This window comes from Aythya marila (assembly GCF_965140915.1).
Source record: "Aythya marila genome assembly, chromosome: 10".
NCBI lineage: Eukaryota > Metazoa > Chordata > Aves > Anseriformes > Anatidae > Aythya > Aythya marila.
The window spans coordinates 12,644,585-12,762,378 of NC_139051.1; the positions used below are offsets into that span (position 1 = coordinate 12,644,585).

General features: G+C 51.5%; 6 protein-coding genes across 13 annotated transcripts; 3 read left to right on the forward strand and 3 right to left on the reverse strand.

Moving 5' to 3' along the window:
- Positions 1-406: 406 nt before the first annotated feature.
- Positions 407-7,481, forward strand: ALAS1 (5'-aminolevulinate synthase 1). Its single transcript, XM_082768206.1, has 10 exons — positions 407-676; positions 1,275-1,481; positions 2,419-2,574; positions 2,655-2,877; positions 3,340-3,524; positions 4,124-4,303; positions 4,479-4,643; positions 5,734-6,002; positions 6,480-6,642; positions 7,194-7,481. Exons 1-10 carry the CDS (start codon positions 478-480, stop codon positions 7,352-7,354), a joined length of 1,908 nt encoding a protein of 635 aa, XP_082624332.1. The 5' UTR covers positions 407-477; the 3' UTR covers positions 7,355-7,481.
- A 5,285-nt stretch (positions 7,482-12,766) lies between these two features.
- On the reverse strand, positions 12,767-39,938 carry TWF2 (twinfilin actin binding protein 2). The gene is made up of 9 exons (XM_082767861.1): positions 39,814-39,938; positions 29,667-29,744; positions 24,976-25,154; positions 23,008-23,103; positions 22,026-22,130; positions 16,121-16,246; positions 15,886-16,036; positions 15,631-15,752; positions 12,767-14,930 (listed from the first exon to the last, which is right to left on the reverse strand). Exons 1-9 carry the CDS (start codon positions 39,836-39,838, stop codon positions 14,763-14,765), a joined length of 1,050 nt encoding a protein of 349 aa, XP_082623987.1. The 5' UTR covers positions 39,839-39,938; the 3' UTR covers positions 12,767-14,762.
- A 2,251-nt stretch (positions 39,939-42,189) lies between these two features.
- PPM1M (protein phosphatase, Mg2+/Mn2+ dependent 1M) lies at positions 42,190-51,018 on the forward strand. The gene is made up of 10 exons (XM_082768303.1): positions 42,190-42,477; positions 43,686-43,809; positions 44,796-45,050; positions 45,414-45,526; positions 46,122-46,206; positions 46,541-46,659; positions 47,119-47,182; positions 48,074-48,181; positions 48,709-48,857; positions 49,119-51,018. The coding sequence occupies exons 1-10, from the start codon at positions 42,233-42,235 to the stop codon at positions 49,264-49,266; spliced, it is 1,410 nt and encodes a 469-aa protein (XP_082624429.1). The 5' UTR covers positions 42,190-42,232; the 3' UTR covers positions 49,267-51,018.
- A 124-nt stretch (positions 51,019-51,142) lies between these two features.
- Positions 51,143-68,899, reverse strand: WDR82 (WD repeat domain 82). The gene is made up of 9 exons (XM_082768304.1): positions 68,490-68,899; positions 62,862-62,959; positions 59,824-59,890; positions 59,522-59,621; positions 57,325-57,441; positions 56,815-56,970; positions 56,323-56,392; positions 55,159-55,301; positions 51,143-54,688 (listed from the first exon to the last, which is right to left on the reverse strand). The coding sequence occupies exons 1-9, from the start codon at positions 68,648-68,650 to the stop codon at positions 54,659-54,661; spliced, it is 942 nt and encodes a 313-aa protein (XP_082624430.1). The 5' UTR covers positions 68,651-68,899; the 3' UTR covers positions 51,143-54,658.
- Positions 68,900-69,048: 149 nt separating this feature from the next.
- GLYCTK (glycerate kinase) lies at positions 69,049-81,935 on the forward strand. 8 transcript variants are annotated; one of them, XM_082768488.1, is made up of 11 exons: positions 69,049-69,100; positions 69,399-69,473; positions 69,843-69,895; positions 70,044-70,220; positions 72,416-72,463; positions 74,108-74,348; positions 75,390-75,495; positions 77,443-77,805; positions 78,158-78,309; positions 79,515-79,690; positions 80,283-81,935. In XM_082768488.1, the coding sequence occupies exons 8-11, from the start codon at positions 77,519-77,521 to the stop codon at positions 81,186-81,188; spliced, it is 1,521 nt and encodes a 506-aa protein (XP_082624614.1). In that variant the 5' UTR covers positions 69,049-69,100; positions 69,399-69,473; positions 69,843-69,895; positions 70,044-70,220; positions 72,416-72,463; positions 74,108-74,348; positions 75,390-75,495; positions 77,443-77,518; the 3' UTR covers positions 81,189-81,935. The 8 variants fall into 8 exon arrangements, with proteins under 8 accessions (XP_082624614.1, XP_082624613.1, XP_082624618.1 ...); XM_082768490.1 differs by having other exon boundaries at positions 69,084-69,100; positions 69,365-69,473; XM_082768487.1 differs by lacking the exon at positions 69,843-69,895.
- Positions 81,936-82,271: 336 nt separating this feature from the next.
- Positions 82,272-83,186, reverse strand: LOC309881943 (mediator of RNA polymerase II transcription subunit 27-like; the record flags this gene model as incomplete). Its single annotated transcript, XM_082768505.1, is given in 6 exon segments — positions 82,272-82,528; positions 82,531-82,639; positions 82,641-82,789; positions 82,792-82,851; positions 82,854-82,949; positions 82,952-83,186. Coding segments are annotated over 6 exon segments (906 nt in total).
- Between the last annotated feature and the right edge of the window lie 34,608 nt (positions 83,187-117,794).

A 117,794-nucleotide genomic window follows, 5' to 3' on the forward strand; every position in this document is an offset into this window, starting at 1 on the left:
TGGGATTTTGTGGTTCTGTGATTCTGGGATTCTGCGATTCTGTGGTTCTGTGATTTTGGGGTTCTATGGTTCTGTGATTCTGGGATTTTGGGGTTCTGTGATTTTGTGATTCTGTGATTCTGTGATTCTGGGATTTTGGGGTTCTGTGATTTTGGGATTCTGGGATTCTGTGGTTCTGTGATTCTGGGATTTTGGGATTCTGTGGTTCTGTGAAGCGAAGGCGCTTCCCCCTCACGGCCCCCTCACAGCTCCCCCAGGCCCCGCCCCCACCCCCTCAGGACGCCCCGCCCCACGCGTTCCCGCGCTTGCGCTCTGAGGGCGCAGGCAGCGGGTTGGCCGCAGCGCGCCTGCGCGGCGCCGGGCGGGGCTATATAAGGGACAGCGGCGGGGCCGCCGACCGGGCGTTGTGCCGGGCGGGCGGCTGCGTCACTTCCGGGCTGCCAGCTGAGGCGACGGGGAGAAGCTGAGGCGACGAGGATGGAGGCGGTGGTGCGGCGCTGCCCGTTCCTGGCCCGCGTCTCGCAGGCCTTCCTGCAGAAGGCCGGGCCCTCGCTGCTGCTCTACGCCCAGCACTGCCCCAAGATGATGGAGGCGGCGCCCCCGGCCGCCGCCCGAGGCCTAGCGTGCTCCGCCGCCCGCGGGCAGCAGGCGGGGGAGACCCCCGCGGCCCAGCCGGGTGAGTAGCGGCCTGCGCCCGGGGCAGGCGGAGCCTCTTAGGGCCGAGATCTGGGCCCTGTGGGCGCGGAGAGGCCGAGCTGCCCTTGAACGGCAGCGGGAGAAGCTTCTGGAAGGGGCAGCTTTCTCGATAAGGGTTGCTTAATGCCCGCGGTGATTAAACGAGGCTGCTGTGGGCTTGTCTGCGAGATCAGGGATGGGCAAGCTCCGGCGTGGTGACGGCGAGGCCATGGGCCTTGCTCACGCTCGAGCGGCTTTTCGTTGGACTTGGTACCGTGCCTCGGGGCACTCTGTCCCTGGCACTAAGGACAAAGAGCTAAGGCAGCAAAGGGGTGGCAGGAAACAAGCCTTCAAAATCAAAATCTGCCCTTTTGAGATGAAGGAGAAATTTTTATCCTGAGAAGGGTGCATTGCTGCATGAGGGATCTTAAATCAGGTGCCCATTGAGTGTTCATTCTTGTATAAATAAGATGTGAACACTTGGCTAAATAATTCTTAGTGGCTTGTGCTAAATGATTTGCTGGAATAGTGGTTAGGAAAGCTCAAGTCGCTATTAAAAAATTGAAACTGAAGTGCTTCCCTTTCTGTGCCTTCCTCAGAGGGTAAAAATGCCAAAGATGCGGCCCAACAGAATACAGATGGATCCCAGCCACCTGCTGGCCACCCGCCTGCTGCTGCTGGCCATACCTCTGCTATGAAATGCCCATTCCTGGCAGCTCAGATGAGCCACAAGAACAGCAATGTCTTCTGCAAAGCCAGCATTGAACTTCAAGAGGATGTGAAGGAAATGCAGGCGGACAGAAAAGGTATGTGTTGTGTGTGCCAAAGTGCTCGTTCCTTCCTCGAACCTTTGGTGCTTGACTTTCCTCTGTTGCGTGCCAAGTCTGACAGTCGCTGCTTACCCTATGTGGGTAGGGTTACGATAAATTGCAGTAAAAACTTGGTGAGGAATGCATGTGTTAATGGCGTACCTGCAGTGTTGTGCAGTGATTGCCCTCAGTAATCTTGAGGCAAGAATTCTTTAGACCGTATTTTGATGCCCTGTTTCTAAATGTGTGAATCAAGCTATTTGTGCTCCCAAAGCAGGGGCTTGGGATTGAAGAGAGCCTTACTAGGGTGCTGGTGTAAATGAGGGTGGTATATCCAGAGACAGAAGAAACACTGTCAGGGTGTTGCACAAATAGCAGAACGAATCCAAGCTGGAAAGCAAGCAAGCAACTAACTGGCTTTTGGTTTATGGAACTACAGAGTGTTACAGGCTGGCTTGCAATCTGATGTAAAAGGGCTGTCCTTCAAATGAAGGAACTTTTCACCTGTATTTGTAAATCCTTGCTGTCTGTCTCAGAAAGGAAGCCTGTTTTCTTTTTTGATTTTTTAGCAGAACAAAGTACTAGAATGGAAAGGAAGCTGCCAACCTTAATTCTGCCTTCAGTTACCTATCTACTGACTTTCAGATGAGTGCTGTAGCTCTATAGGGTGGGTTTCTGAGTCATGATGAATCAATTGTGTTATAAGATAATTACATTGAATGTTGTCATTGATTAGAAAGATTTTCCTTTTGTCTCGTACAATGCAAAGTTAGAAGCAGATGCTGTAGCTGATCCCAGCAGGAGCCTTTAGATTCAGGTATGTGCTTTCTAAAGAATGAAGAGTTAAGCTACTTAAAATGCTGCAGTGCTGAACTCAACTGAAAAACCTCTATTTTAAACCGATTAGCTCACCATAATTCATTGATGTCTGTAGGTAAAGAATTTGCCAATGTAACAACTACTTCCCCAGCGAGGAACACTGAGAAAGAGGGAGAAGAGCAGAATGGATTGCTCAAGAGGTTTAAGGATATTATGCTGAAGCAAAGACCTGAGAGCGTGTCTCATCTGCTTCAGGATAACTTGCCAAAATGTAAGATAACACAGCAAAACCCTCACAGACCTGATCCCTTGTGACTTTTTTCCTGTGTGCTGAAGTCTGTCTCATTTCAGCTGTATCAACCTTCCAGTATGATCAGTTCTTTGAGAGAAAGATAGATGAAAAGAAGAAAGATCATACCTATCGAGTGTTCAAAACAGTGAACCGAAAGGCACAGATCTTTCCCATGGCAGATGACTACTCGGATTCTCTGATCACCAAGAAGGAGGTGTCCGTCTGGTGCAGCAATGACTACCTGGGCATGAGTCGTCATCCTCGTGTGTGTGGAGCAGTGATGTGAGTAGTGCCATATTAAGGGTCATTTACAAGCCTAGGGTGCTCTGCAGAAGCTTTTGTAGGAAGATATCTGAAGAACTGACCTCTGCACTAAGCTACATAACCTGCTTCTAGTGTTGTTCTTGTTATAATCAAGCTCCTCTTGAGCTAGAGTAGATAAATTACTGCTGCTGTAGAACAAAATGCTATTTACTTGCTATTCTGTGACCTCACTTGATTTTTTTCCTCAAACGTCTGAATACTACTGTATAAACTGGATGGTATATTGTAGCTGTACTGTTTCCTTAGCTTATTGAACCCCTGAGTTGTGCTGGTTGCTTAAGACCTTAAAACTAACAGCAGCTTTTGACAGCCAGTTCCATTCTAAGACAATACTAATTAGGTACTAGACTGTCTTGAGCTATGATCCTGCTATCCATCTGTGGTGTTCAGTAACACTGTCTTTATTTGGGCCCTTTGTAGGGATACACTGAAACAACATGGTGCTGGAGCAGGAGGCACAAGAAATATTTCGGGAACAAGCAAATTTCATGTTGATTTGGAGAAAGAACTGGCTGATCTTCATGGAAAAGATGCAGCACTGTTGTTCTCCTCCTGTTTTGTAGCCAATGATTCCACCCTCTTCACTCTAGCTAAAATGCTGCCAGGTGAGATCTCAGAGTGCATCTTGTATTTACAACGAAAACCCACACTGAGCAATTGGGAGTACATTTTGCAAATGGCCACCCAAAGTGTGTGTGTGGGGTGATTCATCCTACTCAACCAGAAGAGTCTATTTTGTTTAAATGCTATAAATTCTGTGCAGCTATTGCAAGTCATAGCTGTAGCCTACTGAGGCTGAATAGGTTGCTGTGAACTGCAAAGGGAATAGAGCAAAAAACACTGGGTCTTCTACTTTCACTTGAATTCTACCTGAAAATGAGGCAGCAGGGATGTAGTATCCTTACCTGAGGGTGTGAATTTCTCTCCCTCTGATGTAGTTCAGGGCAGGTTTGCTTTAACTTCAGAAGTTGTTACATAAAGTGTTAAGGACTTGGAAGAACCCTCTGCATTTCTTTAGGCTCAAGTTTCTATTGGTTTAGACACAAAACAAGCCTTAAATAATATTTTTGCCTTACGATTTTTAAATTTTTCCTCTGGTCAAGAGAACTTTCTTGTGCTGCTTGAGCACTTACTGTATGTGAAATGATGCTGGGAATTAGCTGGTGCTTTCTGTACTTGACTTGTAACTGGATTGTTCCCTCAGGCTGTGAGATCTACTCTGATTCTGGAAACCATGCCTCCATGATCCAGGGGATTCGAAACAGCAGGGTACCGAAGCACATATTTCGCCATAATGATGTCAGCCATCTTCGAGAGCTATTGAAGAAGTCTGATCCATCTACCCCTAAAATTGTTGCATTTGAAACTGTGCACTCAATGGATGGTAAGGTGGCATAGACTCCTCTCTCCTTCCAGTGCAGTCAGTACTCAAATCATCTGTGTTTTGGGTCTAAAAGTGTTTCTTTTAGTTAAACCCTTACAGCATTTTAGCCCAATGTTTATCCAAGGAATGTTTATACAGGGAATCCTAAACTGCCTGTTGGTGCTTTTGTCTGTAGGTGCTGTCTGCCCCCTGGAAGAGCTGTGTGATGTGGCCCACGAACATGGAGCAATCACTTTTGTGGACGAAGTGCATGCTGTGGGGCTGTATGGAGCTCGAGGTGGTGGTATCGGAGACCGGGATGGAATCATGCACAAGATGGACATCATCTCTGGAACGCTTGGTATGCATGGCCTGGTGGTTTCACAGCAGCTTATGTGTTCTAAGGCAGTAAAGCTTCTGAGCAGCTGAATTAAGTGGGTTAACTCAAAATCAGTCTATTGAAATGAACTTGCTAAGGATTTATGGGGGGGGGTAGTGTTTTTCAGAAAGCCCAAAGGATTTAAGTATGTCCTGCATTTTGGAAAGTATTTAAGCTACTTACCTTGCCTTACTAATCAGCAAAGGCAGCATTTTTACTTTAACAAGCTAGCAAAAAAAATCCTTTTGTAGCATATTGGACAAGTCCTGAGAAAATTCAGGTGAGAAAGATAGTAAGGTAGTACTCTATACTTAGTAGTACTTGGTTCTTTTATATGAAATGGAGTGCTCCTAATCCAGAAACCTGAGATGGGGAGTTACATAAAAAGACTTGGCAAGAACTGAAGCAACTGCTATTATCAAAGTAGAATGCAGGCTTGGGTGTAAGTTTACTGCTGCAAATTAGAAAGGTTTTTCTAAATAGCTTCCTGAACATATAACTTACCAGGAAAGCTAATGTCTTACACTCTTACTGACTTGTTACAGCCTAATAAAAAAATTCCTCACCAGACACCATGTTTTCATTTGTTGCTTGGTTCTGGTACCTGAGCATTCCCCCCTTATCTGGAAAAGGGGGACCTGTATTCACCACAGTAACAACATGTGCTCCTTAGGAGTGTAGGCTATTTCTAGCCTCTCTGGAACAGATTACTTTAAATCTGCTGAGAGACTTAGTGTTGATCTTCTAGGGTCACCACAGAAGTCTGTGCTTGATGATTGTACTTAAGTTCTTCCTCAAGATCAGAATTTGAATGTTTGAGATGATCTTGAGCTGTGCTTGCTATGTAATAACTAGCCCAATTGTTACTGGGATTGGTTTTAAAAACAAAGCTGCAACATGTGCTGAGTAAATACAAGACTGGGGGGGGCTGGAACTGTTGCCTGCTGTGTACTTAATATTGTCAAAATAACTCATAAGTGAAAATGAAGTAAGGCTGTAATACTTCGAGTTGTTCTAATGGGTGGAAGGAATAAGTTGGGATGATTTACTTTATTTTATTTTTTTTTTTTAGGCAAAGCATTTGGTTGTGTAGGAGGATACATCTCCAGTACAAGCTCCCTGATAGACACTGTTCGTTCATATGCTGCTGGCTTTATCTTCACAACATCCCTGCCGCCCATGCTCTTAGCTGGTGCCCTTGAATCTGTCCGAACTCTGAAAAGTGCAGAGGGGCAAGTGCTGAGGCGCCAGCACCAGCGCAATGTGAAGCTTATGAGGCAAATGCTGATGGATGCAGGGCTTCCTGTGGTGCACTGCCCAAGTCACATCATTCCAGTAAGGGTGAGTACTAGGATATCTCTGACACAAGACCATGGTGCCTGTTTTCATGGCTATGATCACATTGTTTCCAGGTGTTAATAAACATTCAGACAGTTCAAACCTGCCATAGTGTTCCGCAGTGATGTGCTAGGAGTCTGGCTTACCTTCCTTGTCTGAATAAGGCTGGGATTAAGTGGACTTGTGCCTGATAAAAATGCTGTAAAGCACAATGGTAGTGTACAAAACCCACAATCTAACAGTGTAGAGAAGTCAAAGATACTGGTAATAAGCCAGTAAAAAGAAGAGTTCAGGTATTAAGTTACCTGCTTAGGCCTGGAGGACACTAGAATAAAAGCTTTTAGTCTTCGATACATGTTCTGTTTAGTGGGCACAAGGAAGCCTATTTGTGCTTGACTCATGTGGCTGGTAAAGTTGGACTGACAACTCTGCTACCTTACATGTTTTCATTAATCTTAATTTCTTGATTTTGAATTTCAGGTTGCAGATGCTGCTAAAAATACAGAGATCTGTGACAGGCTAATGAGCCAACACAGCATCTATGTCCAAGCAATCAACTACCCCACAGTCCCCCGTGGAGAAGAGCTGCTACGTATTGCCCCTACACCTCACCATACCCCTCAGATGATGAGTTATTTTCTTGGTGAGTGGTGCAGTGGAAACTCTGGGCTGTCTATGCACTCTCAATCCTAAAGACTAGGAAATAGTTCAAATTTAAATTGTATCAGCTGGATGATGTCTTTCCACTGCTGCAGCATACATAGCACACTTTTGTCCTTAACTGGCTTTGAGGATGACCTGTGAAAGCCAGCATGCTGTGACCTAGAACAGTGCAGTCCTTCATACAGCTGGTTCTATCCCAGCCATTTCTGGGGATCTGGTTGCATTGTCCAAACTGATCTTTACTTGTTAGGAGGGGGAGGGGTGTCCAGTGAAATCTGCTGTGCTCAGCTGAGCTTTTAACCTGTTTTAAACACTGATCTTTATGGGGAAGCAGTTACTACCTCTTCTGACAAGATACAAGAGTATGAGCATAGGTTTTTAAGGTTAAGACTTTACTGCGGTCCGGTCACATTGTGTCAGACAATTCCTGCAGTTTTCTTTGCTAGGAGAATAGGTATGCTGACACTTCTGTTGTGCTGCTTCTCTGAAGTGCTTTGATGTTATATGACTTGACTTTTCTGTTTATAACAGAAAAACTGCTGGCTACATGGAAGGATGTTGGTCTGGAGCTGAAACCACACTCATCAGCTGAATGTAACTTCTGTAGAAGACCTCTGCATTTTGAAGTGATGAGTGAACGGGAAAGATCTTACTTCAGTGGAATGAGCAAACTAGTATCTGTCAGTGCATGAAAATAATGGTGTTAATCTTACTCTCATCTAGTTCTAGTACCCAGTCGGTAGCATTTTTAAATTGCTTATAAGCATTTTAATCATAGTTAAAGCACTAAGCTCTGAAAATAAATTTCTAGAGCCACTGTTTGGTTGTATTTTTATTTTTCATATTCAGCTTCCGTAAGATAAGTTGTCATTGGTTAGAAGGGCATCCCCTGGAATAAAAAGTGATCTACACTGACCTTCATCTGAAGTACTGCCTTCTCAATGAGTACAAACCAAACCTTTCAGTAGCATTTCCTTGTGTAGTGTGAGGGATGAGTTCTTCTATTAAAGGAAGGTTTATAGGTACTTAAAACTCCTCAGGAACTTCCACCTTAAATTTGTTAAGCCTATGTCTAAGCTCCCCTCTGTTTCTCCATTCTTTCCCATGGGTTTTGTGGGCATCCAGCCCTGTGGTACACTCCAAGTACATCCTAATTCTATCTGGGAGTGGTGTAAAGCACTATGCCTTATCCCTGGGCTGTTGTTTTAGTCAGTCCCAGGGCATCTTACATGTTGGGAGGTGTTTAACCTGTATCAGTACAAACAAGGGTCACATAGTGCTACACTGAAACTGAGACAGGATGTTCTTAACCACTCCTATGAGCTATAGAAGGGTGCAACACTCACAACAGTTTTGGCACCACATGGGTGCTACGGGCCTTGCCTCCCCAGGGGCCAGAGGGAGCAGAACCACCTGTGCAAGGTGGGTGGGGAAGCAGGTCTAGTGTTCGCCAAGGCAGCTACAGGCAGCAAGCAGAAATCAGCTGTCAAGAGCCCAAGAATTAATACATCTTAGGTTTTAGGTGCTTAGGTTTTGTGGTCAGCCAAGCCTCTAGAGGTTGCCCCAGAGCTCTAGACAGAATTTTAAAGCTAACAGAGGCGTTGATGCAGTATTATGCATGTATCTAACTTAGTATGTTCTCACTGAAGATACACTGCAGTATGAGCAGGAGAGCATTTAGAAGGGGCTGTGCTAGCTGCTGTCTCCCTCTGCTGCTTTACTCTTGGTTGGCTGTGTGTGTGGTAGTCTCACACAGGTGCTCCTACTTGAGTGCTCAGCAGGGTGCTTTTTTGTACCTGAGGAGCATTCTGTTGTTTCAAGAGGAAAATTGTCAGTGGGATTTAATAAGTGGTGTTTTATGACTGCTTGACACTGCTGTTTTTTTCCTGTTTAAAAAAAAAAAAAAAAAAAAAAAGACTGTAATATCCTTGGAAGGGAGGACCTGTATACCATAGTATGGCTGGGAGGTGCAAGGTTGTTTGTGGTTGCCCAAGTTCACTCCAGCTGCATGTTCTACTTTCATATGTGCCCCAAGATAACCTTCACTGGAAAAGCTGCTTATCAGCAAACAATTCCTAATAATTCAGGTCTTTGAGAGAAGCAGCTTGTAATAGAATATCAATGCAGCTTTTGCAACCTCTGACAATTTGCACGTCAATTAGGTAACAGGCCTATGTAATGCTTTCATGAATAGCAAGTGCATACTTCAATCAGGGAGTAGTTCCAGGTATGTAGGTAGCAGTATGGGTGAATGCACGTATTGAGAGGACACTGCTGTCATGAAGTCTACAGCAGAGCACAGCACTACTTTCTTCATGCAGTGGTATGTCCTTTAACTGCTAGAGGCAAGTTTTCTCAAGTTACTGCACAACTCTTGCTTTTCAGGAGGTAACAAGCCCCCGGCACTGGCTATTGCTGTTATTATTGCTGTTAACATTGCAGCAATATTACTGTAATATTACAAAGCCACTTTTGGGAGTTAGACTCTAGTCAATCTGAAGAGATCACCTCCACCCATTGGCAATCACCACTACTTTAAGTATATACTGAAGGACACTGCATTTCCTGAAAGAATTCCTTTCAAAAGACTTAGATTCCTAAGTCAATGGGGTCCATTTAAAAAGTCATTTACAAGCCAGGCAAGTGCCTACTGCCTCTGCCTGGTGCAGTGTCCTGCGGAAGGGCAGGAACTACCTGACCTCAGGCACTAGGATTAATATGGCAAGTTAGGTCTACTGCTAAACAAGGCAGTTGATAAAGTAGCTTGCTAAAGCCCACCCCCGATTATGGTGTACGCAAGCAGTTTCTTTGCTGCTGTGAAGGGATTAGCTTTCACTTGCTGTGACATTAACCTGATCTTACTGAGGCATGCTGCAGAGCTACTTGAAGGAAAATGTAGTGCCCCACCCTGGTTTCCTTGCATTGCAACAAGCAGCTTTCGGCTAAGACTTCATGAATGTGCAGCTCCATTGCACATCTCCTCTCATTAGATACTAAGTTGTATTAGTAACTTGAGACATAGCTATAGAGCTGCAGGTCCTTCAAGATCCTTTATCATCCTTTCCTCGATGAGTGTCCTAATGTCATAATGCACCTTTGGTGTTTGGAGCTGGTAGTGTAAGCAATGGGGATGGGGAGGTGTTGACTAATCTATAGCCACAAGCCAAAAGTAAAAGGTTACTTGCATTTCTAGTTTCTTCACTGATAGCATTCAAACTTGGACCAACAGATTTTGTATACCAGCTAATAGAGCTGATTTTTTCCTTCTAGTTCTCATAGCAGGTTCTCCACACTCCTTCATGGTGCAGGGGAGAAGAAATAAGACAGAGAGGGCTCCAGCTATCAGAAATCTCAAACACAATTCCAAATTAGTTGCAGCTGGGAATGGAATCCCAAGGTTCAGAACTAGCATTGGTTGCAGTGGCAGGAGCACAATGAGCATCAGCACATGGTAGTCAGTCCCTCTGTACCCATTCACATCCCATGTGGTAACATCTTCTAGTGCTGCTAAGCAAGGGTGTGAAGGTAGAAGCGGAGTGCAGTAAGAGCCTGGCAGAGATGGTCATCACAACTGCAAAGAGTGACAGAGCCAACGGCACACAGGACATATTTTCTCCATTGAAAAGGACAAAGAATGAATAAACAAACACATATTGTTTCCCAGCAAACAAAGCTTGAATGGTGGGTTGCATAACTAGTGATGGTTACGTAAGCACTGGTTTGGCTTCTGGAAAATAACTGGTCAAAGATGTTCATAAAGTTGGAGACAAATAGTCCATAGCCCTGACAGAGTAAGCAAGGAAGAACGCAGCTGTAAAGACTGTTCAGATTTGTCTGGGGACCCACAGGGGCAAATAATTCATCCAGTTGTGTGTTGCACAGCCTTAATCTCATATCCTTTATTTCTCAACCTATTTACATAACAGAGAAACTCCAGGCAGTGTAATGCAGTAAAATATCCTGAATGCAAACAAAAGCACCCATCACTGAGGCAGTGGTCGGGCCAGCAGGCCCTGACATCCTCGGCCACCTCCACCAGGGCTGCTGCACAGTCCCAGTGCTCCCACCAACCCCCCAGCCCCTGCTGTGCCATGCTCTGGCTGGCCCCAAAGCCCCTCGCTGAGCATGCAGCACGGAGCTCTGGTTGCTCATAAAGCTCTGGGGGCCTTGGCTGCCTGCCCAGCCTCCAGCTGCGTGCTGTGGGCGACGATAACCAGCAGGTTCAGCGCTGAAGGAGGGAACCAGCCTCACCAACGTCACGCCTTCAGGGAACTGGGCTAAAACCAGCCCCTTGAATCCCACGTGATGAAAACCCAACGCATTTTCTAGGCCTGGAGGTAATCCCTCTGGTGGGGAGGAGATGCTCGGTGCAGCCCTAATGCTGCAGCCCCCTCCAAGGCAAGCCACCAGCAGGTGCCTGCCTGGCCAGCACAGCTAGTCCTGAGCTGCTGTTACGAGGCACAAGCACCACAGGGCAGAGTCCCCACAGGGCTTTCCAGCCATGCCATTGTCCTTGTGTCACTGCTGGTGGTCATTTGTGCTGCTGGATGCTGTTTGGGCCACCTGAGCAGGAGCAGCCCTTGCCTGGGCATTGAGGCAGGAATAATAATAGTAATGATAGCATTATTAATGCCGCCAGATCCACACCTCTCTCATATCCCTGCTGCCCTGCAGACATGTATTTTGGGGCATGTCTTTTGCTGTGGTGAACAAGGTGATGAAGAAGGCTTTTCTCCCAGCACAGACAGGCCCACAAAGATCTGAGTGGGTGCTCCTGAGGGCCTGACCTGCCCACTTCTGTATTCACAGGGGCAGCTCTCAGCTACACATCAGTAGGGGGTTGTTGCTGTTCAATATCTTTACTATCTGTGTCACAAGGAGCAGCCAGCAGGGGAGGGAGGTGATTGTCCCCCTCTGCTCTGCCCTCCTGAGGCCCCACCTGCAGCGCTGCGTCCAGGCCTGGGGCCCCCAGCACGAGAAGGATGTGGGGCTGTTAGAGTGGGTCCAGAGGAGGGCCACAAAGCTGATCAGAGGCTGGATCAGCTCTCCTGTGAAGAAAGGCTGAGAGAGCCAGGGATGTTCAGTCTGGAGAAGAAGAGCCTCTGGGGTGACCTCAGTGTAGCTTTCAAATAATTCAAGGGAGCTTCTTATAAAAGAGATGGAGTGCGACTTTTTGCTTCCTCAGATAATGACAGGGGAGTTGGAGGAAATTCTTCCCTCAGAGGGTGGTGAGGCACTGGCCCAGGCTGCCAGAGGAGTTCTGGCTGCCCCAGAAGCTGTAATTGCCCCATCCCTGGAGGTGTTCAAGGCCAGGTTGGATGGGGCTTTGGGCAACCTGATCTAGTGGGTGGTGTCCCTGCCCGTGGCAAGGTGGTTGGAACTGGGTGATCTTTAAGGTCTATTCCAACCTGAGCCATTCTGTGTTCCTGTAAGAGCTGGGGTGGGGTGAGGCCAGCCCTCCTCCCCACCATACACCAGCAGCTGATCAACACAGGGTGGCAAACCTGCTCTGGGTGCAGGGTTCATGACCAGGGCACAGCATGCAGCAAGCACCCAGAGCAGAGCCAACTGACTGGAGACACACCATCATTATTTGAATGACCCAAAAATGCACAGGGGAGTCAAGAGGACAGCTTACTACTTCTGGAAATAAGAACTGGAGACTATGAAAAGGAAAAAGTGCACAGCTCTGACCGGGGCTGGGGTGGAGGACCTGTCATGCAGGAGGTCCTGGATGCAGGCAGACAGTCTTCCCAACTGATCTCAGCTCAGCATCCCCTGGCCTGATCCAGCATTACAATGTTGTTGAGTACAAAAGGACTGCCCCAGCCCCAGCTTACAGCACAAAAGCTGCTTGGGATGGGTGCACCTATGAAACAGGGCAAGGGAAAGCAGGGCTGAGCACCACAGGAGGCTGCAGGGGGTGACGGCTGCTCGCTCAGGGCTGGCAGCACCTGAGCAATTCCCTCTCCAGAGGGACAGGGGAGGACCAAGGGGACAAGACGGCTGAGCTGGAGCCATCAGAGAAGCTTCACTTCCTGATACAAGGGCAAATGTGGGGACTCCAGCAGCCCCCAAAGAGTGGCAGGGCAGCAGGCTGTTTTAAAAATACTTTATTCTTTAGAAAATACAGCGTTCAGTACAGTATGCTCTGCTCCCCCCAGGCTTCACACCCCACCTTGCCAGGGCACCACGGCTCCTGCAGCCAGCACCCCAACGTGGTCAAGGCAACGTCGGCACATTCACCGGCGAGCAGGGAAGGGCAGGGGGCACAGCCCCGGTGTTTCCAGCGCCTGGAGAGCGCAGGGGGGAAGGCAGGCAGCTCTTGAGACCTCACTAGTACCCAGCAGCAAGGCACGCTCCCCCCGCAAAATCCCCTCACGAAGCCAAAGCTGCGGCACTGACCTCAGCCCTTGGTGGCCAGGGATGTGCAGCGTGCCCTAACCCAGCAAGGAACGGGAGAGGGGACAGCCCCCGGGCTGGGCAGAGCTGCTGAGGGACGTGCCAGGGCTGCCAGCCTTCCCCCCGCCAGGATTTGGGGTAGCCCACAGAATTTTGAAGATAGGCTCAGGGCTTTATCCCACCTTCCCCCCTGTTTCCTTGCAGTTGTCCGTCCATCCCCTCCATCCCACAGGTGCCAGGACCAGAAGTTTCTCCCAGGAATGACAAAACTGAGGATCAGGGCAGAGTCAGGCCAGCCCCAGCCCCTGCTGCTGGCTCGCAATCACACCACAAACACCAAGACCACCCCCCCATGCCAGTAAAACACAGGGAGGTGGATGAAACAAATGGGGGAGGCTGAAGAACAAGGAGATGGTGCAGGCAGCAGGGATGCCATGGAATCAGAGCCGGCCCCCACCCTTAACCCAGCCTGGGCAGTAGGGTCAGGGCTGAGGCCAGGCTGTAACAGCTCCCTCCAAGGGAAAAGAATTGATCTGGGTTGGGTCATAAAGGGATCCAAACACTTCCAAAAGGCAGAGTAACCCTGCTCCAGGGTCAAGTTGACCTAAAACTCATGGAAGGCCTTCCACCTTATCCTTTTCCACCTAAAGAGAATGATCAGAAGGGGAAGCAGAGCCAGGTGCTGCCCTTCCTCCTCCCCTGCCCACCATCTGCATGCATGGCTGTGAAAAACAGGCTTAAAATCTGCCCCTCTCTGTCCTGCCAGCACCGAGGACCAAGCTCAGACCTGAGGGGCTTCACAGCCACCCCGGCATGGGAGGCACTGGGGAGCTGGAGCAGGGCTGAAGAGCAGCACAGGGTGGCTGGGGGGGGCACCTTCCTCTGGGGGAGCCACCAAGGCAGCCACAAGCAGCATCGAGAGCGGGGCAGCTGGAAAACAAAAGCTGGTGCTTGGTTTCCAGTGCTCTGGCCACAAGGGCTGCTCCGTATGACATGGGGGAAGGAGAGGGGAAAGGAAGAGACATCTGCACTGCCTGAAATTCAAATTCTGATACAACACAGGCTGGCTCTGGTAAGAGACAAACTCTCCTGCCAGACGCTGAGGCCACAGCAGCAAAGCCCACCCTGGAGGCACGGGGGCTTGGCTGCAGCCTGGCAGGGCCTGGATGACCACAGGACTTGCATAGCAGGACTGCACACACAGCCGTGGTGAGCAAAGTCTGTAGGAAGGGGGAGCAGGGAAAGAAGCATTTCACGTTTTCAGCTACCAAGTCAATGCCAGATGTCACCTCCTTCCTTTGCATAGAGCAGCTCGCAGGTGAGTCCTTCACTTGGTGCAGGTAAACCAGGGGGAAAGCAAGGGCAGCAGCTGTGATCCCAGGTGGGACCAGAGCAGGCTGGGGACATGGGCCCTGCTGCTCCTATCCTCCTCCAGCTGCCCCAGGGCTTGCACAAGGACAGGGGGAAAGCAACACAAACACCTAGAACCTGCCCCCTCCCCACTGCTCTACCCTCGAGTGAAACAGCCCGTCCTGATGCTCAAAAAGGAATGAGAAAGGAAAAAGGGGGCGAGGGGGAAGGCTGAGATGGGGGGAAAGATCCCCAGGTCAGCAGAAAGGCCTGGAAGCGGAGAGGTGGAAGCCGGGAAATGCCATAGGGATGCTGTCCGTTCACTGCCCGGTCCTGCCCCGTCCACATCTAACTGTCTTCGCCGTTCTCTCCCGGGCCTTTGATCAGCCGCTTCTGTCCCCGTTTCCCCACGGGCCCCTTGGGCTTGGCGAAGGCCTGCTTGAAGGCGTGCTGCTTGGGGTGCACCTCGTCATAGAGGAACTCGGCCGTCAGCTCAGCTCCGTCATCGATCTCAATCTGCACACAGCAACACAGCGTTAGTGGCCCCCAAGCCCGCCCCACCGTCTCGGTTACCTAGGCTGGAGGAGGCCTTGAAGGTCACCAAGTCCAGCCACTGGCTGACCTACAAAGTCCCTTAAAGTCCCTTCGTGCCATGCCCATGTGTCTCCTGAATATCTCCTGGGATGGGGACTCCACCTCCACCCTGGGCAGCCCCTTCCAGTGCTCCATCACCTTCTCCTCCCCTCCCCTGCCTTGAGGGCACCAAAAGGCTGCTCCCCTCAGGGCCACGCAAAATCCTCTCTGAGTTAATTGATGGTCTGGGCACAAAAGGCAGAAGTGAAGGGGGCCTCCCTCTGCACTGAGAAGTGCCACGGCCCTGCGAGAGAAAGGGTTTGGGTCATCTCACTCTCCCAAACCTCTTGGGCCAGGGAAAGCCATCCTCTCCCGCTGGGTAAGGGCCTCACACCACAGACACTGGGACACCTATCAGGCCTGGGTTGCACAGCTCAGCACAAGACTGTTCCTCTTTTTCTCCAGCCCTTTGTCCAGGCCACTTTGAAACAACTCTAGTGACACTCGAGGCTTCTCAGACTTCTCAGAAAGAGGCCCCAGTCAAAGCCACGGGTAATGCTGCCACCTGGACACGCCTTTGATTTGGCCGCAGCACGTTCCCCTGCACAGGTTCCTCAGCCACCTCCAGGTGGCTCGGACTTACCTTCTTTGCTATCTCCAGACAAAAATCTTGCTCCACAGTGTCAAGCAACCGGCTCTTGCAGCTGGAGTAGAGCATGCGCTCCTTGATGCTGCACTTGTACCCAGGCATGGAGTAGATAAACACTGAAAGAGAGAGGAGGGGGGCTCACAGCACTGCCCAGGCTCACAGCCAAGGAGCAGCCAGATCCCCGTTAGAGATGCAGGCAGGGCAGGGACCAGTGCAGCCTGAAGGAGGAGCAGGGGACCAGTGACTCACCAACAGACTCCAGGTAGTCTCCCTCATGCGAGTGCTTGTAGAGGAAGAAATGGTAGCGAGCTGAGTCCTGGGGGATCCTCTTGGGCAGGTCAGCTATCTCTGTGGGGCTTGTGTGCACCAGGTCAATGGTCTCCCGCTCCAGATCCAGCTTCTGGTTGATAAAAGGGGATGGGGAGCAAGACGCTGCGGCAAGGAGCGCTCAGAGTGGGTAGGAAGAGAGGCAGCAGGGACTTACCAGCTGGATGTAGTTGATTTTCTTCTGCTTTAGTGCCTGGACAGCCTGCTGCGCATCCGGCTGCAAGGGGAAGGCCAGGCCCTGCAGGGTCTGGTGCTTGCTCTCCACGCTGATCTCTGTCTTCACCTGGGGACAGAAACAACCCCGCGTGTCAGGGCAGGGATGGGCAGGGTGGCACAGGCCACTGGTGCGTGCCGGGTGAGCCCAGACACCTGCACCTGCCCCACGGTGCAGCAGCGGCCCTGTGCTTGCCTCTGCTGGGGCCACGGAGGTGGAGGCACAGAGTACAACAAAAACCTGCCCGCGCTGGGGCTGGGAGCATCCCTACCCTCCCACGGAAGGGATCCTGGGGGCAGGACCGCCCTGCCAACCTGTGGTGCCTGACCCAGAGCTGCCTGCAAATACACAGGCTTGGCTGGGAGCAGATGAGATGAGCAAAGCTCCCAAGCAGAGGTGATACTTGGGAATGCAGCACTAAGATTTAGGAGGTTGGGCAGCCTCAGGGCTGCGGTGCTTCTCAGAGTGTGGAAATCACCTGGAGCCTGTCCCCAGGCACTCCGGAGCCCCCCAGCTCTGCCCTCTCTCTCCCCCTGAACAATTACTCCTAGCACAGAGCACCTCGACCAGCCCCTAGCATCACCAGGGCTTCCCAGCACCAGGCTGTGTGCAGTGAATTCCCAGCAGGGGACGGGGAGGGGTGCTGTAACCAACCCCACCGCATGTTCCTCTCATCCTTTCCAGCTGCAATGTGTGCGCCAGGAGGGCAGGGAGCCCTGAAATCACAGCGTTCGGCTTTGTGCGTCCTGAGCTACCCGCAGCTCAGACAGGTCCCCTTTTTCACGCCAAACCCTGGCAAGCAGAGGCTGCAGCCCTGCTTTGCAGACCCCCTTTCCAGAAAACCGAACCCTCCGCAGAGAGGAAGAGACCCGGAGCGGCTGCATCACCCCAGGCACCTCCACCCTGAGCAGGGCTGCCACGGCCGGGCGATGCGAGGGAGCGGGGAGCAAGACGCAGCAGGCACGGCGTACCTCCTCGGGGCCGGGGTACTCTACCAGCGATGGGCAGCAGCAACAGCCCCCTACCATCTGCCACAGAATACAGGGAGACGGAGTCACACCGAGGGCAGGGGAGCTCTTCCCACCCAGCCCCAGGCAAGCAATTTGCCCCAGGGGCAAGCGGCCGGGCAAGCGCTGACCTGGAGGCTCGGCGGTGAGTGGGGGTTGGTTTCATTTTGGGAGCAGTTCAGGGGATTTTGTGCAAAGATGGAAAAAGGCTTTGGTTTTTTTTTTTTTTTTGATGGAGATAAGGAAGAAAAAAAATATCAAAACATGCCAAGACAAATTCAGAAGACAGCAAGAGTCTCAAATACAGCTCGGAGACAGCCAGGGAAGTTTGGCACGTGAGCAGCTCATGCCTGAGGTCTGGCTAGCACCAGATGGTGCTCGGGGCACGTGCAAGAGCTGCAATTGTTGGTGCAGAGCTCCCCACGCTGGCTCCTTCCCCCAGTGTTGCAGGGTTGCTGCTCACCACACTGTCACAGCAGCCCCGGCAGGACCAGAGCTCTGGGAAGGTGGTGCCGGGTGCCTGGGTGCATGCTGAGCCCACCCGACCCAGGTGGGCACCCATCACCGTCTTGAAGTATCAAAAAAAAACCACAAGAGGGATATGATTCCCGCTTCTATCCCCGGCTTTTATCTCAGTTCAACACAGACCTTTGTCACCAGGTCCCTTGGGAGTGGTTTTGGGAGCCTGGTGGCAATCCCGGGGGAGCGAGCGAGGGGCTCGGCTCACCGGGACGGAGGGAGGAGAGGGTAAGGGGAGCGGGGCATGCAGGAGAACAGAGCAGCGAGCAGGCAGAGCAGCCTACCACCTCCGTGCTCGAGTCCTGGGAGCAGGAGCCCTGCGAGCGTGGGGAGAGGAGACACCGTCAACAGCACCCCAGGCGGGGACAGGCCGGGGGAGCTCGTTCGAAACGAGGAGGGGGAAAGGAACATGCTGGGAGGGTGGAGGCCTACCATGTCTCTGCTGGCAGCCAGGGAAGGCAGGTCCTGGGTGCAGGCGTGAAGAGCGACAAAAATGACACAGCAGACGTCAGCAGCGGGGAGGGATGGAAGGGAGAATCCCCTAGCGTGGTGTCCCCAGCCCTCCCTGCTAGGCCCACTCGTAGCCAGCACCTGCAGGGACATCTCCACCCCTGCCCTACCTCCTGAGCAGCCAGGGTGGCCCCAGGTGGTCCCAGCTCAGGACGTGGAGATGAAGGAGTTGCAGGAACAGGGCTGGGGCTGTCCCCCTCCACACAGCGTGCTGGGTGAGAGTGAACAGGAGAACACCAAAGGTCTGGGAGAACAAAATGCCCAAGCTCCTTTCCAAGCTAAGCGCCTCGGAGGATAAGCAGGGAGGTAGCTGGGTGTAAGCACACAGCTCTCGGGGGATAATTACTCAAGGGTTGAGCGGTGAGGGCAAGCAGGAGGTCTGGTTGGCCCCCGAGCTCTGCTTTCTCCAGCCCTGAGGACACCACGGGCATCAACAAGGGACCAAAAGCAGGGCAAGCGAACAGGCTCACCTTGTCCTACCCTGCAGAATGTGTGGCACCTGGGATTTACCACTGCCAACACCCCCAGACCTTCCTGCTTCTCCCTGATAAACACCTTGGAAGTTAAACGAGGCTGGGAGGACGAGCAGGACTGAAGGGTGAACGCTTCAACACTAAGCACGCTCAAGTCAGAAAACCCCAAGGGGCTGAGGGTTGTCCTAGAAACGTTAACTCTGCCACACGCCTTCGCCACAGCATTCTCTGCTCCTGCCCCTTTTTAAAGCCACAAGCATCAGGGCCAGGCTCACCTAAACCCTCCTCACTGCCACAGCCCAGGGTGTGCGCAGGGATGGCCGAGGGCACGCTGCACCCGCAGTCCCAGCTCCAGCCCGGCCATCAGTGGCACCCTCAGGCTGTGGGGTTGGCTGGGGGTCATTTCACCTCCTTTTCTGAAGTTTTTTTTCTCCTCCCACCCCCCCTCCTTTTGTTTCTTTTTTTCTTTCTTGATCTCCTTCCAACAAGGGCCGCTGTCTGCGTGCTCATCAGCACTCGATAAACCTGGCTCCTGGAAGCCTCCGAGTACCTCTAGAAAAATACTTCTACCTGTAGGTATTAAGATTTCTCAACCTCAATTCAAAAGCCACAGGCTGCTGACAGCTTCCAGCTCAGGAATGATGCATTTTGTGACTGTTTAAAAATAAATAAACAAACCCAAAGCAAACGGCACACTCCTGAGACCCCCCCACCATCCTTCACCCAGTGACCGAGGAGGAGGAGAGCTTCACAACAGCACCTCTTTCTCTGCAGTTTTCAAACCACAGGAGCAGCCCGCATCACAGGTGAAAGCTCACAGGGCATCTTGCTTTACAGCAGGCTGTGCAGCTTCCTGCGAGGGCCAAACTCTGCTTGCAGAGGTGCACTGCAGTTTGATTCCTTCCTCTCTCGGTGTACAAGGCTGCTGAGCTGGCACTGAAGCCGCTGTCATGCAGCCGCCACCTCCACCCTCCTGCTTTGCTGCTGCCTTTTGCCTCCCACTGCTGTTTGTGGGATCCCAGAGAGCTGCAGTGAGCCAGAAATACGGGCGCCTTTGGGGTGAAAACTGCAAAAGTGGCCGGCACCTCGGGCAGGCGCGCGTCAGGAGGGTTAGAGACCAGTGATGAAAAATGCACCGACAGCAGGACTCCAGGCAAGGAGGGACGACATGCACAGCAAAGCACTTGCAAGCAGGTGGCTTTTAAAGAAACAGTGTCCCTTGTGTCACCGCCAAAATCCTGATTGATTGATTGATTTGTCAGACTCAGGGGTACGTGCAGGGTGTGGGGTTCAGCAAGGGAAGGGAGGAAAGCGGGTTCCCGAGCGCTGCTGTGCTGCAGAGTCAATGCAAACCAGCAGCACGGCACTTGAGCTGCACATGTGGTCACTGCAGCCCCTATCCAGGGGCCCTCGTGTAGCAGCAGGATTGGGGTTTTGCACCGGGACAGCCTGCTGACACCCTGCTTCGGGAGCACCGCACACGTCCACGCAAGGCACCACGGAACGGGATGCTGCAGGCTGCAAGCTGCTGACATAGCCCCTCCTCTGCATCGCCCTGCTCCAGAAACTGGCTGTAAATTGAAATTATTGCGGAGTCAGGAGTTCTCTGCCACCCTGGGGAAGCGAGCATGGCACTGGGCCACGGAGCAGTAGCTCCCAGGAACTCCTGCTAGGGGCGAAGGGACAAGCAGGGGCAGCACCAACACACAGACTTCAGCAACCTGAGCATCCAGGTGCTTTGCACCCTTAAATTCACAGGCAAAATATTGATTTTCCCTCTCTTTCTAGACGCAGATGCCCGCTCCCTGCGGTGCAGGCTTACACAGGGGACAGCGTACCTTTAAAATGAAACCCAACCAACCAAAACTTCAGCAGCTCATTCACGCAGGAGCCACTTCTTGCAATCATGAGGGTGGGAAGCAGAGCAGAGCAGATCAAGCACCAAAAAAAAAAAAAAAATGCACCATGAGCAACACTTACCTGGGCCACTTTACCCTGCAAGACACAGCCAAGAAAAAGCGCTTAATCCTACAATATTGGCAAGCTGAGAAGCTGGCACAAGTGAGACTGTAGAAGCCCAAAGGAGACACAAAACAAATGATAGAGTCCACAGCTGCTATCTCAAGGCACTGGCACCTCTCTTTCCTTCAAACATGGGAAGCACCTTGGATTCTCCAGCACAAATCCTGCCCATCCCCTGCAGGATGGGAGCTGGGACAACTCCACCAACCCATAGCTGGTGGGGTCTCCCAAAAACCACTCATCTCGTCTGCCACAGCACCACACCAGCAGCTGTGGCTGTCACGCCACAGGACAACAAACCCCACTGTTCTCCAGGCTCACGGGGAAAGGAGGTTTTAGACATCATACAAGAAAAAAGGATGCAGTTCTTACCCTTTTGTGCAAAAAGAGGGCCAGAACCTGGTTAGACCCTTCCCAGTTTGTAAGGGAAAGCATGAGTGGGGAGGGGAGGACCAACAACAGCACTGAACTGGGGGAGGCACTGGCCACAGGTGGTTCTCCCACCTTGTCCTTGCCACCCCCATCAGACTGCTGGGCTCCGTGTCTCCCAGGCTTGTCCCGATCCCCCTGCAAGCTCCAAAGACCCAGCACAGGAGGAAGAGAGGCATGCTCTTTCCATGACACCCCAATGAAATTCTGCTCCCCCAAAACACAGCTTCTAGGTGGCCTTCCCACCCCACGAACAGTCCCAGCGCTTCCACGGCACCACGAAGAGGTTGGCACGGGTGCCCCACGGCGCTGGCTGGGAAACCAACATGGTGTTACAGGTGTGCCTGGCACCCATCCTGCCCTGTGCCGCTTCCAAACCTCCTTCCAGCACCAAAAACACACAAAAATGTAGGTTAAGACCTCTGCCCTTTGGGCTGCATCCCTCATATTTGTAGCCCCAGAGGAAGAATATGGGCACATACACCTCTGCAGCCAAAAGATGAGCCAGAATTCTTCCTGATTTCCCCCCAGATTCACATTCAACTCCAGGTTTTGCCCCAATACCTAAAGACTAGATAACACTGCCTGCTTTCAGCCTTCAAACCGTCTTCTAATTGCCAACTGCAGCAAGCAAAGCAGATATCTGAGCTTGTGTCCTAGTGAGGAAAAAGTCTGGAAATTCCTCTTTACACCATCAAATTGAGCACGAGACCACACAGACACTTGAGGGTCCACTTCGGCAAGTTCAGGAACAGACTAAAGAGCACGGGTGTGAGAAAGCTTTGTAAGAACGAGCCACTTCCGTAGCCCCAAGCTCAGTCCAGACACGCTCACCCCTGGGCCCCCGGGAAGCCCAACACCGCGGAGCAGGGCCGGGAGGACGCGCACCTCGTTGATGCGGATCTGCTGGAGCTCCTGTTCGGCTGCAGTCAGCGGGGCGGGCGCGGAGCAGGAGGAGACGTGCTTCTGGTAGCCGCTCAGGGACACGTCCTCCTGCAGGAAGACAGGAAGGGAAGGATCAGGGGTGGTCACTGCCACGCAGCGGGCAGGGCAGGGCTGGATGTGACCCCAGCCCCGATGGCGTGTCGGAGCTCCTGAGCCTGTCTCTGGCATTGTAAGGTTGGTCCGAGTTATGCTCGCAGACACCTCCCTGCAAATCCCACGTTTGATTTAAGCTCTGCCTGTTCAGGCCACCCCACCCCACTCTGGATGCCTGCAGCACACCTGTAACCTCGGCTACAGCAGCGTGGCCTCTCTGGACGATGAGCAAAGCTCATCAGCACAAAAGCAAGAAGGGAAGACAGAGATCACAGCCTGAGTGCAGAGCGGGGCAGGGGAGCAGGGTGGCAGCAGCTGGAGATGCTCAGTGGCTCCCATCAGTACCAGTGCAGGTACCCTAAGACCTAGAAAAGGTCTGACATCTCAGAAGCCCTTAAAATGTAGTTCCTTCTGCACAAAGCCTATGAAAATGGGAGGGGAACCTCCCACCAACTGCTGCCAGACAGAGAAGTGCAGTCACAGCCTTCTGCTGGAGTGACGCTGCTGCTGCGTGGCACTTCTTTTCTCTTTAAATATAAAGGTCTGGACCTCTCTAGAGCCTTCCTCCCACTTCTTTCACAATCACGGCCAACCTTGCCACCTCTGCAGCCTCTCCATGCCTGAACAGGCAACCCCTTGTCACACAAAGTGGCAGCAAACTTCCAGGAGACCAAAGCAGCAGGGGCAAAACCTCAGCGCTGCCCTCCCCAAATGCCAGCACCCCATGCCCCAGCTGACTTCAGCACTGAGTCTTGGGTAGGCTCCTGAAGCTCAGTTTTTACCCCAACAGGCTTGAGAGAGGAGTGTGACTTTGCAAGAACCATGTCTGTACCTTAACTGTTCCAAACATCTCGTCCTTTATGTGCCCCCCTCCAAATTCCTTCTTCACCGTTGCTCTGGTGGCGGCATACAGCATCTTCAGCCTGACCTGTGGAACGAGGGAGAGAGCAAACACAGTCAGAGGGAGGTGGTGGGACTGGAGAGCATCACCTTCGTCCAAGATGCACCCGATGTGCTCAGCCTCCCCCCTGCCCAGCGATGGCTGCAGCACTGCCTTCCCAAAGTTTAGCCTGCCTGGTTACAATCTCAGCTCCAGGAACTCTGTGGCACAAGGCACAACCTTACCTCCATGCTTGTTGTTTCACGTTCGTTAACTGTGGGCTGTTCTGGTTACACACACACCCACACACAAAACCAGAACCGATGCAGAGAATCCAGGTTCTCCCTTGGAGCAGAAACCTCTCAGTAGCTACCTGCACCACAGAAAACTGTACTACAAAACCACCTGGAAACAACCCCTGACTTCTACCTAAGCCTCATTTCTAACTGCAGCATCTCCAGCTCCAGGGCTTGCTCTAAGTACAGAGTGGGCACAGGGCCACCAGGAAAACTATCAGCTCTGTTTCTGCGACTGCGCAGGTATGCACACACATGCCACAGCCCTGATAAGCTCTGGCCTCAATCCAAAGCCCGCTGGTTTATTCTGTACTTCACTTTCTTATCACAGAGCTCTGGAACATCAGTCACAACGTTCTTCGTGGCACCTGAGTGAGAGAAGGTGCAAATAGTGCTGGAGGCCCTTAAAAGCAGACAGACACCCTGTCGAAAGGTGTCGTGTGGTTCAGCCAGTGCTTCTATGAGGAACAAAGCTCCTGAGGATACATTGGACACGTTGTCCCTGGAACACAGCTGGAAAATCCTACCTGTGAACCAACAACCAGTGATGAACGTACAGAGAATGGTACTGAGGGGTTTGGTTTTGTTGTTGTTGGGTTGATGTAAGGGAACACATTTCAAATGAAAACTTCCTGCTGATAAAGCAAAACGCTGATTCCATCCACCAGCACTTCTCCTGCAAAACCCTGCTCAGGGAAGAACATTTGCAAGCACTCCCCAGTTCCTCTGCAATGAGCCCCTCCACATTTTGTCAAATACCCACCCAATGACCGTGGCTGTCAATGCAGCAGGGCAATTTTGTGCTTGCTGGAAGCCCATCGGGGAGATACACTCAGCAAAACAGCGCTTTCCAAACCATAAACCATGCTTCTGAAGTGCCCTATGCTAGCATCCAATGCAACTCTGTCCTTTTGTACCATCTCTCTGTGGCTGCCTTAAGGTGTCACCTTCCTGACAAGGGCAAACAAGCAAACTCTCTCTCAAGTCTTCCAGACTGTGAGAGGCCCTAGGGACACCGCCACCACGCTGCAGGAACACCACCAACAGCCCAAGAGCCAGCAGGTGTCGTTGCTGCCCTGCAGTTATGCACCTCGAAGGGAAGCGGCCACTCACGGCCTGTTTAAGGGTGGTTTTGGGGACAGCCCAGTTCCAAGGCACAGCCAAGAGCTTGGGCTGGGGAGGCGAGGGCCTGGAGGTGGGCCATGAGCTCCAGCACATCAGGTCTCGTGTTGAGGACTTGGTACCAGAGCCTGCCCCACGAGCCAACCCTTCCTAGTGGTGTTTTGGGCCAGGGCAGAGGTGTCCCCTTCCCAGCAGGGCACCTACAACCCCCCGGGCCCAGCTGCATCATCACACAGCACCACAAGGACAAGGAGGCGATCTTGCACATGTTGCTGTCTTAAGAAACGCTCCCGTCCCCAAATTGCGTGGTCTCTGCTTCTCTTCAGCTGAGGTGCAGCGATGGAGGGCGCGAATGTTCCTCCTCAGGCTCAGCGCAAAGGCGGCTGCCTTGGCTCACACCTCCTCCACTCCTCACCTCCAGCCGTGTCTTCGCTGCCCTCTGCTCCCAGAGGAGTAAGAGCCACAAATCCTCGTGCACAGGTGAGCAGAGAACGAAGCTTACCGGGGAGTTGTCAGGGGACCAGGAGATGAAGAGCCACTCGTAGCCCTGGGCGTTCTGGCTGTCCAGGCGATACAGCACATAGCATGGCTGCTGCTCATCCAGCAAGGGCAGCACGAAGGCATCGTAGTCCATGTCCCAGCGCCGGGACAGCTCTTTGTGCGCTCCCAGAACGAGCTGCTCTGGAAGGAGAAGGAAGAAAAGACAGCGTTATGCAAAGGCCAGGCTTAGCTCACCTCCAGGGCTGCTGAACAGCTCGGCCAGGGCTGGCTGCGACTCCAGCGCTGAGAACAACCCTGTTCTGCGGAGAACCAGATGAAGGTGTTGAAGCACGCACATTCCTCCTCTGTCTTCAGCTGGGCTTGGTGAGGACCTCACAAGGAACCACGTCAGGGGGGATTCTGAGTGCTGAGAAAAATAAAAATGCCCATAGCAAAAGCCAAGCAAGCTGGGAAGATGAGCCAAAGCTGAGCCAAAGTTGCTCTTACCAGATGCCCTGTAACCTAAGATATGTCAAAACCCCTGCTCTGGGGGGAAAAGGAGCTTGGGGTCCCCACTGTGCCCCCCTGCAGCAGGTTGTGCTGCCAGGAGAGCCCAAGTCTCTGGAAGTGACCTACATATTTCACGCACATGGTAGCATCTCAAGTGTCCGGAAAGTATTTTTTCCCTGCTACGCAAGCATCGATGGGGCTGGAAGCAGCAAACAAGAGGACAGCAAGCTGGACAGTGCGGTGCTGGAGCATCACAGAAACAAACAAACAACAACAACAAAAAAAAACATCAGAGAGGATCAAATCAGAGAATAAAGAAAGGGTTTGCCACTCCAGGCCTGGGGTAACTTACTCCCACCCTGCAGCACTATCAGCCAGGGGTGTTTCCCTCCAGACAGCAGTTTCCCCCCTTCCCTCCAAAACACCGCCCTGTACGGCTGTGATGATTTGTGCAGGAGAGCCAGGTGCTACTGGCAAGGGCCCTCATGGGTATAATGACAGGAACAACAACAACAAGTGCAACTCAAAACACTCGCAGCAGATGTGGCCCCACCACCTCGGAGCCAACTCCTCCACCGAGACTGCTTTCCCTGCAGGCAGCTAGCTTCTGTCTGCTCTCTCCAAAGCCTACTCACAAGAGCTCCTATAAGGCAGGAACAGCAAGTTTCTGCGTGTCTGAAGTGCAGCAGTGAGGTTTTGCACTCATTGGGGGTCTGCTCCTAGGTTGCAGGGCACCCTAAAGCCAAGAGCTGTTTTTAGCAAGTGTTCCCCCACCCGATTTGCAGGAAAGAAAAGAGGCCTCAAGCTACAAGACAGTTAGCAGCTCTGCCAGCCTGCACTTTTCAGCACAGAAAAGGGTATTGAAAATACATTACCTTCAACAAAACCACCTGTTTGGAAAAAGCAAGGACAAAAAAACATAGCAACCTCAATGTACCCTTCAAAACCACAAAGCAGACATGCAAAAGGATGAGGCTTTTTGCAAAGCCCCAAGACGTAGGTGCCCAGAGGCCACAATAAACTTCACCTGGCCAAACCTACTGGCAGCTCCTAACTATTCCCATCTGCTAGGTGTCCCAGTATCCTATGCACAAGGCAATCAGGCCCAATAAATTCACTACAAGTGAACTGGGCTGTGTTTGAGCCAGATCCAGCAGGGTCCTCAAGAGCCAGCAGCATCCAGGTGTTCCCCAGGCAGAAAATGCCAAAAATGCCATAGCAGTGCCAGCAGCAGCACCCACATCCAGTCCTGCAAACTGGAGCTGGATACCTGGAAAGACTGTCTTAGCTGGCAGAATCTGGGAAACACGGAACTTATTTAGAAAATAAAAGAAAAAAAAAAAAAAAAAGAGAAGTGTGTTTGCACTTCTGACTTCTCTCTGCAGAGCCCACAGGACTTCCTGAATTGCATCACCTCTCCTCAAAGCCGGTGCGGGCAGGAGCTCTGAGCAGCCACGAGCAGCGAGTGATGGAGAGCAGAGAGCACCTCTGCTACTGCTGAAGAAGGGGAGAGTTGTGGATCAAATCCCAAGTGCCCACCATCCCCAGGTAGCACCCTCCACAGGGCCATCCGCAGCATCTCCCTTTTCAGCCTCCTTCATTTGCTCTGTGCCTTATTCTGCTTCCTCCCACTGAGGCTCTGCAGCTCAGCTTGATCCCTTCAGGGCAAATTTCCCTCCCTAGCCCCTGCAGCAAAGGCAATCGCTGCAGCAGCCTCCCACGGCTGGCATTCCCATTAGCTTGGGAAGCGTCAGAAAAGGGAAATTAAAAGCTGCAGCGATTCACCAAACCAGCACTGGCAGTGATGGAGACTGTTGCCACCTCTTTCTGCAGCATCCCGGGAGCATTGCTGACCTTCAAGAGGTGCCCAGCACTCAGCTGTACGCAGGCAGCTTTGCTCTGAAATGTCTGTGCAAAGTATTGGTCCCCACGGGGACATCACAGGAGACAGGAGTCTGCAAGACTACTGCACAGCGCCACTTTTGTGCCAAGAACCAGAAACCTGCTGGGGCAGGACTCAGCAAAGCATGTCACGAAACCCACGGACACCCTGGAGCAACTAGAGCAGACTTCCCCCACCATTTAAGGATGTTTTGGACCACAAGTCACTCTCGGGCCAGGAAAACATTGCTGAGCCTCGGCAAGGAGCTGAGCTCACAGCGACAGCCCGAGATGATGCTAAGGAAGTGTCACTGCTCTGTGGGTGTTTGGCACGTCCAGCTTGCATGGCCTTCAGGTCCTCACTCAGGTCTCTCCGCACCCACTCCTGATGCACCAAAGCACCCCAAATCCCCCACAGCCCTGCCCTGCAGGGCAGAGGCTCCTCTGCGCCCATGAGCAGAGCAAGAGGCTCCTCTTGCACCGACATCACGCAGCAGAGCGGTGGCACGGAGGGGCTAAGTGACTTGTCCCCAGGTTCCCCAAACCAGGCTGGTGGGACCACCGCTGACCTGCCCCCAGCAGACGGAGCCCCTCGGGCACAGAGGTACTCGCAGCTCTCCTGCTCACCGCCAGGCAAGGCTGGCGTACGAGGCAGCTGCTGACAATGACACATCACACGGATAAATATAGCCCATTCAGCCAGAGCAGGGCTGGTGGGACGTGGTTTCCATTGATGGTAAAAAGTCTTCCTCGCTGCTGTCGTCAGCCACAACCCAAAGCCAACAGCACGAGGCCTCGCGCTCTAACTGCAGGCTGGGCTTCTGTCATTTATCTTAACAGAACCCTGGTTGATGTTTTTTAAAAGCAAATGGTGGCAAGAGAGCAAAATTGTTGAAGATGCTCCTGGCTCCCACCAGTGAAGCAGATGTAGCATCCCAGCACACAGGGAAGGAGTGGTCTTGCTGAGGATGAAGCCAACACCGGTGAACTCTGTGGTGGCACTGCTGCCGTGTCCCCCGTGCTCCAAGCCCGGGCCACATCGCTCTTCCAGGAGGGGCTCTGCACCTCCCAGCCCCTCGGAGGGCTGCTCAGGCTCCTCACAACTGCCACCCCAAGTACCATCCAGCTCCAGGCTGAAGCACAGATCGCACGCCTGCAGTTTGGGGGGTATTGCTTGTTTTACTCCAGCTCCTACCATTCAGCCAAACACAAAGAGCTGGACACAGGGGTGGGACACCCCCAAGCGCGGTGCTGAGGCACCAGAAGGAGGCAGGGTGTAGACGTGAAGTCGGCTGCTGAACTCCAGACTGGCTGATGCCACCTTGGTCCCGATGGCCCAGCCGTAACCAGTGACAGCAGCTCACTAACCTCGGTGGGTTCCCTGCCAAACAAGTCATTCATATGTAATTGCACCAGGCGGAGGCTACAGAAAACCTACACCACCGAGGTTCCCTTCTGGGATGCTAAATCAGTGCATCATTCCACTTGCTTATTTTGATCAATATTGAGGCCAAAGTTACCTTTTGACGGGCCACGGGCAAGCAGGCTGGTGGCAGCCTACAGCCTGCGAACTGGGCTACAGGCAGCACAGTGGCAGCAGAACAGAGCAGATGCTGGAACTGGGGGCACTGAAGAGCCCCCGCAGCTGTTCTAAAGAGCTGCAGGGAGCCTGCGAACAGGGCCGAGCACAGCCTCCTGCCCCCTTCTGCTTGCACCTGGGGCAAGGCATCTGCCTGCCTGGTTTGGGATGCCACATCCAAGTAGGACGGGACAGCCGTGGGACTGGCTGCGCATTGCTCCTGAACGTCCTTGGACCCTCTCCCTCACTGCAAGGGGCATGGGCTGCTCCACTGGGAGGCTGCCACCCCCTTCTCCTGTGTTTGTGCCAGCACAGCAGCCTCTCGCTGGGCTCCCCAAAACCACACGCTTCAGTAAAAGCTGCCCAGCACCCAGCAGCGACTCCCTTTAGCAAGAGAAGGCACCAGCATTGAGAAGAGCTGGTCCAAAGTCAGCGGAAAGCAAAGTCACTGTTTTTCCCAAGCTTCAGTAGCACAGCAAAGCCGCTCTGGCACAGGCTCTAAGGCTGTCGCTGCCAAGAGCTCGCTCACCAGCTCACATGGATTTTATGCTTGTATTTCACCCCAACCCCACAGCGGGCTGCTGTGTGCCAGGAAGCCCCGGCAGGATTTTGTACGGTGTTTCCAGAAATGCAAGCTCTTCTTTGGCACGTTTGACCACGGTGACAAAGAGGAAAGAAAGGAGGAGAGGCGAATTACAGAGCTGGTACGGTGTGAATCAAAACACTTAAAAAATGTGGCTTACCGTCCTCAATGACGACCTTGATGAGCCGAACTGAACCATTTCGGGCTCTGGCAAAAAAGTCCCTTAACTCCGTGGTGGCTGAAAGAACCAGAAACATTGTGGTCAGATTTAACAGACAAAGCAGGCGCTGCTCGTTGATGGGCTGTGGGGACAGGCAACTTGGCAGGAGAGAAACTGAAAATAATAAAAAAATTAAAAAAAAAATCACTGGTGCCAAGAGAGTTTTAATAAAAGTAATACAACAAAATCCAAACAGCTGGCCTCATCAGTGGAAGTAAAGTGCTGCGTCGCCCAGAGGCTTCGGAGTTAAATAGCAGCTGGGAGCACATGTGATCCAGATAACTTGATACTTGGCCTGGGTGAACATAATCACCCAAATTTAGATGATGGCTTGGCTGGTGCAGGCGGGCAGAGCTCAAGTGACAAGTTTATTAACTTTACAGAGCTGCAAGGTTTGCATACAGGGTGGCTGGAAGATGTCACAACAGGCGGAGCTCTGATGGCCAGGGCTCACGATGCACAGTGGGGATGCTGCTGAGGCCCGATGCCGTGCACCAGGATGGGTCCAAACCAGAGACACCAGTTTGAAATCCTCCAGCAGGTAAGGAACCTCAGGGCGCTCCCCGCTTGCAAACCTGCAGCGGCAGACGATGGCACCCTGCAAATTTTGCCCCAGAGCCTGCAGGGCTTTGGTTACGAGGATGCTGGAAAACTCGGTGTGGAGCCACATTCCTCCTTATCTCCCTTGACTGCTGGGAACAGACAGCTTTGTTGTCCCATCAGAAGGGACCATCAGGCTCTGGCAGCAGACAGATATCTAGGTGGCAGCCCGCAGGTGTCATTACTCAACCTGGAAGCACCATGGGTTCACATCTCCCCACCCCACCAGGGATATTCTACCTGCAGGCCCTCGGGCAAAGGCAGCGCCAAAGAGATGCAGCTCAGAGAGCAGAGCCCCAGGGAACAGAGCACCTCCCAGCCCCAGAGAGTGGGAGGTCTGCAGGGATCCTGCCTGGAGAGCTGGGACTGACAGGGTTTGAACCTCACCTGGAAGCCAGGCTAAGGCAGTCAGGGGCTGCCTGTCACGCGGAGGGGCACCAGGAGGCTCACAAGGGCAGCATGTGGAAGTGCAAACAGTCCTGAGGACCCCTGGAGCCACTCACTCATTTCAGCCCCCATCAGGCACCCCTGTGTAACCCAGACTCTGCATTTCTCTCCAGCCAGGTCCCTGCTCGCTCCTCCCACCCACACACCCCATATACCAGACCCTTTCACGCTGGGGCACATCTTTTTCCCCAGCCTTGCTCTCTGTGCACCCATTTTAAAGAAACAGGAACCCGCTCGGGGTGTTGATTCCAGGGCAACCTGGTTGGAAGATCCCATCCTGGGACTTGAAAGCTGCAGAGAGCTCCAGCACTTACTAGAAATACTGCAGAAAACAGCAATGCAAAGGTACGAGATGCTTCTCCCCAGGCAGACACCCCACTTAGGGGCACCAGGACCCATGCTTGGACCCAGCAGCAGCACCGAAAGGGGATATCTCACAGAGCCCCGCAGCTTGTGTGGGCCAACAGCAGTGTGGCTGGTGCAGACTGGTTTCCCCCCTTTCTGTGTGACAAATCTGAGCTGCATCTGCTTCACCAGCTCAAGAACCGTCCTGATCAGAGATCTTGAGGTTTTCCCTTCCCTTCTTCTGCACAGAGAAAAAGGCACGAATGGAACCAGCTCCCAGAATGGTGTTCTGCAAACAGCAGAGGTCACATAGAAACCCAGAGATTACATCTGAGCAGGACCATTTTAGAAAAACCACCCTTTCTTTCCCCCTCTATCAGCATCAAGGGAAGCAGCTCCCCTGGTTTGCAGCACGCCTGCTCAGCCCTTTCTCTTCTCCCAGCAGCAGCTCGCTGCTCAGCCCGCTCCCACCAGTACCACCCAAGGCAGCTCGGTTATTTTTAGCCCTTTCCCTGATGAGACAGGCTGTTTCCTTCCGGCAGCATCTGTGGTTGTTGCAAATACAAGAGGTTTCTCCCAGGGCGGAAGAGGAGGAGAAAGAGGTTTATACACCCAGGAAGCCTAGCACAAGAGCCCAAAGGTCCTAATAAGCATTAAGCTTCACTTCTGGCACTGCCAAAAGAGGAGAAAGGGAATAACAACGTTGGCCTTTGATATTCCTACAGCATCAGCTGCTGAGAAGAGAGACAAAAGCCCTGCGGTGCTAACAGGCTTGCAAATCCCTGCAGAGAGACCCACCCTTTCTAGAGGCCAGGGGCGTGCAGGGCTCAGGAAAGCCAGGAGACAGGGAAGTATACCCCTCCTGCACCTGGAAATGGTGGGACTGGCCAAAACCATTGGACTGACAGGCCAGGCACTGGCACTTTCTGCACAGACAGGAGGATTTAAGCAGGTACAGGAAACGCACGCATGCTTCCAGAGGACCCTACGGCCCAACGGGAAGCACCGCAAGGTCTGCCAAGAGGAGGAGCACTTCCCAGAGAAGACAGCATCAGAACCTTCAAAAAAAAAAAAAAAAAAAAAAAAAAAAAAAAAAGATTTCTGTTCTTTAATTCTGCTGAAAAGTAATTTTCATTAAATAAAAACAATCACTGGGGTGCCTTTGACATTCCCTTCTGTCTCTTGCAACACAGAGCAAAACCCAGGGAAGAGGGAGAGGAACAAGCTAGCTGTGAAGGCTTTCAGCATGAATTCGGCCACTGTTTCATTACAGCATGATTATGACTTAATTGGCATAGCAGACTTGATGAGACAGCTTGCGTGCCCGAAATATGAATATGAAAGTCCACATCCTGCTTTGGAAGAACAGCAGGGTGAACAGAAGAGGCCTTACCCTGGAGATGGTGGTGAGCAGCACCTTTGCCCCAAGGTGTGGGGTGACACAGACAGCAGGTGAGTCTCTAGGATGCAATTCAAGGGCTGAAAACCCTGCATGTAATCAAACAAGAGCATCTGCAAGGCATCTGGAGCCACAGGAGGTCAGAGGGGCAGGAGGTGGGTGAGTATGGAGGCAAGCCGAGAAAAGATCCTTACTGTGGGCAGTTCCTCAGAGAAATCACAGTTTGTGCTCACACCTCTACACCTTCCCCATTCGGGATGGGAAGAGGCCAGGCAGGGTAAATCACAAGAATTGGCTTTACTCCTGAGGCTTCCCTACTGGCATTTGACAACGAGACAAGGTGGGAGAGGAGGAGAGGAAGGAGAAGCTGGGCACACACCAGCACACCCAACATCAGCCAGGATCTGCACCAATCCCCGCAGTGACGAGGCTGCTGGGGCGAGCCTGGCAGCTAGCCTGGCTGATACCCACGGCAAAGAGGGCACGGCCATGGGGAACGGTGGTTTAGAGAGCGCTCAGGTGAGGCAGGTGCTTTCCAGCTGGCTGGAGCTTGCGAGCTGCACAGATTGCAGAGCTGCACCTCAGGGAAGGGAGAAGCAATGGAGCTGAGATGGGGACAGGCTGCACACACCTCCTGCCTTAGAAAGGGAGGGAGGGGAAGGGGCAAGCAAACTCACCCGCTTAGCAGGGGTTCCTGGAAAACCCCGGAACAACTCATCAGTCCCGAAACAAACAACACGCTGGGCTGCAGCCAGCAGGGATCCCTTGAGGACAACTTGCATCACAGCAACCTAACTTCTTCCAGCAGAGCCACCAGCCTGCAGGCCAGGCAAAAGCAGGGGGCGAGGATCACAGCTTGCTACGTGTCTTGAAGTTTCAAAAGCTGTGGTGTTGGTGAACCCTTAGAGCACCAGCACAAAACTGTGCCAATAACTCACTCTGAAAGTTACTAGAGGCTGGATCAAGCAAGAACTCCTGGGGATCTGCTGTGGGTCCGGTTACAGTCCACACTTCCATGATCAGCTCTGGCAACTGTAATAGCGTTTTCAGCAGATGAAAGTTGGGAAGCTAGAGGAGGTGCAAGTGTGCACTGGAAGACAAGGAGAACTCCCCGTACTCGCAGTAGATTGGAGAAACAGGCTGGAAAAAAAGAAATAGGATGAAACTCAATAGGAAGCAAAATACCACAGTAGGAGAGCAGCCTGCATGGACGGAGGGTCCAGCCACTCCAGAGAAGAGAGGGTTACGCTGGGTTGCAAGCCAGATGCAGGTTAATTGCTTCATGTCACTGCAGGCAAAGTCATTCGCCAAGGCACAGACAAGAGCGTGGCTCTCAAGCACAGCCGTGTTAGTTGGTGCTGACGAGGCTTCGGGCTCAGCAGGAACAACGCATCCAGGCTCGGCATCGTGCAAGGAGGAAGGCGCAGGCACACCGTGAGCACCCAACAGATGGCAGCTGTGGGAGCGCGGAGCGCAGGGCAAGCCTGAAGGAACCATGGTCAGTCAGCTCAGAGAGAAGAAAAATAGTGAGAAGCAAACTGTACCAGGTTTTCAACCCAAACAGCCACATGATCTGAGGTCCCACCTCAGCACTTGGGAAGTCTCATAACAAAGATGACCAAGCCATGATGCCTCCATCCCTGCCCAGCCTGAAACACCTCCAGAAACTGGCCGGGGATGCTGCTGCTTTGAGGCAGGGCAGGCTCAATGGCATCTGAAGAAACCTTCTGGTGTTTCTCCAACAAAGCCCTGCCATGGACGCTCCTCACAGAGAGCCCACTTTGACCAGGAGCCTCACAGAAGGCTAAGCATGGTGCGAGTGCCCGTGCCTCCCCCTGCACCTCGTGTTTTGGTGAGCCCAGAAACTGCCTCTGGCCAGCCCAAGCAATGCAACACCTCCCCTCATCCATCTGTCTGCAGACGAGCTGCCCACATTGCATTCACGATGTGCTGAGACATTCAGCTGTCAGCACAACACGCTGGACGTGCACGGCGGCCCCGCTGTTGGGCCTGCTCGGTGAACGCGCCTCCCGCAGCCTGACGGGGCTGCTCGTCTCTGGTACGGGGCTGTCCCGCAGAGGTTTTAGTGCTGGGCCTGACGTCTTTCATCAGCTGAAAATGCTGAGAGGCTGGGCAACACCCCAAAGTCGATCCTTTCCGACGTTTGCAGTCCCAAATAGTGTGTCTGAGAAGAGCTGGGCTGTAACAAAGCCCAAGGCATGACGCCATAGCTCTGCTCCCTCTCCTTGGGATCACCAGCAGCCCGAACCATGAGGGACAGGCACTGCTGTGTGATGCCAGCCGGTCTCCCCCTGTTGATGTGATGGTGTTAGAAGAGCTGCTGCCTGCACAGCACCCAGGGGAGCCCTGGGGGACCTGACCCACTGGGGATGGAGGTGACAGAGCTCCGTGCTCACCCCAAAGCTCTGCGTGCTTCAGCCCTCCCGCTCGCCCCCCGTCTACACGATGGCTCAGTGCTCCCAGATCAATAATACATGCTCCCTGAAACAGATGCCTCTCTGAATATGCTGAGTCCCCTTCGTCCTCCTGACAGGAAACCCGAGCCTCCGGCCATCAATCTTTCATCCTCCAGACATAATCCTCAAGTTGAAGCAACTCCAAGCGGCCGCTTCCCTTTCAGCGCCGCAGCCCCTCTGGCCAGGGGCACAGCACCCGTGGTTCCCCATGTGGCGTGGAGGCCAACCCCATGGAAGTGCACAACTGCCACAGGCACAGGATCGCTGCTGCTGCTACAAGGGCTCCTGTTCAGTTCATTCCAGCCTAACTCCATCGTGCACCACCTGCTTGCTCAACCTGCTTGTTACTGAGCGCTTTCACAGTGATAGGCTTGGCTGGCTGGCTGAAGCACTAAGAGGATTTTATTTCTCGCCATAAATATATATATATATCCTTGCATGTACTCTTTTATCTGGGAAAAGAAAAAGCTACAGACATCAGAAGAAAATAGAATGAAAGGGCAAGCCATTCTGAGCAAGAGAGGACACAACGAAAGCTTGTTCCAATTTTCCGTGATGCTGGGCTCTGCTCCACAGAAGGATTTTGTGCGGATGAGTCCTGGCCATATTGCAAATCCTGTCTGGGGACTTCCTCCAGCCACTTGCTCGGTCCTGTGAAGCCTCTCAGCACCTAATTTTCCATGCGTGTCCCTGGGAAGCCATCTTCTCTCCACTCCAGCATCTCCCAGTTTCTGATCAGAGCCAGGCCTCCCCCTTCCCACCCTGGGGTCAGCAATACCCATTTGGCAGTCACCCACCAGCCAGCGATGCAGCTGCTGAGAGCAAAGCACGCTGCTGCCTCACCCACGGAATCACCTTGCTGGTCCCTGCTCCTCTTCTCTCCCCCTCTCCCAAGAGCAAAGTCACAACTGGGAGCACTGGAGCAGGTATCAGGAGCCTGGTAGTGATCTCATTGCATTTAGAGTCTCCTTACACACACTTTCCAAGGGACTTCCTCTTCTCCACAGCTTTCAGGGGCTTTAATTATTTACACATCCTCAAAATTACAGCTTGGATGGAACGTTTGCAGGGGTGAGAGCTTCCCTCTGTGCTTTCTGAGCCATGGGGGCATTTGCTCCACGTTTAGCATATGCCTAGGGCATTTGTCTGGCCTTTGCTGCAAAGCACAGCAAGGCCAGGAGCTGGGGCATTGCTGATTGTCACCTGCCTCGCGTGCCACCTGCCGTCACCCCAAGCAATGGGGCAGCCTTCAGGTCCCTCCAGGGCCGCGTGGCCAGGCAGAGGGACCTGCTGGGGATCGGCAGGGGACAGCCCAAAAGCCACGCCATCGCCATCCCCTGCCAGGTGTGGTGTTGCAGGGTCTGCTCACAGCTTCAGGCAGGCCGGGAGGGGACACAGCCAAGGAAGGTCCAGCTCTCTGAGCTCAGCGTATTGAGGAAGCAAAGCAGGACAGGAGATACGCCTATGCTCCTCATTTGCTCTCCAGTTTCACAATTACCCCCCCAAACACACACACACAAGCAGGTGGTGGACACCACATGTAGGCATGGGCAGGTCATCCCCATGCTCCTACAGCCCCACATCTTGTCCCTCCCCAAGAAGAGCAGGACGCAAACTTTATGTTTTTTGCTTGACAGAACACACGCATTTGCAGTCTCGCACAGAAACTACAAAACTGATTTCTTCTCTTTTCAAATGAAAAAAAAAAAAATCACCCCAAAGTAACTTTTTCTCTCTGGATGGAGGTTAAGAAAGAGCACCCAGAGGCAACCAAAAACTAGTGGGTAACTTCCTACCCATGCCAAAGCCTTGGTTCAGCACCTCTTTACTACAGCACAACGGCCAGTCCTGCCAGGACAGGGAGTGCTGTCCCCATCTATCACAACTCTGGGCAGAAGAGACAGCAAAACTACTCAGTAAATCCTCATAGTAGCTAAAAAGCGGGTTTCCAGCCACAAGAAACCCACAGCAACCCTTGCCAGCTTCCTAATACCCTCAATTATATGCTTTAACTTTTGGTTAGCCCTGAAGCGGTCAGGCAGTCGGAGGGGATAATCTCCGAAGGTCCCTGCCAACTGAGATGCTCTGTTCTATGGCATCTCCCCAGCCAGGCAGTCTCCATGGCAGCCCAGTTTTCTCACCAGCACCTTTGAGAGAGGTGCCACAGATACCTCAAAACTTAGCCTTTAACGCAGAGGCAAGAGGCTGAGCCCTGGCGAGCCCCCCAAACCTGCAGCTCTTTGCCCTTGTGTGCCAGCAATCCCAGCAAGTGCCACTATCGCCTCCCTCTCCCCAGGACCAAATATTTTTTCCCAAAAAATCAGCACACGCAAAGCAGTGATGCTCCTCCTGCCCCACGTCCCGTGGTGTGCCTGCTTCTTGCTGCCAGCTGTGCAGAGAAAAGGAGGTCACTCGAGTTTCTGAGGCATTCAGACCCAGCCCTCCCCTGTGCCACTTACACCAAATTCTTGCTTTTGAGCTGCCACTGAAAGCTGGGCTCACAGATGGAGCTGGGTAGATTATCCACAACGTCTTCCTCAGGTGCCCGCTGGATGCTCTGATGCTGGAGGCACCCAGAATGCAGCAAACAAAGCTTTTATTCCTACAGAGCAAGAGCAACTGGAGGCAGACTGGTGGCACCGACGTCAGCCACAAGCTGAGGACAGAAGGAGACCTAACACCCACCTCTGCCTGTTGCTGGGGGTGCCCCACAGCTCCACCTGCCCCCCAAGCTGGCTGGGGTGTGCCACCCTAGTTCCCCTTGGTGGCAGATGCCTTCCTGTAAATGGGAGAGGAAAAGAAAACAAAAAACAGCGATGCATACCCCAAAAAATTCACAACGAGGCCTGTGAAACTGGGAAGAGCCGAAAAATCCCTCCTCCTTGGCAAACAGCAGAGCTCAGACGCTCAGCAGAGGAGAAGAAAGCAGCAGTGGGATTGCTAGTTCTCATCTGAGAGCGAGTCAGCTTGCTGCCAAGGGAAGGAGTTAATTCGACCGCTGTGCCAGGGCAGGGAAGACCAAAAGACACCCAGACCATTTGTGGGGTTCCCCGATGTGCCAACTGCCTCTGACCCAGCTCTGCGTCGCAGGTGCTCGCCCGGCAGCTTCAGGCAGAGAGGAAACTGCTTTGCCTGGAGGACAGGGCGCACAGCACAGGCAGCGAGCGGCTTCGGATAGCCATCGGCCCTTTTGTCCAAGGCAAAGAAAAGGGACAAAGAGGCAGAACGAAGAGGAACGCCGCAGAAAGCGCTGGACGGCCGCCTGCCTCACCGCTGCTTGTTTCTGCTGATGTTGATCCCAGAGCAGCACGCCGGTTCGGTTATCAGGGATGAGCAAAATTGCCTCAGAGACCTGCACATCCAGGAAGACATCAAAGATGCTGTGGGAGTGAGACCACCCAATGCAAGCTGCCCTCTCCAAAACCCCGAACGAGCAGGGAAGTTTTAAGTCCATCCATTTCCTCCCCAAGGAGGGAACACGGTACAGGGGGCATCCACCTGCTCCCGCTAGGGAGCACGAGTCCCTTTCCCTTTCCACCAGAAAGCTGCTGACAGTGCACCTTACGCACTACAAGCATCAGTGACCCAAAGAGATAATCCTGGCAGGGTTTTCCAAGCACCGTGCTGCAGGAATGGGATGCGGCCACCTTGCCTCCCCCCTGCCAGCTCTCCCTGCGATGGGCAGGCCTTAAACTAGAGGCAACGAGTCCGAACCCAAACGTTGTCAGCTACCAGCACTCCCAGGCAAAGCAGGAGGAACACCTCAGCACCATCCCGAGCTCCTCAGCGGCTGCTCCAAGAGCATCTCAAGGGGAAGGATGCTCCCGACTGTCCTCAGGCAAAGGGAACGTGCACAAGGAGAGACAGAGGTGGTGCTGCGAAGGGACAGCAGCCGTAAATTCACCACGCTTGCAGACAGACGTTTGCCACGAGGAAGGGCACCGCGATGCCCACGCACACCTCCGCCCGTCCTCCTGCCGGGAGCAGCGGTGCTAAGTTCACACCCGACCTGGCACAGCTCGGGCCGGCATCTCTCCCATCTCTGCTGGCATATTGATCCGCTCCCATCAATTATGCAGCACCTCTGGTCCTGATTAATGCTGCCAAGCGAGCCAGCGGGCGGAGAGCAGGGGGGAAACGCCACCAAGACGTGCACCATCACATCCAGAGCCAAGGACCATCAGTGCTGCCTCTTGGAGCCCCCTCCCCAGTTTTTATTTTTTATTTTTTTTCCCAGAAATCGCCCCTTCTCCATCCGATGTCAAAGTTTTGGAGACACCCCTTTGCCCTGCTTTCCTTCCCTTTGTTCGAACCCGCTCCTCCCGCGCTGGGGTGGGAGGACGGGGGTGCTGGTGGGCACAGCGGGGAGGTGGGATGCTGTCCCCCTGTGCCACCACCCTTCCCTGCACCGGCTGCTTTTGGCTGTCCCATCCCAGTCCCCCCCCCCCAACCACGGGCAGCACCTTTTGGGGTCACAGCTTTGCAGGGAAGCCAACCCGCCCTGCCCACGGCGTCGCCCCAGCGGGAAGGCGGCTTCGTGCCCGAGCCCTGCTGCGTTGCAGCCCCTTCCCCAAGCGGCAGCCAGACAAAAGATGCTCGAAGATGCACCGGCATCCCGCGGGGAGCAGAGCCTCGGCCACCGGCACCCAAACGGCTCCGCGATGCTCTGGGGCGCGGTCCCCGCGGGTGCGATGCGATGCGGCGCGGCCCCGGGGGATGGGGTCGAGGGGTCTGGGGGGGTCGGAGGGGGTCGGGGGCTCGCAGAGGGCTCCGCCGGGGAAGCGGCGACCGATCCCCGGGAGCCGTCGGCCCCTCTTACCGTGGATGCCGGTCTGGTGAGCCATGGCTCCGAGCCGCCCCGCTCCGCTCCGCCGCGTCCCGGGCAGGAAACGGCTCCGGCGGCGGCGCCTCCCGCTTCCGGAGCCGGAGCCGGAGCCGGAGCCGGGCGGGGCCGCTGCCTGCACCGCCCCCATCGCAACGGGAGGGGACGGACCCGGGCGGTGCCCCCGCGAGGGGTTGGGGGCGGCAGGGGGGTCGGTGTGGGAAGAGAGAGCCTCCCAACCCAGCAGGTTCCTCCGCAAAACCAGCAGCTGCTCCCCAAAACCAGCAGCCCCCCCCAAACCCAGCAGCTCCCACCCAAAACCAGCAGCCCCCCCAAAAGAGCATCTCGCCCCCCCAAATCAGCAGCTCCCCTCCAAAACAGCAGCTCTCTTCCAAATCAGCAGCTCCCCTCCAAACCCAGCAGCTCCCTCCCCAAGCCAGCAGCTCCCCCCCAAACCCAATAGTCCCTCCCAAACCAGCCGCTCACCCCCCCAAAAACCAACGGCTCCCCCCCTCAAACCAGCAGCTTCCTCCCCAAACCAGCATCTCCCCCCAAAATCAGCAGCTCTCCTCCAAAACCAGCAGCCCCCCCCAGTCCCAGTAGCTCCCCCCAACCAGCAGCTCCCCTCCAAAACCAGCAGCTCCACCCCAAACCCATCAGCTACCCCCCAAACCCAGCAGCTCCCTCCCCAAGCCAGCAGCTCCCCCCAAAACCAGTAGCCCCCCCAAACCAGCAGCTCCCCTCCAAAACCACCAGCTCTCCCCAAACCCAGCAGCTCTCTCCCCATGCCAGCAGCTACCCCCCAAAAACAGTAGCCCCCCCCAAACCCAGCAGCCCCCCTGCTGAGCCCCAGCTCAGTACACGCCAGCATGCCCAGCGTCTGAAATGCAGCACACAGGTGCGGAGCTCAGTGACATGGTTTAATGGTGGGCTCGGCAGCGCTAAGCGAAATGTTGGACCAGATGATCTTAAGAGGCCTTTCCAACCGAAATGATTCTGTGAAATGCCAACTGAAGTGATTCTGCGATTCTGTGAAATGCCACAGCCTCCCTCGGCAGGAGCCCCGAGCCGGCGGTGGCAGAACCTGCAAAGCCATCCCCATTGCTGCTCATGTGCCACGCCGCGCAGGTGGTGTTTGCCACCACGGGTCCTGTAGCGAGGCCAGAAATAGAAACGGGGTTTGCCCACGGTGGCTTCTTGATGTGCTTGCAGGCACCAACTCCTCCCTGCCCGCAGAGCACGCAGGATCGGCTGCTTGTGTTGTGCTCGCCGAGAGCTGCCCAGGGAGCACGCAGCCGGGCTGCGTGGGTTTCACCAACAGCACTGACTCAGCTGCAGCTTCCAGCAGCTTCCTTCTCCTACACGTGCCTGTGACATCCGTGATCGAAGCGCTGCTGCCACAGCTTGGCAAGCTCATGCTGGTGACTGTATTTGCCAGAGCAACCCCCAGGCGTGGGCCAGGCTGCGCTTCCCTCGAGCTCACTCCGGAGAGGAGAGGGGCTTTGAGGCAGAGCCACCAGCCTGTGTTGGGGCTGCTCATGGCCCCACGGGACCCGAGGACATCGGCACACGGTGGTATGAAAAACAAAGGGTAAAGGGGCGCTGCCACTTCCCCAGCTTTCATTTGGGCCTGTACACAGAACCTCGGCGCAGAGGGAAAGTTACCAGCAAGTGCCCAGCGCCACCCACCTGGGAGAGGTCTGACTCAAACACAGATTGCTTTTTTTTTTTTCTTTTTTTTGCTGGTGACTCAGTTTGGACCCTGCAGACAGCTTCTGGGTTTGCCAGCAGAGGCTTTCACTTCCTGCAGCAGCACAGGGCTGGAGAAGGAAGAGACCAGGGATGGGTTTTCGGGCCAAACAGGAACAAGACTGCTCTCTAGGCCACTTTTGCCGTTCCCTCTCTGGCCTTACCCACCCTGGACTATGTTTTAGGAGGGCTCTGGGGCTGCTTGTTCACACCTCCAGTGCCTTTGTGTGTCCTTTCTAGTAACCTTTAACATGTCTGTGGGCTTTCAGTTCTGTTTCGGTTGTTTTTTGGTCAGCTCTACAGAACCCATGGGGGCTCTGTGACTGTGCTGCGTGGCCCCAGCCCGCTTTCAGACACTATTCTGACAGCCTCTCTGATCGGTTGCGGTGCTGAAACTGGACCTGGGGAGCAAGTAGCATGAGCCCGGGGGGCCGTGTAAGCGATCCAGCACGGCGGAGCTGGGAACCTGAGCCCCGCTCAGCCCTGAGATGTGCAGTGGGACACCGAGCACAGGCAGCAGGGCGGCTGCTGGGGCTGCCTCTCCCTCGCCTTTCTTTGCTCGCCTCAGCGTGAGGCCGGGCTATGGGGGCGGGCATTGGGGCGGGCCGGGAACAAGCAGGGAGGCGCTGCTGAAGCCGGGCCAGGCCTCGGCGGGCCGGGGGCCCCCATGTCGGCCGAATGGCTGCGGTGGGTGAGGCGGGGCGGCCCCGGGGAGCGGCCGGGGGGCAGCCAGGAGCCGGGGCCGCGCTCCCTGTCCCCGTCCCCGTCCCCGTCCCCGTCCCCCGCTCCGTGCTACCGCCGGCCCAAATTCCTGCGTGGCGGAGGCGGAGGCGAGGAGAGCCCGCGGGGCCGGCGGGCCGTGAGGGGCACCGGGCCCGAGCGACCCCTGCTCTGGGGCTCGGGCTACGCTGAGTGAGTGCGGCTGCTGACGGGGAATGGGGTCCCGGGAGGGGTTTTGGGGGGATTTTAGGGGTTTCCAGGGGGCTCCCGGGTGTGCGGGGGGCCCCGCGGGGCTCTGCGGGATGTGGGGTCGTGGGGGGGCTGTGGGGTCGTGGGGGGGCTGTGGGGGCAGCCTGGGCGCTGCCAGGAGCCCCCCGGTCGTGCTGCGGTGAGGGGAAGCCTCGGACTGGGCGGCCCCAAAAGGTTTTGGGGATCCGAAAGCAGGATCGAGGCAGCTGCTGCCTCAGGAAGGAGAGGGGCAGAGGTCAGGGCGGGTTGGTCCCGGTGTGTGTGCACCCACACCCAGCCCATTGTCTGGGCGCAGAGGGATGCAGGCAGTGCCTTGGCCCTGCTCCTTGTACTCGTCTGTGGCTGGACACCCGCCACAGTGCTCGTACCTGGCACTCAGTGGCTGGGGCAGCAGAAGATCAGCTCGGGCAGCTTGTCACCTAACCCAGCCCTGTGATTTTCCTGCTGGGACGCTGCCTCTCTGCTGTTCTGCGCCCCTGGAGCCGCAGGGCTGCTGTGTTGGGCAGAAAAAAAACCCTCCCTCGTAAGGGGAAGGGATTTCTAAGCATCGAGTATGAGTCACTGCAGTGTGCCTGAGAGCCAGGCTGCTGGCACTGCCTGGAGCAGGTGGCAGGGTGCAGCTTCCTGGGACAAGCAGCACCCAAGAGCTGCCCCCTGGCTCCTCGCACAGTGCCATAAAAGCAAAGGGAAAAGCAGAATATCAGAAATCTCTTGTTTTTGTCTCATTTATGGGCAGGGAAACACGTTGTGGTAGGCCCACGGTATGACGTGGTGGCACGACGTGCTGAGCGATGAGCTGTGCGAGGAGACAAGATGTTCACCATTACCCACATTAGCAAGGCTGGGACACTGCCAGCAGGCGTGCAGCTCTGTGTCACCAGCACAGCCCAGCTGCCTTGGCTGCCAACAAGGGCTGAGAGAGGCAGGAGTGCTTCCAAACCACTTCTGCCCCACTTCATAGTGTCCCTGGCGAGGGTTTTCTCACCATTGTAAAGGATGTGATGTTTATGTTGTTACCAGCAAAGAGATCCTTGAGTTTGAAAAGGGAGCAGCGAGCTTGGAGCTGGAAGGAAGGAGCAGGGGATCATTCCCACGTGCACCTGTTGGACGTGCAGTGCTTCCTGCCTAATCTGGAGTGTTTGAACCTACAGGGTTATCAATGCTGAGAAGTCGGAGTTCAATGAGGACCAGGCGACATGCTGCCAGATCTCCATCCGCAGGAGGGAGCTGGGCCTGGAAGAGGACAAGGAGTGGCTGATCCTGTGCTCCACACAGGTACGGCCCATGGTCAGGCTGTGCTGACCCTGCTGCCAGCCCTGCTTTGAATCCAGAGGCCCAGGTATAGAAAATACAGAATGGTAGAATGGTTTGGGTTGGAACAGACCTTTAAGGATCAGCCAAATCCAACGCCCTGCCACAGGCACAACACCTCGCACCAGCCCAGGCTGCCCAAGGCCCCATCCAGCCTAGCCTTGAGAGCTTCCAGGGATGGGGCATCCACAGCTTCTCCGGGCAGCCTGTGCCAGTGCCTCACCACCCTCATGGGAAAGAATTTCTTCTTGGTGTCTAATCTAAACCTACCCTCTTGTAGCTGAAAGATGTTACTCCGTGTCCTCTCACTATATTTCCTGATAAAGAGCCCCTTCCCAGCTTTCCCGTAGGCCCCCTTTAGGTACTGGAAGGACAGTGGAGTTGCCCCATCAGTCCTGCACACCCTCAGGCTGAAACCCGTTCTTGGATGTGTTTAGGGGAGCTGTGACTGGCTAGCAAAGGCACAACTCTGCCCATGTATACCATTTCTATTTCCTTGACCTGTCTTGCAGTGTTTGTGGTTGTCCTAGCTCTTTACTATATTCCCTAAGCTTTCCTTTACTTGTACTTGCTCTGCTTCCAAAGGCTGCATGTTAGTCATCATCACTTGGGCACAACAGATGCTCTCACCTTATAAAGACTGGGAACAGTGCTGCCTTTTCTCCTGTAAATAGAAATTCTCCAAATGCGAAGGAGGAATAGCATGTGAGGGTGTGCAGCGATGCCACTGGAAGCTCAGAGCTGAGCTGGCAGGTCTGACGGAGCAGCACGTCCGTCAGCGTGGTCACTGTATGAGTTTGAGCCATGCAGGGGATTCACCAGTAGTAGGGAAGGGTGGTTGGGATGGAAGAGCCAGGCAGAACACATTCAGCACATCCTGACTGCGCGCCCACTGTCCATATGGCCTCTTTCCATCTCTCTTCCCCCCATCTTCACTCTTTTCGTTGCAGTTTTTGACTGGTTACTACTGGGCACTCTTCGATGGCCATGGTGGCCCATCAGCTGCCGTCATCGCCTCCAACTATTTGCATTACTGCATCAAGCAGAAGCTGGAGGAGGTTGCGGGGGCCATCACCGAGGCCCGTCCCCCCATGCACGTGAGCGGCCGCTGTGTTTGCGACAGTGACCCCCAGTTCGTGGAGGAGAAGCACATTCGCGTGGAAGACATGGTGGTGGGAGCCTTGGAGAACGCCTTCCAGGAATGTGTGAGTTCTCCCTTCCTGCTGACAAAGGTAGACAAGTCTGTCCCTCCTCCCTGCCCCCTGTGGCTCCCTCGTTCTCAGCTCTCTCCTTAGGAAGTGCCCAGGCACTGGTCACCCGGGTGCTTTAGCTTGCCACGTGGACAAGGCTTGGCTGAGGGTGCCCAAATCAGTTCTGCAGCCTGTTCTTAGCATCTAGTCCAGCAGCGACAGCTTGGCTGCACTGAAGCAATGCTGTCTTTGGCCTTGCTGATTTTCTGCTGACCATTTTCCATCAGTTTTTGCTCTAGATTTCTGCTAGGAGGCACAAGGCAGCTGCAGAAAACAATACCCCGGTTCACGTCCTTCTGAACTTGTTTAAATCAACAGGATGAAGTCATTGGCCAAGAGATGGAAGCCACTGGCCAGGCAGGAGGCTGCACTGCTCTGGCTGCTCTTTATTTCCAGGGAAAACTGTATGTGGCTAACGCTGGGGACAGCAGGTGAGCAACAAGAAAAGGGAAAAGTTGCTTGGGACCAAGAGCTGGGAGATGAGCAGGGTTTCCAGCACCTTACATAATCCTACAAAAGGTGAACGTGCAGCCCCTCTGTGCTGCAGCATGGCTGCCTGCCTGCCACAGGAGCTGTTGGGTAGATGGACAGATGGATGCTCTCATTCTAGATGGGCTTTCAGATTTCAAAGGAGTGATGCTGCCTGGCCATGGGGCAGTGCTGAGGCCTTAGTGCAGCAGTAAGCTCATCCAGGCAGGAGTTCAGAAGTGGGAGATGATTTCAAAGCGTCTTAATGAGCTTCCTCATCTGTCTTTGGCTACCATTCCTCCAAGGTGTGCCATTGTTGAACCAGGCAGTCTCAATTCTCTGCTGTGACAGAAGAGTTGCAATTGAGTCACTTAAAATACACCAGCGTTTTTAAATATTCCTGGGTGCGTAGCTGTTCTCTGGGATTGCTCTGCTGTGAGTTGTGCTGCTCCCACAGCTGGCTGACACTGGTGCTAGTCTCAGTAAGGGGAGGTCAACAGAGATGGGGCTGCAGCGATGACAGGGGAGATACCAGCTCTTCGCCTCTTCCTCTTGTAGGGCCATTCTTGTTCTGAAGGACACCATCGTGCCCATGAGCTGCGAGTTCACACCCGAGACAGAGAGGCAGCGACTCCAGCACTTGGTGAGTGACTCCTTTCACACATCAGACAACCAGGTTTGGTCCAGGAGAGCTTGTGATGAGAGCATCACTTGCTTCCTTAAGGACTGTAAGCACTGTGGGGCCAGAATGTCATTTGACACCTGCCATGGAGGGCTGTGAACAAGATTCAACTAACAGCATTTAGTATTGGGAAGGCTTACATCTAGCTTGTCCCTTTGTTTTCCTGGTTTTGTTCCCATTCTGCAGCCAGGAGTGCCAGTTCCAAGCCAGGAGCAGAGCACGGGCTTGGTGCTCATCTCTGCTGCTCTGCTGCAGCAAAGCCCGCCTATCCTCGTGCCTTTCTTCCCTCCTCCAGGCTTTTCTCTTCCCCAAACTCCTGGACGGAGAGTTCACGCGCTTTGAGTTTCCACGGAGGCTGAAGGGAGATGACGTGGGTCAGAAAGTCCTGTACCGGGACTACTTCATGGAGGGCTGGTGAGTCCTTTCTGTGTGGGGACAGGGCAGCTTTACCTGCTAGCAGCAACGGGAAGGTGAAGAGGAAAGGGACTGTCCGAATGCAGCAGCAGGGAACGTGAGAGCAATGGGTGTAAAACTATGTGCAGCCTCCCAGCAGCAGCTCTGCCCTGCCTGAAAGACTCTGACCAGTGGAGGGAGGTTAAGGAACTTCTGTGAGCTCCTGGGCTCTTACAGCCTCAGGCAATGAGCCCCACCTTGGTGCAGGTACAAGGAAAGGAAGGGGAGAGGGAGAAACAGTTGGGCATTCAGCAAAGGGTCATTCTTTACTGCACCTGCTTCAAGAAGTCACCTTATCCCTTCTTCAGGCAGCTCCCTGTGCAGGGGGACACCCCAAGGGTTGAACCACAGTTGTAATGCTCAGACTGAGTTGTACCGTCAAATGGACAAATTAAATCAACACTGAATCCTCTGTTCTAGGGGATACAAGCTGGTGGAGAAAGCTGACCTCAAGTATCCTCTTGTCCATGGTCATGGGAAGCAGGTAGTTCAATGCTTTACATGCTGGGAGGGCAGAGACGAGTCTGCTGGGTGTTCCCAGAGCATCCCAATCACTCACACTCATGCTCTGAGGCTCCCCAGCATGGCACAGACACAGCTCTGCACAGTGCTGACACAGCAGCTTCCATTGCAACAAACTGCCTGTGAGCAAGTGCAGAGCAGGAGGAGGCGTATAGCAGATCCTCCAGAGCCAAGAGGTTTCATCCTCCTCCAAAACACCTTCTAGTGGAGCGGATGGCAGCCCTGATCTGGCGTGGCCTTTCCTCCTCTCCATTTGCACACAAGAAACCATTCCAGCTGTAATTTCCTGTTGCAGTCAAAAGATCCCAAGTCAGATGTCAGCCTCCAGCCGTAACCAGTGCCTTTCCCAGCGGAGCAGCTGAGGAAAGGAGGCTGGAGAGGGAAGGAGGCTGGGAGAAGCAGTGACTGCACACATCCAGTGCTCACCCTGCCATCACCAGTGGTGCAACCCACATGCTGGCCCTTTGCAGAGATTCAGTGCAGAACCTCCTTTGCAAAAAAAAGGACCATTTATTTCAAGCCAGCCTAATGCTCTTCCTTGCCATCTCAAATCAAAAACGGATACCACCATGGGCTTCCCGAGGCCTGTAGTACACACTACTGACTCCGGAGCACACCATGTGCCATCACCATGAGCTACAACCACGTGTGGCCATCCATGAGCTCGCTGTCTATCTCCATGCTCACATTAGGCCATCACTTCCAATCATTTCTCCATCTCTGAGGATTCCTGGGGCAGCTCTGGGTGATATTTGGGTAAAGGTTTTAAAGGCAATGCATAAATCATTCAGGACAAGCCGTGCATCTGCCTTTAAAGGTGCCATGTTCTTACATTTGTTTTCTTTGGGGTCAGGCTCGCTTGCTGGGGACCCTGGCTGTCTCTCGAGGTTTAGGGGATCATCAACTCAAAGTCATCGACACCAATATTGAAGTGAAACCTTTTCTCTCCTGCATTCCTAAGGTTAGTTACGGCACGTGGGAGTTGCAGGATGGTGGTGGAATTATGCTGCTCCTCTCTAGCACCCACATTTTGGAGACCGTGCAGGTCTCAGCCACGTCCTTTTTCCATCTTCCTTCTCTCTGCACACTGCCCAGAGAATCCCCAAGGCAGAATAATCTAGAATCACAGCAGCAAAGGGGACATAAAACATTGGAAGCACCCTGATCCCACTGTAAGTCCTCTCTCAGGGGAAGTCATCTGCCTTACCCCTCCTGTACGTTGCAGCAAATGAAGTTACTGTCAGCATCCTGACCAGAATGGAATACACTCACCTGCTAGAGGAGGTTTTAGAGCAGGTACACACTCACCTACTTGGAGAAGTTTTGCAGCCTGTGATTACCCTCACACAGGGAAGCCAAAGAATCACTGAGCTGTTTGATGCTTCCCAAAGCCAGGTGCAATACGGGAAACATGACAACCCTTGGTAAATACGTGGAGTTTTTACACTCCAGATGTAAAGCCCTCTGATTTACTCCTGTGCTTTCCAGGTGAACATATTTGACTTTGGTCTGCATGACATTAAGGAAAACGACGTCCTCATCATGGCAACTGATGGCCTTTGGGACATTTTGTGCAACAAAGAGGTGGCCCACATGGCCAGGAGCTTCCTTGCAGAAAACAGGACAGATCCCCACAGGTAACAACAGTCTTGCCATCGTTTCCCTTTCCAAAGAACCTGTCTGGAGCAGCAGGCTGAGATCACTTGGCTTCTAGGTCAGCTCCAGCAGGACCAAGCACTCCTTTCTGTGATTCTGGAAGGACTGGACACCGGTCTTTCCCCATCCTAAAGAAGCAGCCGGTGTCTTATGAAATCTAGCAACACAAAGCCCCATCTCAATGTTGTTCTTGACAGGTAGTGTTGTGTTAGACCAGAACTCACTTCTCTTTCTACACGCAGATTTTCAGAACTGGCCAAGCGCTTGGTACGCAGGGCAAGAGGAAAGAAGATAGGCCACCAGTGGATGCTGGATGATAGCCATGAGGCATCCTACGATGACATCTCTGTATTTGTTGTCCCACTACACAACAGGGATGAGGACTGCTAGCACGATGTGCAGCATCTTGGTGCCCCCCTGCTGCAGCACTTGCAGCATCAGTGCAAGACTGAGGGATTGCTGCTGTGTGTGCACTCTTCCAGTAAAACCACCTGACACAGAACCTGAAAATGCACAGCCAGCCTTTGCGCAGAGGATCAACAAGAACATGAACTTCTTATAAACATGCACAAGAACAGCTGGCAACAAGTCATTCCTCGTACTCTTTTTTTGTTGTTGTTGTGCCAATGACAGATTGCCAAAGTGGCCACACAAGCCAAAGAGCAATATTTAAGGTCTTTGCAGGACAATGAGCCTCAAATCCACATTTCTAGTGGTTCTAGAGGCCTATCCTCCTCCTTAATATTAAAGAATGAGGATCAAGTAAGATCCAACCAGTCTTGAGTGCTGGATTTTAGTCAGACTTGAACTGAGTTTTGTAAAACTGGATGTATAAGCTACAAGTGTCCTTCATGTCCATTTGCTGCAACACAAGATCAACTAAAAAAAAAAAAAACAACCAGAAGCTGTTGCTAGGACAGCATTACATACAGCAGCAGCCCAGACCTCTACCAGTTGAGAACGTTCCCATTTATAGGCAGTTTCACCTCGAAATAGAAAATGTTACCTGATGGATCTACGCATCAGTGCACAGGAGCTTCCCCTGCAAGGGTAGATGCCTTACTTAAGAGCTTTTGTGCAATGTGCTATGTACCCAGTGTACAGATCTTTAAGAACTGTTAGTCCAGAACACTCACTAACACTTTAGAGGTCATTTCTGCCACTGACAGTGAGGCTGGTTTCGTACCAGTAGCGCTGATGAGAACTGTTTAAATACAGCAGTTGATTCTTTAGAAGAGCTCCAAGCAAGATAGAACTGGTCAAATTTGTCTGGAGTGCTGAACCACAAGTGCTATGGTCATCACAACAGAAGACAAGCCCAAATGAGGTGTGCCTTAAACTTTTATGATCTGCTCTTAACCTGTTCAGTAGCCAGGTGAATTCAGGTCTAGACAAGCTTCCCATCTCCCCAGGTCCTCACTGTGTTTTCATTATTCCTTGCACAAGTTGCAGTGCTCACCAGTGAAGTGGACAAACTCACACCTTTGTTAACTGCTTGAGTTCCATAAGGATGAAAGACCTAATAAAAGACCTAAAATAAAATTTTCCTATCTTCTTTTAGCTTTGTTCCTGTTCAATTTTACACCGACCTGACATGAAAGAAAAATGGCCTTAGAAAACCACAGAGGAGCTTTTGCTTCAGAGTTGTCTTTTGCCCCTAACCTATTTGTTGCTAGAAGTATTCCCCAAGCAGTACCACCCCAAAAGGCTTGGTGTCACCTTACTTCTTGCAGTACAAGGCCTGGACTCAGGAAGGATGCAGCCTTCTAAGGTATCTGCTCATGGTTTAAGCAAGCAGAATTAAAAAAAAAACAACAAAACAAACAAACAAAAAAAAAACAACTCTCCAGCTTCACTTTCTCCCATCCTCTTGAGTTTAACCTGAAAATAACACATGGGATTTTACTTATGTAATGCTGCCATCCCCTGTATGATCCAAGTCTCCTGTTACAGCAACTCGGAAAGCTATTTCCCCACCTTCCTACTGAGAAAGGGCCCTGCTCATATTCAGATCAGTCTCCTGTGAACACTCCTCTACCTAGAGCATTACCTCAACAAGACCACTTCCCTATCCCAATACATTTCTCAGCAAGAAAATCCTCTTAAGGTTATATAGGAATAGCTTTAGAGCCTCAGCTTGCACTGCACAACTTCTGACTTTCCAAACTAAATGAGACTTTTAAAATAGATTTCTCCCACTCCCCTCTATGAAACCAGCAAGTCATACCACACCAGACAAAGGCAGAATTTACAGCACTCAGCAATCTGTCTACAAAATATTTATTGGTAACAGCCACAATATTGAATTTTCCACATATGTAATATTTTGTGACAAAGAATAATTTGACTTCATGTATTTACACTCATCTGCAGATACCACCTAGCAGTAAAATTTACAATACCAGCTCGTAACCAAAGAGACCAGCTTCTTCTCAACAGGAGACTCTTAAAGTGCAAATATAGTCAGAAGCAGCACTGGGAAAGACACACTGCTGCTTCCAAATTTGTTCACTCAAGTGCTTCCATGTCCTCCAGAGCAGTAGCTGGGACATTAACCAAGGATGTGGGAGCCTCAAGAAGTCAGAAAGACCAACAGTCTCCTACAGCCCACGCAGATGAGCTCAGCCAACATCACTCGTTCAGGGGTGGGCTGTTGAGTCTCGCTTCCCCCTCATTTTTATTACATCCCCAAAAACAGAGGGTTCCTCTTAAAGATCTCCAATTTGGGTGGTGGGGCACAGAATGCTGTTTCCTGCTTGGTTTTACAGAAGTGTGGACACCGCTGCATTCAGGAGTGCTGTTGTTAATGAGGTATGTTTCTCATTAGCTGGGTGCCAGGAAGAGCACGGGAAGCACAGTCCTGATACTTTTAGAGAAGCATGTAGAAGCTGGAAGCCAAAACCTTTATTCACCTAGTCTAGGAATGCTCAATACTGAAGTTTCTTGACACTCCTTGGCACATTTCCCTCTTTTAAAGGCAAATGGAAAACACTCACTGCTGTATTGACTAATAAAGATGTCTTTACCTCTGTGTGGGTGGCAGCAGGCCTCAGGAAAGCATTCAGTTTTAACTTTGAACTGAGCATTATAGTATGGTGTTGTGCATAAACCCGTGAATTTATCATCACTCCAGAATACTACTGATATTCTTAATCTGTATGTCCTTCTAGATTGGTCCTTTGGTCCTCTTTTTAAAAGATTTCATGCCGCAATGCACACAAAGTTTACAACACTGCAAGCAGAAGAGAACTGAACGTTTCTTAGACAAGCATTCAAACCACATCAGCAAAGAACATTTTTAGAGTAACAGATTTCCAAATGCTTTCCTGTTAAAAATAACAGGAAAAAAACATCTGGGGGGAGTATCCATTCACTTCTTCAGGCATCAGACTTTAAAACCCTGAAAGACCATTTGCTACTGAAAGTCAAACTGTTAAAATGCACTACAAACCCCAAAGAGCAGTATGTTACAAACCACTGCAAAACACGGCTGCTTACAGAACACTGACAATGGTAAAATAGCACCAAGCAGCCTGAAGTGCAACAACACTGAGCTTAAGAGGTGGCTGTGGAAACCTTGTCAGCCGTGAGGACTGAGATACCCATCTCCCTTCGCCCTGGGCATTTATAAGTGCTGGTGGGACAGTACACGCTGGGAAGAGGGATGCTGGTGTGGCAGCATGAATCTCTCTCATCTGCAACTCTAACAGCCGAATAGCTTGGTGAGATCACAAGCACTGTTCCATTGCTCCCTTCAGTCCTCCACTCCAGGGGAAGGACACTCACATCACAGGTGATGCCATTAGAAATGGCTCTAAATATGTGCAAGAGCATTAGGGTAGGCAAGCCACAGAGCCTTAGCAGAAACCAACCACAGCATCGATTCAAACATCAAGTTTATCAGGCTGCCTCGTGCACAGCAGTCTTTCTGACAACTGTCCCAGGCAGACACTGCAGCTCGGTGTATACTGCTGCTTTAAAGGAACTGGCAGTGGAGAACACTTGTTCCAAATCCCCAGCTCTTAGCACAGCACATTTCCACTTGACAAGGGCTGAAAAACAAAAAAAAAAAAACAAAAAAAAAAAAAGGAAAGAGGGCAAGGAAAAGCAAAACAGAAGCTGTTCTATAAGCCAATTTACTTGCGGAGAGAGATGTTGTGAATTATATACAGGGCCTCACAGCTGAGATGAACATTGGTGTAATACGGAAGACACAGACAGCTGAACTAAGGCAAAATGCTCGAGCACTGTTTTCCTGTACGGACTGAAGCTTGAGAGCACGGAGAACGTGCCCATTACTGTCTGCCACCTTGCCAGCATTTTGCATTTGGGAGCGGGCACGTACGTGTGACAGCGAGGGAAAGAATGGACTTCCCAAGCTGTGACCCAGGATATAAAACCAAGCATGCTGAGAAAGGTAAGAATACAATGAATAATGAATGCCACATTGCTGAGCCTCTCGTGGCCTACCGCTGGATGCATCTAATCAGCAGTATTTGAGGAGAAAGAACCTGGAACCAGGCCTGAAGACTGGCTTGCCAACATTTCTGTACCACTTGCCACTGAGCCCCTCTGGAGCAGGAGAGCACGTCCCTCCCATCTCCCTTGGCGCAGGGCCACAGCAGAGAGAAGCCACCACGACTGTGTTAGATTTCTTTTAAAAGCAACCCCATCTAACAAAGGAGGCAATGCTCTTTTGGGGCTGAAAACCTGCAAACCCTGTTAACAAAATGCATAATGAACTAACTGCATGCTGTTGGCATCAAAGGGATACAGGTCTAAGCCCAGAGTCAGGGCTTAATTTAACGGAGCTTATTTACAAACCAGGAGGGGAAAATTGCATTGGTAGGTAGGTAAGGTAAACAGCCTAGACACCCCACAATACTGGCCCACATCAAGTTCTTTAATATCTAAAAGTAAAAAAATATGGCCCATTCCCACTGCCCTCCCCCCACATTATTTACAAGATCAGCCAAGATGATACATAAGGAAGATACACAGGCAGACTGTGCTTTCAGTCTCAGTTTGGTTTCTCCATCTTCCTGCTGACAGACTCCTTTATTGCTTGGGACACTGACCAGACCTCATCAGTACTGTGTGCGCCCTTCGGGATGCTGGCACAGCAAACAGCAGGGAGGCTTCTTCAAGCTCCGGCAGTGGAAAAAAAACTGCATGGTTTGTTGCACGCTAAATCGCCAAAAAAGGATGATAGGATGTATGATGTAAATTTAGTCACCCACTCTCAGCATGTGTTCAACTGCAAGAGGCTTCAGCATCTGCTATTTGAGTTGAAAATCGTCAGTGTTCACATTTGGCACAGAAGTAACTTTCCATCTGTGGGCTGCAGTGAAACAGAGATCCCAGATGTAAAAAACGTGCACTTAGGGGAAGTAACTGCACAATCCACCTCGGAACATCAATTGCCTTGTGCACTTACAGAAGAACGAACAATTACAGCTTAAAAACTGCCACAAGCATTTTGTAAATACAGTAGTCTCCACTGCTCTCAAAAATAATACTGTGCCAGTTCCAACTTCAGCTGAAGCCTGCTGGGCATGGACTGGAAGGTAAGAAAGCATTGCGTGGTACTTCCGAGCACACTAGGAGGTCAAGTGGAGGAGTCCTTGGAAAGGAATGCAGCCAATAATGTAAGACATACGGAAACATACATAGGAATAGGAGCACAGTCTAGGAGATGTAGGCAATTCCAATACTATCCTTGCAAGAATATGCTGCTGTTAGCAGTATGGAAAGTCATCTGACAGTAGCCGCAGTGTAGGAATTAGTCATCAATGGTTGGCAACCAAAAGGCCTGTAAAAGAGGAAAGAAAGAACATCTTTTACGGAGCATAATACAAATCTCTTACAGAACAAGTCAGGAAATGCTTGTTGCTCCCTTCCATAACTGCTCAGGCAGAAACTAGTGGAGATGCAGTAACACCCTCCCAGGGCTTTAAATCCTTTCTTAGACTGGTTTGGTTTGCCTTGCACATTTTCCAGAGCAAGCCAGTCTTCTACAGGATGAAAATATCAGTGATGTCCAGCAACCTAACACTTATGCTTCTGCTGGCACATTCATTCACTGCCCCATCTTCATGCCCCTGTTTTCTTGCCAGTATCTGGTGTTCTGCCCCATGTACCTACCCACCAGGTAAGGTGCAGCCAAGGCATGACAGAGGCCTGGCTGTCACCAAAAGCCCAAGGTAATGCCCACCGGTGGCACAGAACTTTGAGATTCCTTTCCAAAAGGGTCAGCACATCGTCAAACTAGGAGGAACTTACCATATTTGAACATGCACTAGCAAAAGTCATGAATTTGGGGTTGAACTGCAGACAGGTTATAGGACCTGTGTGTTTCCCATCCAGCACAGCCACTTTCATCCCACTTTCCCCGTTCCATACGTGGATCTTCCCATCCTCTGACCCTACAGACAGGAGTGGAAAAACAAGATGCACAAGATATATTGGAGAGGCCAGCACACATCTGTATTTAAACATAAGGTTTGTATCTTTGCACCATGGAGACCCAACGCAGCGCAAAACTATTCTGGCAAAGACATTAACAGCCACAGTCACTCATTTGAAAACCAGAGCTGACACCAACCACGTAAGGAGGAAAGACCCTTGTCAACTTGCACTGACATAGGAGAGGACAAAATCTGTGTGTAAGAATCACTGTTCATACAAGTTCTCAGTTCAGGCACAGAACTAGGTAAGTGTTTCATTAGGTAGGCACAGAATCAAATCAAAGGCTTTCCATTGAAGCTTTCAGTGCACTATGCCAAATACCAGAAGTTCAATGGAGATGTGGACTCCCAAAATTACAACAATAAGGTAGGTTTTCTCACTTCAAAATGTCGTTTTACAAACACTACTATTTTCAGGATGAATTCTGAAGCTGGGTGCTTAACATTTTTGCAGTTTAGCTTCGTTTCACTCATTTCAAATCATATTCCCAATAAAACGCATGGAATTTTCGTAAGCTTCTCTATTTACACACGTGGCCTTTCAGGTTTGAAAAATTAAGGAGTGCAAGTTACAACTTAACCGTATTTAAAACTTGAACAGAAAAGAATTTTGGAACTTTTTCCACAAAAATTTTCATTTGGAAGGCCACAGTATGAAGGTAAATTTATGCAATAATGTGCCCTCCAGAGACAGACTAAACATCAGGTTGAAGAAGGTAGGAACAATCTCTTCTTCTCCACAGTGAGGAAGTTCTCAGCTAGAACAAAATAAAGTTTTGCCAAGACATATACAGGCTCATGTAAATTTCATTCTCAGAGTAAATGACTAGTGAAACAGAATATTCCTGCCAACCTAAAGGGGGCTTACAGCTACATTGTATTATTTAAATACCTTCTGTTTCCCAACAAAGACAATTGGAGGCCTGAAAAAAAACAGACAATTTAAGAGCACTTACATTTCTTCAAAGAAGTGTCTTACCTATCATGATGAACTGAGAGTCTGGTGTGAATGACGCCTCCAGCGTGACAGCCTTACTATTGTTGTATCCCTGTGGCACAAAACGGGAGAATATATGGTAGAGTGTTCAGTAAGCTCACAACCAAAAGGGCAAACCCCCCTCTATGATACTGCAGAGCTCCACATGCAGGTGGGCTGGAAGGCTGCTGCTTTTTGTCATAACATGCCTAAATTTATTTGCCCTCACTGATGAGAAAGCAGAAACCTGCACAAAGAAGAGGTACAGCAATAGCCTTCAATGGGGAAATAAAGCTTCAAAGAATGACTAACAACCAAAATAAATTAGAAGACCAGCCAGGTGGCAAACAACTGCCTTTTGTACCTGTACAGGAGACTGAGACACAGCCCAGAAGATCTCAAAAAAATCCTACTTATTTATCACTTGTGTTCATCTCATCCCAGACCAGCACCTAATGCCAAATTCCAAGTAGGTAACACATGCAACGTGCTCACCCCAAATGTGTGCAGGACAGCTCCTTTAAAGGCATCAATCAGTCGAATGAAGCCTCCATTAGTTGATATAAGGATGAGTTTGCCATCGTTACTGAACTTCAGGCCTGTCCACTCACACGTTCGGTCGTACTGCATCTTAAACGTAGCAAACGGCCCCTTCAAAGAAAAAAAGGAGGAATATGATGCATTAGTGGAACATTAATCCACTTTTAACCTTAGCTCAGAAAGAAACGATATGAAATGAAAAAAGAAAAGAACAATGACAAAGCCTGAACCCTGTTGGAACAGGTTGGAGTTAGTGGATATGAACTTTAACATTGGGTTCAAAAGTAGATTTCAGGAACTGGTGACGTCTCTGTCTATTAGACATGCACCAACCAAAAACTCTCTAGGTGCCAAGTAGGGACACCGCAGATAGCAAGTTGGAACAAACAAAACGAGTCTCTGAGCACTGAGTTTTTTACTTCTCACAAGCTAAAAAGTGTAGGAAATGAAGTTAGGGTAGCTCACCTTGTCAAAAGAGCGGAGATCATAAAGCTTCACCATTTCTGAATTGACACCAGCTGCAAAAATCAAGCCTTCTGGGTCAAAAGAACACACAGGTTTCCCCTGGAGGTGCATTAAACCCTACAGAACAGAGGAACTCCAAGTTACTTTGCTGAGCTGATATTTGCATTTCTACCAGCACCTTTGGAGAGCCCACTGTGAGCTGGACATGAGCAGGACAGCAGCCTACAGGTGGCACGACTGAATTTCAATTATGAATATTGAGGTTTTATGAAGTTTCAAAGTCAGCTTCTCAAAAGCAACTTGACTATTTCATATCATCACACAGAGCTTCCAGTTTGCTGCAATGACAAAGGTTACCTTGGAACAAATCAAGATCTCATTAGAACTGTCATACTCAAAAAGTATATTGAGAAGGGGGGATGTTGTGGCTGTATCAGCAATCTTATCAGGCAGTTCCACAAAATACCGCTGCTGGAGTCGATAGTGATGTGCTACCAATTATGGTTGTGAAGAAGAAGAAAAAAGGTATTTTGGAAGCAAGTTGAAATAGCTCTGGTAAACACCACTGCTGAACTTTCCATGCCAGCTTAATGAAAAACTCATACTGTCTGGAAGCTATCAGATCTTACCTATTTTTATGGCTTACTTTTAATGAGAATTTTTCCTTCATTGACATTAGCAAAGATCTGAGATATATGATCTATGTATATATGTTATTTATATATACAGCCCTAATGAGAAGGACCTGGGGGTGTCCTTCCAATGAGAAGGACCCTTCCAACCCAAATTATTCTGATTTTTGGTATACTGACTGGCAGGCCTATGTGTTAGCCAAATGTTTTTATGCCACTGTTGATTAAAGTCAACAACACACTTAAGTTTCTGAATTTCTGAAATACCGTTCCTCAGTAGCTTTTACTACTTCTTTTTTCTAATTTAGGTTAGTTTCTCCCTGACATCTCTGAAGGCTGGGCAGTAAGCTAGAAAATGCTCAGGACCCCCAAAATCGGGACATCCTTGAGGTTTCACGATCATGTTTCAAGCCACTGTGGCTGCCATCTGATGGGCAAATGGAATATTACAAGTAACACTTCCTCAACCCGTTTCCCAACCTCTGCTGGATGCAGCTTCTAATTACAAGCCTCGGTTTTACTATTCTTAAAACTTCAAACACTAGTGTAAATCACAGAGCTGCCACCAAATTTACAACCTAGGCATCTGTTGCAACTTCAAGACTGAGATTCATTCCAAAGCAAGCTTATACGTTCACATTAAAGGCACACTCCCACAGATAAGCAAAATTAAAATCTCTAGTTAGAAAACGGTTATTTTTAGGGCCACTAAAACTATTTTGTGAGAAACGTAGCTGTAAATGCAAAAGGAAATAAAGGTTACAACATTTGAAATCTGTAACTAGCCCTCTTATGGGTGGGCTCAGTGAGATGAGCATACAGTGCTATGGTATGACCTATAGGGAACTGACAAAACAGCTCATCACCACTGAAAGGTGGAGATTTTACTGCCAGTCTTATTTTCTTGCCACCTGCTGCCAGCTTGGATTTTTATTTATTTTTTTTTTAATTATGTGCAAGCTCATTTCCACTAAATGATACAGAAACCTACTCTATCAAAATAAATAAAAATACATAGGGTTTTGCCTTGCTTTAATGAAGCTGCCTCTGCTGAGGGACAGGTCTGATGAACAATAAAGGTGATAGGAGGAGTGGGTAGACCATATTGCTGCTATGTTACTTCATATCAGCTGTTTCTTCATCAAACTTAATTGCATCAAGACAATTTAAACAACTGCACTATGAACATTTGAAATGCATCTCCCAATGCCCCTTCTGTTACCTTTCCCAACCCAGGAGAGACACAGCCTGATTAACAAGCTGATAATACCCAAATCTTCTCATTTCATCAGCTGTGTGGGTGCTACTTCTTGCTCTTCCCAGTGCCTCTCCAGCACAGAGACATAGGTGGAAGTGATTGGTGTTACACAATGTGACATATTTAAGGATTTCAGAGGAGTGGTTTTTGTTTTTTTTTTTTGATCTGGACTCCTCCAGCATTCTGGGAAGGTGTTAACAATACATCAGCAGTAGTAGTTTTGTATCCTAACAAGCATGCATCCATTCTGCATCCTTCTAACTGAAAACAGAACACACAAAGTAGGCACATGAATTTGATACTGTACCTGGCAATTTGGAGAGCGGAGATCCCAAAGGCGAATAGTTTTATCAAGGGACCCAGAAATAAAAGTATCGTCCACTGGAGACATTGAAAGGGCGACCACTCTGCAACACAGAAGAACATGCCTCAAAGACAAAGGAAAGGAGTTAATGGAGCAACACTTAACCCACCAGCTGTGTATAAGCCCATAACTGCCAAGAACAGTTCTACAAAGCAAAAACCAGAGTGAACTGAGCGCAACACAATTCAAGCTCATCACAGGCATTATTTCAATTTCTCCTGTACTGTCCCCAAGCCACATCTTACCTTTTGGTATGCCCCGGGAAATACCGAATGTATTTGTTGTCATGCAGCGAGAGGTATCGGATTGTATCTGAAACCATAAACAAACCATAAGCTTTAGTACCCCATGAGCATAACCTTATCCAAAAAAGCTGTCACACAGTAAAGTTGCTCTCCACAGCAACAGCAGTTTTGCCACAGTGAATAAGTCTGGTCATTTGATTTCAAGTCAGACCTCAAGCAAACAAGTTTCCAAGGCAGAAGAGGAAGTCAAGCACCAGGAAGGATACTTCCCACAGCCTGAAGTCGTATTACATCTTAAAGACAAACCTTCATGTGATTGTTACATGTCAATTTCAAAGTTGCTCAAATTAAAAGCACCAATAGGTTTTATTCCCTCATTCTCACAAAATCAGGACATTCTAAGTTGATAACATTTTTATTTGTTGCTTTACAGGATGAATATTGCTGTTTTACCTACATACCTATCCATCAAGTAAGTCTCCAACTGAACAGTAAGCTTAGGAAATATGTGAATTTATCCACAAAGGAGAAAATATAAACTTGAAAACCAGGACAAGATCATTTCAAAAATTAAACGAGAGCAGCACTATTTCCCAACTGATGACTTTATTCTGAATGAAGACTAACATACTAAGAGTAGCCCAGAATTTTGGAAGACATTGTTGAGACTTTAGTCCAAGATTCAAATAAATCCTTCTAAGAGAAAGCAGTTTGATGACATATTAGAGCACAGAAGTGATTTTTTAAAAACTTTTTTACGCAGATGCATTTGAGCAGTGAAACATGAGGAGCGAAAAGCTAAACATCTGACATCTGAAAGCAGCTTTCAGAAGGAAGGACTACCAGCATCAAAATCATTTCTAATGCTAATTAAAGCAAACTAGTATAAGCTACTGCTGGATGGAAAAGATTGGCATGATGCATGTGCTCCATACAGTGCTGAGAGACTCCATGCTGCTGTAACAAGAGGCTCCAAGGAAACTGAAGGAAAAGGACATTTTTACTTTTGACTCAGGAGAACAAGAGTCAACAGGATGCAACACACAAGGAGCACTTTAACACTCGTAAGGGCTACAATGTTCGTTTTTTGTTTTTTTTTTTTTTTTTTGAAAGGATCATTTTGCAAAATGTGGTCTCTGAAGACGTTACCATTTTTGCCTGAAATTTCACATCAAACTGAGATCAGAGTTCCAAAGCATCCTCCAGCATTTGCCAATAAAATTAAGGCTGGCTGATCAAGCAGGAGAGATAATGCAGGTGACACACTGTTCTGAAAGCCTCTGTGTGACCTTGGGTGGCTATCCAAAACACAAATCCCTAAGATCAGCATCACATTCCATCATAAGAACCAACCTGCTTCAAGCATGCTGTTAAAGCACATCTGTACTTCTTCCCGTGAGACCCATCGTTACCTGATTTCCATAGTACCCATGCAGATTTCTTGGCAAAAGAGGAAGCCCTTGGGAACTGCAATCGCGTGATCCATTTTGTTGCCAGCGCTCTGTCCCAGGCAAGGCAGTGGCCTGTACAGTTATCTCCTGTACCGGGTGGTATCATAGACCCTCAAACTGTACAAACTACTACCTCAGCCTGGAATCAGGCAAGCGGAACTTGATTCGAAGGTCTTGAGGAAGTCTTCAGAAATAAATGGATTGGTAGCAACTCCAACATGCAGAAAATGCTTGGGAGCAAGCAGCAGCAGTCCTACATGTTCTTCAGTTTATTTATCCTTCCCAAAACTGCAGGAAGGGCTACCACATATTTACCTCTATTAGAGACTACTGAGCGTCTGGAATCCTACAGAATGCACTTTTGTTTTTATTTCATTTAGATATACTTTCACATTCTACCTTTTTATTTCGTTCCAATTCAGTATTTATTACGTTTTAATTCAGAATCAACACATTCTAAGTTTTGATTCCTCAAAGACTTACCAATGCTTATAAACAAAAACTTCAAATGCAAAATAGCATTAAGAACTGTTGATTCCATTGTTAATCATTAATTAATTGTAAATTAAAATAACAACCAAGTCAGAACTGCTACATAACTAAGTACCATAATAAAAAACAGTAAGCAGGCTGTGAAACAGAACTACTATCCCAGAAATAGAGTTTACAAATACAATGTTAGAAACAATTTATGAAGTGCTGTGCTAAGACACTTGGTCACTGAAGAACAGTTAGATGTCAACAGCAACAGTGAGACGGAATTTGAAGAACTGACTGACCCTAGCTGGTTCCAGCTTCGGGAAGAAGCATTGCCATATGGAAGGATTAACGATCTATTTATACATGTCCTTTTATTTGAAAGTCAAATTAAACTTGAATCCTTACATTAAGGGAGAGTCTGTCACGAGGCTCTATAAAGCCGTTTGATGTCGCTGATTTACAGAACATAGCCATCACAGACAGTGACTGTGGGAAATATGACATGGAAACCAGTGCTTTGTCTATGCCTATTACATAAAAAAGCAGTGAGCTTTGCTCCTGTTCAGTAGCCCCATCTCAGAAGAGCTCTCCTCCAGGCTTGTCCAGTGATTTGCAGTTACCTGATTTTCCTGCCCTCCCTGCTGCAGAAGAACAGAAAAACCATCCCCTTCCTTTGCAGCTGACTTGCCAGTGTACCAGGCAGAGCTATAGCACTAAGCCCACCTTTTGGCCTCATTCTCCTCCTTCAGCGTTTCACAGGAGGAAGAAAGTAAGGCACACAAGCTGACTGACTATACTGGTATCAAACAGCGAAGTGAATTTTGAGTTCTTATTTTTCTCAGCTCCCCAGAGTCAAGAACTGATTTTTACCTCACTAACCATGCCTAAACACTGTGATGCTGCAGCAACATGACTCATGTCGGTATGCTTGAGGGACTTTCACTGAGGCGTGCATTAGAGTTGAACATTAAATCCCATCTCAGACAGCGTGCTCATCACTTAAAAGTTGCTCTAAGTTTTTTTTACAGCTCTTTTGTGCTGTTTATCTAAGCTTGTAATTTCAAGTGTACAGAGATTAAAAATGCTGACCTGCAGTGGATCACTTACCATCTATTTTGTTGGAGCTGTACACGACAGTGTTGGCTGCGTGCGTGTATCTGATGAGGTCCACCCCATACTTCTTACTGTACAACGTTCTCTTTGGTCTGTCAGAAGGAAGCAGAAATAATTGCACTCACTGCAACAAAAAGCTCAAACCGAAACTGCTCACACTGACAATGCCTGTTTTCATTACCGTATTACAGGATTGTTTCAAGAAGTCAGATGTTTCTATACAAAGAAAAGCATTTATATTTCATTTTCAAACAAGCACCTTGGTACTTTCCAAGACCATCCTTAGACTTAAGTTCCCCATGATACCCACAAAATTCACTTAATTTCCTTTAAAAATCCCCCCCTAATGTCTACTATAAAGAGTTGGAACAGCTACCTTAAGAAGCCCTTAATGTCAAGCTGCACTGTACCTTGCCCTTCCAAATCTCTAGTCCATTTGCTGCTTATTTTAGATTCAGAATTTGTCTTTTCATTCTATGCTAGCTCAAAACCTAGAGCAAAGTGTCTCATTCAGAATAGGACTTCTTGGTATTAATACAAACAAGTGCATAGCAGCAATATAAGAAAAGCACTGGTAACAAAGTGGCTCTCAGACTGCTGCAGAATTGTACTCAAATCCTATCTTAATTAAGCACAAAACTCAAGTGTAACATTACATGACAGAATTAGAGACATTCTAGAGAAAAAAAGACATAAAAAACTGTGTTTTTAAAGGTCCAGTATGCAAGTGATGTACTGCAGTAAAAGAAAATTAAACTGCAAAGCAAACATAGAAGCAGCAGTTTAGTAAGTATCTTTCAGAAGTGGCAGCACTGAAATGTGGTGCTGGTTCTCCACTGTGCTCCTTCCTCTTTCTTTCTCAGCTGAGGCAGCACAGTGGTTCCTGAGCTGGGCAGTGAACCATCACAGGTACTGAGCAGCATTAGAAACAGTAACTCCCGGAAGAGATTGTATTTTGAATCCTGAAATTGGTAACTCTCATTATTGCTCAGGCCAATGTTTTACTAATGCAAACAGAAGATGACAGCACGGGAATGGAATTGAGCAACTGGAGCAGTTTAAGCCAATGCTACTGCCAAAGAAGAGTTCAGCAGACTGCCCCCTCAGACAAGGTATTGCTGAAATGCTCAGCCATTCCCTTGTTTCCATCAGCCCCAAAATGACACACCCAGACAAGAGGAGGAGTTAGAGACTTGGCCTATCAGGACTAGAACAGACATCAATTCTTACAGACTGATTCTTAAACAGCAGCAGCCGTGGGGCTTTACTTCAAACGGGCTTGCTGGGGACAGGTTTCCACCTACACCACCTGTACCAAATCCCAACAGATTCTTCCTCAGTTTCTTCCTGTGTATCACTGTTTCAGAAGCATTGCAGATGCAAACGTGGTATAAATTTAGAATTGTACATACATCATGTACTTTAAAATACAAAATTTGAATTTGGACAATGAAATCCTATAATTTTATACCTGACATACTTCCCTACGCTGTTTTTGTAGCTATGTCAGCTATGCTGTTGACCAATTTTGTTAGTTAAAAAACCATACTAAGACTCGTGTCTATTCTGGCTTTCCCTTATCCATGAAAAGTTTAAAGCTTAGAAGCTCTGTTCAGAATAGAAACGCAGATTATCGCAAGACCTGCTACAAACAACAAGAACTACCAGCAGCAGCACAGCACCTGGGGAGCACCTGAAGGAGAGCAGCGACAGGAGCTGGCAGGAGGTAAGGCACAGGCGTGCTCTGGCAGAGAACAGAGCACGCGCAGAGCAGCGTTGATTCACTGGAGTGCAGCTCTTGAGACAAACTTTGGGATTCTGTGTCAGTACCCAGAGTGCCATGTACAAGGTCTTTGGGATACACAGCAGTCTAACCAGAAGAAAAAAACCTAGGGGAGTGCCATGCGAAGCAAGCACTAAAAACACCTTGGTAGCTCCTGTTTTATAGGAGGCCGAGCTCTGCTCCCAGGTGGGGACACTCTGCACCTGCAATTTGCTGTTGGTGACAGCTCCAAGTAGTTGAATTAGCAAGTTTCTCTCTCCACGCTATTTAAAATACTGTAGTAAAGAATACACACACACACACAAGTGTGCTCTGAATGTGAGAAATGCCACAGTTCTACGTAGCTCCTTTTTTCTCCTTATTTTTAAACTGAGAGGAAGAATCCTTTAAAAGCCTGAGAGTACAACATGTTAAGTCCAAGACTCAAAGTCAAGCAAAGAATATACACAGAGATAAAGACTAACAGATAGAAAAAAGCCCCAGCTTGCCAAAAAAAGAAAAAAAAAAAAGAAGGAAAGTACTTCTGTGTTTTAGGAAAGGTGAAGTTTTCATGGAAAATGATACAAGCAAAAACACATCACTCCATACAACAGACTGTTTCCAAATTACTTTTTAAAAGTAAAACCAAGAAAACTAAATTCATAGTTTTTTTTAAAAAATCACAATCACTGACCATAACCCAAGTTTAAGGTCAATCTATCCAGCCCACTTAAAGACCAAGCAACATCCCCAAAGTGAAGTACTTGAGGAGATTACAGACAAATTTGCTATAAAGAATAGATGAAGCAGGCAGGGTTTGTAGTATCATCCATACCTGGTTTTTTATCACTACTACAGCTACTGCTTGTGAAACCATCACCCAAAAGCAGGCTCCCTGAACACCCAGTGAACACCACAGCCACGTAGGAACAGCTCCAGCACCTCTCGATTTGTACACAATACCAGAATACAAACTAAACCTTAGCTGAACCACCGTTACATCATTCCGGGTTACAGACTCACAGCCACAAGCCTCCTGTTTGAGTCTCAAGGACCACTGCACGTCCCCACACCATTTCATTCTGAAACTTCCCAGCGTTCATTCTTAAGCCCTCACAGATGCAGCCAAGCCTCTTGGTTATGCTTTTAAGGCAGCCTGTTACAGCAGTATTTCTTGATGCAGAGTAGGTTAAAAAAGAGCCACCGTTTAGTTGTTTACACTTTGAAATCCAAGTGGAATCTCATGTCCAGAATTATCAGATGTTCGTGAGGAAGCAGCACAGTTTTCAAGCTTGTCTATGCTCTGACTAGATGTGACAAGAGAATCTGTCTTTCAAGGAGATCATCTCATCCTGTCAGCTCTTTGCTACACATCACCGTTCAAACTGTCCCAACGCATTCAGAAACTGAAGTTCATTTCTGTGGGCTTGCTTATGCTGACAACACGATTCTCATATTGGTATGACGTATGCCTGAACGGCAAAACAAAGCAAGCCAGGTGAGCGCATACCTATACCATAACTAAACACAGCTGCATTTTTTATTCAACCAACAGAACTCTTCATAACAATTTGGGAGGAGTTGTCACTTTTACACGGGAAAAAGTTTTAACTCTCAGACCATTTGCTTAAGCAGGGTACGGCGTACCCAAACCCAACAAACAGGAAGCTTGAGTTCCATGGCCTTGAAATGCTCGCTTAAGATAAAGAAAAAAGAAAGCTGCAGGCCTGAAACCACCAACTGCTCACAACAACAATCATTCACAGCCTCAGCTTTTCACTGGGAAAGTGTGCCCTGCATCCCTAGGTACCTCTCAAAATACTTCAATGTTGAAGTCAATTGACAGTACGGGAGCAATTTTCAAATTAATTTTACAACCTCTAGAGAAACACAACCTGAAACCTGAGTTACCTTGATGGAACACGTCTGCCCTGTCCCCCTGCAGCAGGAAGCCATTGATCTTCTACATTTAATTAAAGCAAACCCTCTCACTGTAAAGCATGTACCATTACTAGATGGACATGAAAGCACCAAATGCCTCCCAACCCATCAAACTATTCTTTACAGGTTTGAAAGGGGAAAAGCAATCGATAGTATCTACATTAGCATCACTCAAACCTTCTACTGTTGTATATAATTAGGATCTAGAATGCAACCCACGGCAGAAACCATCCGTACAACATCACCTACTCTTACAAAAATGAAGTCATTTCAAGTAGAAGTTCACTGTATCAGACCGGGAACAGCAACAAGTTTCAACTGAAGAGCAAGCAAACTAAACAGAAGCATAAAACAACTGTCAAAACAGTCTATAAAATTGAGAATATGCAGGATGTAATATTTAACCACATTAAGCCTTGGTCTGCTTGAAAAAGCAGGAGGGTTGGGAGTACCTGGCTAACTAGAAAATACACGTTACACTGACACATCTACCACCTGCTACTCCCAGACACTTCTTTTTCACTCTGTCCTTTTCACTCTCTCTCCTACAGTACACACATTTGTTTTCCTTTCACTTTCTGCATGGATGTGATGCTGCCTAGTCTGATTTTACCCTCACCCACTCACCCACCCACAAAGAAGTCACCAGTAAAATTAAGTCTCTAAACCAAGCAGCACATGTAAACAAAATGTAAAAGAATTTAAAGAAGCCAAGTGTGTACTTGTACCAGTGAGAAAATGCAATCTCTAGTCTTAGCTTTTCCTTGCATCACCCCCAACTTTTCATTGCTATTGCATGGTACATCAAAAAAAGAGCTCGGGATCTAGGTTCCCTTTAGCTTCTGATCCTCCGTTCCAGGACCAGCACCATTCTCTGCCACAGCTTTTACTGAAAACCATCATTAAAACCATGCCCATTTCTTTCTCTCTCTCTTTTTTTTTTTTTTTTTTTTTTTTTAGAACTTTGAATTATCCAAACATTGAGTTTTTAATGGAATAATAACATCATTTGGATCCATTTGCTCCAACGCTTACAGAATGCAAATGTCTTTTGCTTACTTTCCAAGACATAAACTACTAATGCATACTACTGTTTGTCTCGCTTGCATGCTTTTATCTTCTGAACAGCAGCACCATATCTCAATGGCTGTGCAAATTTCTGGAGTTTTACCTATAAATCAGGACAACCATCTCATGAAAGAAAGAAAACTGGGTAATTCTGTTCAAGGAGAAACAAACGCATCTTAGTCCATCAGCATAAAGTCGTATCAGTAAGTAAATAACTTGCTTGATTAAACTGACATTGAATAGTGTTTGGGGACGTACATTTCAAGTGTGCTTTACAGATAAAAATACAACTACCAGAAGACATTCGGAGCACAGAAAACCACCTTTATGCACAACAGTCCCAGGTGCTACTTGGGAGCTAGGCTTTACTGAAAATACCACCAAGCTTTTGTAAAGTATGGTGAACACACATCGCACCTTCTTAACCTTTAAGTTTGCTTACCCAACAGCTGAATGAAGCTGATCATCACAGTGATTGCTACTATTTTAATGAGCAAGACATACGGCTGGAGAAGCCCGAGAATTCAGTTTGCGTCCTTGCAACAACCTGTAGGCCTGGAAATGTGACTGGATTCAAACCCCCTCAACTTCAGTGCTATTTAGTGAACTCTCTATCACACCTGGGAAATTACCAGCCCCAACCTAGCAGGGATAAGGCGCAGAGACACCAACCAGACTGCTGCGCTCCCATCTCCTCACCCCACTTCACCCCTTCACCCAATGTCCCCCATCGCATATCACCACCCTGCTGCTTCCCAGCCTCAACTAAAACCACCAGAGGAAGCAGCGGGGAGCAGCAGCAGCCCGTGAACAGCCCCGGACCCCCGGCGGGGCCGGGCCCCGTCACTCACTTTCCCTCCTGGCAGTCGTAGAGCACGATGGAGTCGTCGTCGCTGCTGGAGATGACGGTCTCGCCGTTGGGGCTGAAGTCGAAGCAGTTGATCTTGTCGGAATTCTCGCGGAACACCTTGGCCACGCGGAAGCTCCGCAGCACGTTGTCCGTCAGCTTCATCGCGCTGAGGGCGGCGGCGCTCAGGGGAGCCGGGCGGGGCCGGGCCGGGCCGGGCCAGGCCGGGCCGGGCCCGGCGGTGTTACGGTGAGGAGAGACGGGCCGGTTCGAGCTTTACCGGGCCGAGCCGGGCCAGGCAGAGCCCTGAGGTTGTGTTATGCTGTGCTGTGCTGGGCTGGGCCGGGCCGGGCCGGGCCGGGCCGCTTCAGGCGGCGGCGAGGCGGCTCCCCCTCATTGTGTCCGCCATCTTGCTGCAACGCCTGAGGGAGGGGCGGCGCGCGGGGCACCCTGGGGGAGAACGGCGGGGCGCGCGCACAGCCCGCTGGGAATGAGAAGGGCACCGGGGGGGGGTGTGTGTGTGGGGGGGGCCGGGCGGCCATCTTGAGAGTGGCGGGCGGGACGCGGCTGGCAGGCTCTGGGGGCCCCCTCACGGCTCCCTCACGGCCCCTCCTGGTTTGTGGGGGAAATCAGCGGAGAAATGGGGTTTTGGGGGGTTAAAAAAAAGCGCAGTGGTTGCTCTCCGGGGGGTTCTGCCCTAAGGGGTCGGGGTTGGTGCGGGCTGTGGTGTGTGCCTGGGTGGGGGTGCCTGCTGGATTCCCCTCCAAGAGCAGTTTGTCCTCTTTAAACCCCTGCTGTAGACCCGTCGTTGAAAATGTGATAGATTTCACTTTTAAAATTTTATCTTCGGTTTTATTATTACACTTTTTTATTGCTCAGTATTCTTAATCGTGCTACAAACTGGCCTTCACAGCAATACAAGTGCCGTAGCACCACGGGCTCACGAGTGGCAAACACAACCTCTAAGACAGACAGCCTGGGGTCTGAGGTAGGTGTCCTGGTACAGGAACCTTGGGGTTGTCATTAATCCATCACAGATGTTGCCACCAGCTTCTGTTCGTGTTTTTATACTTCTGACGCCTCAAAGAGTTATTCCTGGGGTGAGAAGATAGAGGTGAGAAGAGCGGTGAGAATCTCCAACCACCGTGAAGATTTCCAGCACCCTGGTATTTTAGAAGAAAACCAGGTCTTTTGTTGTTTCAGTCCCCAGGAAACTTAGACTCAAACCAAAACAAACAAACGAACAAAAAGAACAAACAACAAGAACAAAAAAAAAGAGAAAAAAAAAAGAAAAAAAAAAAACACCGCCAAAGCCCCAATCACTTCATAAATGTTAACTGAATTTTTCCTTCCGTAGTCTCCAGAACGGTTTGCTTCAGAATAAGATTGCCCTCTTGTGGACAAACACCAGTAAGTCTGGGAGCTGTTGTCAGAGGGCTGTTCACATGTCAGACACGTTCAATTATTTTACGTGCATGTGTGATTTAGTCAGTGAAATAAAAGTCTTCTCTGAGATAACTTGCTCTTACCGCTTGTTTCCTACGGCTCACCGTTACAGGTTTTGACATCTAGCCTGGTTCACCCCTTCATATTGTGATCTGATCGGCCTGTCAGAATGATTCACTGAGCTTTACTCTGGAATGGATGCGAGATTTTAACACTGGAGCTTAGGGAGACCCAACAGAAGACACATTCATTACTTCAGAGGGTCTCGGGGTCAGCTACTCCATTACAGGTCAGTTCGAAACCTACAATCGATTTTAATGTAATGAAAGATTTCAGAGAAGTTCAGAACAGCATGCCTCTTGCACACTGTAAACTGCATGATGAAAGCCTGGATTATCTCATGTGGGCCCAGAAGATGACTCACCAATACCATCATAAGACAATTTACTTCAAAACACCTACAATACTTAGCCAAGTTTTAGAGTTGTATAACACCGTGGGTTGTTGATTTGATATTTTGTCACTCCCTTTTTATTCTTTCTTCTGCCTTTCTTCCCAATCATTGGAGCTTAGTTTGTCAGTTTATACGAAGCTGGAATTTATCTGGCAGGATAATTGGATCTCCTAGCAAAATGTCACATTAGGTAGGAAGTATGGATGATGCCCTTGCAAAACTAGTTAATAGAAAAAAGGCTTAATTGCTGCTTGAGTAATATTGATCAAATGCAGTCATTCTACCTATGCATTTCTATATTAGGTACCACTGTAACCTGCACAATACAAACAGTCCCACGCTCGCATTTGCTCAGATGGGTGGATGTTAATTTCCTAGAGATGTTTCTGGAAACAATGCTACTCAGGTGAATAAATTTTTGTTGGACTCTGCTGGGAGCGATGATCCTCAGTGGGTGACAGTTATGACTGAAGGCCTGTGCAGAGAACTCGTGTCCCACAATTTGGCATCTCTTTATGGGCTCTTGAAGCTAAACGTGATGCTCTGGAGTCCCTGCGATTATCTCTGAGATTATCTTCTGAGATTGTGTGTAATCTCAGAAGTGGTGGTGGAAGGGACAAACGCAAGGCTAGCTTGACCATGGCTTTGTCTAGCCAAATCCTGAAAGGCTCCTAGCTCAGAGACCACAGCTTCTCTGGGCAGCCTGATCCAGAGCTGTGCTATGGTCACTGTAAAGAACATTTTGCTCACATCCAGCGTGAGCATCCTGAGTCACAAATTGTGGCCATTTAATACTTTCTGCCACTACCGAGAAGGTTTCATCTCCGTTGTCTTCATAACTACCTTTCAGGTAGTAGTAGCTGCTGTCAGATTGCTTCTAAGTTGGTTCTCAGCCTGCCCTGATCCACAGAGATCCTGCCCCAGCAGCAAAACCTCGTACTTCTTGCTGAGCGTTGTGAGGTTTCTGTTGGCCCTGACCTAAAGTTTATCATCATGGTGCCTCTGGAAGGTGTTCCCACTATTCAGTATGTCAGCGCTTTCCCTAAATTAAGTCAGCCACAAAGTTACTGAAGAAGCACTCTTCGGTAACTGTGCCTCCAGCTAACTAATTAATTGTAGTTTTATATATATAAAATACATATATACACAAATATAATATATAGAATATATAATTAGTTCTAATTACTAAATACTTAGTGCCCTCAGGTTACTAATAAAGCGATGGGGCGACACAAATCCCAACAGAGACACAGGTCTTCCCTGTTCATTACCGGCTGTCATCTGGACAGAGAATCACTGATGGCTGCGCTCCGAGCCCAGTGGCTGAGCTATTTTTCAGCCAGCATAACAGGGCATTTACCCAGCCCAAACTTCTTCAGCTTGCTAATGAGTGTGGTGTCAAAAGTCTCACTGAAGTCAAGGTAGATCACATCTGCTGCTTTCCACTTTCCCCACAGCCTGTCATCTCAGCCTAGAGGGCAGCTGTAATTGTCATCCTGACTGATTAATATTCCTGGCTCTTTCTCCTCATGTTACTTCCACCTAAGGAGCTCATTTTTTTTTTTGCTGTTAATCCCAAAGACTGTGACCTTGTATTTTGCAGTACTGAATTTTGACCCTTTTCAACCGTTTCAGTCCTCAAGGCAGGCAACTTTTTTCCTTCTCTAGAATACTATGATCCTTCCCCAGGTTTTAAATGACTCTCAACTGTGATTGTGAGTTGACTCAGAATAGGGAGTTTGAGAAATTGCAGCATGAAAGGAAGTAGACTTGGCATGGACTTGGCTTCAGGGTAGGACCGTTCTGCATTGAGCTACAGAAGGATTTTTTTAGTGAAAAATTTTTCTTCCGTACAATCCCCAGTGCAAGGGAGAAACATTTCCAAAAGGTATGTAGGGAGTGAAGGGAGTGTGACCTAGAAAAACTAGTAAGATGCATATGTCAAATACAGTTAATTTTTTTACTAATGATACTGATCTATATATATAAAATGCTGAACAGAACACTTACTTCTCTGTGTTTGGCCTTAGGCTACATTCCTCATCAAAGGCAAAGAAACCCTGTTGACACTTCTCGTGGTGAGTAAATCAGTCATAAGAGCACCAGATTTCTTTTCCAAGAAACATACAGAAAAATGTATATTGGAAATTAGGACTCCTGTTTTTTTCCCCAGAGCTGAGCATATTCTTGAAACAAAGGTGCTCAGACTCCTTCCTTTCTCCCCTGCCTGCCTAGCAAACTTTCTGTGCAGCTGGTCTCATGGCACTTCTTTTGTCCACCATCTTCCTCTTTCCCAATGAACCCTGAAGGAGCACCATGGTGATTAGGGGCAAAAGGACTCTGCACCCCATCCCTGCACACCTACGTGTGTGCTGGACTCTTTGTAGCAGACCGGTGAGCAGCTGGTCCATCCTAGACATGTGCTCTTTTACAAAGTGGGAATGAGGCAGCATGGTAATTTTATGCAAATCCATGTGCAGATTAAAAAATTAATCAAATTCTGAAATTTTCATTTAAAGAGATTAGTCTCGAAAAATCCCCCATCTAATCCTCCCCAAATAGTCGCTTGGAACAAACCTTCACTGCTTTGTTTTCCTCCTGGGTTCAGTGCATCTCCTAGAAAATTTTCTTGTGATGCTTTCGGGACCATCTGGAACAGCAAGTTTGAGTTGGAGCAGGGCTCAGCAGGCAAATTAAATATGATATATCAAATGATAGAGGAGATGTGTCAGTAAGTGGGGACATGGGAGTTGAGCGCAGTAAAGTCGGTGAACGCAGTACGCTGTGCTGTACTTCATAGGTAAACTCCCACGGCAGTGCATGAAAAATGGAAGCAGTAAGCCTCGGTGAGTCTAACGGTAATTTACATACCAAGAGGCCAGAAGAAAGTCATGTAGCAAGTAAAACGAGTAGCGAGAGACACCGTTAAAACTTGCTGTATCTGGAAGTTTACTACAGTAACAAAGATGTAATCTGTCTTTTACAGCCTGAGCTCAAAATTATCCTCAAACAATGGGGGTTTGATCTAGTGCCATCTCAGATTTTTTTCCAGTCCCCTCAGGGCTTTTGGAGTCAGCTCGGTACGGGATGGGCCAACCACCAATCATTGCCACTCCAAAGGAAAACCATAGAAGTCCTGATGACATTAGAAATAAACTACCTTAGAACACTGAAGATCTCAATTAAATCATATGTCCCAGAGCGTTCATAGACGGCATCCTCACATCTTGCAGCACGTGAAACTGGGGCTGTGTGGCTGAATCAGCCTGCAGCAAGCCCAATTGCCCCAGCTTTAAGAAAACCCCAAGCCCGTGCCGCAAACCCTTGAATAAACCTCTGACCATAGCACCCAGAATAATTCAGCTCTGCTCAGTGATGGCAGACTAGTCCCTAGAAGGGAATATTTTCCCACCTTTCAAATACCTGCCATGCAGTCTGGCACTGGCTCATTTTTCTCACTGCATAGGCAGCTCGTTTGTGAACTCTTTTCCTCCCCAGTGTGACTCCAAGCTTATGGCTTCGACTGTTCCCCTCTGTGCCCATGCTTTTGGTCTCATGCCACCATCCAATTTACCTGGCAGCTTGCCATGTGTCTGCCCCTGGTGCTGGCTTGTTTCTGTCTCCTTCTGACTTTGGCTCCTAGCCTGCAGAATTGCTTTAATTAAAAAGTTAATGAAAGGTAATGCAAACGCGTGTTTTGCCTCTGTTTTATCACGGTGCAGCTCCTCTCCCAGAGAAGGTGAAAATGAGGAGCTAGGGTTTTGCTGCTTTTTGTGGAAAGAATTACCAGTGGAAGTTTCTACAGTCTTAGGAGGAGTCCTATGAAGAAAAAGCTTATAATGGTGGTGCGTGCAAACAAGTATGTTGATGGTGACCATTATTCGCCAATGAAAGCTGAGGAAGTTTTCATTTAGAGGGGATTGATCTAAGCCCCTTCCAGTCTGGCAGCTCTCTTTGTAACAGGTAATTCTCAACATCATTTTCCTCCTAAGATTAGTGCAATCTTGTGGAAAACTTTCTAAAAGCCTTTCTAAATATACCGTAATGCCAAAAATGTCCCAGGCAGGGACAAAGAGAAGGTGAAACCTCAGCCCCGCTAGTGCCCATAGTGTGACTGTATATACAGAGAGAAGAGGGCTAGTGCATCCCCATGTGATTTCCCTGAGAAACTGGAAAATTGAGGTTACTACATGAAGCAACGTAGGTCATATCATAAGCCCCTTTTTCCAGCCCAGATTCCTCCTAGCCAGCCGTGGGAAGGGGAGTAGTAGCAGTAACTGGCAGTTACACCATTTCTATACCCTCCATCCACAGAGGTAATCTGCGAGCTGCCATTTCGATTATTTTTCTTTCCTATGCTGTCTCTCCCTGGGTGCGGGGTGATACTCGGTTCTCTTGATCTTGTTAAAAAAAGCCCTGGTAAAATGAGTAGGAGTTTTTATTTTTTTAATATCTACACTGGATTTCATAGCTCTGATTTATAGCTGTTCCCTGATGACATTTAGTACCTGGTGCCTGAGACCGTATAAATAAATTACATAAAAATGGATTCATGACATCATTAGTAGCACCCCCATTCCAAGGGGAGCCTCCAGTGAGCCTGCATGTCTAATCAGAGCTGACAGGGAGCAGAATTACACACGGAGACCTCCAAAGCTGATGGGTCTGTGCCAAATTCAGCTCTCCATTGTATTGATGTAGTTGGATAACCCCTGAATGCAAGGAGATTTGCACCAGATTTATTCTGCTTTTACACCTGTGCGCTGAGGTCGGTATCAGTGATGGTGTGCCTTAAAATCTTCAGAAGCAGTGCAAAGACATGCACTGCCTTCAACAGACTCTGGATCAGACCTTGATGGTTAAATTATAATCTGAGTTCAGAGTGCAGAAAACACATTACATGCCTGCTGTTGTAGTGAAATGCTTTCCAGACCAGAGCAAGCATTAGCAGTATGCACACAAGTGCTAGATGAATTAAGCTGGCATTTATTTTTTCATCTCCAGTAGGAGAGGATTGCTTTTAAACGACTCACGCCTGCTGTGTCATGTCTGGAGTTGGAGCTGAGAGGAGCCGCCGGCAGGGTACATGTGACAGGATCCGCAGTTGCAGGTCTGGTTGTACTCAATTCCCCTGGTCTTCAGGGTCAGCCATGCACAGAAACATCAAGGCAGAGACAGAGCCTGTTAAAAGCTTTGGGGTTTTATTTTCTTAAACTTGCCTGGCTCTATTTAGGCCTTTTTTTTTTTTTTCCCAGCCTTCTCTGTAAACACTGTATCACAACTCGGACAAGGTGACCTGGAGCATGATGCACCTCTTGTTTTCTAACACCTTTCTCTGATTGCACTACGCTGCCAGGTGAATTAGAGACCTGCTGGGAAAGGAGATGCCAATCTCGGTTCCTGAGAGATGCATGGTTCACTTCACTGGTATTAGCACGGTTACTCAGGCCCTCATTGTGAGATGGCTGAGGCTCAGTGGTTTAAACTGCTTACAGCACCAGCTGCCATGAGATTTAGGAACCTAGGAACAAAGTGGTCAGTACACCTTCCCTTTCCCATCTCTTCTCATGATTGAAGAGACAGTCTGGAGCAGTATGTAAGGGGAGCTTAGATAGGTAGCTTATCTGCCCTGGGTTTTGCCTTTAAAACATGTTTCTCCTAAGCACTGAATCTTTTTTTTCTTTCTTCTCCATCAAACCTATGACTCACCATACTATGGTTTTGTCTGCGAGTCCTTTGTCCAATGGATTTCAGAGTGTGCCCAAGTTTCATTGCCTGAGAAGGTGCTTGGGTGGAGTTTTTCACCGAGCCTTTGGGTCTGTCCTCTGTCTTTGCAGCAAAGGCTGGTTTAGACCCAGAGGAGCTGTTGGGAAGCTTGTTGGCTTAATGATTAACACCTGTCAGTGCTAGGGGAGCGTTAGGACAAAGAGGCCTCTGAACTTGTGTGTTCTTGCAGAAAAGGAGCCAGACACTGGCCTTGTACTGAAACATATCCTTTTAGTAGAAATAGAATTAACTGGCAGGTAATTTGAATGGTTCTGTGATTAAGTGTGTTGCCAGGGCTGCCTCAGCTTCCTGGCACCCTTCCCTAATTGCCTGCACCATAATTGCCATGAGCTAGAGAGATGCAGATGACAAGGGTCTTTGGTTCTGGGAAACCAGCAACAAACTTGCTGCCAGTTAATGGAGGGAAGAAGTGCTGTGAGGGAACAGACACGTGCATGCAGGCAGGAGCTGCCTTTCCTCTGTCAGGATGACTGTTTGCCCTTGAGCAGCTGAGATTCTTCAGTCCATGCTCATATCTGCTGCGTGGAATTCTAATACTTGGTAGAGACTAGCTCAAACGGAATTTCAGAGACCCAGCTGGGAACTTTGCCTGGATACAAAGTCCTACCTGATCTCGAAATATGACTTTAATGCATAATGAGAGGACTGAAAAATAAAGGAGAATGGAGCCCTGTGTTAATTTGCTGTTTGCTGGGGAAACTTCATCACTGGTCTTTCTGTGGCCACCAGCAGCAAGGGATCCGGCAGCCAACAAGCACGTTGGTTTTGGGTTTGATTCTCCAAAGTCTGTACGTGGTACTCTGGGGGAAAATGGGGCAATGCACAGCCACAGAATGAGGTCAGCATTTGGCTAGCACATGGAAGGGAGTTTATGTAGTGAAAAGCTGTTCCACTCGGATGCCCTGCTCTCTCCGGGACAGAGAGCAGCCTCCATGGTTTGGAAAAGTGTCAAACACTGAGCACATCGAAATGATGGCTTGCCAGTGGCAAATTTACAATGACAGAGGAGCTGTCTGGCAGGGCTCACCTTCCCTGTGGGAGGCGATGAGATTGCAGGGGAACCACAAGCTGACAGGTAGTTTGAATGTGACACTGTCCTCTCCCTCCTGCCTGGGGAGAGGTTGGAAAAATTCAGTTGATAGGAGGAAATCTTAGGAGGAAACAGGAGCTAGCATTCCACGGGCCACGATTTGGCTTCCTTGCTCTCCCTGTAACCACCCTGTCTATTTTCCTAGTGAACAAAGTGTGAACAAAATGCTTTCCCTTGCAGGCTGGAAGGTGCTGTCTGCCTGAGCTCCTGAGGCCTCGTCAGCAAAGTGTGTGCAAGCCCACCCCGCCCAGGCAGCATGTCCCTTCGTGAGCACGCGCTGTCCCTTTTCCGCAGTGCGGTGGGCACTGTCCGGCCGGCCCCAATGCTGAAGAGGGCTGTGAAGCTGCAGGGAGACGGGTGCCCGCAGCTGATAGTGAAGGGCCGGGCTTTTCCCGTGAAGAGGAACCTGTACCTGGTGGGGTTTGGCAAGGCTGTGCTGGGGATGGCAGCAGCTGCAGAAGAGATCCTGGGGGACCACCTCATTCGGGGGATCGTCAGTGTGCCACTAGGCATCCAGGAGAGCCTGCAGCGAGCGGGAATGCAGTAAGGGAGCCTGTGACTGGGCAGTTTGGGTGGGGGTAAACTGCCAGGTTTGTCCTCTGGGGGATGTTGCTGTGAACCCTCTGAATCCTTTCCATCTGCCCTTGCTCTGTTGCACACCCTGTCCACCACACCCTGACCTTCAACCTCCATTGCTCCATCACATCCCAGTGACACCAGTGACAATTTTTTGCGTTGACTGCGCTGCCTCCCCAGCCCTGGGAAGAGATGCACAGCAAAGGCCACCTCCCTGTCCTGGTCACTTGCCCTTTCCCTCTGGTGCAGCCAGCTGACAGCCTGGCTGCCTGCGTAGGTGCTGGTGTCAGTGGTGTGATTGCCTTCCTTACCCCTCCAGGGAGATGCTGCTGAAGCCACACAGCAGAATCCAGGTCATCGAAGGCGCAAAGAACAACCTCCCTGACCCCGAGGCTCTGAGGGGAGCAGGTGCCATTCAGGAGCTGGCTCAGGGCCTGACAGCAGACGACCTGCTCCTCGTGCTCATCTCAGGTGGGGATCCCAGGGCATGGGTCCTGCTGAAGGCCCCTGTTGCTGCTGTAGTCCCTCCAGATGCGTGCCTGCATGTGGCTGTGCAGCACTGCTGTGCTGTGCCGGCCTTCGCAGTGATTTTTCCTCTCCCTTCTCCCACAAACTTTCCTCCAGGAATGCAGCAGGGGAGAGCAGGGGGCTGCCAGCTGCTGCAGAGGACGGGCTGCCTCCCAGCACTGCGGAGAGGCTGAGCTGTGCAGGCTGGGCCCACTGCTGTGAGACGCTGGCACACAGCTTGTCAGCTGCCCTCACCTTTTGGCAAGGGTGGCACTTTTTTCCTGCCCCTTCCTTACAGCTGCAGGTGCAGGCTTGGGAGAATCAGTGCTCGGCTGATTCACAAGCTCCGAATCTGCGTGGGGATGTGAGTCTGGAAGCTGAAGTTCGGGACTAGCCTCGGGAAGCACATTGCCACAGCCTGAGCTCAGCTGGGTGAATCAGGGCAAAAGCAAGCAGGGGGTTGGAGCAGATCTGTTGAAACCCCCTGGTCTCTGCTTGGTAATTTTCTCTATTTGCTTTGTGGATGCTGGAGCATGATCCAGCGCAGGGAGCGCAGTGCTGCTAGGCAGACACCCAAGTGGCTGGCAGCTAGCTGTGCTTGCTGGGGATTCCCTTGGGTTTCCTCCTGTCCTCTGGCTACCAACATCTCCAAGAGACTCCTCAGCCCTTCAGGGAGCCTGCACAGGATCTACCCGCGGCTGCAGCTCCCCGTGCACGTGCACTCCCACTCAGCAGCCGGTCCCCAACTGCTCCTGCCTCTCAGCTAGATCCCTGGCTATTGACTGAAACACAGGCATTTGCATTTGTTTTTCTTGCTCATCATGTTTTATTGATGCTGATTTGTCTCAAACCTCTGAGCAGGTTTTGCCTTTTGACGGTAGCTTTCGGTTGTACTTTTGTGCATGTTCACCCTCTGTTCAGATCTTGCTCTTTTCTGTTCTGTATCTTCCATCCATTTCACTTCTCCATTCTAGTCTTTTTTCTTGCCTTCTTTTCTGCATTTCCAATGCCCACGTGTATCAGTTGCACTGTCAGAATTCCCATCGATAAGACTGTCACCATGGGTGTGCTTTCTCTTGTTATTCTGTCCCCCTTTTCTTTCCTCCCAGGCTTTCCTCGTGTCCTGATGGAAAACGTGCTCAATCCCTGCCATCTCTTCTACATTCTAGGGGGTGGTTCAGCCCTGCTGCCTGCTCCCATCCCTCCCATCCTCCTCGAAGAGAAAGAGAAACTGACAAAGATGCTGGCTTCCAGAGGAGCTGCCATACAGGAGCTGAACACTGTCCGGAAGACTCTGTCCTTGCTGAAGGGTGGAGGGCTGGCCCGGCTCGCATATCCCGCACAGGTAACGGGGGTCTGCTTGTGCAGAGATCACCCGTCCGCCTTCAAACAATGGGTTAATCAACTCCCAGGGCTTTTTTCCTCACTGAGTGAACAATTGCATGTGTGGTGTTTTGGAACTGTGCCTCAGATTTCACTGAGGATCCCAACTCTCAGGGAGACGGGTGCAAGGAGGGGGATTCAGACCTGGCCATCCCATCACACCACTCAGCAGTCCCCAGCCCTCCCCCAGCAGCAGTTTGTGATGTGCTGGTGCATTGCTGTGCTGCGTCCCACGGCGCTTCCAGGCCAGCTCTGACCCTTAGCTCACCCAGGGGCTGTTTTCAGTGTGTGCCATCACTGGCACGTAGGCTCAGCCCGCACTAGGTTCTCAGCCTAAGAGCCAGCTGTTTTCTGTCATGATGGTCCAGCATCAAAAGACACTGTAGGTCTTTGGGTTCAAGGAGGGCAAGGTGACTCTCATGGGACTTTAAAACAAAAATGGGCCAAGATCTGCCTTAGCACAAGTGTAACTCAGAGCAGTGCTTACACCACGACACTGGCATGGTCACCTGCCTCTGCCTTCCAAAATAACCCACTGCCATTGCTCCTGGTAGGTGGTGAGCCTCATCCTTTCTGACGTGATCGGCGACCCCCTGGACATCATAGCGAGTGGGCCCACCGCTGCCAGCTCCCACAGCGTCCAAGACTGCCTTCAAGTCCTGGCCAAATACAACCTGCTGCAGAGCCTGCCCAAGTCAGTGGAAACGGTGCTCTCCAGCTCTCCCACCACACGCGCTACTCCAGAAGACTACTCCCACGTTTGCAACATCATCATCGGATCAAACACGCTGGCTTTGGACGAGGCCAAACGCCAGGCTGAGGGCCTGGGCTACGTGGCCCTGATTCTGAGCGCAGCAGTCTGCGGGGACATCGGCCACGTTGCTGCGCTGTACTGCCAGCTGATCAGGCTGCTCTGCCTGGGCTTTGCTGGCCTCGGAGAAGGGCCTCTGGGCAACGAGGTGAGGGGGAACCTTCTGCAGCTGGCAGCAGAGCTAGATATCCCAGGCTTGAACCTGGCCGAGTTTCTGCAGGCCCTCCGAGGATTAGGGCCTGAAAAGCCAGTCTGCATCCTTGCTGGCGGAGAAACCACGGTTCGGCTTCGAGGAAGCGGGAAGGGAGGAAGGAACCAGGAGCTGGCCCTGCGAGTGGGGCTGGGGCTGCACAGGGCACAGGGCGCTGAGGCCAGCAGCCCCCTGGGGAGGTGCGAGATCATCTTCCTCAGCGGGGGGACGGACGGGCAGGACGGGCCAACAGGAGCAGCAGGGGCCTTCTGCAGCCCGGAGCTGGTGGACGAGGCGTTCCAGGAAGGCCTCGATGCGGAGGCTTTCCTCAGCAACAACGACTCCTATACCTTCTTCAGCCACTTCGAACGCGGGCGTCACCTCCTGGTGACAGGCTTGACAGGCACCAATGTCATGGATATCCAGGCTGTTTTAATTAGACCCAAGGACAGAGCATGAAAGCTCCCTCTGCCGATATTCAGATGCGTTTAATTAGGACCAGGGGTAAATGAGGCAATAAGCACTGCAGACAAAACTGCTTAAATTAGGGCTAGCTGTCAAGTGTGCTAATATCTCTAATAGAAAGATTCCACTAATTAATCACGAGTGGATGTCCACAGCAAATGCACTGGGAACAGTCAAGCACTTGTAATTGGGATCTGAGAAAGGCAAGCAGTCACGTTGTGGACATGGAGGTTGCAGTTAGCACTTCTGAGAGCCACTGCTACTGTGACAGCTTCACAGAACAGAATAGAACGGCCTGGGTTGAAAAGGACCTTAAGGATCCTCTAGTTTCAACCCCCCTGCTCCATGCAGGGTTGCCAACCACCAGAGCAGGCTGCCCAGAGCCTCATCCAGCCTGGCCTTGAATGCCTCCAGGGATGGGGTATCCACAGCCTCTCTGGGCAACCTGTGCCAGTGCCTCAATGCCCTCCGGCCTTGTTGAACCTCGTTAGGTTCTCATGGGCCCACTTCTCCAGCCTGTCCAGGTCCCTTTGGGTGGCATCCCTTCCCTCTTGTATCAACTGCACCACTCAGCTTGGTGTCATCTGCAAACTCGCTGAGGGTGCACTCGACTCCGTCGTCTATGTCATTGATAAAGATGTTGAAGAGCACTGGTCCTAAGACTGATCCCTGAGGGACACCACTTGTGGTTTTTTGTTCGTTTGTTTGTTTTGTTGTTCTGGAATATAAATTTTTATTTAAAGCTTATAAATGACTTCAACACTGCAAATTCTGTTTCAAAACACAAACCACACACAGATATTTTCCATAACATTTAGGATAAAGATCATTGATAGCAGATCTCCCCAGATATATCATATCAGCTGAGAAGCATCAAGCAATCACACACAGATTTTTACCCTCTCCTGCAAAATACAATAGGCTCACATCTGCCTTGCTGTGTATTATTGCATTAATGCAACCCCAACATTTAGTACAGGGTGAAAGGGCCAGAAATAGAACCAGCAATTAAACCATCAGCTCTCTTCCCAGCCCAACATTGTTCTCTGCACATGTGCCAACTGCTGGGCTGTGCTACTATTGCCTGCAAGTGTCACGAAAAGCTTCAAGTGTTCGGAAATCCCTCCACACGGGCAGCAGGCCATCCTGCAGGAACTTCCTGCAGCGCTGGCACGGAGCCTGGAACAGCTTTATGTAACTTCTTAACCAGGTCATGGAAGACCTGACCACCACATCGGGCATCCAAGGCAGCTGGTAGGGCAACAGAGCAGTGGTCGCATGATCCATCACCTTCTGAAACACCTGGTAGTTGGATTTGGACCGTATGTCAAGTTGCCATTGGTATAGACATTTTCACTGTAGCCTTTTACTATTGCCCGGTCAATGAAGAAGCTCCGTGTCACTACTGTGGCTTTTAGCACTTTTCCTAGGGTAACTAGAAGCATTGGCCCCATTTGGCTGGGATAGCCGGGTAGTCCTTTCAGGGAACATCCTGTCAATGTGACAGAGCACATCATCGACACATCGAGGAGGTAAGATGAGAGTTGTTGCCTGGGTTTTCGGTCTGTGTTTTGCAGATGCTCCCCTCTGGCTGACCCAAGTCTCTGCTGGCTCAAAAGGCCAGGTGCTGGCCCTGCACGGTACTGCAACTTATTGACCATTTGTAGGCTTGAAGAAGTTTGCTGTAAAGAGGCCGTTTGTCCTGAACAGGATCTAGGCTCAGCAGTCCACTGTTGTGCAAGGCACAGTTCTTAGTTTACCAACTGGATTGCTCAGACACTGCAGCTCACCCAGGTTGTGGCTGAGGGAGCGCAGGCTCTCCTGGAAGGCGGCCCCAAAGCCCTTCTTGCATCCCTCCAGCATCTCCTTGTTCCACATGCCAACCTTCAGGCAGTCAAAGACTCTTTCCATGCTGGAGCACAGTGCCTGGATGGTGGCGATGGCCTGGGAGGCCTCTAGGTTCACCCTGGGGCTCAGCACCCCATGTGCCATCTTATCCTGGACCCAGCCGGCCTCCCTCCACTCCACAGCATGGCGAGGTTGTGGTTAAAAGACATGAAGAAAGCAAGACCATGGCTTGGCTGCTGGGGAGAGCCCCCACTGTGGCTTTTGCAACCCCCGCTGATCCCAGGAGAGCTTCCGTGCCAGCGGTGTGTATGTTAAGAGCTTTCACGGCGATGTTTTCCAACCGGCCGGAAAACAGTCACGCATCCAGCCCGAGCCAGTGACCTTTCTTCTGTGCTGAGGCAGAAGTCGCTGTCACTCTGATTAACTCTGCTAATTCTGCAGAACAAAAGGCAAGGAAACCTTCACACTCAGCTCTCCTGACCCATGCTGCTGAGCTGATCAAAGGGCAGAGCTGCCGGAGCCTTGCTTTGACGGGGAGCTGCTCCACCACACACAGGAGAACGCCGTGGTTATCACAGAGCAGCGATGAGATGGCTTTCCCAGGACACGGAGCCCACGGTAGAGCTGAATTTTAGAAGGGCTCTGCCTGTAGCAACAGGCATGGCGATGGTTTTGGCTCGCTATTCAAAGGACTTCAGCTCAGCAGCCAGTCTGACCCAACACGTTCAAGTCCTTTTGAAAAACCTGCCTATTTGTCACAGAGCCTAAGTGGAAGCTGAGCTCCTTTGAAAATCCAGCCCTAATTTAATAGGACACGCTTGACTCAGACTCTTCCCAGACAGACAAGCCTACTGCATGTGGCTGATCTAATCTCGTGACATAAATACACCGTCCTGCCAGCGCTGCGAGTAGCGGTGTCATTGAGCAGCTGCTACACAGCAGCACTGAGCCGCTCCGAGATGGATTGGAGGGTGGGTTTCTGAGCAGGATGCGACACCTCCTGCTTTGTTTTTTGTTTTTTTAAGCCAGTATCTCACAAGTAGGGGTTTCAGCAGGGCTGCCGTGGGAGCCAGCCCCTTCCCCTCCGTATCAGTGCCAGGCTGGCTGCTGGACTGACAGGACCACAGCCAGAGCCAGGATCAGTCCATGCTCACAGCCCAGGGGAAGCGCCACGGCACAAGCCTGGAGATTTCAAACCCCCAGTCATTCCCCTGGTGTTGAAACACATCCCCACATTGTGCTCTGAGCCTGAAGGCCTTCTGCAACACGCCTGAACTCGCTGGTGCTGGCAGACGGCATTGAGGTCTGCTGGAAGAGACCTGCACTGCTGTAACGCTGGGTGATGATGGCAGGGGAGAAGCTGCTCCATGCTGTCAATTTTCTCCAGAGGTTGCCAGTGGGCTTCAGATCATTTGGCTTTTGCTGCGTGCCCAGCGTGCCAGCACCGCAGGGGCACCGACACGAGTAGCTTTACAGCCAAAAAGGGGTCTGGGGCCAGATGCTGCTGCGGTGCAGTCCTCAGTGGCTCCAAATCCAGCTCTTCCCAGCACAGAAGTGCCACAGGCCTTGTGTGCCAGCTTGGGGACACCACCACGGACCCAATGTATCCCCGTGCTCTGCCCGCAGCCTTCCACATCACTGAGCACCGTGCTAGTCCTTGGAGCTGCTGCTTGTGCTGTGCTGCACTCGAGTTCAGAAGACCTTGGGTGAGCGCTTGCTGGCTTCTCCTGGGAAATGCCTATGCTGGTAACGCCGCGCGTACCCCGAGCAGTGTCCTTGCTTTCTGAACAGTGGCTTTTCACTAACGATTAAAAGGAGTTTGCAGCGGTGGGGAGAGACGGCTGATAAAAGGTTTGTTGAAAGGCTGGAACTGTTTGAAGTGCGTTTCACATCTACATTCGCTTGGCCTCCACACACGGTTTTATTCTTGTTCCTTCTCTTCTAATGAGGAGATAACAGGACAGGGGAAGGTTGACCAAGGACACCCAGGTTACAGAGACACTCTTCATCTTCTCATGTTTCTACCTGGAGACGTTGAAGCTTTTTTTTCCTGACTGATTGCTTGAGTGGGCCATATCCATCTGTCCAGGGAGGAAGGCGCTCTGCAAGACATGACTCTCTTCAGTGTGTGCGTCCCTTACAGACAAGGCATCATTTTATTCCTCTAGAGGATGGTAAGCACAGAATCGCACGTTAATGCTGCCACCCTGACCAGTGTTTCCTTTGCTGACAGAAGACCCCATGCACAAGGCAGCCTAAATTTGTGCTGCGCTGGTCAGGGGTTGCAAGGATTTGTTCGTTAGCAGGTGCATCCGAGGATACAGAGCACCACTTACCTGCCAGGCACCGCTTTGTCTCTGGGTTGTTGCAGCCTGCCAGGAGCAATGGCTTTGCAGGTGGGGACCTGGGGCTGTTCCTGCCCTGGATGGGACACCGGCGTCACTTGAGCCTGCCTTGGGAAAGGAAGAAGCCAAGGGTGGGACTGGTTGCAGTGAGTGATTCCACCACAAGAGCCGTGCTGGGGCCAACTCCTCGCCATCCTGGCTCCAGGGTGCAATGTGCCTAAGGAGACAAGTCACAGAGCGCAAGGACACCACGAGCTGCTTGGTTTTGATGCTCCCAGTCCCTGCCCTTTTCACCTGAAAAGCAAATCTCTTCTACGCCAGCTTCTGGGCCAACAGCTCCCTGCTCTCATCCCCATGCGGGAGACATGGGGACAGCTGTCATAAAAAAGCACAGGCAAAGGCGAGAGCAAAGCTGGGGCATACGTGTACAGGGTGGGCTTGCTCTCCAAAGTGGGCTGCTTGTAGCCAAACAGCGCTAATGGCCAGGAGAAGTAACTGTGTTATTAACAGCGCAAGCTTTTGGCAGTAAATTAAAAATCTTGGCTGCTGCCCTTGGCTCTGCTCTTGCCTCTTAGGAGACATTAATATCACAGCTCCCCAGCATTCCCATTATCACTTCATTAAGGATCCAATAATGATAAATGTGGATGGTTTTATTTTGCGCAGGGCCTGATTAATGGCTAATATTTCACTAGGTGTTAATGGGGCCCTTCCTTTATGAAGTGATCGGAAGGGGTCTGCCTTTAATCTCCTCCACAAGCTGGGTAATTTCCACTATTTTCGCTAATGTGACAGATTTAATGCAAACCTTTAAAGAGCGGTGGCGGCCTCTTGAGAAACTTTGAGGAGTGCTGCATTTGGGGCAGCCCTCACTGCTGCAGCCGTTCCCCAGCTTCTTCCTCCTCCTCCTCCTTTCCCTCCACCTCCTGCATCCTCGGTGATGAAGCACAACCACGTCAGAAAGCCACTGGCAACCCCGGGAACCCTGGGTGCAGGATGGAGCTCAGGCTGGCTTCGGTGGCTCCTCCGAGGCCGTCTCCACAGTGCACGGGCTGCTCTCCGCTGTAGGACCCCAGCGTATTGCACGGCTTCAATCCCTATATGAGGCAGGATGTATAATCACATAGGAATAAAAAGCCATACAAGACGGTGAGGTGCTCCACGCCGGCAGGGCTCCAGGCCGTTTCCTCTGCAGCTGGTGGCTGGGATCAACCCAGGGAGCCCCCCGGGCCCTGTCGCGGGGAGGCAGAGGAGCCCTGTGTTAAACAGAAGAGAGGTGGCATTTCGGTCGGGCAGGGGACAGCAGCTGGAGGGGGAGTCCTGCAGGGCGCTGGTGCTTGCTCCCAGCTCTCCCAGCTAGCAGGGGCCCCATCCCTGCATGACTGCCCCCTTGGAGCTGGTTCAAGCATCACCGTTTTGTCCCAGAGCCTCACCATCCTGCGTCTGCTTGTACCACCGCCATCCCCGGGCTTTTTCAGCTCCAAGCATCCCCCCAAATTGCAAACGCGCGGTGGGGAGAAGGGGGTCTCACGTGCAACCAGCCCCCTCCAAACAGAGCATCCCTGCCCATCCCTCTGCTGTCTCGCCGGGGAGAAGATGAGCGAGCAATTTCCAGTCCCACGGGCGGAGCGAGCCGTTCCAGGGAGCTGTCAGCGCCCGGCGCACGCTACTGTCAGAGCGCAAATCCCCTGGCAGCCCATTAGGAGCAGCTCCAGGCTGCCTGCAGGAGCTCTTGACAGGAGGCCAGACACCGGCGCGAACAAACACAGCTTCTCCACTAAGAAGGTGGACGTGGGTGGAATGAAACCAGGGATCACTTCCCCCGGTCGCGGCTGTTTGATGGATGCTTAAGGAGTGGCCGCTGCGGGCAGGACCAGAGCGAGCCCTGGGGGCACCGCGGTGCAGGCTCCCCGAGACCGTGGAAACCCATCCAGGCAACGCTGGGGAGAAGCACTGAGGCCAAGCGGGGGCAGCAGAAAGGATTTGCCTCTCCTTTCTTCCTGCCTCTCCCTGGGAACTGCTCACATCCCGGCATCGATTCGGGCAGCCACAGGAGGGGAGAGCTGGGGCTAAAAGCACAGGGTGGCAGCAGAAGAGAGCAGGCGGTGAGCGCAGCCTCATGCAAGGTGGCCCTGACGTACTGGGGAGGGCAAAGCTCCTTTTAGCCAGAAAAGCAAATGAACCCTCAGCTTCCCAAACCTCTTTTGCTTCTCCTGGCTGATGACACTGACCTGGCACTGCTGTGCAAAGCACTAGGATGCATCAATAATCAAAAGCACCCCCAGAAACCTTCCTCCATCCCAGGGCTGGGGTCTGTCCCAAGGCCAGGAGCAGCTCAGCGGGTCGTGGTGCCGCAGCAGCCAGTCCAACCGTGCACGCGTGGTGGGTGCTGCTGGGCCCCTGCTCGCTTCTTCTACGCCTCCGAACAAAGTCAGCAAGGCAGGGGCTGTTGTGTGATGAATTGTAAGGAGAGATGCAGGCGTGAATCACCGTACCCAGGTTGGGTAAGAACACCGATGGTGCTGTGTTTGGGAGTAATTACTCTCCACGAGCATGTGAATCATTAGGTATAATTGCCCTAATAAATAAAAGTGAGATAACTTCAGTCTCTAGCCTGATCTGTAAGAGCAGCGCAAGTTACTGTCAGGGCGAGCCTGATAAAAGAAAACCAGGAGGAGAGGGAAAACAGAAAGAGCTGAGCTTCCAAACCTGGGGCACCATGGAACTGTCCTGCACCCACTGAGGCAGCAGCACCGAACGGGGCCTGCCCGGTGCCCACTGGGGTTCAGCAGCAGGAGATTTTCTGGCCCTGGATCAGGTTTGGCTGGGCCAGAGCCGTCCCACCAGTGCCAGCACCCACCGAGGTCTGGAGCTGGGGCACAACTTCTCCAGGCAGAAGTTTTCTCCACTGCAAAAACGCCATCGAATCGTAGAATCATTCAGGTTGGAGAAGACCTCTAAGGTCACCTGGTCCAACCTTTAACCCAGTACTGAAGTCCCCACTGCACCGCACTCCTGAGTTCTGCACCTGCACGTTTCTTGAACACCTCCAGGGGTGGTGACAACTGAGTTAAAAAGGCCTGTATTTGGGGGTGGTAGCGGGGTTACTCAAACAAAACCGTTTCACTTCTCCCCTGGGGAATGCTGGAACGAAAAAGAAAAACCCACCCCACTCTAAGATGACATTTTGAAACGAAGCAGGAATTTTCTTCTCCACTTAAAATGTCATCACAGACTTTTGCTTAAAAAAAGAAGCCTTCTCAGAGTGACATTTTAAGGGGAAATGTTGACTTAAAACCAGAAAGAAACCCCCCAAACCACGCAATGAAACATTTTAAGCTGCAATGAGCCTACTTGCAGGCAAATCAATATTTTTGCCGAAAAAAATAAAATATTTCAAGGAAATACAGATCCTTGGCGGATTGAATTTCCCATGGGACAAAACCAGCCTCGCTCTGCCCAGCCCTGAGGAAGCAATACTTCTCTGCGTTCAGCCCACAAGGAGAAGGAGCAGCAGCAGCATCTCCCTTCCCAGGCAAGCATTTTTTCCCCAAATTCCTGCCTGGCAGAGGGAGACAACCTGGTGCCCGTGTGTCACCGATGGCACAGATCCTGCTGTCATCAAGCAGGGTCTGTCTGCATCCCCAGCCCTGCCCAACCCAGCTCCAGCTCTGCCCAGAGATGCTCCAGGAGACCCAAATGGACCGAGCAGAGCCCAGAGCCACGCTGTGCAGCCCCTTCTGCTGGGGGAGGCCCGGCCAGCAGCAATCCGTGCTTCGGCTCTCCCCGTGCCGCAGTTATCGCTGCCTGGCTCGTGGTTTTTTAATAACCTGTAATATGAGAAGCCCGCCCTGGGGAGCGGAGGGATTATTGTCAAATATCACCTCCCATTTGCTGGGCTTCGAGGGGCTCTAGCCACGTAGAAAGGCGTGGGATTAGCTGGCAGTGGTGGGAAAGGGACCCAAATCACCAGGCTGGGGCTGACTGGGGGTGCAGCGAGAGCTCAGAGACAGCAAGGATCCTCCCAAGGAGAGTGCTGGGTGGAGAGGGCTGCAGAATCCTAATTAGATTTTCAAAATTAATGAATTGGCACCAAAACAAACAAAACAGAAAGAGCGGCTGGTGCGGCTCCTGCCACCACCTCCTGGGACCAGGGGAGCGAGCACGAGGGGGCTCGGTAGCACAGGGTGGTAACAGATGGGGACATGTGGACCCCAGGGGACACGAGCCACCCTGCCAGGGAGAGCAGTCCCATGGGCTGCACAGAAATGTAAGATCACAGCCACAATGGGGAGGACACAAAGCCTTCGGGACCCTGGCAGCCCCATGGTGCCCACCCAGGGGAGCGGGGACACTGCCTCCACCCGGTTTGCACCAGGACACCAATGAGGCCAGTTGCAGCACCCATCCTGCTGGCTTGGGCATCTAAAAGCCGGTAGCTGGAGACACGAGGCATCCTAATAACCTCTCACAGCAAACATCCGTGCCCCTGGCTGTATTTCACGGCTCCGGGGCAGCCAGCAGCCAAGCCAGCTGCAAGAGGGCACAAAGCATCTCCCGAGGGACCGCAGGGCCAAGGCCAGGCTGGGCTCAAAACACAGCTCTGCCATCTCCCTATTCATCGGGGCCCCACATCCTACGGGGATGCCCTGCAATATTAATTAGTACTATTATTTATTAAATGCTGTCGGTCTCCCCGGGCCCCAGGGAGGGCAGGTGACTGACAGCTCTTTTCTTCTCTCTGGGGCTAAGGGCTGCTGAGGGGGAGGGCAAAGGCAGCTTCAGGGTGGATGGCTCATCCTCCTGAAGAGGCCAAGGCTCATGGAAGTGCTGGCTGGGCTGTTCCTGGCTCTCCTTGCTCATCCCGGTGTTCTCCCACTGCTTTCCTCAGCTGCTGTTGAAAGAGGGCCCCAGACCCTGTTGGAAAAAGGTCCCGTCTGTGCCACCACCTGATGCCCGCGCTGGGAGCCTGGGGTGCTAGCAGCCCGCAGGACACCCTATGAACCTGGCACCGTGGCTCAGTGCCCTTCCAGATGTCCCCCCAGTGCCTTGGGAGCACCCACTGATGGGCCAGAGAGCCTGGACAGTGGCTGGTGGCTACACGACCCAGCTGCAGCCCCATAGCTGGTAGGAGGCATCCCGAAGCACAAAAGCCCTGGTCTGGTAGGGACCTTGGGGGGTGATGCCCTACTGAATCCCCTCTGAGCTCAGCATAATGCAGAAAATAAGCAGCCCCAAATTTTTGCCCCAAAGCACAGGCTCCTTGAGCCCATCTCACCTGCCTTTCCTGCAGCCTGGAGAGATACACGGGGCTGGTCCCTGCACTAAGCTCACTGAGACCCACCTGCAGGACCCAACCCTGCGGCCTCCGTCCCAACCCTCCCCCGGCTGCTTTAACCTCCCAGAAACCCTCCTGGAAAGGCAGGAATCGCCGTGTGCTGTGTACAGCCACCAGAAGTTGATTAAGCCCTAATTAATTGCATTAAGGTCAGCCAATGTACTCTGCTAAGGAAGAAAGCCAATAATTAAACTCCACGTGGGGCATGCCTCTGCCATCAGCCCCGCGGACTGCAGGAACAGAGCCGGGCTCAGCAGGGGCACGGCCAGCGCCGCTCGCCGTCACGTGGCGGTGGGAATGGGGAAATAATTAAGTGCCACACATAAAACTATCAGCGCTTCACTGGCCTCTTGACGAAACCCACCCCGCGGCCCCGCTGCTGCCAGCGGCCGAGCACCAAAGGGACGGACGGAGGACGCGCGGACGGACGGACAGAGGACGCAAGCAACGTGCAGGTGATGGCCACCCTGGGTCGTCCACCTTCCTGGAGGCCTCGAGCCCAGCAAAGCTCCATTTTTTTCCTCCCCACGCTGGGCAAAGCGTGCTGGCAGCTGCTTGGTGCCCCTAGGGCTACCCAGGATGGCACAAGGCAGAGGGACCGCCGCGGCTCTGGCTGCTCGCAGGGCAGCATCAGGTTGTTTCTTGCTGCTCCACACCCCGGGCAGGTGAGGATGCTGCAGGGAGCCCCAACCCCGAGATGAAACCTCACCCGGCCTCGGATCTACAGGGAGGGGAGCTGGGAGCATCCATCCTCCCTGCCAGCTGGGGACAGGGCAATGGGGCAGTGCCAGGGGACGGATGGGGTCCTGCTGCTTCTGGGGAGAGCAAGGGGGCACCGGGGGCTCTGCCCATTCCATCCCTTCCCAGGAGCAAGCTCATTTAAGGCTTTTCTTTGCTCCCAGCTGAAAAAAAATAAAGGCCAAAGTAATCTGCCTGCCTGTCCCTCTTTGTCTCAGGGATAATAGCAGCCAGTGCTGCGTGTAGCCCCCCAGGGCTTTGCAGATTGCAGCTCTCGGAGATGTGTGGACAAAACCGAGAGGTGCCGGAGCAGGATGGTGGAGACACCACAAGGTCACCGTGCCCTGCCCAGTTGTCCCCTCCCTCCGGTGCTGGTCCAGGCGATGGGACCAGGCAGGCGATGGGGACCCAGCGGGTGCTGGGCCACGCAGCCAGGTCTGGGATTTCCAGCTCCAGGGCCTGACCCTCGGCTGAGGGCAGAGCTATGAATATTTCAGGGAGGTCTTAGCTTTAAAATTTACACTCCGCTGATTCTGATAATTACCCTTCTGATCCGGTGGGGAAATGGAGACAAAACCATGTAACCCAGCGCAGTAACCACGACAGTCGGAGCTGTCACTCTCATCCTTACAGTGACTTGTTTGCAAACCACCTACAGACCCAAAATTACCGGCTGGAGACACGCATGAATCATTTCATATGATTCTGCAGCTGAACCTTGAATAATTCGAAGGGTCAAAACAGGGAAGAAAAAATCAAAGAAACCATTCCCTCATTTCCCGTTAGTTTCATTTGATGGGTGCTGTTTTGGCCCCAACAACTGAGATCTACTCAGGAATTTCTCCCAACTAATCATGCCTCAGATAGCAGGAAAATAAAACAAAACAAAATAGGAGGTGGGGAGGAAACTCTCCTGCATCCCCCTCTGCATTGGAGAGGTGGCTGCCCCACAGTGATGGAGAGGGCAGAGGCTGGGTGCTTCGTGTCGTGGAGCACACCCAAGGAATATAACAGATACTTCTGCATCCCTCCCTTTGCCTCACCTCCTATCACACGCTGGCAGCCAAATCCCCAAACGTCCCTGCCAGCACATGGCCTCAGCGTGGTGAGGTCGAGGCTTGGTGATGGGCTCCATCTCCCACCCGTCCCTAACTCATTGCTCCTCCAGACACAACTCGTGGCACTGCCGCTGATACCAGAGCTGCTGGCTTGTCCCCTGCACCTGCCAGCCCACCAAAACCTCCAACAACACAGGGGGCTGCTCAGAGACCCCCACAAGCCAGCGCCCGAGGTGCCAGCCCCCACCTGTGACCATGGGACTCAAGGTGGCAGCAGGAACGCACCAGGGTGGCTGGGCTGAGCTGGCCCGGCGCTGCTGGTGTGCTTGCAGCAAACCGAGGATTTTTGCAGCTCAGCTCGCAGAGTTGCACTGAACAAGTACCCAAGACACGCTGCAGGGTGGCTGTCCCCTCCTGCTGTGCTGCGGTCACCCCAGCCCCATGCAGCAGGGTTTCGGTGGGCTCAGGTGTGCTCTGCCCTGTTTTTTTTTGGGGGGTAGGTTGAGACCATCAGGCTCCCACAGCCACAATGGAAGCCTTGAAAAAAAAACTTCCTGGGAAGAGACATCGGTGTGCGTGCTTTGCAGACGTAGGCACAAACCCCCACGTGCCCCTCCAGGCCCCCCCACGTCCCCACGGAGCACCACAGCCACCCAGCACCACCTCATGTTGTGCCTTTTGGAGCCAGCCCCGACACAGAGAAGAAAGCAGAGGGAGCAGAGCAGGGATGGAAACAGCAGACAATGAAACCGCAGCGACCCTGAGCTCCCCCAGCAGCTCCGTGTCCACGCTTGTGTCTTCCATAAGCGTTTTGGGACGACTGTGCCAAGCCCGGTGTCACCGCATCCCCTGAGGGACCCCCGGCGCTGGCAGCCCCATCCCGCTGCCATTCACAGCATCCTGTTGAAACCCTAGCACCGGGATGGAGATAACGACGAAACTCCTCCTGGGGATAAACAAGGGGCCAGATTCTGCTGTTGGCATCCGGCGGCTGACACCTGAGATGATGACACGAAACCGAGCACCTCCCCGAGAGCCGGCCAAGGCCACAAAGCAGCCCCTGTGCAGGGACGCAGGCGGCGGCGGCACCAGGCCAGCTCCGTCCTTTTTCACCCAGGGATGCGCTAATCCCACTGAAAGCCAAGGTGGCTTTAGGAAACGGGATCCCCTCCGAGGGACACAACGCCGTATCGAAGACACACAGAAATGGGAAACAAATAAAAGACTGACTCCCTCCCCGTTCCAGCCAGGCAGACAAAGGCAAACCTGGGCACACATGAAAGGCAACGCTTGCCCCAAGCACTGCGGGGCCACCAGCGCTGGGAGGAGCGACCCCACACACAGCCCTGGTGGGGACACGGTGATGGGAGAGCAGCCCAGCCCCAGGAAGCCGTGGTGTGGAGCTACCTGTGCAGTGCCTGTGCCGTGCAGCCCCAAACTGCGGGGACCCCAGAGCCGCTTTTTTCCCCACTGTCCCTAGGAGGTGACCGGGATTTATCGGGGCGAGTGGCAGCTGTCCCCAGCACCGGGCACTGAGGCTGCCTCCCGTGCCAGCCCGGGCAGCATCGCTCTCCAGAGGCTCTGCCAGGGCCAACTTTACAAGGGAAGCCTTTTTTTTTTTTTTTTTTTTTTTTTCCAGCTGAAACAAAGACGAAGGCTCGAGCAAGCGAGAGCACGGATGAGAAAACAGGCGGCGGGGTGGGGGGGGGGAGAGGTGGAGAAAAAGAAAAAGAAAAAAAAAAAAAAAAAAAAAAGAGAGAAAAAACACAACAACCCACAGATCCTGAGACAGGAGAGAAAGGAAAAAAAGAAACCGGAGGCTGCAGAGGTAGACGCGGAGATGGGAGGGAAGAGAAGGCGGCCGGGAGCGGAGCGGGCAGCGCCTGGGTGTCACCTATGGCACATCCTCGGGTGCCAGCGGCCGCTGCGACGGCCCCTGGAAGGCTGCGGGGGGGTCCCGAGCCCTACAGGGAGCTCCCGGTGGGGACGGGGAGAAGGGGGCGCAGGGAGGAAGAAGCCGGGTTGCGGGGGGCTGGCAGTGTCACCGCGCACCGTGTCGCCGTCAAGGGAGCGACCCCTGGGGACTGGGGGCACGCCCGCGCCCCCAGGGCCCTGCCCGGCCCCCCCCCTCTGCTCGCCGCCGGGCTCCGGGCGCCCCCAGCCCACCCCAACCGCGTCCCACCGGGACCCCGAGACGTCGCTGTCACCCGGCGGTGTCCCGGCAGCTCCGGTTGTGCCTCCCGGCTGGAGACCCGGAGCCGTTTCTCCCCGACCCCCCCCCCCCCCCAGCACCGCCAAGGCCGGGGAAGAAGCCGCAGACCCCCCCGGGATGCTGCGGGGAAGGCGGCCGCAGGGAGACGGGGACCGAGGGGGAGGCACCCCAAAGACCCCCGAGCAGGCAGCGCTCAACCCGGTGGTGGGGCCGAGCCTAGGGGAAGGGGTGTGTGTGTGGGGGGGGGCTGACCCCCGATCCCGGCCTCTGGGGACCCCCAGCAGCCCCCCCACGGAGGCTGAGCGCAGCGCGGACCCGCCCGGGGCTTCTTTGGGGGCTCCCCCCGGGCACGGGCAGGAGCCGGTCCCGCTCCCCTCCTTCATCCCGCACCCCCCCGGGCCGAACCGAGCCGGGCCGGGCCGCACCCTACGAGCCTCCCAACCCCTCCCCAGCTGCCGCAGAGGAGCCCCCACCGGTCTCGGTGCCGGTGCCGGTCCCGGCCCTACCTGCGCGGCGCCTCCGCCGGCCCCCGTCTGCCGCCGCCGCCACCGAGCCGCGCTGCCGCGGGGGTGGGCGGGGAGGGGAGGGGACGAGGAAAAGGGGGGGGGGGGGGAGGACGAGCGCCCCCTCCCCTCCCCGCCCCCGGCCCGGCCCCGCGCCCCCCGGCCCGCCCCGCTCCGGGCACCCACCCGCTGCTCCCGCACCCACGGGAGACCCCACGGGGCGCCCACGCGTGTCCCCCCCGCTTCGTCTTCTCCCTGCGGCTCTGGGCCGGGCATTTCTAGGGGAGGGGGCTCAGGGGGGGTCCGAGGCTTCCTCTTTGCTCGTGTCGGTCCCAAAAAGAGCGTGGAGGGGGCGGCTGGGCTCGGAGAGGGGCTTCGGTCGCTTGCCAACAGCTGGGGGTAAACGTGGGGTGAAAGCCCAAGGGGCTCAGCCTGAGCATCCCCCCCTCTCCGGGCCCGGGGTCCCAGCACTAATGAAGCTGTTAATGAACGAGCAGGCCAGAGGCACCTGTTAGCATGAAGGGCCCGGCTTGGCATCACCAAGATATGCCCACTCCCAAAGGCAAAAGGCGTTTTCATGCCACGACGGGTGTTTAACGCAGGCAGATCCTTCCCACCCCGCACACCCCGCGAAGGAAGAAGCACCAGATTAGCTGGGTTTCCCAGAAGAAAAGCCCGAAAAGGGGCAACCAGCTGGGCACAGAGGGGACTTGGCCGCTGTGCTGCATGGCTCCTTACAAAGGGCTCAGCTCTGCCCCTATGAAGAGGGATTTTCAGGCTGATGCGGCAACAAAGGCACTTAAGCTGGCCAGGTAAGAGGCTTTCGAGGTTAGCTGGCCATTCCCATAGCACAGGCTTTTTTTTTTTTTTTTTTTCTCCCCTCTTTTTTAAGGGGAATTATTTTTTTGTAATCCGTGTTGCTGCCGGCTGGGCGCTGGAGCAGAAGTAAGCAGGTAACCGGTGCTTTCATCCCCAAGCCGGCTTCCCACCGCGGCCGGGCTCCAGACACAGGCTGGGAACACCAAAGGCAGCCGCAAAGGCAGCCGGAGTGGCACGAGGCTCACGGCAGCTGGGAATCGTTTTTTTTTCTTTCTTTCTTTCTTTTTTTGGGCAAGTGCTGGCAGCAGGGAGCTACCTGGGGATTACCAGCTTGCACCCCAAACGCCTGCTGCATGGGCGAGTTCCCTGCCGAAGGCTGAAGCCGTCTGGCCCCGATGGGGACACTTGAAGCCAAGTGCAGCAGGGTGGCAGCTGCATCCCTTTGCCCCCACTGGAAGCACCCCTGGGTGGCTCGGGGTGCTGGCACCCAACAGGACACGGCGCTGGGGGGCTGGAGAAGGGCGCTGACAAGATTTGCAGCTCTGGTTTGTGTGCTTGGCAGCCCCCCGCATCGAGCAGTCTCCCCTTGCCTGGGGGAGATGAGGGGGACGCAACTTGAGCCCCCAGCGGAGCTCATCCTCCTCCTACAGCCCGTGGAAGGTCGCCTGGCAGAGGGGAGGTGAGGGAGAATTCCTCTTCCTCTCTCCTCCTCCCTGCTTGGCCGGCATCCGCTGCTGCACCGAGATTAAAACAATCCCACCGTTATTTGTTTCATATTTAATAACCAATTGAGCAGCAGATCTCCCAGCAAGCCCCTGCTATCAATCAAACCCGCACAAAGTCCCCCTCCGAGCCCCTGTTTCCAAGAAGAAAGAAAACAAAATTGGACTAATTTATTATTCATTTGTTCATTAAGCCCGCATTAACCAGATATATTATAAAGGAAAACAGGATTTTGATCGGCCAACTCTCTGCTCATGAATATCCATCAGGAGTGGGGCAGTGTGGGGCCGGGCCGGCACCAGTTCCTCTGTGGGGATTGTCCCTTGCTCCCAAGTGGGGACGAGCAGGGCCCAGATGCTGTCCAAGCAGGAGGGAAAAACACTGGGATGCTGAGCAACTTGCCCAGCTCTAAGCCCCCGGCGAGGCACAGCGGTGGCAAGTGCCCACGTGGCCACCAGGAGCCATGTCCTTGCCCCACAGGTGCCAGCCTGGGAGGATCGGGCACCCGTGGTGACAGCGGCGCGGGCAGCACACCCAGCCGGACCTGTATCTGCACATATGGTGCAGCCGCACCAAAAAATAGGTTGGTTTAAAAAATGCATCACTTTGAAGTTATGTAAATGCAAAGCAGCGGCAAGCAGAGCACGCTGGCAAAAAGGTTCCCTCTTTTTTTTTTTTTCCTTTTTTTTTTTTTTTTTTCCTCTCTCTCTCCTCTTTGCCAGCTTCCTCCGGTTAAAATTGGGTTGCAATTCATTAATAAAGGAACAGTTGTATTGAATAAGCTCCCATGCTTAAATCAGGACAGAGAGGCGTAATTAACCCAGCTCCGGTCTGATGTGATGGGAGAGGAAAATGCGCCTCTGTTTTGGGCCCTTCTCTTAAAAGCCCGGCGCGTTCTCCCGGCCTCCTGGGAACTGAATCGAGCTTCTTATTTAAAAATGAAGCTTGCAGCCTGGCGGAGCAGGTTCATGTATATATATAAAAGCTGTCACGATGATATTTTATTCATACCCCTCTCCCCTTCCCTCTGCTTGGAAAATCCAGGAGCAGCCAGCAGGCAGCATGGAGAGAGAGAAAGCAAGAATCCCCTTTTAAAAATAAATTACACATGCAAGTCACATTAGTTGGAGCCACAGGATGAGCCAGATTCGCAAGGCGGGCAGGCGAGCGGCACCGCTGGCGCTCAGCATTTGTGCCAGCCCCAACTGGGCTCTGCAGTCTCCTCTCGTCCCCTGCTTGAGGCCAGGGGACGCGGCAGCTGGGGTGGCCACCACGTCCCCATCCCCTCCCCGAGGATTACAACGGAGCAGGACCGGAGCTGCGTTGAGCTGAGACCTCCCCGGGAGACATCCGCTGGTGCAGGGGGAATAAACAGCCAGGAGGGTCCCTGGGTGTGGGGTGGGGAGGGGGCTGACCCTTTGTCACTGCTTTTGGGGGTGGCTTTGCCACCTGTCCCCGCTGCGGCTCTTCTCGGCGAGCGCGATGCCGTCCAGCCACCGCCGGGATGCTCAGCATCGGCGCGACGCTGTGCATGTTGATGCGGCATCCCTGCGGCTCGCCGGAGCCCTGCCCGTCTGTCTGTGCCCCCCTTCCTCTACCGCCGCTTCCTCACCTGTTTTTAAAACCTGAAAGGCAAAATTAAAAGGCAAAGCGCGTTTTGGTCGCGGCAGGGAAAAGCTGCCCACGAGGACTGTGCCGCTCCCCGGGCAGGCTCTGACCCCTTGGCCGCATCCTGCCCCTCGCTGCCTTTCCACATACTCCCCAAAGCGGTGTTTAGCTCATTATTTACTTAATTAACCTATCAGAATAATGAACATGGCTCTGTTTGACCCCAGGATCAGGATGGGACTGTCCACAGCTGCAGCAGCATCACCACTGGCCCTGGTGGCACTGGGAGCAGCACGGGGCTGAGCGCCTGGGGGATGTGGCACACCCGTGCCACACAGGAGCACCCACCTGAGGGGGATGTGCACCCCTGGACAGGGATGAGCAGGAGCTGCCCTGCAGCCACATTCCCTGCCCTACACAGGGAACACTCCAGGGGTGGATTGCAAGGAGAAAACCTTCCAGGAATTCACTCTCCTTTTTAATTCCCCATGATCATTGAGCATCCCAACGCGCCCTACACCCTCAAGCGCACACAGTGCTGGCCAGCCACCTCCTGCTTGTCCTCCTTTGTCACCCCACATCACCACCCCAGCCACCGGGGACCTCCTTGGACACCTTCCCCATGCTGCCCCCGCATCCTGCACCCCTTCCCCACGGGGATTCAGCGGCTGCAAAAAAAAAAAAAAAAAAAAAAGGTTGGTTGTTTCTTTTGGGGGAAGACTGTTCTCCATGCGCTCCTTGTATTTAGTGATTATTATGAGTTGTTTTGCTGTCAGTGAAAGCCTGCAATTATGTGCTTGCTCTCTTTTTTCCTGCCTGTCACCGCTTTTCCCCATAAATGCCTTGCCCACCATTTCAGCGCTTTGCACTGCGACGTGGGGCTGCACCAGCTTGGTGCTGGTCTGGCGCACGCTCAGCAATGACCCGGCTTTTTCCTCAGCAAAAAGGCTACAAAAGTGTGAGAATCAAATGCATTTATGATCAGGAAAGAAAAATCCTAAAAACTTCCATCTGAAAAGGCAGGTTAACGTGGTGACCTTGCTGGGGCCAGCTCCACAAAGCTGTTTTTCACCTTTGGTCCGTGAGCACTGCTATGGTGGGGAAAAACAAACAAACAAACAATATTGCTTTCATTAAAATCCTTGGGCTAAATCTCCCCATTTTGAGATGAGCTGCCATTTGGTCAAAAGAAAAAAAAAAAAAAAAAAAAAAAAAAGGCAGCTGATTGCTAAAACCACACTTAACGCATTGCCTCTGCCTAGGACTTTGTGCCACCCGTGTGGGATGTCCCCAGACAGAGCCGGTGTCCCTGCAGGACGTGGGGACAACGCAGATGGAGCAGCCCTGGCTCTGCCAGACCTCGCTTTCCTCCTCTCCCTGGAGAGCCCCCCCCGCATTCAGAGGCTGGCTGCAGCCCACCTCCCCGTCTCTGGCTGCTCATCCAGCGCGGCTAATTTTAACCAGAGCTGCCCTTCCCCTGACATCCGTCTCCCTGTGGCATTGAAATTAAACGTAGGCTGTAATTTGGCATTTGAGAAGCGAAAGGGATGGTGGCCCTAAGGGAAAAGCTAACAGCTTGGCTGTTTGTGTTAAATAGCTGTCTGCAAGCTTCAAACCGCGGCGTGCACGGGAGCCGGCCGCCGGGCGGGCTGCCAGGAGCTGTGCTGCTTCCCCAGCCCGCCTGCCTCGCAGCAGGGTGCTGGGCAGGGGTCCGGACCCTGCATCTGCTTTTCTGCACCTTCCACAGATTCTGTTCCCAGCTTCCAGCTCTGGAGAGGGCTGGCTGTGGGGATGGAGCCATGGCTTCAAAGCAGGAGCCCCCATGGGGGGCTCCAAAACCCAGTACGGGGCAGCGCAGCCTGGCAGGGATGGCCCCATTGCACCTTGCATGGTGCACAGGGATAGCCCAGCAGGTGCACCTCTGGTCCCTGTTCACCTCGCGGGGACAGCCCTACAGGGTCATCCCCCATCGCACATCACCCACTCATTTTGTGCTGGCTGAGGAGGGACAAGCCTGGGGACACCGCACACAGGCACCCTGGGTGGCACTGGCCCTCGTGCCAAGCCCGGGACAGCAGCAGGTGGCCGTGAAGGCTGAGCTGCAGCACAAAAGCAAAGCCAGGGCAGGGACAAGCTGCCACCAAGGGAGCAGCTTCCACCATCCCGTACAGGTCCCCGCTCCCAACATCAGCAGCCCCACGTGCAAATAATGCTGCTTGCGACAGGAAGCAGGAGCTTGGCAGCTCCGGTCCCAGCTCTCCCCTCAATAAAACTTTGCTTTGGTCAAACAAAATGTTTTCCTTGGCCTGCAACAAAAAAATAATCCTAATTTCAATCTTTTTTTTTTTTAATCAAATAGATGTTGTTAATAAAAGGCAGACTTCGAAATAGTCCTTTCCATGCCTGCTTTGGGGCTAGTTTGCTTTAAACCGGTGAGATTTGCCAAGCCAGTGTGAATTTGCCTGGGTTTGCACTCCTCCCAGCCCTTTGTATGACTCGGCTCCATCCTCCCCTTTGTTTAGCATTTTAATTATTTTAATTACCTTGTTTGCCAGCTTATCGCGGCGCTCAAACCCATCTGCGTGCGCACACGCAGACACCCAGACTTTTATCTGCAGCCCTCTGCCAGTGCTATTTGCATTTTTTGCTCCGGCGTTTGGTGGAGGAAAGGAGAAATTAGCATTTTTTCCCCTCACCAACAATACCTCGTCTTGCAGGGTCGCTTTATTCTTCCCAGAAGAATGGGGCTAATTTATCTTTCTCCCCCCCTTCCCATATCCATTTCAAATGAGGGATTAGAAAATAAACACAAAGCCTGGACTGGGGGATGCTGCGCCCTGCCGTGGGGTTTTCCCTCCAGGGGATGCCGGAGGAGAGCGTGGTCCCAGCCCCGGGAGCACCCAGCAGGGCTCCACGCACGAGGTGTCTTTGGAAACATCCTCATCAGCTCCGCTCCACACGCAGCCCCGTGCCCTGCTTTCTCTCGCTGCGGCAAAATCCAAATGCAATAAAATAATAAAATAACAGGTATGGCTCGGGGAACGGCTGGAAGCAGCACCGGGAGGTCTGTGCCTCTTGGTGGCTTCGGCTCTGAGCTCTGATGGCTGCAGACAGCCTCTGGCTCCTGGTGCTCCCTCATCCTTAAGGACAGCCGGGTGATGGTGCCACCTGCTGAAAAGCCACCTTGGCCCAGTAAAGCCCTGACGACAAGTGTCTGGGTGCCCAAGGCACTGATGCCTCTGACATTGTGGCACTTGGGGCTTGCCATCTGGGCTTAGTCACTCAAAGGGCATGGGGGCGGAATGACAGGGTGGGACAGAGTGCCCCAGGGGCAGGACCCTTGTCCCCATGTCCCCAGGAACATGAGTGCCCCTCTGCCAGCCCTCCATGCTCGACACCGTCACCTCCACCTGGGCACTTTGTCACACACATTGCACACTTCAACGGGTATGCTCCTGATCCATGCCATTGCGGGGAGCATTGGGAATTCAATTCCAGATAAGGACAAATCCCCCCAAAGCCACCTTTTAATGAGCCCAACCTGGGTTTCTCCTGCAGCTAGTGAAATCCTTTAACACCCAGATAAGGCAAGTTTCATCATCCAAGCCACCTAGACCCACTAAATGGACACGGAGGTGTCCATCGGGTAGGCAGGGAAGTGCTGCCTCTCCCAGGTACAGCCCGCTCCTCCGAGCTGTGGGCAGCAAGAGTTGGAAGAGGAAGGAGTTAGAAATAAAACCCCTGTTAAAAGAGCATTGACACAGGGACACCGTCCCACCAAACAGATAGCAGGAGCGTTCCTCCCTGGGCGCAAAGCCAGCTTGTCCTCAGCTGGCACTGGGAATGCTACGAGAGCTCCGGGAGCAACAGGGTTCAGAGCCCCAAAATGGGAGGACTCAAAGTGTTGGAAGGAAGGTGCTGGGAGGAAGGCGCTGCCCTGCAGGATGCTGCAGCCACCGGCACTGGGTGCTGAGGAGGCCACGGGGACAGCTCCAGGACCACAGCCTCCTCCCAGCCTGCCTCTGGCTGTCGTGTCCTCCTGCTCCCCACCCGGCTCACTGCCTCTTTCCCTTCCCCAAAACCCAGGGAGGGGATGGACGGCCAGGAACCACAGGTGTGGAGAGGCAGAGAGGAGAAGACCAACAGGGACAAGAAGTACAACATCCCCATGTTCCCCAGGGCTAACTATCCAGCAGGAGTAACCTTTGCCAGATCCTAAGGAGCACAAAACCCCAGCCAAGCCCTACATCACCATTTCCATCCCTTCCATGCCCTCCTCTTCCTCCCTGTTCCCCATATTCAGCCTCAGCAGGGAGGCCAGGGAAGCCGTGGTCCCTGCCACCCCCACGTGCCAGGCTGGTGCTCTCTTGGCACCCCGCACACAGCAGCCCCGCGCACCAGGAGCGGGATGGATGATGTAGCACCCTGCCAGAACGGAGGAAACCAGGCAAAACCTCTCCATCCATCAGGGCCCCCACTTTCTGCCAAGCACATTAGGGGATAATTAAGTAAAAATAGGCCTTCCGACCAGTGTAGCTCATTAAGGGCTAATTAAGTTAATTAGTGCCAGGTGTGGATTGCAGCGCTTGTGTGCGTGGCTGTTGTTTGCTGTAATTGCATTTGCTCAGCAGCTTCCTCTGCCAGGCTGGAGTGCGGCCAGCAGGGAAGGTGTTGGGTGCCCACGAGCTAACGAGCACCTACCAGCAGCACCCAAAGGTGGCCAATTAACCCTCCCCTCCCCGCAGCCCCCAGCGTAGGTCTCCCACCCCAAAGCCAAGGCTCGGCTGGGGGGCAGTCCTGTTGGTGTGGTTCCACCTGCAGGGAGAGATGAGGACAATTTTCACATCACCAGAAGCAGTGGACAGCAGGTCACCGGGATCTGTGAAGGCATTTGAAGGGAGATAGGGGCAGGGAAGAAGCAGTGGAGACAGCTGAGCTCGTGTTGGTGCCAGCAAAAGAAAGAGGGAAGGCAGGAGGAGGGGGAAGGAGGGAGAGAAGAAAGCAGGAGACAGCGAGAAGAGGCTCTGATCACTGCTCCCAGCACCAGGGAGCAATTAGAGCTGCTCCGCCTGTGCCCGCAGAGATGCTGCAGGGATGAAGATGTGACAAAGAGCAGGCAATTTTTTCACAGAGGTCATCCTTGCTAATGAACGGAGAGTATCCCTTGCCACACGCTCCCACTCCTTCCAGTGTCTGGGCGCTTTGCGTCCTCCCCCAAGCGCAGCAGCCCCACTCAGCCCTGAGCCTGCAGAGAGGCAGGACTCAGAAATAACCCCGTGAAATATGGCCTGGGAGGGGATGCTCGGGCATCTGCTTTTGGCAGCGTGCCCCGGCCCCACCGTGAATCGGTGCCAGCGAGGCAGGAGCTGTGCAGAGCCCATCCCTAACCCAATGCTGAGCATCACAGCGTCCCCCCCGGGGGCTGTCTGTGTGTTCAGGCCGGTGCGAAGTCCCCGCTGCCTCCACTGCCCTGCCAAGCAGGAAGGGGAAAAGCGGGCTGGAGGGGAGGCAGGTCAGGAGCATCCCCGCAGCTACCTCGCTGTGCGGAGATAATTGCCTGCGGGTGACAGCTGAGGTCAGGCATCCGTGGTCTGTCCCCATTTCCAGCCTCCCCACAGCCCTCCCCAGCATTGGGGTGGAAACAGGGCAGGAGCAGCCCCGAGGAACCCTGCACAGGGAGGATGTGGAGCGGGATGCACCCAGGGTGGTGGGGCCTGGGGTGGGTGCACCCCTGGGCTCAGCAGCAGAGCAGGTGCCTGGGTGAAAAGCCTGGTCTGGCTAGTGCAGAGGTGCCAGAGCAGGTGCTGGCATGGGGCACAGGGAACAAGGCATTTTGCAAGGCTCCATCCACCTCCAAATCCTTCCCTTGTTTGACCCCAGCATACCCATTTTATAGGAGGGTTGGGAAAAGATAACGGGGAAAGCAGACAGCGTGCTGACTGAACAGGGCGTCTTTGCTCTAAAGTGCAAGCTAAAGCTACTGAGCATCAACAGGGCCAACAAAACCCTCTTCATTACTGGGGTTGAGCTATAATTTCCCTGATATCCCCAAATGTGCATTCCCTCTAGGCACACGGGGCCCGGGCATCCATGCTCTGCACCCTCCTGCCTTCAGCCCACCTGCAGCCTCATCAAATGACCCGACACAGTGGTTTGTACCCCTGGTGATGGATGGGGAGGGTTGGAGGAGGAGGTGGGTAAAAAGCTGCAACCCCTGGAGCTTCTGGAGAGCCCCCAGAAGCAGGGGTAGGGCAGGCGAGGGAGCCAGCAGCTTGCGCTGAGCATCTTCGACCGTGGAGCCTGGTGCAGATGCTGGCAGGATTGTTGCAGCTGCTATCTGGGCTCCCTGTCTCGTCCCTCTCCCCTTCTCCTTTTGCATAATGGATAGGCTGTGAGTAATGGGAAATGGCAGGCCAGCCGCGTTCACTGGCAGCCCCTTAATGAAGAATATGGAAATCTCATCAGTCCAATCAGGCCAGCAAATGAAACCGCTTTCCCCCGCCGATGTGAGCAGAAGGCTAACGACCCGCGCTTGCCGGCTCCATCCCTCTCCCAGGAAGCCCCCCCCCTGCCTTCCCCTTCCCCTGGTGACAAGCGAGCTGTGAACTTAATCTTTATTGCAAGCAGAGCCCCATCTCTTTTCCTTGCTGCCCTTTTGCAGAGCTGTGCCACTTCCTGAGCCTTCGTCCTGCTCTTTCGCTTTCCTCCCGTGGTGAGCTTTAGCCGAGCTCCATGGGCTGTGTCTTCCTCTGCAGGCACACCTGCAATGAGCTGCAGCAGAGGGAAGCCACTGTTTCCTCCCTCGTCCATCACTGGCACCATTTTCCAGAGACATGGTTTTTGTCTCCTCCTCACCGTAAGGGCTTCTGGACTCTTTTGGTGCTGAGCAACCTGGAAATTCCTCCAAATCCCATCCTGTGGCTTTTGCAGTCGCTCTGGGCTTCCAGACTGCTGTCTCCGTGCAGGCAGTTTCATACACAGAACTGTGAAATGGTGTCCTTCAACATGCCCACCGTGCGGGTCTGCGAAAGGCTCTCCTTCAATGTGCCCATCATGGTGCTTCTGTATCTTGGATGGGAGTTTACCTGGGGATACCCGGCCCTATTAGTAGTGGGATGTGAGCCATAGCCAGTACCGGGATCTCAGTTCATCCCAGGATGTGCAGAAGGATGTGGCTTTGGATAAGGACCTGAGACATCCAGGCTCGGCTCTGCCTCAAACTCCTTGTGCAGACCATTGCCCAAAATCCACACCAAGACTTCACAGCTGGACTTTCTGGGTCCAAAACAGGGGTGTCTACAATGCACCTTGCACAAGCAGGTCCTCACCTCCATGGCAGTATCTTCACTCTGGTGCAGTGCTTCGGGTAGGGGAGTGCCCACAGACCAGCAGCTCTGTGCCTGCTCCATGGGCAAAGGCAGGAGCCGGCAGAAGAACAGCCTCTTGCTGGTTTAGGGGAACGTTTAATTGCTGGCTTTCACAGCCAGTGCAGAGCTCCTAAACTGATGATGTGCTTCAGCTGTGAACTTGCCCAGAAGCACTGAGGTGGGTAAGTGTTTTAATAAAATCCACCCAGGGCATTTATCTCCACATAAATATATACATAGCGTACGCGCTTTGTACAGCAGAGGATGCTAGCTCGAGGCTGGAGGAAACCATTTGTTTCCGTGAGTTATAAGATCGTATCTGCAAACACCCCTAACAAGCAAAGATCAGCGCGGCGGCGGAGCTGGAGCCGGTCCCCAGCACAAGCTGTTTGCATACAGCAGTAATGATGCAAACGGGCTGCTGTTCAACATGCTGATCAACATAAAACCGTCGAAATTAAAGGCTGAGGAGACACAGGAGCACGGCCATAAACATTTATTGCAGCTCTCTGTAAAATCATCAGCTGCTGATTTTGAGGCAATGGAAGAGTGCAGCTGAAATAATGGGGTTTATCAGAGGCTGTGATGAACTGTTCTTGATGGATGGTCGTAGAAGTGAAGCGACGTGTCATCTCCAGCACAAGGCTGTTCTTAAAATAAAGTGAGAAGGGAGGATTTGTTGCCTTTATTAACACTAATCTCTTATGATTTTGGAGTCCACGCAAGCAGTCAGGACCCGGCTGCTGCTGAATGAGAAAGCCAGCTTGAAGATGATGTGCTGGAATATCCCAGGGGAATGGAAATAAAAGTTGTGGTCTCTAAACTCCAAGTGTGTCATCTGCTGGAAAGTTGACACCGCTTCTGCTTCGTCTCGATGCGTTTTTCATTTGTTTGATCTCCCATACATTTTTATCTCCGTTCTTCAGACAGAAAAGCAAATCTAGGAATTTATTCAGCTACTTTCTTTTTTCTTCCTTACTGCAGGGAGACAACCCAAGTTCATTAATAGCGATATCGAAAATCTGCCTATAGACCTGATGCCCTTACGTATCGTGTCACCCACTGCAACGAGGATGCACACCGGGGGGGGGGGGGGGCAAAGCTTCTGTGCCCCCCACAAGCAGCATTTCTGCCCAAAAGGCTGAGGCAGAGACACCTGCACTTGGAGTGCAGAGCTGCTGTTACCAAGTCATCTCCTGTCAGCTCGGAGCACCTTGTAACACTGGTAGAGAACCATTTAATAGATATTTTTCTTACGTTGATCTGAAAATCAAGGATGTGGATTGTTTTCTAAAAGGGAACTTCTGGTAAAATCTCTCTCTCTGCTAGAAGTGATCCCAAGGAGATGTTTTTGTGCCAAAGTCTCTGACTTACAGATCACCCAGGGGTTTTCTGTACCTTAGATTTGAAACCAGAGACAACCCAATGGACTTCATCAGAGCTGCAGACGGCTTAGCTCTGGCTGCATTTAACATCTTCGGTGAGCCACGTGAAGAACTGTCTTGTACCCTGCACCTGCTCCTGCTTTGGAGACTCCTGGGCATGGTGGATGCAGAAGGGCTGCCGGTGGAGAAGCTGGCCATAGCTTGTCCTCCAGAGAGGGATCAGCATCCCACCTAATGCCTTATCAGAGCTCTGGCACAGAAAAACTTGAGCCAAAGCAAGAAGCAATGTGATGACATCCCTGTCCTAGCTTCACGTGTCAATCTGAGATATCCCTGACACCCCATGATTTAGCACAATATTGCTACCACTCTGGCTTTCTTACTACTCCCTCAACACCAGCCTCTCTGATAAAAGCAGCCTGCCCATGTGCCTCTACTGTATCTCATTTTTCTCGTTCAAATGGGTTGCAGAAGGGACTTGCTTTTGTTTCCACCAACACAAAGCTGAAAAAAAAAACAAGGCTACATCAGTATGGGATGTGGGCGGTTGGAGAAAAATGGGTTTCCTGCTGCTTTGTATGTCCTACAGCCTATTAACTGGTACTCTGTTTCAACTGCTTCTTGTTTTGCCTGACAGGTTAAGCCCGTGTTGGCTTGATGAGACATCAGTGGAAGAGCTTTTGTTCCAGCCTGCCACGATTTCCACTCCCAAAATTCAGAAGTTCAGCATTTAGCCGCTGTTGAAGACAGCTTTTCCTTTGAAGACAGGCATCACTTGATGTCACTGCACCACGTCTCCCTCACTGAGACCTCATGCAGACCCTGCTGAAGGCTGCTGCAGGCTACGGAGAAAGAAAATCAGTTTCTTCAAGACGAGGGTGGATGCAGTGAGTGATGGAGGCAGTGTGGCGGTACAGGGACATAAAAACAGAGGTTTGCTGCCTGTGTGGCACTTTGGGCATTTGGATCCCTGCTGCCCCAGCCCCTGCAGCACGCCCTCCTCACTGGGACATCGCCACTTCACAGACCTCTCTCTGACAGCCATGTATCATCCAGGTCTCTATCTCAGTACATGGAGGAGGGAAGCTTTTGGGGCATCACTTTGAGTAGCCAGTGCAGGATGTTGCCAGTAATTTCTGGGTTTGTGGTGACGTTCTGGAGCCCTGCTCTTTACACATTTCCAGCCAGCTGTGTCCCCAGACATCAGAAGAAGCTTGAATCACTGGGGATCCTCCCTGCTTAGGTGTGTGGAGGAAAAGGGAAGCTGGCATCTTTATATTATTATCCTGGCCAGTGCTGCTACTGGGCTACAGAGAAGTTTGGAGAGCCACTTGCTTGATGACACACTATGCCAGTTTCCCCTGTGTCTCAAAACCTTCCCTACCATAACATCTTGTTGCCTTCTCTTTTGTGCCTTAAGAATCACTGCCTCAGCCCTTGCTCTTCCTCCTGAGCTGCTCAAGCCTCCCCCAGCCCTACAAGAGCCCCGTGCCATCAGCGATGGCTTCTCCAAAATTCACTCCCCATTTCTTCTCATCCACTCCTCACTTCTTAGTAGAGATCCAGACACCTGAAGCTGCTTCCTCTAACCTGCCCGGAGCTCTTCTTCAGGGATGGAAACCTGAGAAACATGGGTGCTAGGACTCCTAGGAGTGCAAGAAAAGGGACCTTTTCAGTGTGGCTTCAATCTCAGGGGTTGCTTGGAAGCCATTTGTCAGCACTTGAGTTCCCATGATGGAATCTGCAGCTCTGGCAACCTTTTGAAAGGGGGCCAGCTCTTGGAAACTAAATCCTTGGGTAACCTGATTACGTCTGTAGACATACTCGGTTTGACTGTGACCCAGGAGGGCTCACCTTAATAGCAGCTTTCGGAAAGAGTTTGCCAAGAGTGGACTAAGGGAAAGGCTGCAGCGTGTTTCTGTTTGCATTGACACATTTGCCCCATTATTCATGGCTGGTGTGTGTTTTGTTTCCACTTGGTTCCCAGCATACTTTATAGATGGGTTTTCATGCCTTCAAGGCAAACAGCATTGAAATGGTGCCAGCACAACAGTCCTTTGCCAAGAGCCAATTGTGCTTGCCCTGGGCTTCGGTTTTCTTTGGCTTTAGTCCCAGGAGAAGGTGTCTGTGGTCCTCCCTCCTCTATGCTGCCTCTCCTCTCCCCTGCCCTGCTCACTAATTACTTTTTGAATCCTTTGGCTGTTTGGGGGGTTTTGGTTTTGTTTTATGTTTGTTGTTGTTTTTGTTTTGTTTTGTTTATTAGATGTGATGCAAGAGCAGGAGTCCCAAAGATGAGTGCTATGAACTAGGTGTCCGAGTCTTTTTCCTCCGTTTTCTTTCAGTGCCAGCTGAAGGGCAAGGCTGTGACAGTGGAGCTTCCCTCTCATTAGACACCAGATATCGCAGCTGGGAGAGAACGGCACCAAGCAGACCTGTTTGGGGGCGAAGGAAAGCTGCAACTAGCACCTCTCAGAAACAGTAATGCACCAAGTGGCTGCTGTGAGTTGCAGACCCTCTGCTGCCACCAGAAAGCTGGAGAGAGGAACCCCAGGATGGTGCCCAGCCCCACAGGACTGCTCCACAGGTCCTTGACCAGGCAGATGATGGTGACCTGGGCTCTGCTTTCTGTTCATCTCAGCAGAACTGGAGAAACCTTGCTCACAGCTCACTCACCAGGGCTTGCTGCAAGGGGAATCGCCTCCATCTCTATGCTTAGAACACACAAAAAATGGAACAGGGTGTGGATGGGGACATTGGAAATGCCACCAACAGGTTTCCAAAGTCTTTTACCCAAACCCAGTACTCGTTTGCCTTCTCCTAAGATGTTACAAGGCCTGGAGGTCAGGAAGAGAGCTGTACTGAGGGCTTCAACTACCCTGAAATGAGCTACATTGACCAGCCCATGTCTGATAAAAAGTTTCTCAGGGGGCTTTTTGCTGCTGCTGGAGCTGCTCAGCAGCACAGGGGGACAAGACAAAGGGTTTGCCTTTGCCCTCTGTAAAGGCACGGCTCACGGCACCCGTGTGGCTCCTCTCCCGGGCCGGGAGGGTGCGGCAGCTCTGCTGGTGCCTGGCAGAAGAAAAGCAAACTGTCTGCCGTCGGCATTTGATGGAAGGCTTTCCACAAACACAAGCTAATGGGAATTCCTCAGCGGTGTCCCTGGGAGCTTCAATATTGGATCTGGGGGCAGCCTTTTGTCCTCTCAGCAGGCAGCTGGACCCGATGGGCTTAACCCTTCACAGCCTACGCTGCAGCGGGGTCTCACTGCGGACAGGGGTCCTGTCCCTGCCTTGGCCCATGCTCATGTCGTGGTCGTTGCTGCCCCAGCCCCAGAGCAAAGTGCTGCTGCTCCCACAGAACCTTCGCTTTGCTGGCAAGGAGCCGGGAGCATCCCACAGCATGGTGTGGGCAGGCATATGGGGCAGCTGTAGGGTCCTGCCTGCGCCCAAGGAGAGCAGCTGGAAGCACGAGTGGGCAAGGGGGGAAGCAACAAAAAGAGGAATAAGGAAACAAAAGGAGCTTTTTTTTGGGGGGGTGGGGGATGTTTGCATGAGGGAGGGCAGGAATTTCTTTTCTTTGCCCGAAAGTCTGAAGTGCTTTCTTCAGTGCCTCCGTCGCTGCATGGGGCCCCGGTCAATAACATTCCTCGCTTGGCCTGCGGAAGGAGACGGGCCAAGCACGGCGCGACTGAATGAAATTCCTCTCACCTCACCCCGTAAACATCCCAAGAGCCTGGCCCCATTACGGCTGGGTACAAAAGTCCGGGTCCGAGGCCCAACAAAAGGATGGGGAAGAAAGTGCTGGTTGCCACGGCAACGCTGTCCAGGCCGCCTGGTTTTATCAGCAAGGGGCCCGGGTTTTCTGCCTGAGTTGCAGGAATCTGAGGCAATTTATTTCCACTGCAAGACGGAGGCTTTGGAGCGAGGGCAAGGGAGACTGCAGCTCTGCACAGGCCTTAGCTGGCGCTGGCACTCTGTGGAGAACCAGGCCCCACAGTGCCAGTGACACCCCAGGGAGCAAAGCGACCACCCAAAGCTACTCCTGCAAGGGTTACAGCATGGCAGCGAGCCTCCGTGGGGCTTCATCCCACCTTCCTGCCCCACCATATGCACTCGCGCCAGCCTGCTGTGCAATGCATGGAGCCCACCCGTCCCTCTCCACCTACACATGCCCCATGTGCCCCTTTGTCCCGGCTCCCAGAGCCCCAGCGGGTTCAATTGAATGGGGAAAGTCTGTTTCTTTAGTAGCTTGAGAGCAAGGGTTTGGGAATTTAATCAGCACATGCTTTATTATTTTACTTCCAAATAAACTCTGGTGAGTTTCAGTTCCCGAGCGAGTTCCATGGTCCTTACTGCTCAGAGAGCATCCAAGTGGCTTCTGACCAACATGCGTTGTGGTGGGAACATCTGTCACCCAACGCCCATGGGCCAGAAGAAGAAGAAATACTTACTGCCCTTGCATGCCATTTAGCTAAGCTAATGTAAAGCATTAAAGCCCCCTGAACCCCAGCTGATGGCTGGATTTGGGGTGAGGTGGCTTTGCGTTGACATGAGGAGTTCAGCTGCAGGACCTCCCATTCTAACTGGATCCATGTCCTCCTCAACCTCTTCTGGCGACAAGAGAAGTGATGTGCTAAAGGCCTGGAAGTAGCAGGGATAACATGGCAAGCCATGCTGAGATAAATCTTACAAAAGGTATTAGACAGAAGAAGAGATTGTTCAGGCATTACCACGGGGAATTCAAAATAGTAGGTGTATTGGACAGCAAAGATGCTTGGGACATGACCCCCACCCAGTCTGCAGGAGACAATAGTGCTGCTTGCAAGGTCAATATGCAAGATGGACAATGACAGTATAAAGACAGAATAGTTTAACAAAATGACAGACAAAAGTCAGATATTTGGATGTGCTGAGGTCAGCACAAGCTTGCAGATTCCAAGCAAAAGTGTCAGACTGCAGGTTTGGTGGCAGGGTTTTCAGAGGCAGAGGCTGTCACGGAAGAGAAAGAACCACATTGAAGACTGTAAATGTAATTTATTTATTTATTTTTAATTTTTCGGGTGTGGGGGCGTTGTAGGATGGGTTAGGAGTATGCAAAGCTTTACAGCAAAACTTGCAGACCAAAATGGTTAAGCAGCTAGAGGAAAACTAGATAAACTCTAGCCAGGCATGCCACAGATAGCATTCAGCTGAGACAGCCTGCTCACCTCTGGTAACTAAGTCTTTTGTCCACAAAAATTTCAAGACAAATGCAGCAAACTGTGCTCTGTGCAGTAAGAGGGAAATTACTAGCTAAACTGAAGATGATGTAAGAAATAGGAGACAGGTACAGAAGACATACGTCGGGAAGGAGGGGGTAGTAGGCTAGACAGAATTCACCACCGGAGTCTCTCTAGAATCGATCCTGGGATAGATCTTGTTTATTCTCTTCATGAATGATGTTGTCATCAGCAGTGGAGGTGCTTAGGCTAAGCTGGCTGATGACGCCAAAGAGGGAGGCACTTTGAATGCAGAGGATAAGGGGAGATCTGGCAGAAAGCAGCAGACAACCTTGAGCAGGAGACGCAAGAAAAAAAGTTTAAATTCAAGAGCATGAAATACAAGACTAGTCCCAGGGCTTTTTGTGATAGACAGGGAGTGTGTCAGCTGGACATGCCAGAGGAGGAGGTGAACTTCACTGCAGCAGTCACAGGTGATTATCAACCACCAATGAGCTAAAGACACAAAAAGGCAAGTGATGCCCTAGGGGCCTGGGATATTTCCAGTGGAAGCAGAAAATTATTAATAACACGTAAAAAGTACTGACAAGACCGCATCTAGACAAGGACATAAGTCCTGGGCGGGTAGGCTGAATTCACACCAAGAAGCTGTGCAGAAAATCCTTCTGGGGTGGTGAAGAGGCTAGAGATGCTATTTCACACCTGGCCTTATGAAGCAAAGGCTGCAGGGAGTTTAGGTCTCCATAGGCTTGCTAGTCAAGGTGGTAAAAGAATCCATGGGAGGAAGAAAAGCTCTATAAAGTGATGGGTGATGCTGGCACATGAATAAGAGAGATGCAAGCAGTCCATAAAAAAATTGAGAGTGTTTGGGAGGCAGGTCCTGACCAGGGGAGCAGGGATGCTCAGGAAGAGCCCTTCACTAAACTAGGGGAAATAAAGAATTTTTGGGTAAGTTAGAAAAGACTTCACTCTGCAATTGCCTGGAACATCTGAGCAAAACCTTGATGACCCCAAAGACCTTGTGCCCCAGTGTCTCTAGCCCACCCGAAGGACATCTCTGTCCTTACATTCCCCTGGGCACTCTGTAGGGTCTCCTTTGCAGAGTGTCCGCCTGCGCCCTGCTCTGTCTCCCACACTGCATGCTTGCCTGGAAACTGATCCCCACTTCAGCTTTACAGAGGAAAAAAGAAAAGGAAAGCCAGCAGACTGGGCCTTTTGTACTGCAAAGCAGATTAGGGGCCTCCCAGGGACCTGCAGCTTGTGCTCAGTGGAAGGGAGGGCTGGGAGGGCAGGAGGGAGGGGAGGCTCTGCTCTCAGCCCTGCCCTCACTCTGCTCCTTGCAAACTCTTAAACTCTTTTCTGTCCAACTTCCTTCTTTTTTTTTTTTTTTTTTCTTTTTCTTTTTTCTTTTTCTTTTTTTTTCTTTCCCTGCTTGTCACTATGGATCAGCATCTTGGGGATGAAGATCCTTCCAGTTCCTGTAGCGCATTTAACTCCTGAAACGTGTGTCATGTTCCCCCGCTCCCATCCTGAATCAAGAAAGCATTCACCCGAACAAAAGCCAAATCCCCCTCCTAGGGGCAATCAGGAAAAGGGGTCCCTGCAGTGGTCTCTAGTCTGATGACAAAAGGTTTCCTGGACTATAGACAAGAAGGCCAATGCTGCCTGGGATTATAGAAGCAGCTGTGGGCAGCAGGGATTAACCACCACCTGTGTGATGAAGGCAACATGGCTCTGGTCCTGGGGCCAGGAGGCCACATGCCAGATGCTTGGTGCTACCTGTCTGCCCAGGCTTGCCTCCAGAGTTGCTTTCTGTATTTTTGAATGATTGATAGCTCCTTATTACAGCTTGTAGGAGAGAAGCTGGCACTGGTGAATGAAGCAGAGTGATGCATGTGTAGGATGCCAGCACTCACACATCTTGTCACACTCAGGCACAGGGCTGCTTCTAGGGCAGCAACTTGGTTTAACATCTTCTTATGTGCTGGCTTGGGCTTCATTTTCCAGGTGCCTGCCATGGGGTGGCTGGCTTTGAGAAAGATGGAGCACCCTCAGCATAACCCTCTTTAAGTGCACCCCAAAATCTCTTCCCTTAGCCCTCTTGGGCTCAAGTTTTCTCATTTGTAAAACAGCCATAGTATGGACCTATCCTCTAGCAAGGGAGTTGCAAAGCCAAAATCATTAACAGTTTTGAAGCATTCAGCTATTATAGTGAGCTTGTTTGAAAAGCTCTTTAGGAGACTAATAATTTTACCTCCTTAGAAGAGATTGAATAATGTGCAGTGAGTCCTGCCTGAGGCTTCGTGCACTGAACAATGCGGTGGAAACAAAGTATTGTGAGAATTTTTGTTCACTGTGCAATGCTCGTCCTGTGAGCAGGATGAACTGGGGTCCTCTAAAAAATGGCTCAATTGTGTAATTAACATTAAAATTAAAAATCAGTGCATTAAAAAAAAGAACTGTGAAAATTACTTTGACCTTGTATGTCTCATGCTGCAAACAGCTTGGTCTTCGAGCATTTTGTATTTGTATGCTTCGTTCAATAATAGTCAAACTTTATAACCTATACAACTCCTTTTGCCTAAGAGTTTAGGATCTTGGCAGAAATTGGGTATATTTCACAAGAGTAGCAAGAACTGGGATGAATCAGAACTTATGTTTGAATGTTAAAAAAACACCTTATGGTAAGGAAGATTGAACACCTGCACTGGTTACCTGGGAAGTATGTGGGGTCTCCATCCTTGGAGATACTCAAAAACCTGACGAGACACAGTCCTGGTCAGTCTGCTCAAACTGACTCTGTTTTGAGCCAGGCAGTTGGACTAGATGGTTTCCAGAGGTTCCTGCTAGCCTCAACTTTTCTGTGATTTCTAAGTAGTTGTAAGTGGTAGAGTAAATATATATATACATATACTTCCCCAAAACTCAGGTAGATGCTCTACAGAGAAAACTCAGTGAGAAAAAAATTAAGTTGGGGCAAAGTTATAAGTAACTGAAAAATTGGCCTTCTATTGGGAAACGCTGAGCAGTCCTAACTGATACTTCTGAGCCTGCTGAAATGGGATCATCTCTTCAGTTTTAGATATTTTCTGCAAACTTGATGGCTATGTTAGGTGTTTGGAGATGCAACCTGCTGCAATAAGATAAGCACAGCAACAGAAGCTTGAATTTTGTTGGGAGATGTGAACAAGCTAGCTTTTCCAATCCTATTTCAGAATATTGTAATCAAGTTTCTTCATCATATTGGACTAGACCCCAAAACTCTCGTAGCACTACTTCTGGTGGCCATGTGTGGGTGCTTGGAGCAGAGATGGTGTGCCAGCCTTCCCCAGGCTCCTGTCAAGCAGGTTTGGAGAAGACAGTTTAGCCTTCAACCTTCAGGTGCTTATGTTGGCCCTGGGTATTGACCATCCCGAGGTAATGGCACTGAGCCCTTGCAAGCCAAGTTCAGGGTGGCACCCTGATACCCACAGAGTATGAAAAGCCTCTTCCCTTTCCTTCTGACATTCAATGGACAGAAAAAGAGAGTGCTGGTGGCAGACCCTGAATTATGGCACTTGTGGCTTTTTCCTGTCACAATAGCAAGGGGCATCATTAATTTCCAAACAACTGGCTTAGTGGTTTTCCAAAGACCTTCTGCATTGGGGTTTCCCTCTGAGGGCCCTGTTTTCTTTCCCTCCCTTTAAAAACATAATGCTTTCAGCCAAATCCAGATCCCACTCTTCTGCTTGCATTTATTTATTTATTTATTTATTTATTTTGCTTTGATTTTCAGACCCTCATAGGCGTCTTTTTTCCAATAACAGCTAATATGGGCTCTCCTCATGGATGTCCCGAAAGGGATTAGACCTGCAGGGGCAGCAACATGAAGTGAGAATGGCAGAGATTAAAAAACTGAGCTGGTGAGGTTAGCAGAAGAAGACAGAGTGGCAAGGCATAGTCCCACATAAAGGCTTGTAAGCTGGGTGCTTCTCATAGCCTGGAGTAGTCAGACTGGAGGAGAAAGACAATGAACTGGACTGAACTGGGATCAGCACACAGCTTTGGTGAGACTTCATACCTACCTATTCTAGAAAGCCACTTGAAAGAAATTTGGCTGAAATCAACATAGTCCTCATCTTGGGTCACACTGACATCACAGCAGGGAAAGAGACACCCATGATGAGCCTGGGGCTTCTGAAGAATAAAACTAAAATATCGGTCTTTACCGTGTAAACCTGAATAAAGCTGGGTATTTCTAGGGATGAGGGAAATGAAATTCTCCAGACTGCATTGTTTAAGTGGTCTCCAGCATTCCTCTGGCCCTAAAACACATAGAAATGTACGTGTGCATCTTTCAGCCAGAGAGACTTGACTTTTCAGAACCAGAAGGATGAGTATTTTGTTCCTGGAGCTGTACTTTTTTGGTCTTTATGATGTGAAATTCCAGAAGAGGAGAGCTTACAGGCTTCAAGGAGCAGTAAGGAGCAGCTGCTCCCTAAAGGAAAGCCAGCCAAGGTGACCCCAATACAGGCAGTGACCTCACAATCAGGGCACAGTCCTACAGCACCTGAACCTGGCAGGCAGAAGCAATGGAAATACCTTAAACCCTACAAAACCCAAGAGGTAGATGTTACACATGCCACTAATAACTACTAATAACCCTCTGAATTTTTCCTGATGCCCTCTTGTGTATCGTGTGCATCTGGGAAATGTGGGGAAATAGAGCTGGGAATCAGAGAGCTCAGGTCAACCCCAGAGACACAGCAAACACTAGATGTGCCCATCATGAAATAGGATCTAATGAGGAAAAGGAGAGGGAAGGTGGAGGGGGATCCATTATTCATGAAGGCAATAGTAGTACAACAGTCTCCATAGACTGATGTGGCACTGGATAAGGTTACTACAGGGACACGGGTCGGTAATAGTATGCCAAACTGGATACAGAAAGCAGAGAGGTGTCCTTCCCTTCCCTTCCCTTCCGTTCCCTTCCCTTCCCTTCCCATCAGGTAACACTCTGGGGTATATGATAGAAGAAATAAGCTTCCTTGGAAAGCTCTGCTCTTGGTCCTCTGGGGAAGATTTGGGAAATCATAAGCACACACAACATAGGAAAAGGGAGAAACAGCTCCCCAGAGAGGAGTGAGGCAGAGTATATCATGGTAGCAATGAAGCAAAGGAAACAAGAGCATGAATCAGACCTTACAGGTCAGCCTCAGAGCATGGGGTCCAAGAGCTTTGGTGCTGGCTTGATGGATGTACTGGAGCTGTGAATGTTGTCTGCTCCCCTTCTCTCTCTCACCACAGGTGATCCTGATTTTATCAGGCAATCTATCAGGGCTTGGCACTTGTTTTCAATTACAACACGTATTTGCTATGGCTTTGCCGCTTCTCACAGGACAATGATTTCTATCCCATCTCCTGGACTTGCTGCTTTCTCTCTTTCCTCCCCTTGCCTG

Bases quoted from the DNA above. Each gene is read 5' to 3' on its own strand.
- ALAS1 (XM_082768206.1), top strand. From the start codon at position 478: ATGGAGGCGGTGGTGCGGCGCTGCCCGTTCCTGGCCCGCGTCTCGCAG. The intron at 2,575-2,654 runs GTAAGATAACAC...GTCTCATTTCAG, and splicing joins TCAGGATAACTTGCCAAAAT to CTGTATCAACCTTCCAGTAT. The intron at 6,003-6,479 runs GTGAGTACTAGG...TTTGAATTTCAG, and splicing joins GTCACATCATTCCAGTAAGG to GTTGCAGATGCTGCTAAAAA.
- TWF2 (XM_082767861.1), bottom strand. From the start codon at position 39,838: ATGGCTCACCAGACCGGCATCCACG. The intron at 29,745-39,813 runs GTAAGAGGGGCC...TGGTTCTTTCAG, and splicing joins TCACCAGACCGGCATCCACG to CCACCACGGAGTTAAGGGAC. The intron at 22,131-23,007 runs GTACAGACATGG...GTCTTCCTGCAG, and splicing joins AGATGTTTGGAACAGTTAAG to GAGGACGTGTCCCTGAGCGG.
- PPM1M (XM_082768303.1), top strand. From the start codon at position 42,233: ATGTCGGCCGAATGGCTGCGGTGGGTGAGGCGGGGCGGCCCCGGGGAG. The intron at 48,182-48,708 runs GTTAGTTACGGC...TGTGCTTTCCAG, and splicing joins TTCTCTCCTGCATTCCTAAG to GTGAACATATTTGACTTTGG. The intron at 48,858-49,118 runs GTAACAACAGTC...TTCTACACGCAG, and splicing joins AACAGGACAGATCCCCACAG to ATTTTCAGAACTGGCCAAGC.
- WDR82 (XM_082768304.1), bottom strand. From the start codon at position 68,650: ATGAAGCTGACGGACAACGTGCTGCGGAGCTTCCGCGTGGCCAAGGTG. The intron at 62,960-68,489 runs GTGAGTGACGGG...TCCTTCTGACAG, and splicing joins TACGACTGCCAGGAGGGAAA to ACCAAAGAGAACGTTGTACA. The intron at 57,442-59,521 runs GTACAGTATCAA...TCTGTTCTGTAG, and splicing joins TCCGCTCTCCAAATTGCCAG to GGTTTAATGCACCTCCAGGG.
- GLYCTK (XM_082768488.1), top strand. From the start codon at position 77,519: ATGTCCCTTCGTGAGCACGCGCTGTCCCTTTTCCGCAGTGCGGTGGGC. The intron at 77,806-78,157 runs GTAAGGGAGCCT...TTACCCCTCCAG, and splicing joins CTGCAGCGAGCGGGAATGCA to GGAGATGCTGCTGAAGCCAC. The intron at 79,691-80,282 runs GTAACGGGGGTC...TGCTCCTGGTAG, and splicing joins GGCTCGCATATCCCGCACAG to GTGGTGAGCCTCATCCTTTC.